This window comes from Pocillopora verrucosa, chromosome 3 (genome assembly GCF_036669915.1).
Source record: "Pocillopora verrucosa isolate sample1 chromosome 3, ASM3666991v2, whole genome shotgun sequence".
NCBI lineage: Eukaryota > Metazoa > Cnidaria > Anthozoa > Scleractinia > Pocilloporidae > Pocillopora > Pocillopora verrucosa.
In genome coordinates, this window is record NC_089314.1 from 30,422,079 (window position 1) to 30,553,248 (window position 131,170).

Below are 131,170 nucleotides of genomic sequence, written 5' to 3' on the forward strand. Positions count from 1 at the left end.
ATCGGTTCAACTTAGCCAGTTGTGAGGTGTATTGAATATTTTTTTCAACTCTGGTCGTTGCCTCCACTGTAACCATTATCGTAACCATTATTAGTACACAAGTGCATCGTGCTTTACGCGCACGCTGATTGGTTAGTTCGGAAGTGAGTGGCTAGTTCTATTTACCTCTGTGCAGCTGATGAGATAAAATCGCGCGTCAGGAGTTTAATTTCTTACCTCTATTTGGTATATTAACAGAAAGTCTCTGGTACCGACATTAAAACTACCCTCTCTTATCAGTTTATTCTTACTTTTACTGTTTTAATCACTTCAGGCCGCTGCTAAACATCACAGATCCAGTGTTGACCATAAACAATCACAAGACCAGGAATTAGTGTCTAAACAACCCTCAGTAATCAAAGATTATTCGCCACTGGGCATGACGGAGCCTTCAGGTTCAGAGGAATCCTTGAAGGAAATCACATCCACTACCCCACGGGTTGCAATTCATCAGCCGGCAATCGCAAACATGGCCTCTAAGCTAGAGCAACCTGCGGAAATTGTTGTCGACCAATACGGTACTGACACAGCATCAGCCCGACCGGGGCCTAGTGGGATGACTTTAGCCGATGATGATGAAGGCGAGGAACTGGTACCAAGTCCCAGGAAGAGGAAAAAACGGAAAGTTCGTGAAGGAGTGAATTCACAGACAAGTAATAATGAGGAATGTGAACTTGTTGGGGTTGTCACGAAAGATATTAAACCGGAAGATGTAGCGAAAGGACAAGACACTGTAGATGCTCCAATTCCGAAGAAGAAGAAAAAGAAAAAGACGAAAAGCGCTTCACCAGAAAGCTTACCTCCTGTTGTAAATCGCCGGCCACTTCCACAGTTACAATTGGAAGACTGACTCGGACGAATTTCATTAGGAAATTTTGAATTAAAGCACTCCAGTGACACGAATATTTTAAATCAATCGTTATCGTTAATTGTAAATAGCAACTTAGTACATTACAGGCGAAATTTTACAAATGAAATGAAATTTCATTCGAAAATTTCACTATACAACCCAAAAGTATTTATGATGTAAAATGAATTTTCTGTCCGTAAATTAATTTCGTAAATTAAAAGCATTTTTCTCGTAGAGACTAGATAACTCTTATATTCTTAGCCAAGTTTTACATCAATTCTTAAACGATAAGCTAGAAAGTAGTTGTAGGATTCTACTAAAGTTTTAGAATGCAGTGGTTGATGATGCTGTGAAATTCTTTAGAGCCCAAACTAATCTTGATACCAACATAATGGTCAACAATATTACTACTCTTTTGTAGCCCACTATTAATTTTTTCACTATTTAAGATATTGATATAGTGTTTCTACAAATAATGTCGTGTTATTTATAAGGGACGTTTTCTACTGAACTTTCTAGATAAGCTTTCTGCACACACTCTTAGTTCGTTTTCGGAACACAGATTATTATTTATTGCCTCGGCATCACAACCGTTATTTAACGTAATAAGCTCAGCTTTCCTGTTTTGAAAAATAGTTGTTGAGACTTAATTGTTTTAAAACTTAAAATATTGGTTAAACAAAAGTAAAGTTTTTTTACAAAGAATTTTTAAGTTCTCTCTTGTAACGTTTCATGTCAAAACCGTAGGGTGTGATCATTGGCGCCCACTTGTCGTCTGGGGAGACTTGAAAGAGCACTCTTTATGTGAGAAGTGTTATTGAGTATTACTTTTATAGTTTGTTCTCTTTGATAGCCAAAGAATATCGCTCTCTCAGGCTCTTGTCGTCGGCCAAAGTCTGACTGTTAAACAAAGGGTGAAAACTAAGGTGGTTGTTAAATTTGTCACGAACTTGCGGACAAGGTTCTCCCGTTAGGCTCGAGTCCCGACTGGCCTTGCCGACTAGACGACTACGAATTCGTCTGAGAGCCACCTGAGGTGGTGACGGAGTCGTCATGATACTCTCATATCGTGATTTTCCGACTTTCAACCATTATTGATCGAGTTGCGATAAAACACGGAAATAAATTAATTGAGAGGTAAACCGATGGAACAAATTTAATCGCTAAGGACTATTAACTGTTGTGCCTGACGTTGCCAAAAGGAGTATATATAAATAAAGAACTGCATTTTTAACAGCGGATCAAACGGGGCCGGTCCAGAAATATTCTCTACGGCTTGTAAACCAAGCACAAGGGTTCCGATATTCAAACATGGTGACAGCTATGTCAAGTCGTCGCAATCTATGACCGTTTTAAAGACAAAAAAAAATCTAAGATTGTGGAGAGAACCACAATAAATTGATATTCTTTGTAGCCAAGTTACAACACATGAAAAAATAATGGGTTTGCAGAAGAAGGCTTTGAAAAATTACTTATTTCTCAATATCAGAATGAACAATTTCCTTCCATTTCTAACCTTCATACCATGTTCACGAGGCCAAGCTTCAAACCGTTATCTGGGTTAGTGTAATAGTGACATTTCCGGAAACAGTAGAGGCCGTCACGTACTGGATAAATTTGATCCTATTTGCCAAAGTGGTTTACTTTTGATGAGTGTTACTAAAAAACTTTGCACAGTAGTAAGTCTTTGATATTCCCGTCAACAATAGGTGATTACGTAATGAAGCAAAAGCGTGAGTAACACAAAAGCGAAAGTCAGACATCTGGTTTAGACTCTAAAAACTTGAATTAGGACTACGGTTTTCATTGTTCGTGGAAGAACTGGTCTTAAAAACCCTTCCCCTTACCCAGTAGCCTACAAACAGGCCCTCATCAGTATCAGCGCCTCGGCACGAGTGTTTTCTTTAATCTCGGGAACTGCAAGAGGCCTTGAATGACACTAGCCTGACTAGCCGGCAGGAGGTCTGCAAGTGGTCTAGCACTAGCTCTATAATAATTGTTAGTGCCAGACCCCCGACAAACTTCTCCCCAACTCGTCTCAAATCTTCCCGCGGGCGGAGTAAAGCGCGTTCTGCAGCGCTAATGATAATGAGGATTTTCTCGAAGGCAACTTTCTGCAAAAGACTCGAGAAAACGGCGGAAGACGAAAGCCTACGAAAAGAGCGACCCCGAAGATCTGTCATAGCTTTAATCAAAGACAGTGATACTCAGATAGCCTCTTGTGACTAGAAGGAGTTTTTATACATAACTTACTCGGCATGTGTTGATTTTATGGAGTCTGGGTGGTGAACGTACACGTAAAGATCAGGAAACTGAATATATCAGCATCGGAGCAAGTCTTATCCCCTTAACTTAAGATGGAAACTTCATGTATTCAAGACATGTGGGAATTTTTGGGAAGTATCATATCAACCACATATTCTCGCCGACTTGTTGTTTCAACTTTCTTTCGCTTACTTTGTTTTCTCTTCCTTTGAAAATTTGCGCGGGAAATCGGCGCGCCGGCGGCCAAAATTAATCCCTCGCACATGCCCTAAAAGTTAACCGCTGTGTTGACAGCATTATATCTTAGCAAGTCTGTCTAAATTGTGGGCTCAGTCAGGTTTTGAATCCGCAGATTGGAGGATCAAAGAAACGCTGCGGTCAAACGTCTACGCATATGCAAATGTATTCCTATGAAATTTTGCGTGGGGAATTGGCATTCGGCCGACCTAAATCGATCCCTTTGCTTATGCCCAACGTTTGACCGCTGTGTTTTCCAAATTAAAGGTAGTCTCCCTTAAGTAATTTTTTAAGATTTAACGTGTCTGTCTCCCGAAAACATTGTTACTTAGGTTTGCTGCAATTCCTAGCCAGAGAACAAGCGCATGCTGTGTGGAATGTCTACGTACTAAAGCATGATTTGTAGCACAGGACGGGGTAAGCGGACGCTGGGTTACCTTGATAAGAAGCGCTAAAAGGAGATTTCAGTCCCTTATATCAACACTCTCATTATCCAAATTAATGACTGTACCTCGTCCGCGTTACTGACAGTTTTGCGAGCAATCAGTTGACTGAAAGGCTGAAGCCATGATAAGAGATAAGTTTCATCCGCCTCTTTCCTCTCGTGGTTTCATCACTCGTTTGCATGGCTCTGCAGCTCTAATTTTCTTTGCTCTCAAATGCTGAAAAGCCCCGTGAGCTACATAGGCTGACTGGTAACAAGAAATTTTCTACTGAACCATGGTGAATCATCCTATTCTTGACTAGACTGCACGTCCCCAAGATTTTAGTGAAAGTCGTGCAACTCGATTAAGATCAAGTGAAGAATTTTGATTGACTAATTGGAAGATTGATTGATTGATGGCGTTTTGCAGAATGCGCTGTTGTCGTTGCTAAGAAGGGGGGAAATCTACAGGATATTTCATATTCAGACAGCCTCTATTAGTCTGCGTCATTTACTAACAGCCCTCCTGGCTGACAGGTCCGATAAACCCCTGGCGTGAGAATCATATTTAGTTTACTGAACCATTGAGATCATAACGAGAAGCCGATAAACGGTCAAAGGATCCATTCAGCAGTCTGTACATTTGCTAAGTGCGAACAGATATTTCCGCGCAGCAGCAGTATCTAGACACCAGAGCCTTACACACCTTAGACTATATATAATCGTAATTTACAGTCTGTCATTGCGCGGAATTTCCCAAAAGGCTGGGGTTTGTACCTACTAAAGCAGTTATCTCAAGTCCTTGAAAACGCTCTAGGAAATAACTACAAACAAAATTGTAACTCAGGGATCGTATCTTTAATTTTTTATTTTGTGAAAATAATTTCTTCATATCAATCATACATAACAACGCACAGCAACACAGTGCGTTCCATACACAACAAAAGGTTTGGAAAACCCAAGAGTCGAGTGAAAAAGCGTAAAACACCACAAGCAAATTAGTGTCTCAATGTGAAAAAATAAAGTTGAGAGAAATCTGGGAAGGCGACACAAGTCAAGAGAGATAAGTAAGGAGAAAGAATTATCCACGACTACATTGGAGCCATGGAGTTGATCAATATCATGTAAGCATCATATTTATAATCACAAATGATAGTTTCTTTGTTATTAGAAAATTATCTTTGAGACAATACATTTCGCAATTTCACTTTAGGTGGTTGGATTTTTAAGCCCCATTTGCAACTCAATTCTGAGTGCATATCGCACACTAATGAGAATCATTTTTTCGTTGTCCTTCTAAACCATATCGTCCTTTCATCAACACACAATTTCTCGCACAAGTCTCACATAGCACTGGAACCTTTCCGTCAAGGGCTGAAGTACTTAAGTGCCAAGGACCTTGAGAAAACCATGGCAACGACTGAAATTATTTAAGGACCGGAGGGGTAGGAGTCCGCAGTATTTTGGGTGGGTCACATCATCATCAGAAGGGGGGGGGGGGGGTGGAAGAGACAGTCGTTCTTAACAGAGTATAAAAAGGGAGGGGATGCTATAGAAAGTTGACTGCCAGTGGGAGGGGGGGGGGGGGAAATCATTCGAATACTACAGAGCCTTAAGGGGGAAATCAGGTAAATTTCATTGTGACACAACCAAAATCCTCCGACCCCTCTCGGCGATAATAGTTCTCAGTCCCTTTGTCGATTGTCCACAAGAGCCTTTCAAGCTCGGAGGGTGCGTTGAATATTTCGGTTTGGTACATTTCGCTGTCCACCTTAGGAAAACAAAGGCAACAAACAGTGCTCAAAATCTGTCGATTTCTTGAGAACGCGAGGAGCGCAAACGATATCATCACATCGAAAGTTGGCTGAAATGCTCCAATGAAATAACTATCAAGAAAATGAGTTGCTCGTCAGACTATCCACAGTCTCATTTTCAGACGATCTTGTGCAGGGAACAGAGTCTATTGAAGGTCTTCTGTGTCTTTCGTGGGGAAGAGGTTGCCGCATGTTGGCAAGCTTTTGAGTTTGCAGTTTCACACAGTCCAAAATTTCTCGCCCTCGTTGGGTCAGGAATTGAAAATGTCCCTCGCCTGTTTTACAGCCCCTAAAAATAGATCACAAGAAAAGCTAGTCAATCTGTTGAATAAGATAACTGTGAGAGGCGCTCTTATAGATCAAGTTACCGGTATACTTTTCTAGTAGCAGGTTAAGGTATTCGGTCATTTTCCCCAAGAGACGGGCTGCCCTTTGATATGGATTGATTTGTCCACAGTCGATTTAGTTACGGATTTCGCACTTTGCTGCGTGTCCTATTAAATGCAATCTCAAATCTCGCGCAGGACGTGGATTACAACAGCATGCGAGCAGGCGCCGTAGGATTCACATTTCTTCGCCTGCGAGAAGATTCGAGAAGGGTTGGGGAGAGGTTTTTCGGGGGTCTAACATTCTCAGTGCCAGACCCCTTGCAGATTTACTCAAGGCCTCGTACTTTCCCGCGGGCGTAGAAAAGCTGGTGCCCCCGTCGAAGCGCTGTTAATGAGGGCTATAAGAAACTGGACAAAAGTCGAGTGAAGACCAAAGGCAGAGCTAGATCGCGATGAGAAATGACTTGAATTGTGGATTTCATCAACTGGATTCGTTCTTTGAAAAACAAACAAACAAACAAACAAAAAAAAGCACCGACGGGAGTCTCATTTAATAATGTCATTTGACAAAATAATTCACAATTATTCACCGAAGTGGGGTAAATATCCACCACTTTCACCGATACTGAGGTGAACAATTGTTTTAGTATTTACTAAACAAGAAACCAAAAAATTAGTTTATTTCTGACTATGCCAATAAATGGTAGGAAATTAAACTCTTGACACGCGGTTTGTTTCTTCCGCTGCTTTGAGGTGGATAATGCTTACTTATCACGTCCGAACTAGCCAATCAGCTCTCGCGAAAAGAATTATTCACCTAAGTGGCATATACTAATGAAGGGTAATATAGGATTATCAACTGAATTGATAACGGAAATTGGCTATCGAAAAGAGTTTAAAAGCTGACGTTTCGAGCGTTAGCCCTTTGTCACTCCAACGCTCTGACTAAGGACGAATGGTCGAAACGTCTGCTTTTAAACTCTTTACGGTGGCCAATTTACGCTATCAACTCAGTTGATAATACTAAATTAACCTATTATACTCTCTCACCGACGCAGCACCACAGTTTCTTTAGAAACTTACCCCCTCTATCCTAATGAAGGTTAACCAGCCAAAGAGGTAGGCAAGTGAACTAACTTCGAACGAGGGCATATTGACCAGGAATGACGAGGCAGTAAAAAATTTGAGTAACCGACATAGCAAGTGTAAAAGATAACATCAGAACTTTGTCTTGACTGTGCTCGTGAGAGCCAGCGAGCAAGTTCTCGTTTATACCGCTGCGGCATGAGTTGTGAGGCTTCTGGGTTTCGAGCCAGTACACGAAACGCAAGCTAGAGCCCGCGAGCAGGCTAATATTTTCCAGTGTGTAATCAATCCTTTGCTAGTGCACGTATATAAGACAAAAGCAGGGCTCATTCTACATCTTAAAATCAAAACACTTCAATAAATATGGAACAGAAGTTCATGAAGGAAAACAAAACGGAGCCGCGAATCAGATTTCAAAAAGCCGACATATCGAGCGCTAGTTTTTTGTCAGAACACTCTGATGCGACCAAAAATTAGCGCTTGACTTCTAGTTTAACGTCAACCAAGTGCTAGCTAATTATAAACTTGCCCGCTGACGCAGCAGAAAAGTTTCTCAACAAACCAATGACTTTATTTTCTTACCTTCCCGCTTGAAATGTTAAAACTTTGTCTAAATCTTGAAGATGTGACAGTCTTTGCAGTCGAAATCGTGGAAGATGATCTAGTTCCCATTCTAAAACTCTTTCTCCTGTTTTTGCGCTATGAAGGCATAAGTATTCCTTACGAACTGTCATAAGATAGTTTCCTGTAAGTTCAAGTCTATCAGAATCCTCTGTAGGAATTACATTTACCTCATAAAGCCCTGAAAAGAAAGGGTAATTATTTCAATAAATTTTCAGTTAGATCCTGAAAATGTCTCTTAATCACATAAAGATTATGGTCAGTCAAGTGTCTGTGAACAAATAATTCTTGGCTTGTGTCAAGCAGCGTTTCCTCTCGACCAAGGTACTCCTCAGACCCTTTGAAAATAGCAATACTCAACTAATGTGTAACAAATTCTAGTAAATGTATCTCTAAGTTTGGTATCTGACATATCTCTTGGCCGAGTGGTACCAGCCACAAACTCTCAACTCTTTTGATATGTCGTCACAACACACGAGTATACTTGAAGGAGGTTCTGGCTCGCAGACTTAATCTACGGTTTCAAATACGATATCAACACAAAGAATTCAGACAATAATCACTTGAAGAAAGGTCTTGAATGTCAAAGGGTTACTATTTGTGTGCATTCCATTTTGTCAGCATTGATGCCTTAAATGCGATAATCGTTCACCTCAGAAGGGCAAATATAAGTACCCATACAAATTTGTACTGAAGCCAGACAGTAATTGTCTCTTTAGAGCACCGGTAAAAAGGGGGAATTAAGGATGGATAACCAAACTAACAGGGTTCTCATGTAACCGAAAAAAAAAAAGGAAAAAAAAAGCAGCTTGAGCTGTCAAAATTCAGACAGAAAATGCTGTGTAGTAATTGAATTCTCTGATCTTCAATACTCACTGAATATTCTGAATTGCGTTATGGTAAATGCTCTAATAAACTTTCTGATCAGACAGGGGTCTTGTTTAAAATTTAATAATGACAGCAAAGTTGCCAAGGCAACCTCTCATTTCCTCAAACTGTTGATTGGCTTTAATAAGCTGCATATGCAGTAGGTTAGGCAATCTACAAAACCTTGAATGAAAACTGACTAATATTTTCAAATAAAAGAAAACATTAAGAGTGAAATCCTACAGTACAATCCCCGAATGTACATATACAGCAGTTTTTAGCAAACTTTTTATAATGCAAGGAGGAAGGAGGAGAAAGATGGAATACTTGCTAGACAGAAGGGCTTTTTAAGAATCTGAAGCTACAAGCAGGTTTATTTAGGATGGGAGTTATAGAGAAGGACATCGGCTTATTAGAGCATTAATAATGTATTCATGTGCATTCATGAACAAATCTGACAGAAACAGGTCATACAGTGATTTCAAACTCCAGAATCTTCCCACATGGAGCCAGTCCTGCATCCTCCCATTACCCCTCTTTAGTAGGAGAATTTTAAGTTACATCTAAAACCGAATCCAGTAAATTTTTTACAGTATTGTTCATTTCAAATTGCATCAAAAAAATAATGATAATACTCCCATGCCTCTCTTGAAAGTACCAACACACCAGTTTTCAATTATTCCTACTACTGTGAGCATTTTCTTCTGAAATTACAAATACTTCTATATGGAAAATGCCAAATTCTTTAAACAGATACTAAAAGATAAAAAATGGCCTGACAAAACTTCATGTCAGTAAGAGGGTCAACTTATAAGAGACTCCTTTGCCAAGATTTCTCCATTCTCAGGGGCTTAGATCAAGTGGGTATGGTTGTATTGTAATCGACAAACAAGCCCAGATAAGGGAATCAGTCTGGTGGCTCATGCAATAATTCTTGATGTCCCTCCACAACATGCTTTTTGTCAAGCCAGTTGATTAGAACATCCATGAGATAGTCAAGCTGAAACAAGAGCCTTCAGGCATCCTTTGCCTCCTTCAAGTCACACAAAAGCAAGGTTAAATAGTATTAACACTCACCATAAATGTCACCAGCTTGAACAGAGGGATACAGCTTTGGTTCTGGGAGTACAAGTTCTTTAATAAGCTGAATCCACTCAAGTGACTCTTTTTCAGTATCCGCACTCAGAAAAAGTTTGATTTCCATACCCACGAGTAAAAAACTGTGATTATGTGTCCTTGAATGAGCATGCGAGACAGATGTTAAATCTTCCAGTGAAATACTTGTACGATGTCTACCCTCAGAGCATGCTTTCTCTGTTAGATAATACTCTAAACGAGGTTGTCCCCGCGGAGATTTCCTTCGCAGAACAAACCATTTTCTTTTCCAAATCTAAACAAAGATGAAATACATCAAATTTTACAGATCATCTCATTTTTCCAAGACTTACCATTTTCTTGTTATCCAGCTTTCAAATACCAAAAATAAACATGAGGGCATGAAATATCTAATATCTAACAACAATATTTACCCATATAGAGGTAGATAATTGTCTTAGTACAACACAAACTGGTTAATATTATACCAAAAGAAAATTTTGTCAAATCTTAAGATTTTTAAAATCTTACCTCCACCAAAAAGCTCATCGATGCTTATAAAGAAGAAAGATCCATTGCACTTCTTGAAAGCAGAAAAAAACTTTGCGGAGCACTTAAAAGTTGCTCTTATGTCACTTCTTTAATATATATCACCTTTTCAAAACAATGTGATCTCAAAGAATTTAAAATAAGTTGACCTCACTTTAATGTATTAGCCAAAGAATAATAGAGAGCTTTAACAAGATAAGAATCCAAAACACTGCCCAAGATCTAGCTTAACAAATTGGAGCAGAAAATCATAAATTGCTGGCAAAGACATTTCTGTTGCAAGGGTTTGAGATATGAAAGATAAAGGAAATCTACTTTTTCTCATTCCTCTTATATCTCATACAGATGTTTGAAATGTGCAAAAAGCAAGGTGCGTGACCTGACTTGGCAAAAGAGAATTAAAAAAACAAGAGTGGGTAGATAAGAAAGAATTATCCTCCGTGAAGACATCCAAAGGAGATGGATGACTGCAGAACTGCATTTTGCGAGCCACGTGTATGTAATTGCACACCTTGAAAAACTTAGACCACTTTTTTAAATTTTAGTTTTTGTGTCCCGTGGGGTCTCTGCTATAAACCTCTTCAATTTTTTTCTATACTGCTGCACTTTTGATTTGAGATTTTAATATATCTTGATGCAGTTGCTGAGAATGTTTTTGATCTGCGATATCCAGACAGTAAACCTTAAAATGATGCAAATGTTTGTATCATACCCATTTCTCAAGATTTTACTGGTTGCTTACCCTAAAACGCTGTTCTTAGGTTATCATGCTTGTGTTCAAAATCAAGATGTTAATAAATTCTAAAATGTTTTGAACAATAAAAAATAAAGAAATGACACAGGATCGACTGGTTAGTTGGCTTAGGTCTGCACAACACAGGATCGACTGGTTAGTTGGTTTAGGTTTGCACGACTTAGGATCGACTGATTAGTTGGCTTAAGTCTGCATGACTCAGGATCGACTGGTTAGTTGGCTTAGGTCTGCACAACTCAGGATCGACTGGTTAGTTGGCTTAGGTCTGCACTACAATTCCTTAGGTTTAAACTTCAAACTCTGGCTTCCAGCTGCTAACTTACAGCGACTTCTGGAGATGAAGCCTTAGACCACACATACTCTCAGACTGATGAAGGCAAGTTAGCTGTAAGACAACATGGGAGTAGATACAGATAGAAAGAAAAGAGAAAAATACCACACCGTAACTAATGGCGCTGGTAGGTGGGAACCAATTTTATAAAACCCCTTAGGGCCACGTGAAGACGAAAGATCCATAAATTCTTTTTACAAACCAATTAGTTTCCCCAATAATAATTGTTTTGCTGTTTTTTCCATATTGTTAATCTGTGAGCCTGATTAGTTCCACTGAGAGTCAAATTTACACCAATCAAATATCTTGGGATATCAGACAATCCAACCAGCTTGAACTACAGATGTCAGACTGGTCTCATACAAAGCAATAATCATGTGCATGCATGGCAGCTCGCCAACCTTGTAATAGCTGCCAGCTGTAGGATGAAAAACATTAAAATAACACCTGCCGATAACCTGTCCACAGTAAACAACAACTTGACTGAACTACCAATGGGAGAGATACAATTTTCAACCAAAGATGTTGTTGTTCCTCTGCACCTTTAATTCAATTAATTACGTCAATTTAAGGTTGAAGCACAAATTTTTTTTACTTTTTTTTGCGGCTGACTTCTGGTGCATTCCTTGTGAATTTCTATGCGAAGAATTTTGAACCTCTTCCAAGTTGACATTTCCAAGTTTATAAGCATCTAAGTCTTGTCAGCCCTCCGTGTGTGACAATGTAAATATGTCAAGAGGACATATTGGTTGTTATTATTTTCAACCTTAAAAAACAAGAATTAAAATCTGGAAGCTTTTGACTGATCAACGACTCTTCTTCTAAAGGATAAAGTCTTGCTTGAAAGAACAAGGCATGCGGCGTTAAATGATACCAAGTTATTGCCATCACATAACATGCTTTCTATAAATATTGCATTTAGTGTTGTTCTGTTTGTTCAAAGTTGTTTTGTTGCCCCCCACCAATTAAAGGATATTACACATGTAATACAATTTCACTTCTGCGCAAATTTCAGACATTAAAAACCGACCAGGAGAGCCATGGTTGTTTACAATGATGTGCAATTACCAAATACTTTTTTCACTATTTCATGTTTTTCGCACTTCTTTGAGGCAAAAAAAATGATAGAGCTGACGGTAAATAACAAATGAGGCACTTGAATCCCGTTTCTTGAATTTTATCACAATACAAAAGATATGTTTCCGCTGCAATGCAAGCTTCAATTTACTTCGTGTGCGTAAGATTCAAGCAGAGGTGCTTCTTGTACGTAATAAAGGGATTACTCCAGAAGGCCAATATGCGTTAAGTGTACTCTACTTTTTCGGTGTTTACGCGTTCCATGGGTAATTCGCCCTTAGCTATTGTTCAAAATCACATGCATATTTCATCTCCAACGATAATGTCAGTTGCAGGTTTTCTCGACACAATAAGAAAAACAACTTTAATAGCAAACGGCTAGCCGTTGTAATAGCATTAGTCTGCTCCATCTTTAAAGACATAACGTTTCTTTTCCTTGCCAAGAATGTTTTTGATATCGTTCCACGTTGAGGCCGGCGACCTGTGACAGCTTAGATGGATAATTTTATCTGTTGACACTTGTGTACAAAGACGGGCCAAAACTCATCGCTTTTGAAACGGCGGAAGGAAGAAAACGAATCCATGTGCCACAAACGTGAAAAAACTAAGGGGGTTTGAGTGATTGTTCTTTACGACAGCAGACACATCGTTAACGCATCAATTTCATAGCTATTTCATTTGATTTTTAATTCATGCGCGAAATGAAATTGATAATTTTGCTGTCAAAAAATTCTCAAGAAACCTCTTTTTGTTCGCACAAATTTCAAATCGTTTCATTTTCGAGCTTAGACAAAAGTACACTTAACCAATCAAACGAAAAACTAGCACTATTAGGTTTCAAATGGCGATGAATTTACAATACTTTTCCTAGCAGCTGAACAACTTGTTTACTAAAGTAAGGTTTCGAATGAGGGTTTGAAAATGTCGCCGAATTTGGCAATTCCTGCTCCTGCTTAATGACAAGTATTCATCTGTGTGTTCTGGTTATTAACCTGAAATAGTATTCAATCAGATGTGGCGAAGAAAACAGAATATATCTCACACAAATCAGAGTAAACACTACTATTAGTTATGCAGTCATTATTCACCCCATACGTGCACAGAATATATTAAAATACTCGTTTGACTTCTTGTTAAAAAGCTCAGTTAGCAGATACTTTAAGGAGAATAAGAAATCACAATCAAAGTCAGACTTGCCTTGTGTGTGAGCTTTCTCTGTTTCCGCGGAAGCTTCATTTCAAGAAACCCGCACTTTACCAAATCCTCGACGTAACTTGCCATGGTCACTTTCATCTTCCAAAATATTTCACACACGCGTCCAAGAAAACGAAAAAAAGTAACACAAATAATCTCAGCGATTCAGTCCGCTTGAGTCAGGATATATGGAGCTGTTAGAGAAACATCGCTTTCCACGCTGTACCGGTCGAAACCTTTTGAAAATTACACTAGTTGTTTGTCATCGATTCGCGCTATTGTTTTTCAACCTCGCAGGCTATTTGTCGTGTTGTGAGGGCAGTGTAGACGCTCGTTCCAGTGCTTCGGCGCGCCAACAGATAGCAACAAGCCGTCACGCTGAATCATTCAGGAAAAATTTCAGCACGTTTGCAATAATTAATAAAAAAAACAACAATATCTACTACGATTGATATTCTTTGTTCGACAGACAGAATATCACACTGTCTGACTGCCGAAATTTTCAATCGAAAATCACGCGATGAACCGTGTGCTACAGGGTTTTTACATCATCAGTGAAATATATTTAATGTGGTAGAGCACGATCAAGCGCGTTTGAACAACTCAAAAGTGCATGGTAAAAGCCTATTTAAATATCTCCGGTTTCTATTTTCATGCTCTCGTGTTTCAACTATGTAACTTTAACATTTGCCCGAGGCGTAAGGTAACCACTCCCATATAATTGCTGTTCTTTGCAAAACAAGTAAGTTTCTAATCGAAAACAATTGTATTGTTTGTACTGCAAGATAGTAAACTTTCCGCGGTGAATGCTGCTGATCTCAACATCTTACTCCTGCAGAACTGCTTGCGTACATCGACCGACTGTCTTCAGGTTTTTGTTCAGTCTGGTTCTAATTTACGAGATCGACCAAAGTCCGCGGAATATCACAACAAATCTGTCCGCACGCTAGCAAGTTTGTTTTTAAAGCATAATACTATAAAATTGTGCAGTTCGAGCTTTCTCTAACTTTCAGTTGTATTTGTTTGGCTCAGGCTTTTAATAACGGAGTTTTAGAGAAAGCCAATGAAATTCGCTGAAGCAAGCGAAGGCTTAATCTTTAGTTTGCGTGTGACGATAAAAGGACGTTGCGGAAGTGACATCTACAAAAACATGTGGCCTTAAAAACAACTTGACTTCGTTCAAAACAAAGTACTTGAGGTTTAAATTATTTTGTTCTCGACTGGGAAATAATTTCACGGGCTGTTGAGGAAAACAGGGCTTCATGGGTATTAAACTTTCCGCGTTATAACTTCGCTGAAAGCCGCGTCTTCAACAATTATTCGTCGCGAAAAAGTGAAGTAAAATTAACAATTGGCTAATAAATGCGAAATTTATGAAGTCCTACGAGAAACAACAAGTCTAGGAAATCAGCTCATCTTTAATTCATAACATGTCCAGATGGGTCCATGTAATAGCTTTGTTTTCAGGGGAATTGAGTGTTTTGAAATATAGTTTCTGCTAAGGGCATGACTCAGCTTTAGGCCAATGATGCGTCAAGAGACGAAGAAATATTATTGCGCTATTTTTAACGTATTTAATATGAAGCAAGTGTGATATAACTCGAGTTCATAAGTGAAAACGCATGATATTGAAAGAAAATAGCCGCAATGTTAACCTTTGACCATAAAAAGGCATCAACGACGTGGTGATATTGTAAAATAAAATTGTTTGATGCTGATACTGCACACACAAACATTAATTGAATATACTACACGGCAAAATTCCGGAATTTAAACGCTGAAAAACACTTCCTGTAAGGCTAGAGCGCTCTTGAATTATACTTTCCTTCGTTTGAATCCATATTTGTTGCTATATATGGACAAAACCCTTCACATGAGCAACTTTTCTGGAAAGGGATCGAAGAAAAGATCTTTCAGAAAGATCTACCAATCACTTCGGCGCCGTCGGGGCGTAACGCTAGGCCAAGATTTGTGACTGTTTGCTTTCTTTAATTTTTTTGTTTCCTAAAAATTTTTTCCTCCGACTCTAATTTAAGATAACTTGTTTTTGGCTCGTGTACGATCATGGTAACCGATTGAGTTCAAAGACCGCCCTTAGATGAGGCCCGGGCTAAGACTTTTGGGTATATAGCTGTTAATTTGTCAACAAGTCATGTGAAATAAGTGTGACCCAGAGTTTACAAAAATTTGCCCATTTTTTTGCGCAGAAACAAAATTTCGCCAAATTTCAAAGGAGCCGAGATCTTGCCTCGGAGGCTTCCAAATTTTTGCAAATCAAGCAATCATGCTGTTTTATCCATTCAACTTTCGAACTTTAGGGAGCATATCGGGAAACTGTCAGTGAAAAGCGGAAGCTACCCACAGAAAAGCCCACTGATAGTGTATCCACGATACTGAGAGCGCTGTTGTTTTTTAAGGCCAAGAAACTATAATCTATAAGGCTACTGAAGTAATTTTTCACAACAGCCGAAAGCGACATAAATACGATTCATTCTTGCCTAATTTTTACCTCGAAAAATGTTTTAGCTCCTCCAAAGCGTTTACTTTGAGATTGACATATCTGCCCATACCAACAAATTTTGGTTAAAAGCTACAGATCTCGTGCGTCCACCTCCGAAATTTTGAAATTGTGGATTTAATATTCTGCAATTTTTTTCCACGCGAAAAATTACAAAATATTTGAATGCGTTCCAATGCAGCCCAGCCCTTGCTTCAGCCTTTTTTTTTTGATAACAGAAAACTGCCACATGCAGTCAGTTAGACCACTTAAATGGCCAAGGGAAGGTAACGTCGCATTATTTCCTCTTGATCACACAGGAACCTTCACAAAATTACAGACCAACGATTGACTAAGCGACGAGTAAGGCCTGGACCACACTAATCCTCTTCTTGAGAATCCGTCTGAGTTTCAACCAACAAAAAGAAGCAAATCTTTTTTAACCACCGTGAAGTTTACTGTTTTGCTCCTAAATGTCCACAGTAGCGCGTTTTTGAAAACGCGCATGTTTTAATACGTCAGTTTTCGCCTATCGTTCAACGAAACCCCAGATGATGTTGATAGGAAGCGAAAAATCATCTTTTTAAAAAGCTACCGCTTTTATTATTTGTCCACACTAGAAACGAAGCATTTTAAAAACGATTAATTTTATTGAAAGAACTCAACTTTTGAAACCTTTCTCCGAAGTCTCCTTTTTAATCAGATTTGTCGAGTGTTTTAGTCAAAATGACTGGCAAAAACACAACCGAAAAGTGACACTTTGTTGCAGTGTCTGTCATATCTCTTTCATTTCCATAACAATATATGTGGGAACAATCTAGCAAACACGCATTTTGCTAAAGCAGAAGACATTTCAATTCACTTTTCTGCGATCTTTAAGATAAAAAAACAAGGCATTAATCCTAGGTTTTAAAGCTGTGCAGCAAAAAATTTTTACAACGTCCAATTACGACCTTTAGACACCTAAACATCAACAGCCTAGCCTTGCTCCACACAAAACGAAATGTTTGAAAATAAACTAGGATACAAGCCCAACGAAAAAGATAACGTTGCTGCTGGCTGATTTTTACTTGCTGGCAAATGCTAAATGCAGTAAGATTTATTTCCTTTTTCTTGCAATTTTTACGACAAAAATGTCAGTATTATTGTACTTTTCCATCAAACGAGCTAATTTAACTATGTTGGGGAAGATCACTCTAAATGAAAGAATGAATAAATATATTGCAGCAATCGTTTGGCTGTTACACTCAAGCCAAATCGATGGTATTTTGCGAATTGAATAATTTGCAACTTTGCCAGGCAACAATGGTTTAGTCTATCTTAGTCACCGTAATGGAAAAGATGAATATTTACGATCACCCGTATAACAATTTTTTGCGATAACGCGCTCTACTTAAAGGGAGCACAATTTAAGAGACTCTCCAACCGCCGAAGAATTGAAAATAAACATATGGATAGAAGCTACTGACAGTTTGTAATAATACAGTTCTTTCATCGAGGACGTTCATAAAGCTTAAATGATTAGTATATCAATAAAGCTGAAATTAATTTTTCCCTACGCCTACATGGACAAAAACAAAACTGTAAGGCCCTTAAATTAAAGGAGCAAAAAAGAACGAAATGAAGTAGAGTAAAAAGCGACACAAAATTATTCATGGTTAGAAAGAAAATTTTGGTTTGTTCCGTGAAACATTTTCCAATTTCGCTTTTTAATCTCATGGTATCTTTCTTTATACCGACTCACATGTCTTCCTGAACACCTGCCCAACGTGGGCGAGACCTGAGGGGAAGTATCTAAAAAATAAGTATTTACTGAGCGCCCACGAAACCCTAAAGTATGCCAATAAAATATGGCAATTTGAAAAATTAGAAAGCGCATGCAAAAATACATCACACCAACTTCCGAAACCACCCCATGCATTTCAGTCCCCCTACTAACCAATTTAAAGTTCGTTAGTACGCGTGAACATGCGAAACTTTTACCCAAAAAAACGTATGGCACGTATCTCTCAAATTTGAGTTTAACAACTGCAGCCTTATGAACATAAAAACATACGAAACTAAATGACATTTTTACACCACGGATTTACGATCCAACTATTTCTAGGCTCATGAGAAAAAAAGCAGAATTGTCCTCTTTTCAACGCAGCGAAGCTTTTGGTTTCGCAAATACTCAGAAAAAAGGCGCAAAAATGGCGACATAGAATTGCACGAGCGAGAAGTTGTACTTGACGCCTCATGCCCGTAATTAATTTCTCACCATTTTACGATATACTGAAAGAAATAAACTAAGTTTTTGGTATCAGCGTGGTTTACACTAAAAAATTTATTCACCAAAGTGTCGGTGAAAGTGGTGGATATTTATCTCCACTTTGGTGAGTAATTGTTAAATATGGTTTGCTTTGAAGTTAAGCGTAGAGTTATTAAAAAGAACTAAATTTCACGACGCTTGGCCTAGCTCCACTCTTATATCGGGTTCTTCGTTTAAATCAGCTGCAGCGTCCTTAAAAATTTCTACAGTTGGTTTATCAAAGTTTGTAAGACGCACGAGATTAACAGAGCTCTTGGGCTCAGCGCGGAAGAATTCCAACACAGCCGAGAACAGAATCTTCGCGCATCTTGCCTTAGGAAATCCAAAAATACCGCTACTAATGGCGGGGACAGCAACACTGCTCAGAAGCCTTGAATGACACTCGGACAAAGAGTTGTACATGGCTGAGTGAAGACTGCTGTCTTCATCTTTTTGCCCTCCCATCCAAACCGGACCTAAAAATTAGAAAAAAATGATAACAGTATCAATCAAGAATGATAACGAAGTATAAAAACACTTATAACATTTGATAACAATGATGATGATAATAATCCGGCGGTTGAAAAAAAAAAAAAAAAATTGCGCAGACCTGTCAAGTACGTCACGTCACAGTCTCAGCCGTCGACTCGGGGATATGAGCAAAAGAAGCGCAGAAGGTTAGCAAGTATCAGGACCTTGTAGGAGAACTTAACAATAAAGAAAACTGGAATGAGGGTTCTCCCAGTGGTAATGGAGACCCAAGGATCCGTAACCGAGAGTAACTTAAAAAGACATTTTCGTTTAGATTAAACCCAAGGTCTTAAGCAAGTTTTAAGAATGTAATAACTTTTCCAGTGAGTTTCCTGTTGTCATATTTTGATTACACAGTGTTCTTTGAACAGAAAAAATCATTTTAAGCAGATTTCAATTTACGATTTCCAATCTACAGTTTAAACCTATTTTATAGTGTAAAATCGAACCCAAACAGTTTCAAAGCAGGTGTCTTTAAGTATAAGGGAAATTAAGGGGAATTTCTTTTACACCTTTCTCAAGGGAATGAATGAAATTTTGGAAGCATTACTTCAACATAGAGTTGGTGTTTACATATAATCCCACTGTTTTGAACTCACCTTAACTTGAAATAAATAAATCAACACTCCACTCCAAGCATACAACTAAACTTTTTAATTACTTGTTTATTTATCTTTTTATTTTTCTTCCCTCCATTTCAAAAATCATAACCTTTGAATAATTACAACATGATAAAGAAAATGGAGACGGGAAAAAGCAATACATATTTAAACATATGTATACAACTGAACTTACCTACTGCATGGATTAAAATACTACATGGAAGACTTCCAGGTCTGGTAACAGCAATCCCTCCGGTCTTTATGGGACCATATTTAGCTACATATTCATCACTTTCGTTTTGAATTTGATCTCCACCATTTTTAACAATTGCTCCAGCTACCTAGCACAATGAGAGGGTCATTGACACTTATCATTAAGAAGTGAATTACAGTAGTTTTACAAACTGTATGGTTAAATGAATTCTGGGTAAAGTGGGAGTGACATAGCTTATTTAAGGCCTGAGGGGAGGTGGAGGGAGTGGAGAAGTGGGAATTAATGAAATTATATCTACAGATGATCAGGTGGAGTCTCTAGTTCCAAACCTGTAGCCTTTGGAGGCTGTCAGAATAGAAAAAACACATTTTAGACCATTTTCAAACATTCAAGAAATCTTGGTAACATTAATATGAAAACACTTTGGAATTAAGGGAATTTGTAAAATTAACCTCCACTTTCATCTCTGCATTCTTTACTTAACTACCACAACCAATGGTTCATTTGGTCTGATGAAGGGCTAATACTCAAACAGCAGATTTTAAACTCTTTATGGTGGCCAATTTACACTATCAACTCAGTTGATAAAACAAAAATTGTCTTGTTACACTCCCCCCCCCCCAATGCAGCACCACAGTTTCTTTAGAAACTTACCCCATTTACAGTAACAATGAATTGATCAACAACTTACTCCTCCACCATGTTTCAACCAGGAGTTTGCAGCATTCACAATTGCATCCACGTTTTCCTTTGTCAAGTCATTCTGTACAACTAAGAGAAGACCAAAACAGAGAAATTATTCACAATGATATCTAACGCCCAATTTTATTATGCAATTTCAACTGTAGCTTTAAATGTGGACACAATCCAAACAGAACAAGTTTCTTACCTTCAATCTTTTTGGTTACGTTTTTGTCAGGTACATTGAATATCACTGTTGCATGGACACTGCCCTAAGAATTGTTTAATAAGTTAAGTACTGCATATATTTTAGAGCAGAGGAGAGTGAGAACATTATTTTCTAATCTGCACCCTACCCCCACCCCTACTTCCCTTTGAGAATGATAGGTTGTAAAAGGGTTCACAGTTTATCGTCACAGACACTGCTTCTGACATAAAAAATTCACATTTCCAAAAGGCCTGCAAAAATCAAAGAAGAAAACAGTGCTGCAGTTTTGCTTGGAAGCTTTCTGGTCACACACAATTCTCTGTTCTTGTTCTCACACATTGTGAACAAATAGATCAATGAGAGAATTCAATAATTGGTCAGTTAGTTCAAAATGATTGGCACACTACTAAACATTGTGTACCAAAAACCCAGCAGACAACTATAACTGAACAGTCCCTCATATTTCATAACCAATTTGCATTTAATGACTTCTTCTTCCTTAAGTTAAGGTAATGTCCAAATTCTGACCAAAGGTACTTCTCTCATTAACATGCCACTGTGATATTGTGATTGGAAGGACCACACAAATTATTGACAATTACTGGGCAAGCAGATCAGTAGTATGCAGTGGCTGAAGGTTGAAGCATCTGATTGATAGGTAGCTGGTAAGTTTGCCCAGATGCAAGCTTGCCCCTGACCACTTTTTTGAATTCATCCCTTAACTTAAAACAAGTTTACCCAAACCTTGAGCAGTTTGTTCCCAAATCATTCAACTTGATAACCTTGTTTTTAAGACTGATAGGAATTTTCAAGTTGATTCAGTCTTTTCATATTGGCCACCAAAATATTATGATTGTAACAGGTAGGGAAATGAATTATAAGATTTTGGGCAAACTTGTTTTATGTTAGGGGAGGAGAACTACAGCTGTCATTTACGTTCACACAAAGTTAACGTAATTTCAGTTGAAATATCTCAACTCATACTCGGAGAGGGACCCTGGTGAGTTAACGAATGACATAGAACAATGAAAGCATCAGAGTCAAAATAATAGAGCTAAGTGAAATGATTATGACAAAATAGAGAAAACATCCACCATAAAACCGTGGTGAACCCAATATTTTGACTTACCCCTGTTAGACATCTGGCCAAATAGCTGCCGTTGCCTCTATTTACAGCTCTGAGAAGATACCAATGTGCACTAGAGAACAACATGTCACATAGCTGCAGCGTCTCCAGAGGGGATTTTCGCAGGTGAAAAAGCTAATGTGATGCAATTGCAAAATTCTTTCAAGTTTGCAGCATCCTTAAGTTTGAGACGCGTTTGGAGAAGAACAAAGCTCATTAGAGCCCTCGAACTTTCTGTTCAGCAACACCCCAATGAGTGAATCGTTTCTACTGGATAAAGGTCACGAAATATCATTTTATCGTAATTTTTCCTCTGACAATAAATCACTCGCCTTTCAAAAATACAATTTCTGGCTGTCCAAATCTTAATTTTTTTACTCAGAGCAAAATTGATGAATTATACTTTTGTTTTTTCTCTTATTTGAAAATGATCCCATTCTGTGCGAAGGTTCGTTCGAGGTATTCCGAGCTTCGTTTGAAGTACACTTTTTTAGCAACGGACCTAATAAGTCTGCAGGTCATAACATATTTCATCCAATCTCCTACTTTGTGTATAAATTCTTAAATACAGTAATATTCTGCGTATTTTCGAACGAATTCCGCCAACATGATTGCTCGTGTGACAGGCACACCGGATGTTGCGTGACAGTAAAAGAAATGCCACCTCACAAAGACCCTTCTGTGAAGCTCCGCTTGTTAATACCAGTGCAGCCATCAGAAAGTGTTCGACCTCCACGGCCATGTATCTTCTACTGGCCTCGACTTTACTGTGCTTATGCTTCACTTCATCCAGTGGAGCACAATCACGTTATCGACAGCGAATTCTTGTTCTCGGAGGTGACGGAATGCTAGGAAGCGAGACGGTGGCTCGGTTGAAGCTGAGAGGACACGACATCACAATCGCGCATCGAGGGACGTGGTACTGGGACTCTGCTCTTAGAATCAAACCTTGGGTCAAATTCGTGCCTTGCGATCGAGCTAAGTTTAACGATTGCGCTGAAAGACTTGGAGATGTTACACAAGAGAAAGGCATGTTTGATGTGGTGTTCGACTTTAGTGGTTACAGACCTAGTGATATTAAGGTAAACAGTCACCCTTTGTTACAATGTAATATCGATGTTTATTGTCAACAATTTGTTTGTTTGTAAACGCAACGTAACCTGTCGGTGCGTTCTACGGGTCTTTACGGAGTGCGTTCTTCTACGATAGCGTAAATATAACGTTAATGAAATTTAAAAAATTCAACGAGTTAAGGCCTTGTATTCTTACCTTTATAATCCGTGCAAGCGCTCGTGTCAGAATTCACGCACATAAACGATACATGGCTCTTACAGGAGTGCATTTCTTTGTCACATTTCACTGTGATCTGTTACAGCTACCGTTGCGTGACAACTTCCACGCGGCCGAACATTAAGGTAACAGAATCGGTGAATCAAAGTGCTTTTAACAGAAATCATGCGCATGTGTGACGCTTGGCACTTGTTAAAACGAACTCAGTGAAATTAGACGTTAAAAAATTTAAGATTCCAGGTAACGAATGTTTACTGAAATGATATCAAATGTCCTTGAAATGATATCAAACGTCCTTGTTTAAGAGCTCTTTTCGGCAAGCACTAACTAATACACTTAATTCAGCTACCCTCAGTTGGGCACGGTAAAGATTGAAGATTGGGACAATTATATGGAAAAGGTTTCTGTCCTCCCCCCCCCCCCCCCCCACCCTTCCCACCGTGGATTTCTACTTTCTTAGATTTTGTTTAACATCCTCAGGATTTTATGCTCAAGATGCGTAGCAGGATTCGTCGTTACATTTACATCAGCACTGATTCTGTGTATGAGGTTTGCGAGGAACCTTCCCACGAGGGACCCACGCGTGAGGACGATGCCAAGCGCCCAGAGGATCCGAAGACAAGGGAGGCCTATAGTCAGAAGGACCCTTATGGAAGTGCAAAGCTGGAGTGTGAGTACATTTAACCTGCTTGCTATTTCAAGCATCTTTTTGGGTACAAGTCTTAATCTTAAAAAAAGCAAAAAGAACTGATTGGTCAGTTTTATATGATATTACTGACTTCTTTTCCCTCTTAAAATAAAGGTTATGTAGCTTACGCAAATTGTTATCGGTTAGTTTCGATCTGTTAGGTCCATTTGTTGGCTATAATAATGTCGTCAACCGTTTGCACAATTGCCTATTGTTATGGAAACTTGCTGAGAGTCGTCTGTACTAAATCTGTGAACCCAATTTGCAAAGTAAACCTTGCCGGCGAGCCAGCCGCCATTTTGAGCGTTAAAGGACGTGCGTTTCTCCGCCTGCGGGAAGATTTGAGACGAATCGGGGAGAAGCTCTCTGAGGGTCTGGCACTATCAGTACGGAACCCCTACAGGACGTCTCTATGGCTCGCGTTGCTCACAGCCTCGTACTTTCCCCCAGGCGAAGAAACGCTTGTGCCAAAGCACTGACAATAAGGGTCTGCTCGCTGGCTTAGTCAACCTTAAGTGTTTCGCATCAGTAGGCTTCTCAATTATAACCCTCAGACTCAAAAGCCAGACGTAGCTATGATTTTTTAAAGAGAGAGGTGGGGTATTGGTTACGAATCTTCGCGTGCTGTATTCATAAAATAAGATCTGCCATAGAGTATCTGGAAAAGATTTGTGCGGAACAGATTCTTCGAATTCGCGCGTTTTTATCATGTGAAATATAAATTTGTATGTACTTAAAAAAGTATCCTAATGTGCGAGCAGGCCTTCATCAAAAGCGCTTCGGTACAAATGTTTCTTCGCGAGCTAGAAAGTTTGACAGCACCGCGCGCAAGCCGGCGCGCGGTCTCATTAACCTTCCTGCATGCACATAATTCCCCTAACTACGTCTCTACAAGCTCAAAGTATTGTCTGAACGCAGACGAATTTGTCTCCTAGGTGAAGAGGTTCTCAGAAGAGAACACGAACTATGGAACATTCCTTTTATGATTATTCGCCTTCCTGACGTCATTGGAATGCGAGACAACACCGATCGCTTCTGGCGCTATCTCCTTTGGATGCGTTTCCACGACATCTTTGACAAACCTTTAGAACTGCCAAAGAGTCTTCAAAACAAGCCGCTCAGTTTCGTCTTTGCCGAAGATGTCGCAAATCTCTTGATTGTCCTACCTGAGTACGACGAGAACGTATACAACTTCGCTTACAACCTAGCCTTCCGCGAGACTGCAACGCTGGAGGAATTTCTCCAAATTACGGCGAAGCATCTTGGTGTTTCTGACGTAAAATTTGACAAGTCTAGCGAGCGAGGAACGTATTATTACCCCTCGGTGACTCGCGGACCGGTAGATATTGAAATGGCGTGGAATTATCTTCGCTGGAATCCGCACACACTCGACAAAGCTATTAGGAAGACAGTTCAATTTTACGAGTACGCGATGCGTTCAGAAGATTTTAAAGAGAAAAGAAAGGCAATCCTGGACAGTTTGCCTGTACCTGGTTATGCCATGGAAGCGTTTAAACAACGGCTAAAAGAGGTCTACGGCTTGGACTACGATAGACCAGCAGATGTCAAGGACGAGTTATAACCATTAAAGTGCCTACGGAATCCTACTCTAGGGAGTTTTCTATGCGACAGATTTAACAGCACGCAATTACGTGTAGCCCCACTTTCCAAGCATAAGCTGTTGCGCTAGTCGACGCCCACGCCGCTACGTGCATTAATGATAATTTAAGGCTGTATGCAGAGGTGTATGTTCTGTTGAAAGGCTGAACAGAAGTAATAAAAGATTTTTACGGCAGGTAACTCCCTTTAACAAACTGGATATCTCTATTTTATTGGAACCACTTAGTCTAACTCCAGACTTTAAGATACAATGGCCGGTAATATAAGTTTGCTATCCTTATTTTTTTATAACAAGTGCAGAAGGTTCGACTTAAACTTGAATTATTTGAGAACGATTACACAAAAAGAGAGTCGATGAACAAGCACAGGTACGAAATTACATAACGAACCGCATAGATCAGAACAACCGGAACTACCGTTTAACTATGAGATAAATCTTCCGCTTTATCAATTTAATCGAACACAAAATTTGAACAGTAATGTGATCAATTCTGACAATAAGAGGGCCAAGTTACACAATGTTAAGGCAACTTTTCCGTCACTAACAATTGAACCTAATAAGCTGAAGGAGATTAGGAAATGTTGGTGTACTGGTGTACACCAACAAAAAAAAAAAAACGAATCAACGAGAGAGAAAAAGGGGAGTTCGAGAATGGAGGAAAAATCAACCCGGATTCTAAGTGACGAACTACCCAAAAAAATTATCAAGTTTTGGAGAATCATAGAGCGCAACATAGCCCTCGTACAGCGGCAAACTGTTCCTGCATATATAAATTTCTATCTTTGCTTATTTACAGCACGTGCCCTTCCATTATGTGAAGTGCGTTTCGCATAGGCTTCTAGGAAAAGGGTGCTACATCTCCATAGCAAAAAGGTCAACAATTATCTTTTTGAATCGTTGATGCCTCAAATTAAGTAAAAAATGACAAAAGTGATCCATGGAAATGAATAGCGATAGACTGGGCGAGACCTGTCAACCCTGGAAGGCGCCTGCGCTTTCATTACTGCCACTGACTTGCAGGACAGCGTTGAATAAGGTTCTCGTCCACTCCGATTAGCTTTATGTCAAGAAGAAACAGCACCAGCCGTTTGAACATAACAATCTCATTTCCATGGGCACTGTTCAAATTAACTTTAAATTAAGATTGAACAAAAAATGTCGTCCAAACTGACAAATCTATTGACACTTTAGAGAAGCATTTCAACACCCATCCTAAACTTAAAAAAAATCTAACACAACCAGAGTTCGTAAAAAGGAATAATGGCGTTAAACTAAGCGACCGCGTTCTTATCGTTGTTATAAATACAGGACAAGATGATTTTTTTTGGCCCTGATATAAGCGCCGTTGGTGAAATCTCTACCCAAAGCTCTCAGTATATATATTAAAAATCTCAGAAGGTTAGCGCAGCATTCATTTCATTACAAAAGCTTTAGAGCTCTATTAATGGAAACATTATGCAAACTATTAACATGATAACTTTTTAAAACGCGCCGCACGTCTTTAAATACTATAAAACCTTTAGCATGGCCGATTATGGCCAACCTAACTCTTAACAATTTAACCTTTTTCTGATCACGCGGTTTGACAAAAGCCCCCACCGCTTATATCTACTTACATACGTACATAGTCTCCTTAGTCCTTTTATGTAAACCATTATATGGCACCATATTGACAGCATACACGCTATCGTAAATATGGTAATTATATAATAGTCATTTCACTACCCCACTTCACTTGTTTCCGCAGCATGTGAATATCATCACCTTTCAATCACAAAGTTCACATGGCGAGATAATCAAATTGGTTATTGAAGATACGGATGGCAACTTAAACGCCAAAGTAATTTTTCAGATTAAGTTAGTAGCTCTAACAGCTTCATTAATATCAAGACTGCTCGCCTTTGTCTTTCGCCTTGGCCTCGATCAGCTTTTTCTGACGCCGAATTTGTTTCTGTAGCATACTTAGCCCTTCTTCATCCGAGTGAGCGCCTTCACCCAGTTCCTGATCCTCCTTGTTCAGTTCACCATCAGAAAGTCCAGTTCTTCTCTCCGGACACGGCGGTGGAACAGATGATTTCCTTGCGGGAGGCATTGGTGCACTTCTGCTTCGCGCGGCATGACTTGCCAGAGCTGCCAGATGCGCCTGTTGAGCTGCAGACGGTCGCCCTGATACACTTTGACTCCTATTGTACGTGGACTTCGCTTTCTGCTGGGGCGCCCACCCGCCCGAGTTTTCTTGTATACTTTCCGGATTCGAGCGATGGTAACGTCCTCCATAGCTAAAATATCCAGAATCGCTGCTGTTCATGCCCCCAGCCGGCACCTCGCCGTTGCCTGAATAGCTGCTTTGCGAGGAAGTCTCACTGTCGCTACGTCGATGCGCAATTCCTTGGTAGTAAGGCGACATAGCGGAAGCCGATTCACTCATACACCGTGATCGTGTGCTGCTAACAGCGTAGGGCGTGGCGTATTGAGGGCCCTGGGTATTCCTTCCTGAAGGCTCGTTGGATCTCGGGTGTTCCGCGATCGAGGAGGGAAGATATACTTGTGCAAGCGAGGCAGAAGGTGACCTTTCCCTGAGGAAGACGAATAACACCCGGAGTCCGTGGACGTTGTCCAAGATGTTCTGTCGCCTTCAAGGAAGGAAAAGAAACCAAATGAGAAACTGCTGAGTATTACCCTGACATCTTTCATTTTACCCATAACTAATCAGTGATCCCTGCTTCCATGACGAACAAGCCACAAAAAGTCAATAAACAGCGAAAAAAAAAAACACCAGTCAAAGATAGAGAAACCCTCGGTTTTTTTTGGCTCTCTTTCGTACCTGGCCCTGGTACGACTCCCAATGGACCCGCTCTCTATCCTTGGCTCAAAGGACACAGAAACTACCTTTACTTGGGATACTTGACAGGTTTCTCTGGTAGTTTGCTGGTACAGAGTTTTATTCCTCGGCAGAGAGAGCTGGAACGCTTAAAACCTTCGAAGTTTGTAGTCCTTGTAAACACAACACAAGATTGACAACCGAACCTTTCGTTGCAGTGTCTATCATCAACCAATCGAGTTTGACAAAAACAATTATAATACTTGACTTGCCTGGATGGGGTAAGGTGGGCACTGCTCCAGGAAAGGGTGGAGGGGGTAATGGTTCGCTCTGCAAGTCTCCCGAGTAACCGGGCGATAGCAGCGGGGTTGGCGGCTGCGGGAAGCTGTCGATGGACGGCGACCCAATAGACGAGCCTAAAGATGACATTGAAGAGTGCGAGGAGGTCGAAGAAACACTAAAACTGGTAGAGCGTGCGCAGATCCGCGGAGGCGCGACTTTCTTAGGAGAGGTGGTGGGTGTCACTGATCCAATGACCTTGTTCCGCGTTTGAGTGTGTTTGACGGAGAATGAATAATGCCGGCTGAAAGCGTTGTAGTAGGGGTCCGTTTCCGAGGGAGGCGGCGGAGGAGGGGTGGTAGGGGGGTCCCGGCCGGTATGCAGCGGACTTGCAGCTCTCGTCAGAGTTGCTGTTGGACTCGGTGGAGGAGACTTAAGTTTAAAATAAAAGAGGAGAAAAATGAATTACAACATGATGTGAGAAAAGTTAGGATAATGACAATTATATTAAGGTGGTAAGTTTCTAAAGAAACTGTGGTGCTGCGCCGGTGGGAAATTATAACAGAGTAATACAGTACTAACAACTTTGCTTAGCATCTACTCTGACGAAGGGCTGACACTCGAAACGTCAGCTTTGAAACTCTTTACGGTGGCCTATATATGTTATCAACTCAGTTGATAATACTAAATTATGATTTTACATTACTGTTACAGTACAATAAAATATTTACCTATTATCCTTAATTTGATTATTATTATTTACAATTCACTATTTATTATTAACGGATCATGTTACTGACCCCAACAGACAAGTTGTTCAATTTTCATCAGAAGTTGCTTGGATGGTTAGCTGGTATTGCAAGAAGAAACTACGTGTTCATCACTTCAGGGGGTTCACCTACTCAGCGAAATGCTGAGCGCAAGCCGGTGTTATCAACTATAGACTATAAGGGTCCACAGTATGACTGGTAGGCATTTGATTCTCTGCGAATGTGCAGCAGGCATTTAATTCTGATTTTCTCATTTGATTATACGGTATAATAGTCTACGCGAGGGTAGCCCCGCAAAGGACTATTCTCGGTGGCAGTGACTGGATATTTTTCAACTAGAGCGGAAGTGATAATCAGATTTAAAATTTAATCGCCGCTTATTTTACCTGATCATCGTAATTATGATGATCCGACAATCTGAATTCTCGCACCAGATCCTCTCCCGCTGGTGGCAGAACGGTGGGATTTTTTGTTTGTTTAACGATGTCCTCGAGAACAGACTGAAGGTGTTCTAGTTCCCCTAACATGGAAATCTCGTGCTCCTAAAAGAGAACAAAACCATATTACATTAATTTGCCCTAACGTAAAACATGATCAACCATAAAAGTAGTTGGAATAAAGTTTGCATTTAAAATAGCAGCTGTCCACAAGAGTGAATGACAAAAAGAGAGAATATTAGTCCCAAAGTTTACTGTACTTTCCTTAAAAATGTTTCGCAGTTACCATATCCACTGCAAGTGGTCAATTAGGTTATTTTTTGCGGCCAAAATCCTTCGCTACTTGTTGCTACCTGTTCTCAACTTTTGTGGGCAAATAAGAGTTTAAATCTCCTGATTCTTTCAAATTATGTGTTAACAGCGAAACATGTCAAAACATGTCAAAACATGTTTCGCGTAAGATGCCAGTAAGTCACTTAACACTTTTCCAACACAATAATTTTTTTCCCAAACCCGTTCATGGCCCATGCGCAGACGTTCCAGAACTTACCATGAAATGCGCTCAACTTTGGTTATTTTCAACTTTGTAGTTGACCGAAAGCATAATTTCAGCGTTCATTTTTTGGTGCACTTACAAGTCAAACAAGGAAACAAAGATGATTTGCTTTTCTATGGCCTAATAATCGGACCTACCACAACTGGCCTAAAACAAGTTGACAGCATGCAGTATCTGGTCCTTTCCTCAATCAACGCTCTCTGAAGGAATCGCTTTTCCTGGTCTTCAAAAAGAGCTTGTTGATAACTTGCTTGCTGTAAAATCAAGCAACAGAATCAATAAATTCACAACACTGAAATCTGTGTTCTAGGAGAACTATGCCAAATATATAAATTACGTGTACGAGTAGATTCTAATGAGCACTACTGAAAACTATCTGCCACACAAATTGTTGCTTAGAAAAACGAAAAGAGATTCAAGAGCCAATTCGTTTATGCCTCAGTGGAAATTCTATATCAAAATGCCAAAGGTACTCAATTAACCCTTTAAAAGAGAGATTGGCATCTAATTTCTCCTTGACCTATCACCCTTGACCTATCACCCTTAACCTATCACCCTTGACCTATGACCCTTAAATCAAAAGTCAAGGCCACAAGAAAAAAAAAGGAAACGATCACCAATTTAAGAAGCTCTTGAATGTCACACAAATTCTTCTTGTTAGTAACATAGGAAATGTAAAGAGAACAGTGTGGAGAATGGGAATGCTGATGTTGGGGTGCAATGAGTTTAGAAGCCTAATAAAAACCAGAGATAACAATTTGTAAATATTGACACCAAATACATGCTATATTAGTTCTAACCTTCATGGCAGCATCCAACTTTTCTTGGTGCTCTGATTTTCCTAATAGAACAAAGAAAACCAGGAGAAAAAGAAAAAATTAGTGATCATCAAAACTGAGAGAAAATTACTCATCAGCAATTAAGAGTGACAGCCATGGACTGAAAAATCTTATGTTCTTTCTGTGACAAAGAGTGCTGAGGACCAAAAGAAAGAGCTGGCACTTGACGAACTTTGTGACTTACTAAGCAAGGATTTGTAAATCACCCTCTAATGGTCAACTTGACTTATGGCCAGAAAGCTATCCTCCGAGGGTGTGTCCTTTGCTTGAATACTTTAAGACACTAAACTGAATTCAAAGGCTTTGCTCACCTAACTCACCTTTTTTAACCTTCTTTTGCCATTTACTTGTCTCTGCTGTGGCCTTTTTTAGTTCCTGTTTGGCTTTCTTATATTCTTAAAAAATAAAAACCACATAAAAATTAAAAGAGAATCCATCAAAGACTGTGCAAAGCCAGTCTGTCAGTAAGTGAAAAAGGGACACTAGTGTAACTAACAAGATAAAGAAATTTTAATAGTAGTGGGATGTCTTGATGGCAAGTCATTTCAGCACGTTATGGAAAGCAGAATAATATATCTCTTTAACAAACTATATTGGGAGCATTAAATATTAAACAATTATTTTGTAGAGTTTTAGGGAAAAAACTACCTTTTGCATGATCTTTGTCCATCTGTACAACAGACTTTTTCCAATCATCCAGCCTCTCTTGCAGAGGAAATATCAGTGACTCATTTAGCAATCTGAAAATGTCATCAAAAATGGATAATAAATCAGTGAACTTCAGATTGAAATTTATCCTTGCAAGTCTTTGACTTTTAAGTGACAAGTCACCAGTAAAAAAACTGAGCCTAATTGTGAGGCCACTCTGAATAGTATGACACTTTCAATCTGAATGACTTGAAAAATCCATAACCTAAGTGATACCTAAGTCACAGGAGTCTCAGGGAGTCTATGTTCATCCGTACATGAGGTACAAAGCTACAAAGCTGAGCTGCTCCTGACTTAAGAAGCAGAGCTACCAAATTTCGAAGTTAAAAATCTCTTATGTTCCATGTATTTCCTATGAACATACCCAGCAAATCCTTTGAGTTTACCATCCACACTGCGATGTCTTATCACCATTTTTGTGAGAGAGCCTCCAATGTCTTTGCAGCATCCTGGCGTACAATAATTGATGATTAATAATCGTTATTGAACAGTGAAATCAGTCCACTAATTATAAAAAATAAGTCAATGACAATCTCCAAAGATTGGTCTTGTCCATGAACCACGGACAAAATTTTGTAATTACAGGGAAAGTAACAACTATCTATATGAACTCCTCTATAATTCTTTACAGATCACAACCAACTTTTGAAAATGCTGAGATCACAGCACTGCCAACATGCCCTGAGTTTCAGGCCCAGAATATTGGTAATCTTGTCTGATGAAATATATTAAGCTTGAAATTCTATAAACAAAGCACTTTAAAAACATGGATATTTTTTATTTTTTGCTCAGTAATATTTCACTAGGTATAAGGCACATTAGGAACTGACAATTTTGTTCACTTAACACAACTCTGATCCATACAAGTTTATACATGTATGCTACTGGTAAATAAGGGCAACAACAAAGATTTGCCCACTGTTCTCTGGAGATTTTGGAGTTACCAGCCATCAAAAATTTTTTTAATAGTAGCAGGCAGTATACAAGTCAGTGCCCTTAAGAACATAAGCACCTATTTCTTTAACATCCATTTCACTTGCTTTAATTGATTGCTTTCTTTTCAGTTTTAATCAATATTTTTTGGTACTACACAGAGAAAGCAAAGACTAAAGTTATTTCTGATAAAGACTGGTCTTTGACTATTTTGTTTTGATGAAGTAACTGGCGCTTCAAAAACAAGAAGCAGACAAAAGGGCAGCCGCTGGTGCTTCTAGAAAACACTGTTTGCCTAGATTAATGTATAAGACACCAAACAAATGGGTTGTCAATCATCTTAGCTCCATTAAGTGACCACAAGTCTGGCATTCCATGTAAAGGTTTTTAAGTAACACAAACTATTTCTATCCAAGCTGGAGCCAAGGCAAATTGAATACAAAGCTGAAATTCTAAAATTTGCTTGCAAAATAAGGCATAGAGGAATACTTCAGTGACTTAAACAACAAACAAAAAAAAAATCTCCTCCATACCTTATGCATAGCATGCATGACTAAAACCGTACATATTGTTATCATTAGAATGAACATTTCTTAAACAATTTTGCCATGATAAAGAAAATTTAATTAAGAACACAGGAAAAAAACCTTTCTGAAGGTTTTTCTGCTTTCATTCAACACAGTGATAACAAGATTAAATATAAGGGAAAATTGTGTACAGGCTGTAATTAATAGTTTTTCAGTTACCCACTGGCCAGTCACATTGTGAGGATAAAAAAGGACATTCTTTTTCAATTCACAGAATGACTCATGTAAAACCAATGTTTGGTCTAAAAATATAACTTTTAAAAGTGTAATTAGAACTGACAGCAATAATTTATGATTGGCAAAGTGCTCCATTCATCATCAGTGAACTGGAAAGGAATGTACTATGATGACATCATTTTAAAATTTTAAAGCCAGAGACAGGAACAAAGAAATATTTACATAGAATGACATTCTTTGTTTTATGTATAATAGAAATGAATAAAAAAATATTTTTTTGTTTGTGATAAGTAAAAGGAACCCCCTCCTTCCTGACTAGAAATCTTCTCTAAGAGACAAACTGGAAATATTTCTTGCAACATTGTGTAATACAGCCTAATAGCATGATTGTATCTGCATATGAGCCGCAATCTAGTTAATTCTGATATGAATAATTGACCATTTAAAGAGAAATAAACAGCATTTTTAACATTTTGTCTGGGATAATAGCTTATTTGTTGAAGCATAAGTTATCTAAGTGTAAAATTATAAATGCCCAAAGTCAATATACCTGTTTTACTCAAAGCTGAAAATGTCTCTTGATAAAAAGTACACTTTGACATGACTGTCAAGCCAACTTCGTTTCAAAACATTTTTGTTTTCACAATTAATTCAGGAGGGACAAAAACACTACAGATTCAAAGGTGTGCCAGTAAATTAATGGCTCTTTAAACCTAGGACTTATCAAAAGGAAGTTGAGGTATTTAATTAAGCACAACAGCCCCATGTAGAGGAAAGGTGACATCTTGGTTAATGAGAGGATAGTCATTGCTAAAAGTAGCCATGTCTTCCAATATGGCAAGAACACTGGGCAGAAATAAAATGAGAAAGTTCTTATCTTTCAAATTTGTTTTGATCTATCTTCCTTGCATCTTCTATAAAAATTTGTGTCCCCTTAAGAACAGACAAGATACAGAGACAGCTTTATTTCTTAACTATTTCCCCACATAACAATCTTAAAAAAAAAATTATGAACAGATTTGACAACAGAGTGCTTCTTTTTTCCTGTGCTTTCTAATCTTCAGTTGATAATCAAAATAATTAGTTTTTAATCCAAAATTTTACAATTTATCAAAGCTTATTTGGATAACTCACCCAAAGACAAATTTGGTGATATCATCTCAATGCACATTCTATTTTCATTTCCTCTCATACTTATGACAAACTAATTTGACATCTCTTCCAAATGTCTGCTGTTAGATACCATAGCTTGGTCAAAGATATAAAATTCCTTGCACAAACTTCACACGAAAGATATGCAGAACAGAATTTGTCCATTCCTAAATAATAAAAAAATCCTCTCCTTAGCCTTTTTGTAATGTAAGTGAATCAAATTTTTATTATTATTATTATTATTATTATTATTTTGCTGCATATGTTTTAAGGGGTATGTATTACTCTGTGCCTGCCTTTCAAATTTGTAACTGCTTTCATAATCCAACCATTATAAAAATTAAATTAAAAAGGTATATTTCAGTACCTGTCCTTTTTACAAATCAACATAATAACAAAATTCCCAGCAGGATGCAATACTGTTATAATTTTCCTGAGACACCCAACAGGAAAATAAATTTGGCAAAAATCAATCTGCTGTAGTAAACAAGTGATTGATTTAAAAGTCAAATAGAGGGGAACTTCGTCGTGTTAAAACAGACCTCCACATCTGTGCAAGTAACATTCAGAGCACATTCAAAAATTTCACGGTACTTACTTATATGACAATTTTATAACAAAATTGCTTGGTGTAATGTAAGTACTTTTGACAAAAAATTACGTGATATAAAATGCAGGAACTTTGGCTCGTACAAAGCATTTCCAACAACTTCAAATATCTTCTAAAAACACACAGAATAAGGAATTCACCGCAGAATCTTGAGGTCGATTAGTTACATTAACTGTTTCCGTAAGAGGAGATGATTGGTGAACACATTTCGTTCTAAAAAATCAGTATCATGGCAAAAACTTCAAATTTTGCACGACATTTTTCGCATCGAAACAAGATTTAAAAAAAAAACTCGCGCAGTTGTATTATAAATACGGAAAAAAGATATTTGTTCTGGCAGTTTGACAATATTTAATCGGTAGAGCTTCCTTTTTGAAAAGAGACCTCTCGGCTGACATACATTTCCTGTTTTTGCTTCGTCTATCTGAAGTCAATCGATTCTTTGCAAAATTCTGTAGAGTGTTTTTTCAACAACGCGGATTTTCAAGACTCCATAAACTCAATTAGCACCCAGAAATACAGAACAGGTGGCACGATACAGGATTTATGACGGAAATAATGCAACGAAACCAAACCGCAAATTTGAAGCAGGGAAATTGATAAGACGGCAGAAAAAATCACGATTGCTTACAGTGAAAGCACAGTAAAGAAAAAATATTTTCACGCACCGAAAGAAAGAAAAACAACACAAAAATTTCCCTCAGTAAACACAAGCAAATATCGTACAAATTTAAATGGCGCGGAACAAAATTGCGCGGTAAAATACGATTTTTCTCGCGCCAAAATTTTTAACGGACCATGGCTTGAAGCTGTACTCTCAGATACTTTTTTCGAGCAAACAGCTGAAGCTATGGTAATAATTTCAAGTACGAATTTCCTGAACGTCGCTGGTTTATTTCAAGTTTGCAACGTCGCCATAACCGTGTCATATTTCTCAACTGAACAACAACAAAGCAATCGTTGTATGCGCAAACGTCCTCAATTGTATTCATTCTTGGATTTTTCATTTCAAATTCACTGGATCGCTTATTCGTAGAGCCAATAACTCTGTTTAGCGCAATTCAACATCAAATTTGCCTGTTATCCAGTCATTTTACCTATCTAAGAAGCAGAACTAAACAACATGCCGTCGCATTTCTTTGAATTACAATAAAATTATAAAAGGATTTGTAAATTCCCTTATCGATCGCGTTTTCGTGGAGGATTTCAGAGAATACTAGATAAAAACTTTCCGCGCACTCAAAATTTAACTATCGAGTGTTCTTAAAAGAGAAAATGGCTCACTAGCCAAACATGAACACGAAATTCTTTCACAAAAAGTAAACCTTGCCAAAATAAACAACGACTAAAAATATCTTGAGCTCAGACTGTGACCCAATGAACCCAAACCGTAGAGTGACATGGTTCACTACAACATGTGCTTTTGACTTGTGTAGTTTTTCATTTCGGAAAAAATTCAGAGAAAATATCTTGTTGAAAAGCTTCTTGAATACCTTGGCAGAGTTCTTTCTGAATAACTAAGGTTCTAAAGCAAATGAAAGTTTAAGTATACGCGGCAAAATGAGAGTATAGTGTAAGAGAGGTAAACTGACCTCGTGATGAATTCGCCAGATCCGCAATTCGCTGAAAAGCGTCCAAAAAAGCGTCAGCAGCTACAACTGTTGCCCTGAACAAATAAATATCAAAACCAATAACCCTCTTTATTCCCTAAGGCAAAAAGATGAGTGATCTAAATGTAGATAAAAAAAATTCACTCCAAATTATACGAGACGTACTTGAGCGCCGAGTGTAGTTTACTTGCTTTGCCGACGAAATCTTCCCAAACAGGGGCGCTAGACTGGATGAAATTGAAATATTAAAACTGAGCTTGTCTAGGAAAATTAAGCATCAAAATAAGTTTTCAAGATCAGAGAGAATTCTCACCTTTAAATCGTTCAGTATCAAGTGAATCAAGTTGCCTTCGCTGTCCGCGTTGTCGCCCATAATTATGGCGGTTTGTAGTTCGCTTTCGATCCTCTTCTACCCTCACGTTTTCAACATGAGTTCACCGAAGTCTCCCAATCTTTACCTTGGAATTCCAGGATTCCTTTCGTCGCGTAGGGGTATAGGAGTGTCAGTTTTCACGTAGTGTACAAGGATATCCCACTAAACGTACGGAAGCAGAACTATTTCTTTTCTACAAAGGGAAAATACACCTTTCGATTAATCCCACACATATCACAGTCTGCGATCGAGTCACGTGATATGTTATCACTGACTTAATTTACATACAACAAAAGACGCGGTCGATGGCAAATTAAAACAAATTTCTACTTGGTAGTATCATCAATTAACAAATTTACGCTCAGAACAGGAAATAATATTCATCGAAAAACGTCCCGAAGTGTCGCTTTGCGTCGCTCAATTGAGGTTTTTACAAAAGATCGAGACACGCAACGATCGATAAATGATGTTGGAATGATATCTGATAAATCATACGCATTAAATTTAGTAACGTTGAAATATAGAACCCAAGGCTTCAATAAGCCGAGTATTTCAGGAATATGTATTAAATTTAGACTATCTAGATTACGATGAGGAGAAAAATTTGCGTCTTTGGAGAGATGTCAAAACCACAAACTTAAACAAAGGCGAGCATGGCAGCTTGAGGGCTTACATCATATTTCTCTAAAAACACGAGCCCAAACTTATCAAAACTACATACCTCATGGCAATTATTGGCAAAAGAATTGTGCGCAGTAATTTTTGAGACCCATATTATCGATACATAAGTAAGATGAACGAATGAAATACCTCGACGTTCCACTTATCAAACGCGCGCATCTTGAAAATGTATCTGAGAACTTCATTTGCCAAGAATTATCTGCCGGTGAATCATATCAACAAAAAATATCTGAAGTTTGTCGTTCTTTGAGGACTTGAACAAAGTGACTCAAAACATATGGCGGCAGAATCTTTTAGCGATATGTCACCAGGTTGTAAACTCACATAGCCGGCAAATCAACATCGGAGGTTTTGATCGAAAACAGATCGGGAAAGGAATGAAAAATGTTGACTTCCCTCGCCTTTTGGCACCTCCATTTCATTTAAAGGTATTTTTGTCACCGTTCAGAACGGAGATTAGCACCTTGATTCTTGGTGCTAAAAAGAAAATTAAGAAGCTTTTCAATATGATGATCAGGTTCAATTCAGTGATCACTTACAACTGAGATGAATTTACACTCACTGTACTTCTCGATCCAGTCTTTCCAGTTTCCTGTGTAACAATCGTCACCCACAAGTTTCTCTTCCAATTTTTCTAATATTCTGTTTCCTTAGACTGTTTCACGTCAGAGAGATAAAAACACACTTAAAGCGTGTTTTCTAGAAAAAGTACTTCGTAAATAAGTGCGGTTTGAATCTCCGACTAAGTTGTGGTTTTAGACAAGATTAACGATTAAAGGCCGCCGTAAATTACTTATTCAAAATTTTGCCAATTAAGAGGTCATCATCGAAATTCTTAATGAGATAAAACGGCTCGACTTTTCTTACGGAAAGACAGCTTTTGTCCAAGTAAAGGAATACCAAGGCCCATATGTGCAATTCATATTGCCTTTGAGGGAAAAACGTCTCGGAAATGGGTACTTGAAGTAAGTACTGCTAGTAGTGTCTCAACTGTGATGTAACGGGAAAAGCAATGAAGTGGTTCTGGAAGACTCGGCTTTCAAAGAACTTGTCCAATCAGTTTGGAAACTGAGTAAAGTAGAAGTATGCAGTAGGAAAAAAGGAAGCTGATGGGATAAAAACAAGGAATGTGACAAACTTTTTTGAGCCAGAGTATTGATATTGAACCGAGTGACATCTGTTATATGTTTCTTTAGATAGTCGTTACACATGGAGCTACGAGCGTTTGATTATGCAACGGAATGGAAAATCACGAGAACTCGTAAGTGTATCAAGATGCAGTCAATATTTGTGCAGTTTTAGGTGCTGATTTTCATGGATGTAGGAAAGGACAAGGAGAGCAACAAACGCGGTTGACCACACTGGTGGAAGGCGAGCTGAGTCTCATGCACCGCGAGTCCATTACAAGTTGCTCGAATTATTTTTGGTTTGCTTCTTTCTTATTCTTGGTTTTTTAGCCGTTTATAAACAAAACAGTTAAGATCAAAACATTGGCAAGAAAATCAAAGCATACATGCATATGAACAGCCGAGGCACTTTGGTTGGGTGCGTTGACGCAGCTTCATCGCAACTTTCCATCTTTCAACTACACTGTTCGAAGAGCGTCACTCTCGGGCTGTATGACCATTTCGATGTATCCGCGTGTAAAACCTCTCATGTAAGTAAATCATTGAGGATAAGCTTAAATTTGATAGTACTTAACAAGGCATTTTTTCCCATAACAACGCAGCCGTAGTCTCCGAAACAATAAAACGCATCTCGCGTTAAAATTCAACTTTGTTTCGGGTTGGAAAACGAGAGATGCTTATCTGAAAACTCTAACAAGAAGCAGATATGCTTGAAATGCTTTTAGAAAAAAGTGTAGCACAATTTCACAAGTCTGAAAAGCCTTTGACGCAGTAAGGTGATGGGCTGATAACTTTCCGATGAAGGTGGGAGAATTCGTGGTCAATAGATGAAGAGATCGGCCAGTTATCACCATAAACTTCCAAGCCAAGCAGTGAGAAGTGGTCTTGCTCATCGAGAAAAATAATGATTTCTTCGCTTATACTTATTGGTGGTTTATAAACTTATATAAATTATGCGCTAATTCTGAACAATTTTTGTTGAGAGACAGCAACAGAAGGTGGACTCTTTATGCGTTTCAGTTTTCGGCTGCAAGTCTCAAGCGCCCGATATCATTTTCAAATTTTACGGTTTTTTACTCGTATATCGTAATGTTTAAGAATCAAGTCGGTAGAACTGACTTCTACTCATTCGGAAAATTCAGCGATATTTTTAGTCTCCTTTCCTCTTCCTCTAGACGAAAACGAAGTTATTCGCTTTCTTTTCAAAGTCAGTATGAAAATAGACCAGGACTTGAATTCCCTCGCTGTTTTCTTGTTGAAAGTGCACCGTCTTGGTACAAATGCGAAATACTTTTCGTAATGTCATAAAAAAAGGCTCATCCCAACAATTTTCAATTCTTTTGTTCCCTAGGTAACATTTTTGGTCAGAAAAAACCGCAATACTTCGCCCCTAAGGAAGTAGTTTAAATGTTTGGCACGCCCGCAAAGATTATATTGAATAGGGGCCATCATCGTACTTGAAACACCCGCCGTGTTGTCTGAGAACCCTGAATTTGCTAAAGGGAATCGTGCCGTAATGCAATTACTTTATAGATACGCGATTCTAGTCGACTATCAGGAATACAGATCTAAACACAAACAAACAACTACTCGACCTAACAATTGTATGAGCTTGAACTAACAGACGTCAAAAAGCAATTTGGAAACCACCATAGTATATATTGAAAAAAAATACAGCCAAAAAAATGAACAATTGATAAATGTAGAAAAATCTGGAGGAAAGAACAGCTTATCAAAGGAATGTTAAATATACCGAAAATGCCAGTATATGGAACAGAGCATTGTCAGACCTAATAAATAAAGTGCGCAAGTTTGTAACTCGATCACCATAGCTCGAAATCGTAATTAGCTAAAGACCGACAAATGCTCGATCAAGAATTCTACACACATCTAGAAATAACGATTACTAACCAGATATAACTAACATATGGAGAGCCGCAGTGTCCCGATTTCTCCGGCAGCTGTCATTTGAATTCTCAAAACTTTTGTTTTGGTTTCGAGTGAGTAAGTATTAATATTAGGAAGATCAGCTCCAGTTCGTCATACGGGACATCGCACAGACGTCATGAGACAACTGTCACGATCCAGCGGAAGTAACGTGACGTTACATGTGAGTGTTGAATGAAAGTGTCACGTTACAACAGAGTGACTGAATCAGGAAGAGACGTGTCATGGCGAAGTTGACCTCTATTTTACAAACGACAACAAAACACAATATACAAGCTAATAACGAAGAAATTTGACGGGTACAAGTGCTGACAAAACTACGATTTAGAATCCTGGAACGGACTGTCAATTGGGTAACGGAATAAATCTACACGTAAAATTCAGTTAGTCCAAAGATGCGACAAACGAGATCTCAGGTGAGAATTCGAAGCGCTTTCTAACTTATCTTTAATCGATTCTATGTCACTTTGGCTGGTATAGCCTTCCTCCAGATAATCTTTAGAGCTATGACGCAATTTGTCCTTCTCTAAAAACCTGAACTAAGCCAGTTTTCATATCTGATTTGACTTCCTTATCTTCCGGCCGTACGTTACGCTTGCCTCGTGGATGTTTTTGTGCCGAAGAAAACGCATAATTTGAGTTTCCACTCTCTAAATTAGGCGCAATTCACTCTGACGTTCAAAATGACATCATTGACAAAAGCAAAAGTACACATGTCTATAAAGTTTATGTCTCGAAGAAATCTTCGAAATAACAAAACATGCCTGAATTTGTGTCGAGTTAACGTTCCTACTCAGAAAGACTTCGCACTAAATCAAGAGGGAAAAACTTAATTCACGCTTACCTGAAAGAATCACCGCAAGATCTGAAAGACAAGCTATGCTCAAACCGGTATATAAAAAAATGCATGTATCACTTCACACGCTGAGACCAGTTTTGTGCGTGGCAAAACAAAACATTCAGTCGTTGTCAATAGACAGACTGCTTTAAGCAGTTTTCCCGTGGGCGAAAACTAAAGCAGTGAAGTGGCTGCCAAAGAAACACATGATTACCTTTTAAACGAGTGACTGGCGAAGATATTGTGTGAAGTTCCCACGCTTAGAGAAGGTTTTCGATAAGAATTTAATATCCGTTGATTTTAATATGAGAGTACCTTTCGTTTCAAAAATTTGACCCTCTTTCTCGATGTCGGTTAAACATCAGTCGTATTTGTTTCATTCCGCGTGGGTTGGCAGTTTGAAGTACCTGGCATTATTTTTGTTAATGACCTATGCGCGTAAACTTCTTAGTATGAATCGAGTAATTTTCCGATCCCAGTCTTTCACGCCTCTCTCCGGAAACTCAAGTATTTGATTTATTTTTAATATAAAAAACTCCTCTTCCTTGAACCGGTCGTAATAAAAGCGAAAAGAGAGGAAAATGTTAAAAAAAAGTCAAGAAAGCGAGCTGGCGTTTGTAGAGTATTTTGATTGTTCTTATTTTTCATTTATTAACTTTTGTTTGGATGTTGTTATTTTTGTTGTTTTTTTCTTCTTCAGCCAGACCGGTCTAGACTAGAAAAGCATGGACAAACGAAGCCAAAAAGAGATTATCTAAGTCTGTTACATGAGCAGAGTTTAAATGGAAATCTGTATAATCTTATAAAGAATTTTGGAAGAAGGCCAGTTGTGTTAACCAAGGAATCTAGCAACTTCTTCTCTTCGCTTCTAAGAAGATAAGAAAATCTAATTAGTTTTCTATGTTATAATCATCAAGTAATTCGACATATTTATCTAAGTTCTCTTTAAGTTAAGAGGCAAGATATTTTCATGTGGTGACAGCATCGTTCAAAAAACCGTAAAAGTGAACGTTCTGCAAATATTTCTGACTCACAGTTCTCATAAATACAAGAGAGCCCTTTAAATGGTTAGATCGGTTGTAATAGAACCTTAAGTTCTGAAAATCTCGGGTACGTTGATTGCAATCATACAGGACGTGAAAGTAGTGTACGTAGGATTTCGTTTAATATCCTATGGAAGATTAACTAAATCAGTGCTTAATTCAATAACTGCTTAGATTACTGAGTACACTCAGCTACTCTGTAAGTCTGCTCTGCCTCAAGAAACGACTTCTGTTCCTTAACGATCACTGATAATCAAAAACTGGATTAATGCATGATAACATTTTAGAGTTTTGATTAGCTTAGCTAAGCACCCACCCTATCTACTTTACCGTGCGATCCTGGAATCCTCTGACTACTGCAGAATCATACGGTTATTTCATTTATTCTTTTTTTACAAATTATCACTCGGCCAGACTATTTCTACTATCTATTTAGTATTTTTGGTAATCTCTTTAATGACAGATTTTCTCCAGAATTTTGATGTAATGCCAACATTCTCATGACTAAGCACCCTTGACTGGTCAAGTGCACAAAGAGAGAATCTTGGACTGGATTTCCGTCGAGAGGAATGTCACTGACCACGCAGCATTTTCATTTATTACACAATCGATGAAACCTTCTTCATGGGCACAAAGTCCTTAAAAGCAAAAGAGAGAATATGTTTCTCCTTGCAGCTAAACGCGCTCTTTCGCGTCACTTGCATGGGGCACGCGCTTTCAGTGATAATTTTTTCCGCCATCTCTCTAAATTGTACAATCCAAGCACCATTGACATAATTTGTTAAGGGCCAAAGGAGACTATGAATTCATGAGCTGACCACTTTTTCCGCAGCGTGACACGATTAGGAGTATTCCCAGTGGTTCTCATCCAGACCTTAACAACTCGAACCCTTCCCTAACAGTCTGATGGTATTCATTTATACTCTCTTGTTGACGTAGGCCGTGTGAAATTAAGTTTCCTGTACAAGACAACAACACAGTGAGCCCAGTTAAGGCTCAGTTCCGAACCTCCTCGCCCGAAGAAAAGCGCGTTTCCGTTACACCGCCTCATTTAGCTCCTACATCGGGAAGACAGATATGCACGTGTAATTTCTGACGCTGGAAACCAATTTCCTTCACCTTTTAGTCCGCGCTTTTGAATTGCAAGTTCTCCTCTGACTAAAGAAGCCATCCTGGCATAGTGCAGGAATTATATTTGCGATTTTTGCGCGATTTTTGCACGATTTTTGCAAGCACAGCCAATACTTATAACTTATCACAGATGGAGGGGTCAATAACAGAGTTATGATACAAAACGGGCAATAACATGTTTCAAATTGAACTCCAATAACGGCTGTAGGATAGACGTAGAGACAACTAACTGGAGACGTGACATAATTATATTGAAAAGTTACCTAGTTCAGCCTTGTAGTTCTTGTTATTCTTGTGTATTTTTTATAATTTCATGGCTTTACCGCATATCGATTTACCGCTGAAATGCTTGTAGCGGCCATACAAAAATAATAAGAATATAAAAAATGTAAAAAGCTTCATTTGATTTGTTTTCTGATCGTTTTTAATCAGTGTCGAAGATTTTTTGGTGCTTGACGGTTTCCTTGGGCCAAATCTTTATATTCACAAAAGCTCGAAACCTCAACTTCCCGAAACAAGCCCCAAGAGATGAAAACATTGCGCTGTGTGAAATTCGCTTTAGGTCATGTTTAAAAGCATGGAAGATGCTTTCTTACAAACCACTATTGGTCTCAGTCAAGTTGGGTTCCTATGATAAAACAAAATATTTATACAAAGGCCTAAGCTTTTCAAACGTATGCCGCATAATCGGAATCGTCTTTATCTCAGATTTTCATCAACAAAAACTATTTTCTTTCCGTTTTGCGTACGAAGCAACATACATAATCTTCATAGATATTGATTTCAAATCTGTCAAACTATAGTTAAAAACTACTCTCTTTTGCATAGACGCCGCTATAAATGGTTGCCTTGGGCAACAGACGAGCGTTGAAGAACTTTTCTGTTTTGAAACCAATCGCCTATATATTGGCGATTGGTGCTTGTACACGCGAAGAGAAAAGCACAGAGTATTCAGGGTTTCAGCTTTTTCATCTGCCAAGTTAAGTTTCCAATACGATTCGATGTATGTTGTGGTTTTCTTAGAGGTAATATTTTTGTTATAAATCACGTGAATTTGCTTTTTTTCCGTCCGTGACGATCGATGCCGCCCACAAAAACAGCTGCAATCGTCAAGTCTTTCTCAATGATGACAACAGGCCGAGTCGCCCACACACTTTGCCCCATGGAACAGTCGTTGAATAACACTGCGCGCTGCGTGTGTTTTGTAGTGCTAAAACTCAAATGTGCTTAAACAAGAACTAAGCTTTGTATCTTGTGCCACAGAGAAAGAATATCCTTGCAGTTTCCGGCTAAATTAACCTTCTAATAAAGGCTAAAATATATTAAAAGCCGATGGAATATTTGACGTTTTCCTTGGTTGATGAATGAAGGTAATTTGTTCGAGCGCAGTTGCTTTGCATTTCCAAAGGGTTAATTCATTAAGGCGATTTTTGCGGGGAATTTAGTCCACTTTGGACGGAAGGAAAATTAATTAAAGAAAGGTTCTCTTTTCATAACAAGTAGAAACGGCTTTTAAATTCAGCAACGAAGTCAACAATCATAAATTTAGATTTTCCGGTTATTTTTGTTTTTTTTTTATCGAATGTACCCGGGAAAAGAGAGACAGAACTACTTGAGAAACACGAAAACTGATGATATTACATTACTTTTATGTTTCGCGTGATGAAACTTAAGGAAGATGTTTCGTCATTATTGTTGTTCATAACTGTACTCGGGAGGTAAAAAAAACATCACAGCGCGATGGATTCATCGGATGTATTCGTTGCAACAAGCCCGCTCCGACATTATGAAGCAATAGATTCATTTTTCATACTAATCGAATAGAATTATGTGAGCGAACACTCGCGCGCAACTTCAAACAGCATAAATCGTTTTCATTGATCTTGGATATGAGAAGGAAAACATACGGCTACAAATGGAAATATCAGCACACGCTACAAAATCCATTTAAGAGTTGTATAGCAAAGGGAAAAAACACATGCTGCGATTTCAAGCATACAACATGAACGGGCCAATCGTAATTAGAACACTCACTGTTCAAAAATAAAACTTCGCGCATACAGCGCTCAGGCTTTCTTAAAAGTGAATGGATCATTAGGGAGTCTGTCTCAAGTTTTGTTCAAGTTTTAATCTGCGAATCGCAACGCCAGGTGATAGGCATTAAGTGTTTTATCAATTCAAAGGCAAAACGCAAATTCGTTTCTCCGAGACACCTCTTAGTTTGGCGTCTAAACCGCCCGATGGGAGCGAATCGAAAGGTTTTTTCGCGCTTTTTTAATTTTCGTTCTCTATTTCATTAATTCCAAGAAAAGACCTTAGGAATTATTGTGTCTGTATAATAATCTAAAGGGGATGAAAACACATTTCGCGTTGATACATGAAGAACTGTAATGGAAAATGTTGTTTGTAACAGTAAACGATGTTACTTTACGAGAGATCGAAAATTTTTGTGCTATGGCAAGCTGGATACGGTTTAAATGATAGACTTATAAGTATTGTTTTGACTTTACCTAGTCGATCTTACCTTAAGATCGTCGCTTTGTTCGGTGATCGTCAATTTGGCGGTGAACGAAAGTTCCTGTAAGTGACCACGCTCAATTTACGCAAGTTTGTTTAGAAACACCGACAGCCGACCTGTGAATGAGACAACTGGTACCAAATAATGTTACCACCAAGTCATTATACAGCCTCACTTTCAAGCAAGTATAGATGAAGTCGAGGCCGTCAAAAACCAGGCAACAACGAATGAAAGTTTGCCGGCAGAAGAACCCTATTTGAAATAATTTTGTTAATTTAACGATTTCCATGGATATGCCGTCCTTTTTTTTTTAATCCCAAAAGACTTTTAAGCCTGACAGACAGATACAACATTTTTTACGATTCAATATGGCGCCCAAAATGCGACGTGACACTAATACCGCTTTTTTGCTGTTGTTGTTGATGTATCATTAATTTTTATTATTGTTAAATACTGGAGTTGCTCACCAAAATCCAGTTTTTATTTTTTAGCATTTCCGGCATAATCTTCCGAGCGTCTAGAGTCGATTCTGGCGATTTTATTTTCAACTTTTAAACCCGTGGAATTGATAGTAATAGCGTTTTCTATACCTAATTAAAGAAACGTTTTCATGGAAGAAAACTTAGGCTTTAACAATGGTACACATTGAGATTCTCTCAAATAAGTGGAGCTTGTTAATTGCAAAATTTAGATTTATTTTCAGTTTTTCCAGACGAGCATTATTTTCGACCCGCAATAAATAATTCTGTCGCATCACTCATCATAGTTCATGCTTTTAGAAGACAATTTGTTTATCATCTTGAGTGTATAAATGTTTTGACAAAGATGTAAAGAATAATTTTAATCGCGGTATATGTTTCAGAATATATTTCTTAGAGATTTGAAAAATTAATTTCAATTTCAAACTTCGGCCGATCTGAGACTCGACTTGAGGTGCATTCTCGGTTTCCTTTTAAAAAGTTGAAAAGACACTTAGCTTGCAGCTGGAATTATAATTCAAGCCCAAAATATAAACATGAGAAAAAAAAGACCATATATGGAGTCAATGAGTATGAACAAAAGTTTATCTCAAGAATTTGATTACATGTTGATATCCATTAGTTTACGTTTAGATCACGATGTGTTTTATCCACCGATGGATTGTTGAAAGATGTAACAGATCTTTTTCGTGATAATGTTCTGTAAATCTGCAGAGTGAATAATTTGATTTAAGAATGCCGTTTCTTGAGCCGAAAAAGGAAACCTGATAGTAAGGAAAGTACGTGAAACTTCTTCTACAATGAGAAAATGGTATGTTTGAACTTCCGCCTTTCGCCTTTGTTAAAGAAGAAGGGTTTATATTCTGCCTCCTGAGACCTACGTAAAACGTAACGATCTGTTTACCACAATTAAGATCACACAGGAAATCTCCGATGTTACTCCCAATACAAGCCAATTAAAAGCTAAGTCATGTTCCCAATTAAATGAATTTAAAAATTTAGATTCGTGATTTGTTCAAAAACCGTCAAATGGTAATTAAAATCTTGACAGATGCCAAATATGGGAATTGAAAGGAGTATTAAGACATTTTCTGGTCTGGGTTCCGCGGGAACATCAATTACTGTCTAATTATTACACAGAGTTTGTTAGTAGCGAACCGGCGGAATTGAGAATGCAGATACCTGTTCTTTTTCCAAGAACTGTCGTCAAATGTAATTGAAATATTGACAGACGCCAATTAAAGGGAGAAAAAACTTTATGACCAATTTAAATCCTTTGTAATTAGTAACGTAAAAAAAAGAGCAAAAATGAAGAAAGAATGACACAAAAGTGGCTGTACGGTTTTTAATTAAGACAGAACGCTTGTTGATCACTAGATTTTGACTAGAGAAGATTACGCGGTGAATTCTTCGCCATCTCGGCCACCGACAACTGACTTTCGTAAAACCGCAATGAGGATTAAATAAAGCTCACCAATGAAAACGGAGTTCTTACGAAGACTCAAAAGGATTTTTTCGGAATGAATTCGTAACTCAAAACTGATATCTTCGTTGCGGCAAATATTAGATGCAATTTATGCTCATTGATTCCATTCAAGATCAACTGGACAGAAAAAAAATTAGGAGTCACTGACCATAAATACCGAGAATCCGCTGAAAGTTGCAAAATTTCGTAATGCAATTTATTTTTCCTAAAGAACCCTTTTAATAAACCTTCTTCACAAAGTATATAAAAAAAGTTCGACCGCGCTTTGCTTTCACCAAAAATCTAAAAGTTCAAAATACGCCTAGATGGCCGTCATCCCTCCCTCCCGTAAATCAATGAAAAATTATGCAACTTCGGCAACTTCGTACGCCACGATGCGATGAAATCCTGCTTTTGTGTGCTAGCAGAGGGTCCTTTTATCTTTTTGAAAAAATATATTTATTTGTATGTTGTTACGTTTAGGTCTGCATAGTGACTTGTTGAAATATGTACTTTGTCCTAAAATCCAATTCGTTTGTTGATTTTTCTCCGCTCAAAAGAAATACCGTGTACATGTGATAATTTAGTCGGTGAAATGCAAATCGCCGCAAACAGAAAAAAATTACGGCATTTGAGCGGATTTGAACCTGTGACTATCAAAACTGATCCCCATTTCAACGTGGACGGGTCGGAAACTATTATACTTGTCTTAGAGATGCCACAAATATTCAACCAATCTAGTTACACTTATATTGTTAGAATACCTTTTTTTCCATGTTATGATATTTTCTTTAATATTTTAAATGAATTTAGTTTGAACAAGAGAGGATGGCAATAAGGTGGCCAGCTTTTCCGGCTTTGTTAGTTCTATCCACTTGCATTTCTTAGCCCCATCGAAGCCTCATGTTGGTTAAATTTACCGACAGGGTCATTAAGTATCATCATGTGAGTTGATTACGTAAATTGGCCACCGTAAAGAGTTTAAAAGCTGACATTTCGAGCGTTAGCCCTTCGTTATTCGCTCTAATGAAGGGCTAACGCTCGAAATGTCAGCTTTTAAACTCTTTACGGTGGCCAATTTACGTTATCAACTCAGTTAATAACACTATGAATCACCCTGTTATACTCTGTTATAAGGTTAGGTGTTGCAAACGAAAGTTATTTTTTTGAGCCTCTCTTAGAGGCTGGGAGATATAACTTTCGTTTGTTAACATCCTGATCTCAATAAATAAATAAAATAATACAATAAAAGGTGGTGAGTTTTGCTCGAAAGCGTCAAACGAGCGTATCAGAAAATTATACAAAAAGTAACATTTGGTCATAGTAAGATTTAACACATTTCTCATTCATCTTCCGACAAATGTCCTGTTTGGGATATCTGCTTTCTCCCCTTAATTATTGGTTGAAAATCTTGTTGTATGACAGTGTGATTTTCCTTCAGCTGTACACTTGGCAAAGGCTGCTTTACCATAATTCGTAATTTGAGGAGCTGGGCAGGACTTGTTTGACGGTCGGTTGTAGGCTTGGAGGATTTCGCCACGCCTTCGTTCGCCACTTAGACTGCTGTCTTTTGGCGCTCGGTTGAGCACTTATAGGCCCTTTCTCTATCGTGGGTTGTGATAGATGAGGTCTTGCCTTCGTCACGTTTTCTTTGTCTGACTGAATGCCGGGTAAAGCTGGTTTTACGGTCAAGATGCCGCCAGACTCTCCTTCTTTTTCCCAGTTTCGTTTTGCCACAAGTCGAAGACGGTGTAGCTGTTCGAACTCTCCGCGTTTAATGTTACGAAAGGCATAACCTCCTGGTTTTGGTTGAAAGCTCAATGGCGTTTCTTTTTGACGGGGCTTCACGTTAGGTATCAATCCTGTTTCTGTAGCTATCTGGCTTCGCCTAGCTTGCTTTTGTAAAGGTTTTGAAGGAATATTTTCTAGTGGAAGTTGGAGACGTGATAGCGCTTCACCCTGCCCTACCGAAATTTCCGTTCCCTTGTACGCTGAAGTTCTTGAAAACTTGTTTTCTACCAATACATTTTGTGGGCTGAAAGACTTGAATGTTGTCTTTCTTGGCGCTCCTGCTGTCTCTTGATCTTTTGTCTGAGGTTGCTCCCCCGAAATTCCAAGCAGACTTGATTTCATTTCCCTGGCTACCAAAGTTCCTATGTATCCCATTGTATGTTGCAGTCTACGCAGTCCCTCTGTTCGTAAAATTTGTTGGTTCCCAGTGAATCCTGAGCTATCTTTTTCTATACTTGGCTGGCGACTAGGGAACTCATCTAGTGTCTGCCTAAAGCTAGGCAATGGCTTTTTCAATTGCAGTTTAGGGATTCTGTGAGGCAGCTCTTTTGTTGGGTGAAAGAACGCCAGATGCGCTTTATCCCTTGGCCTAATTATTGCAGTCTTCCTGGCTACCAAAAATCCCGGATGGTGTTCCAGTGCTGTCTTAGGGTTTTCCAAAAATGTTTTGTCAGTCGGTTTAAGACTTGGAAACATTTGTTCCTCAAGACATTTCTGGTTCCCTTTTTTAATCTTCTTTGGTTTTTGTTTCGTTTCTATCCTCTTTGTTCTGTAATTTTCTGGCAAATAATCATTCTGGTTCGGAGGTCTTTCCTCTCCCGCTGACTCCAATGCAGCCTTTGGTGCCTCCACCTCCTCATTCGGATCGAACAGACTGTTATCTTTCTGTTTCATCTCACGACTTTGCAACATGTTCCCTTCCGCGGGACTGTGAACTTTTGACTTAGCAATCTCTACAGGATGAACTCCTTTTGTCTGTTCGCCCTCCGCCGTATGAACACCTTCCGTGGTTGCCTCCATTTCTTCAAGGACTGGCGATAGCTGTCCCTTAATCGTTGGAAGCACAGAAACACTCGGCAAGAATCGTTGTCGTCGCGAACAACCTTTCAGCTGTGCCTTCACCACAGTCGGCTCAATACTTGGCATAGAGAGCTTCTCCGGCATGGGGATGTTCGGCAGTAATCGTTTCACCGTCGATTTCACCTTTGTTTGGGGTTTCTCGAATGACGAAGCATCTCGCTTTCCAATGGATGGAAGAGTCGGTAAAAGCTGGTGCACTGAGGTAGCTACGTTTACTTTGATACACGACAGGGGTACGTTTTCCGCCGTGGGATTACTTGGTAGCATTCTCTTTACTGAAGACTTAGGTCTTGTTGGCGCGTTCTTCGCCTTTGGTGGTATGGTGGGCAGACTTAACTTCTCCGTGGGCCATAAGCTAGGTAAGGTCTGCTGACAACTTGGCAGCGTCTGAACCACTGTAGGTTGGATGTTCGGCAAGGTGATTTTCTTCTCAGCAGAGCCTTCTATCCTCAATTCTCGATATATCGCGGTGGTTTTTCCCTCTTCTATACTATTTGATTGGAGAGATTCTCCGCATTGACGAATTTTTTTATTTTCAGGACACCACTCGCGAAAATCAGCGCAAATATCTATGATTTTTGACACAAAAACAAACTCACAAACAGTTTCTAAGAGCAGCATTAAAGAAATGAGTTTATTTCCTTTGTTGCGTGAGAACTTCGTAATAGTGACGAACGGCGCGCGCTCTCCAAATCTCATGGGGGAGAAGAACATAAACATTTTCATGAAAAACGAGTGAAAATAGGCCCTTTTTTCTCCTCAGACTTCAAACTCGTCCTCTGTAGTCCTCTTTCATGTTGCTGACGCTTGCTTGGAGGTGTTTCAGTCACCTAGAGAGTGCATGCTTGACCTTTCAAGACCATTATCAACGCGCATCTTTTCTGCGCAGGCTGTTCACTAGACACTTGTATGTCTTGTGATACATCAAATTCTAACAGAGAGAAAAACTCAACAAAATTATATTGTGATGATTGCTGTAATAAATTGATGTGGGATAACTCAGTTGGAAATAAGATGGCTTTGACTTTTTTGCTCCAAATAATTATGATCTTCCGAGATTCAGTTAACAGATTGCGTGAAGAAACAGAGAAAAAAACTCGACAAAATTATTTTGTGACGATTGCTGTAATAAATTGATGTGGGATAACTCAGTTGGAAATAAGATGGCCTTGACTTTTTTGCTCCAAATAATTATGATCTACCGAGATTCAGTTAACAGATTGCTGAAGAAATGAACAAGAAATTAATATCTGTGCCAATTCTTTTTCTTTTCAAGTTAAATGAAGATCCTTTGCCGGACTGATTCAAGTTATCTTAGAAACCCACTAATGCAAAACAGAAGATCTAGAAGCATTTTTGCGAGTTATCTGCAACAAGTACTAACCTATAGGAATTGGGTTCTCTCTCTCTCTCTCTCTCTCTCTCTCTCTCTCTCTCTCTCTCTCTATCCATTTTTGGTGATAATTCTGATCTGATAAATTGAGTGACTTAAGATTGAAGATTTTTGAGTGAGCGTCGCGTGGGAATCCGCTGTCCAGATCGTACCGTCAAGCTCTTACTTTAGCAGGTACCTTTGCAGAAATGGTGCCAATATTGACACAGACCCCTTCACTTCACCTTTATTCAGATACACAACTGTTGGATCATAATCGTGTTAAAGCATTTGCCTTTCCAAATGCAAAACAGGTATGATAAAGAAAGATGAAAATTTATATGTTTAAGTGAGAGTCTTTGAACACAATAATGAGAGCTATAGGCTCAGAGCTTCCGCTTTCTGGCTGCATGTTGGAGAGCGTTCATGGCGAGAAGGCTTCAAAAACTAGTTTCAAAACATTTTCTCACGAACAAATTTCATAAGCCGACTTAGGACAAAACATTTGCGAAGAAAATTGGTTAATTAAAAAAGTCGCGAGGCATCTTTACGATTTTGTATTCATCAATTTCTGTAGTGTTTCACTATTCATGGAATTCGTCGCACGCTTTTCCTAACATATCTTGTTTCGAAATAATTTTTTGTTTCTTCTGTTAAACTTATGTGATGGGAAATTTCAAAGGAAGAATCTCAGATTCAGTCTTATCGTATTCCAAACCAACATAGAAGCTTCGTCGACGTGTACGTGTTGAAGGATAAATTTAACTGTTTGAACTCGAGACAGGTGCTATTGTGCATTTTTATTCAAGTTTGCACAACAAATTCTAATAAATGATCTCGTGACATGCGCCGCGTTCGATTAAGAAAAGCAGCCAAGCTTGAACGATTCATCATCAAGGAAACATAAACAGCAGACGACTCACAATAGGCACATAACATAACATCTAAGCTAGAATCAGTTGCTGTGTTTCGTTACTGAGGAAGAAGTCGATCACTAAACAGAGATGTCTGCATCTGCAAGGTAACTAGAGAACGTTTCGTTATAACGGTTTGGAGACCTACCTAAATTTTTGCATTTCTTAAATCGAAAGCTTAGCAACAGGATAATATGTAATAATAATGTTTACTGCGTATCTGTTCAATGAAACATGATTGTTCTGGACTGAGCTTTTTATTCAGCCAGTCTAGAGAACGCGTGAGTTCTTCAGTTTCAACGTCTAGTTTGCAAGCCAAAATCGTTGTGCAGTCTGACTGCATCGTATTAATCTCAAGATATGCATGCAAAAATTTCCTTAGGATATATGTTACATCAGTGCAGTATTCTAAATTATTTGGAACCGTTGATTTTTTAGAAGCGTTGATTTGAACAATACCTCCACTAGTAAGTGTAGGATAAAGAATGGTCGAAGAAATGTAAGAGTCCGCCTCGAAGACACTTGTTCACTCCAAAACAGAAATGAAATTCCATGTGACATTGCTAACTGTGTGTATTTACTTTGCTTCGAAGGCTACGTTCAAAATTATTTCAAATATTGAAATTTATCTTCCTTAAAAGGACTTAATCTGATTATGCTGTAAAAGTAACTTAAATGGCACTTGTTATTAGATAATATAAACACATTCACTGCTAGTACTAAAACCGTATCGATTCTATAAGTTTCAACAAACTGCTGAAATTTAACTTATTTCCACAACATTTGTGATGCAATCACACAAATAAAGTAGAACATATCTACTTTGCTGCCAAATCAGCCGAGCATAGTGATAAAATTCCTGATTCTGCGCGAAAACCTATCAAATTAACTCTTATTTCAACACGACAACTTGTGTTCCAATTCGTTCGACATGAAAAAGTGCGGTAGTTCTTATAGTTCTTCGTTTTCAATAGCCATGTTTGATGGACCTTTGTTTTCTGTCGGAAAATGATATCCAAATTAACGAGACAAATTACAAAAAGGTAATGACAAACAGGGGACCGTTTTAATAACAAAAGCAATAATCCGATCGCGACTGGCTTTTGTGTACCATAGTGTGTGCACGAAATGAAAATAGAAGTCATTAAATAAGCCGAGAATTAAAACAACATGGAACTGACTCGGTTGAGATGGTGAAAATTATCGAGCAGTCAAACATAAACCTGAAGATTTGAAGCATTGTACGAAGTTATCATTCACACATTTGTCTACGAAGCAGATTTTTTGGAAGGAGATAGAAATTTCGTGACTCGATGTAAACGTGTTCGCCATGGCAGTTTTGGAACTAACCAACAGGTACTTAACGGAAGAAGTGATATTTTCTTCTCTTCGAAATTTATCTTATTATTTTTCTGTCCACAGGAAAGGCTTTAATATCAAGGACAACAGTTACTTCGCAGTTCATCAATAAAGAACTGGACTGGCATTCTTAAACTCACGTCGAAACAACAACACAAACATGGCTTCCCCCGCACCACGGTAGGTCGACCATTACTTCAGAGTGAAAAGAACACTGTACATTGTTGAATGAAAACTGACTCATCGAGGTTCTTACAATGCAGGAGATAAACATAAGAGATTAAAATAATGGCTGAGCACTTATTTTAAAATACGAGGTAAATGCATATACAACCGAAATCCAACCTTCAAGTAACAGACACAAACTTAAAACGAGTTGATTACGAGTGTGCTTAGCCATGTTTCGAATTGCCAAAGTGTGCCATGTATTTTCAGTTAATTGCATCGCTATTTGTACCCTTTGGTTTTGCCTCTGATCTCCTTTGTCGATCCTTGTGGTTTGAGTCTCCGAATCAAGCCGCTTAGATTCGTACCCAGGTCTTCTAGAACGAGCTCGACAGCGAGAATCGAAGCACCTCACCAAGCATCACTATAACCTTTACCACTGACATTGGGAGAAACTCTAAACCCACTGGGGTATTGGTAGTGTTCATTTTTACCTTTGCCATTTTCACTAAACTTTAACTTATAATAATGACGGTTGTTGCGTTTTTTCCGCCATAAAGCGCAGTATCTCGAACTCGAAATCGTTCACGAGTCAGAATCTTGAGTTCTAAATTACTGGGTACAACTTGTTATCGATAGGTTTTTCGGTAAAGAAGTGTGACTTAAAATGTTGAATGAGATAGGGATCCACGGCGTGCAAGGAGCGGGGGAGGAGTGGGGGTGAGATGGCGATTCTTAGTCGCATCAACCAGAGAACTGTGTTAATTTTCTTGTCCAGCAGGTTGCTTTTAATCCAGATGTAAAGAAAAAAATATTTTTCTCTTATTTTCCACTACTTTACATAAATACAGAAAGACCTAGCCGACTGAAAATGGTCATAACATTTTTAAAGAGAAGTGACTTAACAGAAGATGAACAAACCACAATTCCCTAGCGAGTTTCAAAAGGGTTTTACTTCCTTATAAAAATGAACCCTATGTAAAACCCACCGAATTGTGATTCATGATTATCAATCGTATCTCCATGACAACCAATACGCGGACGAAGGCAGTCTCCTTAGCTTAATGAAAATTTTCAGTTTCTAAAAATAACTATGTTTTTCCTTTGGACTGGAAAGGTAAGTTCTCTTGGAGCGAAGGTAAAAGAAAACTCCCGTGGTGGACTTTGTTGTCCTGAGAAGGAAAAATGCTGAAATTGGTTTTCGTGTTTATAGCGATAAACAATGAATATTGATGTTGAATATTTCAGTGTCGATTTTTGCAAGCACAGTTTACGTTTCGTTTACGCACAGACGGCCATAGAAATAAAAATTCAAATGATTCGTTTTAAATCGACCGGCTGTATATAAAAGTAGACAAGGTTTCCATTAGAATTGCAGGGTCAAAAAAAAAGTGATTAATGATTTAGAAGGCTTGGCAACGCCAATCGCAAGTGTTGTTTTCATCCCTAATGCATAGGGGGTAAGATGTTTTGAACGGAACTATTTAATATGTAATATAGACGTAAATTCACTAAGTGCAGGTGTACATGAGGCAGTAGCTTCGTTTGAATTTTAAGTTTTTGACTTCAAAATTTTAATTGACTTCTGGCAAACAAAGTTGACGGGTTTATATTTCGCGCGCGACGTTCTGACTACAAGGTAGGTAATTTTCCTTTAACCAGCTACTTTTCTATCACAATCTGAAGGCGGAAAAATTTTGAAAGATTGCTTCTTTTATAAATAATACCGAATACAAGCCCCAAACTTGTATCCTTTTTGTATTGTTATACACTTGCGTACATTATTTTCCGTCGATGTTTGATGAGCAGTTTCCCGTTTATTCCATTTATCTCAATTTTTCAGCTGATTTCATGATAAGCAAATGTTTGAATTTGATAGCTTCTGTAATAGAACGATTATTATCGTTACGGCGCATACAATTACTGGGGTATCTTGGAAAAATATTACCGAATCTAAGCATTATGGGCGGACAGTTTGTTTCTACAGCACTTTTTAACCAACAGGAAGAAAAACATCTATAATATTTTATTGTGATAGTGTTGCCTCGAGTCCCAAGCAGGTTGTGTATAAAGGAATCTATATAACTTGTCGAGTATTTAGGTTGGCAAGGCATAATTTTCCGTTTCTAAGAAACGAAAAAAGAAACAGAAAATTCATTCAGGGGAATATTAATGAAACAAGAAACAAATTTGAAAAGATTATGTCGGAACAGGGATTTTCGCTGGATCACAGTGACTGGCCGGCAAGTTCGATTGAAATTTTTACATTGACAATCTCCAAGGTTACATCTCTGCAGGTGGCTGTGAAATGATATTGAAACTTTTCTTAAAGTTTCATCTTAAATCGCGAACTTTGCCAAATCGGTGCTTGAAAGGGAATTCAGAAACAAACGCTGTTTTACAATTTCTGGCAATCTGATAAATATGGAGCGAAATTCAATATTGTATGACCATATGAAACCAGGTTGAAGCCAACGTATACTCAAGCATTAGACTGCGAAATTTGAAGAAGTTCACTAGCAATAAACACTGTTTATTAAAGGTATACAAATGGTTATACTAAGAGCAATATTCGTAACACAGATTGATAGTATCTTTGTTTTATGTTGCTAATTTTATCCACAATACAAAAAAAATTGAAATCCCGCGAAACTTTTTTTTTCCATTAACATTTTGCGGTAACAAGAGACAAACCGATAATCAATCAACTAGAGATTTCCATTTTTCGTGTAATCTAGTTTTGCTGGTTGAATTCAAAGTCAAAACTTGCTGAGCGCGCAATTAGGGTTTTTAATCAAGAAATTCAAATAGAATTGCTGAAATAGAATCTGAAATAGAGGTGAAAATCATATCGGCTTTTTCCTTTTAATCATGCTCGCACACAAAGCCTAAAAATCCACCTGTATAAAGAGCTTTAGGAACACCTCTCATTGATCAGACGAGCTAAACCACTTGACGGTAATTCATGAACTGCATCCACGGATTGTTCGACAAATAATCTTGTACTTTCCTGTTCTTTATTACGTTCATTTACATAGGAAATCCTTTCTATAGGAAATTGAGTGCAAAGTAAATCCACTTAACTAACAATGTATGCATTTGTCCTTTAACAAACCTCTTTGCGACTAGTCGTCAGATTCGATCGTGTTAATTAAAAAACTGCGCAAATTTATAACCGGATAAAGTTCTTTTTTTCGAATCAATAATTAAACATACATTACTGTCTGATAACCAACTAGCAAGGGCATTATGAACTTTTAAAGTGTTTTGCTACGTGCAAGCGGAAAGTCGCTCGTACAAGTGTGAATCGTACAACTGCAATATTTGAAGAGGTAAAATATTCACTGTACGCAGAGCTACACGGGACCACTTTCGACTAATTATGAATAATTCTGACTCACATCAAAATAATTTCACAAGACTCGCTCAATTGGTGAGATAACGAGATAATTTAAGCCCTGCAGAAGAAAGTGCGCTTGAAAAGGTTGCAGCACTTCACGGCGGCTCTTCCATATACATTCCGCGTTTTAAGAACCGCACTCCTTTAGGGAACCAGTGACAAAAACAACAATTTAGACCTCCTCGGGCGATTCTCGCGGAAAATACACGGGTTGATAGACATGAATTGGCCATTTTGAGAACTACCGATGTCGCGAAAAATCTGTACAGACTTGAAACTGGCGAATAACATAACGAATTCCTATTAATAGATAACATTTGGCTAATTCCAATTCATATAGACTCAGATGTGAGTTGGAACTTGCGATAACAACTTTCTCATTTTTTCAGACCTGTACATCTGCCACCTTTCCATGGCTACGATCTCACGGAAGGACCAAGCATGGCTCCAAACAGGCTGGGAACGAAACCAGGGGCGTTCTAGTCAGATGAGACATTATCGTAGTCCTGCACCATCCCAGAAAGGAGCCAGTAAAAATTCAATTTTGCAATGTAACAAAATGTCAGTTAAAGCCAAACAAGTGGATGATAAAGCAAGACAAATACGCCTTAAATACGGAAAAAGTAACTTGGAAAGGGAGTTAAATAAAAAGAAGGGCATTGACATGACTCCTTTTGTCACAAAAGTTCAAATAAGAAAGACTCTTGAGCGAAACAAGGTGACATCAGCGGGGAGGGCTGGGGCGAGAATAGGAGTTATGATTGAGACACCCCGCATGTCCGACGATGAAACGATTGGGGAAAATAACAGTACATCTAGTTTGGAAACTGTTGGCGGAAACGAGAAAGGAGAAGACGCCATGTTGTCTGATGATATTATTGTAATGCAAGGAAAGGAAGATAAGCAACAGGATGATTACGTTCAAAACCTCATCAAATGTTTGACTCGTAGATTAAAGGATCCTTTCGAGGCATCCCGAACCCACATTCCGCCGACTCGACCAATAGCAGCTTATGCCCGACCCACGAAGGGAGAAATTGCTTTAAGCGTAAAGGGTCCTGTAATTTTGGCACCCGTTTCAAAGGTTGTCAAGACAACGGGGGATAGAGACAGTTTAGACAGGCCAAGCCGGTTTAACACGAGGTCACTGCCCGAGTTTGCAGGCTCAAGAACTGAGAGAGCCCACACTCGCCCAATTTCATCGGTCAGCGATAGCGTTGTTGTGACGGGAAGGAAACTAAATAATGTTAATCGAGCATGGCTTGGATGTGAACATGCGCAGAACAACTCGTTTAACCCGAAGAATCCTCTCTGTTCTTCATGCAGAGCTGCGGGCGGCTCAAACTCGGATACGAGGGCCACGTATGAACGCGCCAAGAGTGCACTGCCTCGCGAGGGCATTCGACAAATTAAAAACGATGGACGTCTTCCTCAGCTAGATATTCGGCAAACTCCCTCGCAATCACTCAGAAAAGTCGATAAGACTCATAGCGCGAGCCCTAAAAGAAACCAACGAGCTCGAAACGGAATGATATCTCCCTTTGAACTTCAAGTACACCTTAATGAATTGACTTCTTATGATTACGGGTCACCAGTCCCTCCGCCTTCAATGTCTAACTCGGACGATGAGGAGGACACTTCATGACGGCCAAAATACTTGAACGTGCTTCTTTTTTGTTAACCCTCTACATGGCGACTTTTGTAACTGACTTCACTTCACCAGCATTGTAACTCTCAGAGGCGGAAAGCGTAGATCTAATCCTTTCAGAATCAGAAATTATACCCAAAGCAAGTGAATGTTGAGAAAACGCTGAGAAACTCATCAACTTCAGGGAGTTATCCCGATATGACACAAAAATCATTTTCAACAAAAAAGGAAAAATTCTAATCAGATCTTGAGAATACGAAATAGTTCTTACAGATCCACAGAAATAGTCATTATAGCTAAGAAAACTGAAATGAGAATTACTTTACAGCGTGACGATATGAACAGTTCAAAAGTTAATGTGAAAAAGGATGAGCCATGATACATCTTGGGTACCCACGTTATTAAGACCATTTTAGTCTTAGAGAGCACGCGATTATTTATTGGTATTCTCAAATCAACTAACAACTTACTCAGTTGAAGTGCGCCGCACTATACAAACAGTTTGTATAATGGAGTGATGTTTATATAAAGTATTGGACATTGGCCATAAAATTGGAGAATACTAAAGACAGAAGGCAGAAGTTCAAACTCAGGTTGGAAATAAACTATTGTTTGTAATATTTCAATAAAGAATATAGTTCGTAGCTCAATCGCTAATGGCGCCCAACTAGTTTCTGGAGGTGAAGGTTCGAATCCCATCGAAGCCTGAATTTTTTCAGGCTTCTTTTCTGCAATTCCTTCAATTACAGCTCACCTGCGGAGATAACTTCTCTTCCAGAGTCGGAGATAGTTAGACGCTCTTCTTCCCCGCCTCCCCCTACGTTCCCCTCCCTTTCCGTCCTTATCCCTCTGTGGCGCACATTTGTCAATACAATTGCTAACTTGAAAATCTATTCCATTATTCATGACTTACATGAAAAACGTATGCGTGTACACAACTGAAATCTCTAAAAGCCTCGAATTTCTTTACGAGCGATCCAGGAAAAAAGGAAAAAGACGCACCAGGCCCATTAAAATTACGGAAAAATGAATGGATAAAGCACATGTTCTTTAAAACCGAAGCCATAACGCATCGGTTTTGGATGTGAGGCCTGGGAAACTGGCTTTATAACACGAGTGATGCCTCTTGCGAAACATCTGTAGAAACCAAACTTATATCTGCGCGTACTCGGGTTCTCGTAAAGGTAAAGTTTAGGCGCGGTCTTCATACGGTTTTTGTAATTCTTTCACATGGATATTTCACTCATATGTACATGAAATTTGTCATGAGAGAGACATGTGAAAAACATCGAAGAAGCATGTTAAAGGTGTTTTGCTTCTCACACTGTGTTTTCGCATGTTTTTGACCAGTTCTTGAAGCCTCCGCGTGCGCTGAACTAGAGCCTTGGCGGTGATTTTATTTTTTTCGGATCGTCTTCTTTCTTACTATGCGACATCGATCGAACAAGAAAACACCAGAAGAATGAGAAGAGGAAACTTCGCCATTTTATTTTAAATTTTAAATTTGTTTTTCTCGAGAGGTTAACTAATTAGCACACCTGTACTCCATAAAGTCGACCCAGTTTTCCAATCAGGCATCGAAACATCTCGAATCATTGAGCTGTTTACTGCGCCATCGAAAACAGCGCATTTTTGAGACGCTAATTCAGTCAGTTTTTACTCGCCACAGTAATCAATTAAGTGACTCGGCGAGAGTTCTAGAAACCGAAACACTCTCAAGCGAAAGTTTCTTCTCCTTCAACTGATTTTCTGATTTTTCTTTACGACAATTTCCTGACGAATGACGAAACGTAGCTTCATGAAGTTCGTTTTCAAGTTTAAGTAAAGTAAAGAGGTCTCTGTTTTTTTATGGCTGAAATATGTTCCGATCATTTCTGACTGCATAGCATGGGGAAAGATGTAGAGGAACGAAACAACAATGGGAAAAAACTGAAGTAAACAATAACAAAACCAGTGTCGATAGCCATGCAGGTGATGAATCTATGAAAGCTAATTATTTCTTTCACCTTTTCTGGCGACATGATTAAAAGTCTTTGTTTCTCAAGCTCGCAGGAATTAACCCGTTTTTGCGCACAAACGTTTAGAGCTACCTTTAAGATAGCCCATTTTTTAAATTCTTCATCAAAAGGTTAGAATAAAAGGAGGAAACAAAAGTCATTAGCTCATATCTGTCGATAAACACCGAATGAATTTCACTCTGGATGGGAATTTCTGAGTAATTCCATCTTCAAAATGCCCTTCAAAATATTTCATTCCTCTAAAAAAAATGAAGGCGTCGAACATTATTGTTTGCAGTTTATTTTGGCGTTTTTGATTGATGTGTTTTCATGATCATGTCAAGAATACATTTTTTATTTAGAGATACCGAAAAGAGAAAAAAGACATAGATACGTAAACAGTCTAATTGTTAAGTGTTGAAACTTGGCGTCTCACTGCGCTTACTGCGCTGTTTGCTGCTGGGGTTATTGACATATTTGAAAACAGCTTGAAGACAAAAGCACGGTTTAAAGAAACTTGGTGTTTGCTTAAAGCATCGAAAATAACAAGTTCGTCAAGACATTAAGGTAAGCGAGATGGAGATGCAGCAATTGATGTCTTAGAATGTTATCGTTCTGTACACTTCCGATTTATCTTATTTGTCTAATTGTATTACGAACAAAAAAAAAACAATCTTTCGACTTTTAAGAGCAGGACAGTAAATAGAGCTACCTTTTTGTGAGATTCTTTATTTACTATTTGTATCAATGTGAGGTCTTGTTTATGTCACCCTTACTTTTTACCTTAGCAGTATAGACAAATTATTCAATGTGAATGACACATAAAAATGTGTACATATGCTAATTGAACAAAAAACGAACTCAGAACTTACAAATACACTTGACCAAGAATACTTGAGATTTAATAAACAGATCAAAATATCACCTGCTCTAAAATGTTTATGAAACAAGTCAACTTCTCAGTGGTGGGCCTAATTTTGCGGATAAACTTAAGGTGAATCACAACAACACAACATTGTACACAACAAGAGCAAGAGCTAGAGCTAGAGCTGAGAGTGCTTTAAACTCGACGCAAACCTCTCACACTTCGACGTATTTCTACTATCCACTGGTGGTAAATTTCTCCGTTTTTTTGGATATTAATGTAAGTTTTAGATGTTAGAAATGTAAATTATTGGCATACAAATGAGGAATCATGTTTCACCACAAGCTATCTACAAACCTTCTATACAAAACAAGTTACAGCAACCAGATACCCAATTTAATTCAGAGTTTGAGTCAACGATGTTACCCATCTCAGTTGCATTTTCTCACGGGAATTGAATTCCATGTTGAACCGGAGACATTTTTGTTTACTTCGCAGATCAAAAATAAAAGCAAAGAAGGAAGAGTGATAAAATAGCAATATTATCTGAGTTTCAAACAGATAATAACAGCCAGACGATTTCGCAAAAGAAAGACATTCTTACGGAACACTTGGAAAGAAGCGAAAGTTGAAGAGGCAGTTCAACTCATTACAAAAAATCCTTGTTCACTTCGTGATTTGTTTATAAACACCTTGAGAATGCGTGAGAGAAGCATTTTGCCCTCGTTTGGGGATAAAATAAATGATTACAAAAAGTCATCACAGGTCATCGACATACTTGATTCAATTCCTGAGAACAACAACAGGGTCTCTGATCGTCTTCCCCTTTTCTGTGGTAACAAGGGCGTCAACGAATGCAAAAGAGAGAGATCAGGGCAAAAGACCGAGAAGAGGTACAACAGTTCGTGCAACGGCGTGAATCTTCCCAAGTTACAGAAAAAATCCACCGCCGTCCCTCCACTTGAAAGAACGATTAGTTCACCCGACCCAACCGGTTTTTTAAACGTGGCAAACATTGCTCTCTCTCCACGCGAAAACACTGGTGATAAATTCAAAAGGGAGCCAGTCATCAATTGTGCAGACTATCTCATCTATGAACCTGCATGTACAACTGCTAACTTAGCGACAGCGAACATCGACCTCTCTCGGTACGCCTTCCACTCGTCTCTGGAAAGAATACCCGAGACTGATGGAGAAAGGCTCTTAAGCGTCCATTCGAAGAAGAAACCGCAAAGCGCCGAAGTAAAGAAGAAAGAGCCTAACACACCAGAGAGAAAAACAAGAAAGAGAAGAGAAACCCAAGCAAGTGGTTTGAAAAACGTCGATCTCTTCGACCAGCAAAGACAACATTTGGCCCGTAAAGGTCCACCAGCAAGGGTTTTAGTTTCGTGCAAATTTCCGGAAAGTCGACCCGGAACACCTAACTATTTTAGAAAATCAAGTGCGGTGACTGAAGATCTCTTTTTTCCCAAAATTGTTTTGTACCAGTGGGAAGTCTGTGAGCAACCAAAGATTACTAAAGCTCTCCAATCACGCAAATATCCTATAAGGCTACCTCTGTTACACAAGATTCCTTCAGCTCCACAGGACAACCAGCCTATCGATGGTGATTACAAGGGGCATGAGAATGATGCGAAGAGACCTGAGAGTCCTCTGTCAAAAATACCATACCCACCTCCGCCGACTCCACAGTGCCAAACATGTCCGCCTAGCTCAAAAGGGAATATTGCTGATAAATAAATAATGCAGTGTGGTATAATTATTTCGATTTCAAATAACAAAGAGATACGGCCATTTTGTTTATTTTCCATTCACCCTACTATCTGACTGACTCAGTCATATTTTGCTGTTTTCAAAGAAGGAAATGAAAGAAGAAGTACGAGAGAGAGAGAGAGGGAGAGAGAGATAATGCGAGAGAAGGCAGATGGAAAACGAGAAAAAAAAGTAATTGAGTAGAGTGAAAGATTAACAATATGCTTGCCATAACAAATTAATTTTAAAAAAAATTGGTCTGAGCTTTTTATGAAAAATACTTATAGCTGTAGTTGTGTCATTCACACATAACTTGACTGAGATTAAAACAAAATATATAAAATTTAATGCAAGTATGGAAGTGTAAATGCACCAACTTTGAAAAAGAAATTTTTACCGTACAGGATCATAAAGGTACATCGCTGGAGTACTAGAAGAGTCTTATCTCAGTATAAAAAATCCAACACTGTTTCACTTGAGTCTAATAAATAAGCCAGCCGTCTAGGGCTAATTTTTTTTAACTGTGTTACTGATGTAAGGTAATTTCCTAAGCTCAAACATGGTGACATAGATTTGGATCTAAGCATGTATCAACCTGATTTTCTCAGAGATTTTTGTAAAACGTATTACCACCACATAAAACATCTTACTTGAATTAAACATACTGTAAGATTTCCTGCCATGTTCTCTCTACGGTTGCATACAATTCGATAAGAAAGTGATCTCCACATAATACACAGCCCGCACGCAGGTCTTCGTTATGAGTGTTCGGCAAGAGCGTTTTTCGCCATCATGAAAGTATGATGCTTTGAGCAAAGCGAGTTTGCAAGGGAACCACAGCTATTACTGATGTGCTAGATCCCGACAAATCTCTCCCCAGACTTCACCACAAATTCGAAATTCCCGCGGGCGGAGAAACGCGCGGTCTGTAGTACTCGTAATAAGGGCTCGTTCGCAGGCTAGATAAGAAGTACAAATTTCACAACTTTACCTCGCGAAGGTCAATCAGAGAGATCTCATTTGCTCCATAAATATAAATACGTTTGTCTGGCATAGCTAGTCCTGTGGATGAGCTAAACCCAAACAGGCGTTATTAGTGCAAGAACAGTCCCATCATTCAATGGGAAGCGGTATTCAAAATGGCGACAACTTTAGAAAACGCAAACCCGACTATTTTCCTGCAGAAAACAGAGCGGGAAATTCTCCCTGACGAAGAAAATGAGGATGTTGTGGACAAGATCGATGAACGAGAAGTATTTGATATCCTTTAACAACGGGTTTCTCTCATAATTTGATCCGTTATTTAAATGCTTTCGTTCTATCGCCTGAACTGTCACGCTTAAAAGTGACAGTGCCATTTGATTGTTATACATGTACGTCAAGGATTTTTGGTCAATCAAGAGTTTGTTTTTTAGTCCAAAAATTTTCACAAGCCAGCTAGTCTCTTTTTGGTTCGTGACCGAACAGCTGTGGAGACACTCTCTCTCAAAATTAATAGTTAATGTTCAGTTCTTGTTATAAAACAATTTATCGTAGACATGCAACAATGAATCAGTTACTGACAGTCGACATAAAATGATGCTAAGTGCTAGAAAACCACAGAAGTTAAATGCCAACTACAAGCAAATTGTCGGAAAGAGAAAGTAAGATGACCCCCTGTGCTAACTAGAACTTGTATTTGTCTAAAACTGTGGACTTGAATGAATGAAGGAATGAATGAATACCTTTATTTAAGTGTCAAACTGAAATAGCAGTAAAGAATCACTAAATGGGGACACCATAAATAAATTGAAATTAAAATAAACAGTTATTATACCTTTTTAATTAAAATTGATAACACTGTTTACAATTGATAAAACGAGTATGCAGTGGATGACATTATTTACATGTTCATAGACTTAATGAAATACTAAAGTGTCTATTAAGTACGACATAAAATACAATCAGAACATTGAGCATCGGTCAGTAAGGATTTAAATCAAGCTTTCTAATACGCTGCCTAAATACAAATAGTGCAGGAAGGTCTCTTATATTTTGAGGTATTAGACTCCACACCTTTGGGCCAATGTATCTGATGGAATACTTTCCATGTGTAGTTGTATTGAATCTAGGCATGGCAAACTCTTTGTTTCTCAGTGAAAATTTGGTGTTTGCCATTTGGAAAAGGTCTGCAATATATTTTAGGGAAATGTTGTTTTTTGTCTCGTACATAAGAACAGCTATATCCTGTAACCATCTGTTACACAGGGTGCATAGATTAGCTGTATTCAGTAATTTATCATAACTTGATGATCTGTTGCAGTAAATAGCTCTGAGTGCCCTTTTTTGTATATGCTCTAATTTTCTTCTGTCACTAGCATGACAGAAGTGCCAAACAAGGTGTGAATAGGTTGACTTGGATGTGACCTGGCAAAAAATTTAAGTGATCTGGCCACAATGATAAATTCCTATTTACCTTTACTGAAGGAACATCTGATTCGTTCTATCAATGATCCTGAACATCCTCTTACTCTGGAGCAGCTGAATGTTGTGGAACAGTCTTTAGTAGAGGTGGATGATGCAAATAATTATGTGAAAGTTCAGTTCACTCCAACAATTCCTCACTGTAGTATGGCAACCCTGATTGGTTTGGCAATACGAGTCCAGCTTTTAAGATCACTGCCTGAAAGATTCAAGGTACAATATACTTTATTTATTAGATCTCACTCTGTGCTAATTTAATCCATATTGTAAACACAGATTTCTCCTGTTTGTGCTTAAATCCCTGTGATCTCAACCTGATTGTATTCTGTAATCAAAAGCTCCCTGTGAGGAACTTACTGGTGACATCAATAGAGAAATTATATATCTCTGAAAAGGAATGTTTGCTCTACAGCACTAAATTTGTACTCAACCCCTGGTAACCAAGCTTATTCTGCATTTACCTTGATATTGAAACTTGTTCTTGATGATTTTTTAGGAAATTAAGAGAAAAGACAAAACAAATTTTTTTAAGAAAGTATGTCAATTTCAGGAATAAATCCAATGACGCTGTACCCTGCTACCTATTTCTTTTATGGTATTCGTGATATTTGATTTAAACATTTCTCATGTAAAAGTTCTCTTACTCACCAAGCACTGATGAGTACTTCTTTAGACAGGTAGCATTCAAGAGTCATGGTCATTTACTTTTAATTTAGTAGTAATATTTTTGAACTTATTATTTTCCAGGTTGATATCAGCATAACCCCTGGTGCCCATGCTTCAGAAGATGCAGGTAATGGTTTTTTTTTCTATGTTTATTCAGTGTAAACTCCTTTAAGCCATTTAACACCTAGGAATGACTAGCATCCAATTTCTCTCTGTAAGATTCCCCTTGAATCTAACACTAAGGTCAGGAGAATAGAAGAAATGATCACCAACTAAAGAAGCTTTAATTGTTAAACAAATTCTCCTTGGCAGCACGTAAGAAAATGTATAGAGAACAGTATGGAGAATATGCATACTGATGTTAGGTTTTAATGGGTCAACCATCTGACCTCTGATAGTGACTAGCATCTTATTTCTCCTTACAATATCACCCTTGAATCTCACATTATGGTCATGAAAATAAAGGAAATGGTCATCAACTGAAAAAGCTGTTGACTGTTAAACAAATTCTCCTTGTAAGCACCAGTTAGAAAATGTAGAGAATGTACATACTGATGTTAGGGTGTAAACTTAAGAGGTAACAGACAGATGTAATGACCACCTGTGCTTATCCCCAATTGAACCCCAGTAAAACTTTGCATAGCATGTAATTTAGTGTTAACAACTGGGTTGAAAATGTAAACTGGCCACCATAAAGGGTAAAAAAGCTGACATTTCAAGTGTTAGCCCTTCGTCAGAGCAATACTCTCCCACAAATGCAGCACCACATTTTTTTTGGAAACTTACCCCCTTAAAACTTTGCATACCTTGTTACACTAGCAATGTCAAAGAAAAAGACAGAAATGAAACAGGAAAAAACTAATGACATACAAACTGATTAAGAAAGTCTTTTTCTCCCATGCCAGGATTAACCTTCTATTAATGATGTTTCCACTGATTCAAAAATAGGTAAAAAGGAAAGGAAAAAATCATAAATTGGTTAAAATTTACTTTAATGTGTTAACCATCTCTGGCAGGTGGAAATTGAAACAACAGATTTAGATCATGTGAAGGGGATTTATTTGCTTATTAATTCCTATTTAGCTTTTCTCTCTTCCTTTTTTTGCTGTTTTTCTATAACAACATTTTAGCAACATTCCCCTCAACCAAGTGGGAATCGTGGTTCTCTATTTTGATGTTTGTGTTGTTACCATGCATTCCCTCGTTCCTTTGTTTCTTCTTCAGTAAACAAGCAGCTGGCTGATAAAGAACGAGTTGCTGCAGCTTTGGAAAACACTCATTTGTTGGAAGTTGTAAATCAGTGCCTCACAGTGCGTCACTGAGGTGGCTTATAATATTTGTAATGGGAAAAAACTGTATATGGCTGCAAAAATTGCACTGAAGGATAATCTAGGCAGTTAGTCAGCATTTCACAGTTTGCTGCGAAGGGTGGCAGCTAAAAATACAATCTACATGTATTTGCCTGACAATCAGCTTAAATGTGTGAACTCCATCTGATTTGAAAAGTATTATAGTACTGTGGGAACACTAGACTTTCATGATGTTGGCACACCCAAACAGAAGTTCCTCACTCTCCATTTACTTCAAATTTTAAAACATTCAGTGAAAGCAGAGGTTCACTATGCTGCTAGTAATGCTGTGGCTTGATTTAATAAACAGTGGCACAAGACAGGTTATCCCAAACATCCTATATGTAGGATACAGCTGTTGTTTGGTCTAGTCTTTTCACCCAAAGAAAAGGAAAGATTTCACCCACCCCTAGACAGGGGCTTATCATGGTGGGCAGAATTGGAGGGGGGGATTAAATTAACAGCTAACTGAGGGTCAATGTGCATATTGTTATATTTTCCCTGTACTGTCCCCCAAATTTAATGAATAAAATACAAAAACCTATTATGTTTAAAATGGAAACTACAGCTGGGTTTTAATTCTAAGTCAATTTTGTACAGCAAGCAATCTACCTAGTCTGATTAAAAGATAATAAACCAACCACTTTACCTTTGTTGACTATAGGGAATAGGGAGGAGTATTTCTTGGAAAATTAAAGTTCTAGACCAGATGGAAGTACATTGAGGTGTGATTGTTAGTCACAGGCTGTATATCTAACGTCTCTTTTTATTATAAGACATACTGTTATCGTTGTACATAACACTTTATGAAATTGTTGAAAAAGCTCATTAATACTTGTACTACTAACTCAATGGTATGAGAGTTATAAATTAAGAACTTTTAAATCCTTACATACACTGTACATGTAACAATCTCAGTTTACAAAATGTATGAACCACATTTACATGCTCATGTATGTACAAAGAATGTTTTATGTTTGAAAAGGCTATTTAGCCATAGTTAATCAGATTTAAATATATAATACAAGTACAAGATATCAGAATAAATAAGTTGTATTAAAGACTATGATCAAAGTTCTGTAAATTGTTAAACCATTTAAAATATCTTCATAGTCAAATAAGTATGAGGAACCGTTGTTCACACAAAAAATGCAGCACTTAAACAAAGCTTAAGAATGAAAATTCACTGAAAACCTCATTGTCTAAAATTTTTTTTCTTTCTCTGGAATCATTACAAACACAACACACTCTCTAATGATACTGAATAAATGAAGATGAATAACAAAGAGGACATCAAATTGTTCTTAATTAATGCACGATAATGTTCAACATGGAGAGATCCTGCAGAAATTGGCCTACTGGCATTGGTCCAAAGAAGTTAGTTATTAACAAAAGTACCACAACATCATAAAATTACAATATCAGCTAATCTGTTTGACTTAAAAGCTTGAGAAATCATCTATGGTCTCTAAATTAACTGTGCAAGTATGCACAACTCAGAGGGCTGTGGATTAATGTCAACTGTTTAGAAGCACTTGGGATATATAAGAAACTGGAAAAAGAATCAGAAGCTCAAATACAGCACTTCCCTTGGGTTTGCATTCATATCATATCCTGCAGCTTACATGACACAATATGACTTTCAGAACAACAATGCACTTCCTGATTGTAGCTATGGTTAACAGGTTAATTTAGTATTATCAACTTAGTTGATAACGTAAGTTGGCTGCTGTAAAGAGTTTCAAAGCTGATGTTTGGAGTGTTAGCCCTTCCTCAGAGCAAATGGCAAAGAGATAACTCTTGAAACATCAGCTTTAAAATTCTTTATGGAGGCCAATTTACGCTATCAACTCATTTGATGCAGCACCACGGTTTCACAAAATCCTTTGAAGTTTATGCTAATTTCTATGGAATCCCAGTACTATAGTGAATATCTTAATGTCCTAAGATAATATAATTTTTTGAATTGATACAAGAGGTAGTTATAGAAGGCTTTCAGCATTGAATATATTCTTAACTTACAGAAAACTATTTGACCACATTTCAAGCACAGTTTTTTTTCATCCTACTATCAATATAACCAGTTTTTATGCTATTGGAAGTCTCAAAATTGTACCAGTTCTCATACTGGTTGTGGCAGATAATTTCCGTTCCGGCAATCCATCTGAGGCAACCACTGGTGAATCATTAGTGCTGGCAACTGTAAATGTTTGCTCAGCATCCAGTGCAAAATGAGCTGTTACCATCTTCTGACCCACAGACAGAAATGGATCAGGCTTTTTCCTGAAAGAAAAAAGAAATAAAACATTCATCAGCCAAATAATAATTTTCTAAATATCATTGTAATTGTATCTCTCGATGTGAATCACTTAAACTACACATATTTCTGATACAAATATGTGAATTTGCTCATTTCTTACCAACAAAAATGACAGACATTGGATGAAAAAGTTTACATTAAAAAGACGAGATGAATTGCGTTTATGTACACTGTTATTGTCTCATTATAATTTCTTAGAAACATTTAATTCTGCTGGGCTTGGCTGCAATAACTGTTTCAGAATAAAACTTAAGCTACCTTAGCAAAGGAAAAGCTGTAAGGTTAACATTTCAAAAATTCTGTGAAAAATTGACCAATAAGAAGAATTCCCTGCCAGTTTGAAGTTTTGATTTGGAAATAAATGAAAATAACCAGTTGAGAGTAATTTAAAAAACATGCATGTTCAACAGTTACAAAGCTGTGCTCTATTAAGAATCACTGGGTGCCTGAAGACTCTTGCTTAAAAACTTTGGGGGTTCCTTGTTTAAGAAAGCTTTAATACAAATTAGGGTGTACAAGTAATCAAACAGGTTGCTTAAAAGTAAAAGTTAGAAGTCTGTGAGACTTGGGTTCATGACTGGAGCACAAGAACAGCCCTGCTTCACTGCAATTTCTATATGAAACAATCACATAGGACATGTACACAAACTACATAGATCAGTGGTACACTCAAAAAATAGTTTCACTCACATTATGGGGGGAAGACCAATTCTCTTGCAGTGTTGCCATCTCTCAACAAATTGTCGAGACAGTTTCACTTTTCCTGCATGAAACTGAATCACTTCATAAAGAAAAGGATCATGCCGGCACAAACTTAGAAGCTGTCTTTCCCCAATACTGTCATAGCTCAAGTAACCCAGGGCAACTGCAGCTGCTGCCTGCACAGTTTCATACTGTGATGTCAACAGTTTGCCCAGTATGGGGATAGTTCCTATGGAGATAATGGCACCTGGAATTCCTGCTCTTGAATGAGCAAGTCCTCCAATAAAATTTGCAGCAGCACATTGGATGTCTTCTGTAGTTGAGTCAAGAAGTGACACCAACATTTTAATTCCAGTTGCTGAGGTCAAAGATTGGTCCTCATCTGGAATGATCCGGGATAAAACCACCACTTGAAATGCTGTATAGGTAGCTAACCTTTCATTTTTCTGCTCCAAGAATGGGACAAAGCTGTGGTACCTTACTCCCCCAGACACTGCAATATTTCTTTGGTTGGTCACATTATTGTAAGCAAAAACAGAGAGTGCAGCTCCAGCAAGAAGGTGCACCTCTTCATCTTCATCATAAAGCTGTCGCAAAATATGAACAAAGCTGAAGTCTTTATGATCCAGTGTTGCTTTCATGTTGGTAGAGTTTCTCAAACAAACACAGCCAAGAGTATAGGCAGCTTCTGCTTTGATAATGTCCTGTCTTGCTTGCACCATGTATCTGATCAGAAATTTCAGGCCCCCTTCTCTGGTAACAGCATCTTGATTTTGGATATGAGGTCTGAAGCTAAGGCAGAGACACAGTGCACGTAATGTCTGTAGTACACTTAGGATAATGTATGCTGGTGTGTTGGATTTCCCCAAAAGACGAACCAATGGCATCACACCATTTGCTTGGGCAATTTCATCCCTTTTGTTTCTGACTCCCTCTGCAAGAACACCAAGAGCTTCTGAGCCAATGAAGTGTAAGCTCTGAGGTAAATTCTCAGATAGAAATTCAGTGAGGAGGTTAATCCCAATTTCTGCTGCAATGGACCGTCTCTGTGCATTCTTTTCCCCAGCAATTGCCCAGAGTGCTCCTGCCGTGAGGGTCCTTAAATCAGCTGCTCTGGATCGCTTCAACAGTCGCATCAGCATCATAACGCATCCATGTTCTGTTACAATTCTCTGATTGCCCTCATTACCTTCTGCTAGTGCATGAATTCCTTCAACTGAAGCAAATTGACATTCTCTTGATCGCAATCGCATCAATTCCATCAATGGCTGAACTCCATTTTTAGCCACAAATGCATTTTGATTAGCCATGTTTCCCTTGACAATAGCACCCACTGTTTTCGCCACAGCAGCTAGCACATGTTTGTTTTTCACTGTTGTTAGCAAGCTGACCAGTGAGTTCCATATTTCATTATTACTCCCCACAGTTGCTTGTACCTCAGAATTTGAGATAGATAACACTCTTAATGTACTTAGGGCTGATTCCACCACCTCTTCGTCCTCGGTGTGCTGGAGTAACCTCACCAATGATTCTATTCCACCATTGTTAACTGTAGCCTCTTTGTTGTCATCATTATATGCCAAGGCCTCAAGCAGCCTTGTAGCAGGAAGATAAACATCTCGTGGGGTGTCGGTAAGTTGTAAAATAATTGGAGGAACAGCTTTGCTTTTAGAAAGTTGTTCCTTACCTCTTTCGTCCTTAACAAGATTCAGCAACACAGAAAGAGCAAATATATTTGACTCTACGCTGGATAATGAATTTTTCAATAATCCTAAGAGAGCTTGGACTCCTCCGGCATTTAAAAACGATTCTAAATGATCAGAGTTTCCCTCACTCGTAAGTTCCACTAGTGCTTTAGCGCACGATGTCTCCAGATCACTTACCGACAGACCACGAATAAGATTTTTCCACACTTCGAGATCTGGACTGTCCAACTTTAAAAGATACTCCAAAACGCCAATGTGATCCTTCAATGCTGCAAGCTCCACAGCGCCAAACAGTTTTCGATCTTTAGCCTTGAGATTAGCACCCAACTCTTCCGCCAGAAGTTGTACGGTGTCAACATGGCCGTTCATACACGCTAGTAGAAATGGAGTCAGCTGTTGTCCATCTTGAGTCTCAAGCTCTAATTGGTCCTCTCTGGATTTTATGAAACGACTAACACTCTTGTAATAGCCATTGCAAGCTGCGTGATGTACATGAGCCCAACCATTTTCATCAAATTCATCCATGTTTACATAAGCCGAGCTGGACCACTCAACTCGAAGACACAACGGGGCTCGTCCGAAAGCTCAAAATTGTATTTTTATAAGGGTGTAATCCAACGACAAAATACCTTGAAAGCCAGATAAAAAGACATTTCGCTGGATCAAGGTACCTATGATCTCATTCCTGGTTCAGATTTTATGAAATCCTCAAGTGTTGTCAATCGAGCTGTTCAGTTGCTAACGAAGGTTGCTACGCACTTGAAAAGAACGATCAATCGCCAAGTCAACTTCAGTGTTACAATAGAAAGCACTAAGTCACCATGAAATCTGTTTATCTCCTATATAAGCTAAAATTTCTCACTTATTCGAAACACGTTTCCCATTTCTCGACAAAAATGCTGCGTGGGAATGCGCAGAAACAGCATTGAAGAGTTTACCTAGCAGATAACCTTTCAAACGAATCATAAATTAGAAATGAGTAAGGCAATGTGATTGGTCAGTTGTATTGATTGTTCTCTTTGTTCGTCGGTGGAGTAGTCAGATCTGGTTTAAACTCCTCATTTAAGTCATTCATTACAAGGCTTATCATTTATCAAGAAGTCATCTTTGCCAAATTACTATAGTATCAATATTTTTACTAATTTTGAGGGTCTTCAGGGTCCAGTTGTATGAAGGGCGGATAACGTTATCCAACGGATAAATTGCTTTCCGGCGGATAAGTGATAGCAAAACGAATAGCTTTATCCACCGGATAGAGATTTATCCTATGGATAGCGTTTTACAACCTTCGCACATTCGAGGCCAGATGTTTTACAAGGTGAAGCTCAGTTTGTCGCCTGCGGGAGAAGAGGGGGGAGGGGGGAGGGGGGAGGGAGGAGTTGGAGGATTTTGGCTCTGTCGTGATTAAATCTACCTGAACCTTCAATAAGGCTCTCTTATGTATTCTCTAACTGCCTGTCGTTAAGTAAATCTGAGGAAATCAATTGCAAGATAGCTGGTATCGATACACTCGACGTAACCTAAAAAATGGTGTCTGGGTTAAGACAGATGTTTTGGTTTAAAATGAGAGGACCATGAAATGTTTCAGAAGTCTACTAAGTTAGTACACGTAGCTTGCGATTGGGGCCTTGGAGTGCTGATACATATAAGACACGGCCAGAACGCATAATTTTTTGCGTCCACTGTTCTATAAACTGAAACGGAAACTTAAAATCATGTATTAAATTACAACCGCACCCCACCCCCCTCCACGCCCCAGCTTGCATTAAGCGATTGACTTTCTTAGACCCTAGGCATCATTCAAATGAAGCCGTCTTTGCTAAAAAGAAAAAAAAACATGTCACTCGGGTCAAAGAGGAGGAGAAATTTTTTACCGCTATGCAAATGCGAAAAGGGAACAAAAAGGTGTTGCAGAGGTAGAATTTGAAATAATTAGCGATCATTAGTGCGTGCGAATATTTTGCGCCTTTGAACGTAAAACTACTTGAATTCCACTAAGTTTTTTTTACTGTCATGCGCACCTCATCCAAAATGGTAATTTTTGAATTTTTTAACGGTGACTGTTTACTTTATGACGCTGAAAAAGGACGGATTCATTAGATATCCTTCATATCACCATTACATTTGATGACTGTCTTTATCATTCCTGGTGGACGATAGCTAAAAACATCTTGCAGTTCTTTTAACAGCCAAGATGCGAGACTTGGACGAGTTTTGTCAAAACTTTTATGATAAAACTCTTGCGAACTGATCACGCTTCAAATTCAAACCTCACCAAAAGTTCACAACTTCCAACAGCATTGGGCTAGTTTGAAGTTTGAAACAATTTGTTATCAGAAAGTTGCTGCGTGATAAAATGTCACAACGAAGGAATAGCAAACAAGTGTGGGACATAGATGGGCAGAAAGTTTCCAACTTTATACGATTCAATTGTTGTCGCAGAATGCATATTAATGTGCTCAAACAACGTTTCCTAGATTTCGATGTTATTAGAAACATCACGTTACCTATATCTAATTTTAAACAAAATTACATATTATATTTTATATAAAAACAGAGTAGATGTAAACGAATGATGTAACATCATATAAACTTAATCGTATAAACTTTATCATATAAACTTTGTGTTATACAAAGACCACTCACTGGGACTGTTGCCTCGTCGTGGCTGAGTGGCTTGTGCGTCCCAGCGACTCCAAGAGCTATGCCGACGGGGGTGTTTACACCCCAGGTAGGGCCTCCCAAGCCGGAAAGGTCAAGGCGTGGGGTCCAGACTAAAGACAGTCCCACGGCCCTCCAGGCATGGGGGTTAGGCTTAAGGCTAACAACCTTATCCTGTAAAAAGAATTTGTTACAGAAACAGCAACGAAGACAACCAATATCCTGCACGCAGACCTTCCAAGGTCTTCGAACCGTATGACTACCAGTGGTGAAAGCCAGAAGGAAACTATTGGCATGAAGTTGGAAATGATGAGTGCAAAAACCAAGATCAGGATTGGTTTTTGAAATCTACGTACCATGTGCGAAACTGGGAAGCTTGCACAGGTTACAACAGAAATGAGACGGTATAACTTGCATGTATTGGGCGTAAGTGAAAGCAGATGGATTGGGACAGGGAGATTAAAGACGGTGTCAGGCGAGACGGTATTGTATTCTGGGCGGGATGATGAGTTACACCGTGAAGGCGTGGCAGTTATTCTGAAGAAAGGAGCAGATAGATCGCTGTTGGAATGGAAACCTATTAATAGTCGCCTCATAAAGGCCAGGCTGAAAGGAAAGCAAAATAACTTGACCCTGATTCAATGTTACGCTCCGACCAATGATAGTGAAGATGATATGAAAGACAATTTCTATCGGAGATCCCTTCGGGATTTCAAGGTGAGGAGAGGAGCTGACATTGGAAGTGACTATCATCTTGAAACAGCCTGCCTTAAACTGAAATTAAAGAGAGCAGGGCGTCTAACCAAGGGGCGCAGCCGTTTCGATGTGAGCCAACTGAAACACCCAAATGTGCGAAAATCTTTTATCCTGGAGGTGCGCAACAGATTCGAGGCTGTTAAGGAATGGATGTCACCTGATACCTGGAAAGCAATTGGAAGTAGACGGAGATTAAAGAAGAAAGTTATGGACGCGAAATCCCAACGGCTTAAAGAAAGACATCAAGAGATGTATCGGGCAGCGAACAAAGAGGTGAAACGCCGAACAAGAGCAGATAAACGGAAGTACATAGAGAACCTTGCATCCCAGGCGGAGGAGGCAGCTGCACGCAATGAGCAAGGAACAGTATATAAGGTCATCATGATCATAACAGGTAAATGCCATACAACCAACGTGATTGTAAAGGACAAGAACGGTATCTTATTAACATCAGAGGGAGAGCAGCAACGGCGCTGGACGAAGCACTTTAGAGAGCTTTTAGACAGACCACCACCACCAACAGTAGTGCCAAACATCCAGGAAGCCGCAACCGACCTTGACATCAGCACAGACGTTCCAACTAGGAGGAAAATCATCCAAGCCATTAATTCCCTGAAGAATGGAAAAGCTCCTGGCCATGATAATCTAAATGCCGAGCTGTTTAAAGCAGACCCTGAGCTTGCTGCAACCATGCTGACCCCCTTATTTACAAAGATCTGGGAGCAGGAAGAAATTCCGACAGATTAGAGCAGAGGAGTGATAATCAAGATACCAAAGAAAGGTTCTCTAAGTGATTGTAACAACTGGCGAGGAATTACCCTTTTGTCTGTGCCGAGTAAAATCTTTTGCAAGGTCATTATACAGCGCATCACCCAAGCTGTTGACGACCTCCTGCGGAACGAGCACTCTGGATTTCGCAAGGGGCGTGGATGTACGGATCATATTTTCACACTGCGGAACATACTTGAGCAATGTACTGAGTGGAACAGGGAGTTGTATGTAAATTTCATCGACTATGAGAAAGCGTTTGACAGCATTCACAGGGACAGTCTTTGGCAGATTCTAAGAGCATATGGCATTCCACAACGCATTATTAATATCATCAAATGCTTCTGCTCAAATTTCACATGTTGCATCGGTCAGGGAGATCTAAGTTTTGAAGTTAAAACCGATGTACGGCAGGGATGTGTCATGTCGAACAATGGAAGATCAGCGAAGAGGTATAAGATGCACCCCTTTTACTATACTCGAAGACCTCGACTTCGCAGATGATTCAGCCCTATTGTCCCACACACGACAGCACTTTCAGGAAAAGACAGACCGGCTCAGCATGTTCAGCAACCAGGTCGGCTTGAGAATTAGCTTGAAGAAGACGGAGGCCATGTGTGTTAATTTCCCTTCCGAAACAAAGATCAGGGTAAGAGGACAAGACATTCCATACACCAACAAGTTCACATACCTCGGAAGTGTGCTCTGCCAAGATGGGGGTACTAGTGTAGATATACAAAGCAGATTGAACAAAGCAAGAAATGCTTTTATGAGCTTAAGATCAGGGTGGAGGTCAGCAAGCTACAGCACAAATACGAAGCTTAGAATCTATCAGAGCTGCGTATTGTCAACTCTCCTTTACGGCTCGGAATGCTGGCGAATGACAGAACAGGACCTCTCAAAACTAGCCTCCTTCCACACAGCTAACCTCAGGAAGATTCTGAGAATCTTCTGGCCTCAGAAAATATCAAACGACCAGCTACTGAGGTAAACCAAGCAGGAGGATATTCGTACACTTGTCAACAGGAGAAGATGGAGGTGGATCGGTCATGAGATGCGGAAGGCCAGTAACATCATAGCCAGAATTGCAATGCACTGGACACCTTAAGGCAAACGAAGCAGAGGGCGCCCGAAAACAACTTGGCGGAGGACAGTAGAGAAGAGACTAAGGGGGCTCAATTACAGCTGGAGCACCATTGAAAAACTGGCTAAAGATAGGCAGGGTTGGAAGGATTTCGTTGCTGCCCTATGTGCCACACAGGCGTGATTGGTAGTAAGTTATACAAAGATTTCCAGCGTTGAGAAAAGCTGTCACAGCGTGTATTTGATATCACCAATCAACTGCTAACACGTCACTCGCTTTTCGCGCCACTCGGTCAGGTTGCTGAATCAACGTCAAAGCCTTCACGATTCTCAATACAAGGTAGTTTGTCGGAACTTTCTCGGATTATGGCGGCTAGAACGCTAAAAAATCCATATCACTGACAGACAGTGAGGTTCAAACCTTCCTAAAAGGGGAAGAAAACAAATATAGAAAAGAAAAGCCGAAAGTTACGTATTCAGTGGCTCTGGTGATGGCGTTTCTCGCGGCTGAGAATGAAAGTCGAAAACTGGCCACCGGTCGATTTGATTCTAAAAGATTTCTTCTGTCGGTAAGGTGCAATTCAATAACTGAGAATTTTGTATATTGAAAATTGTATTAAAATTAGGACCATTGTTGTTTTTATAATCGTGATTCAGCGCATTTTTCCATCTTAAGAGTTAGCGCCAACGCACTTTACGATTGTTATTTGGGGATTGTCGACTCATTTATTTTCATTCATTAATGAAGTCGGTTATTCTTGTCATTAGAGGGCTATTGGGTTTATGTGATAAACAGAATAATACATTGTTGCTTGTAGACATGGAATTTCTTTTCTCGTGTTCAACTCGACATCTCACTCGTACGTTATCGAGTTAAACACTCGAAGAGGAATTCCGCGCGCCCATGCATTATTCTCTATGTGTCTTTTCTATTACCAATGCTATCAACATTTTACGAAAATCCATGATTTTGATGTGTAAAAAGATATTTCTTATTTATACAGTTAATACTTTTTCCATTTTGTTCAAGGTTACCAGAGGTAGGACATAGCCAGTTCTAATTGAAACAGAGTCGCTGAACTTGTGCGTGATTACAAAGGCGGACACTCCTAATTTGGAAAGCCAGTGACCAAGGTAAATGTTCCTGGCCATTCGACAACATCTTTGAGAAGGGCCGGGGTTTTATTCCTTCCTGACATAGATGTGCTATTTATTTTTAGGTGGGAATTTTGGAAGTTATGAAATTCAAGAGTAAGATTGGGACTCAATGATGAAATATGCTCTAAAAGAAATCCAAACAGACTCCAAAGTACCTTTTTTTTTGAAGGAGAAGCTAGCCTTAGAAACCTGCAAAATTTTTCTATATAAACTGATGGAGGACTGCAACTTTGTCAGAGGCAATAATGGAATGTAAATACACACAAAGCGTTTCTCGAGAAATCATGGAAAAATTGAAACAATAAAAGTCAAAACCCTTGTTCAGTTAGCACAGTAATATTTGCAAATCATTTTCATGATGGAATTAATCTTAGTTGCACTTTACTGAACAAATAAAGCATCGTTTATCCCTTAGGGCAAAAATTGTGTTTAAATACTCCACCAAAGTGCAGGATTTAATGGTCAATATTTTTGTAAAAGGCAAAGTCAGCGATCATGACATTCTACTTATTGACAAAGCCTTAAAACCCAGACTGGACCGAATAGACTTTTTCTTCTGAGCCATTTGCTCGCGAAAGTGAGCTATTTACCTAAAACGGCTTTAGATTAAAAAACATAACACTTGTATTGCGCTGGAAAGACGTAACACTTCAGTTTCAAATCCCCCACCCCCCGACACAGACGATGTTGAAATGTCCGTGGGCTGCCTGGGAGGAAGGGGGGAGGTTAAAGCTTCGAAGTGATCGGCCCTTCAGACTGATGTCAAGTTAATGTGCTACATGATGTGATTTCCTGTGAATAGATTTTCCCTCTCTTATAAATTCCTAGTAATTTGTTCATATGTTTTATCTTTTCCAGCAGGAGGATCATGTTCCAGGGAAAGACATTTCACTGCCAGGGGACAATTAGGAGCGCAGAAATCAAATGGTACCATATATAGGATTGTGAAAAAGAAATATTTTAATCTGAGTCCCTTTTGAGGATTCGAACCTCAAGCAGTCAGCCCAAATAAGGCGATCCCAATTGGGTGGAGAGTTTCGTGCACTCCACTCAGTGCTTGTTTATTTTCGCGTCCCGAGGAGAGGTGCAGTGCAGATTGCCCATACTTCGGTCTCGCCCTCTGGTACCTCGGCGTAAGCTCGTATCATTTTTTTCCTTTTTGTTTTTTTTTGTTTTTGATGAAACGAGAATAGTCGATACATAGGTCTCAAACCCGGAGGTCTTGACCCATTTCAGGTGTCGGCTGTAACCACCAGAGGACTGTGTCTGTATTCAAGCAGGGATTGTACTTTCTCTTTCCTCCGGCACATTTGGCATTCAAAGTCAGGGGAATACTTTCTTAACTAAACAGTGAGACAAATTGGTCTCAGCAGAACTCAATAATGGCGACTGAAGCTTCCAGAGCTTAGCTTGAGAGGGACCACAAGAACTAATTGTCTATGATATCTTAATCCAAAGTATTTTCCAAGAAAACTGCCCATTACTTTATTAGCTGAGCAGAATAAAAAAAAACATATCTGGATCAACGTCTGTTAGGATTAAAACCTTACACCTTAAAACTTCGCCATCAGCTTTACTTGCTGGGCAGAACAACAAATTCGGGTCGACCTTTGTGAGGATTCAAATCTCATTTCATTCAACTTTGCTACGAAATGCCCTTATAGCAGGGCCCCCGTTGATACCAGTCTTGTGACTGAAGGCGTCACCCTGTTTAAATATCAATTATTATTAGAAAGAAACATTTTGGGTAAATGTACCTGAGGATTCAAACCTCAGACTTTCCAATATTGGTATAAAATGCTCTTCCAGCTGAGCTGAGAAAAATGTGGGTCGACTTTTCACGGAGGAATTAAAAATAATACCGTGTATTTTCGGTATAAAATACAGGCGGAAATGAAAACTTTTGGTCGACACTCGTGGGGATTCAAACCTCCGATATACGTGTTTTGCTGTCAAATCTCGTGCAGTCATTGTTTTCTCGTACTAAGCATTGTATTTTGTTTGCTTCCTGAGTGCGTGATCAGCAGGTGATAAAGATGTAGTTATTATTTTGCTGGAATCAAACTGCAAATATATTCAAGTTGGATTTCATGTCAGCGATCTAGTGGACAAACCAAAAGGGCTTTAAATATAAAGAGAGCTGCTTAACTGTTTAGGTAAGAAATAAATTAGAGTTATCGACGATTCGTGAAGTACGTTCCAGCTGTTTCAGTCATTAAACACATTAACTTTAAGTAAAGATATTAGACGCAATTGGAATTTTGAATATACACTGGCTGAGAAGTACAAGTATGTTTCAGCGACAATTATGAAATGTATATCTACGGAAAATAAGAAAGATTAGAATCAAAATCATCTTAAGCCGAATATTAAACGTGAAAAAAAATGAAAACAAAAATCACATCGAAACAGACGAATCAAATTTAAACAAAGAAACCCATGTATGCATGCTATTTTTAACAGAAATACAGGGAGTTGAAGAGGGAGTTAAACCTCAGATCTACCGATTTTGTTCTCAGGTACTTTATCTGCCGGCTGAGATATATGAAACTGGTGCAGTTATTGTTCTTATCACATAATTAGCATTGTTATATACCTAGACTTTCACTCAACAAAACGAGCACTGTGATTGGTTGATTCTTGGTCATGTGTCCCGACCGGGATACAATTGCGCAGTTGTTGCCCGCGCGCCGAATACAACAGCACGTTTTTTCCCTATAACTATTAAAGTCTAAATATATAGCAAAGCACTTAATGTATGGTCCCTCGGGAAACTAGTTAGTTTTGTTTTCCCTCGAATCCTGACGTTTCCCGAGACGAAGTCGAGGGAAACATCAGGACTCTACAGTGAATGTATATTGTATAATGTTTGCTTTGTGCGTATTTGTTATCAAATGGCTGTATGGGTTTTATTTTAGTATTATTGGAATCAAGTACCTGCTCAAATCAGTGGTATTCAAGGCAGAAATGGAGGAAACCGATCAACAGAACTCTACATGCAAAGAGTGCTGCTTAGCTGTTCAGGTAAGAATGGAACGAGATAAACCGATTCTTCATGAAGTTTGTATAAACTGTACAATATGTAATATACATGTATCTTGGCGGTTATATAATGAAAATGTTAGCTGTAACTAAATATCACCCTTTGCATTGGTTATAATGACTGCAACTGTGACATGAGACATTTGCTCCGTTTCCTTTGTAAGATTTGGCTTAAGAAACCACCTTCTACTTTTATAGGAAAAGCATTTTAAGGAAACAGTTTGAAAGTTCTGGTGTCTATGTATTATGTGTTTTTCAACAAGGAAACAGTTTAAAAATTGCGGTGTCAATGCATCATGTGTTTGTCAATAAAGAAGCAACTTAAAAGTTGCGGTGTCAACGCATCATGTGTTTGTCAACAAGGTAGCAGTTCAAAAAGTTGCGGTTTCTATGCATCGTGTGTTTGTCAACAAGGAAGCCGTTTAAAAGTTGCGGTGTCTGTGCATCATATGGTTGTCAACAAGGGAGCAGTTTTTAAAGTTGCGATGTCTGTGCATCATGTGGTTGTCAACAGGGAAGCAGATTAAAAGTTGCGCTGTCTGAGCATCATGTGGTTGTTAACAAGGAAGCAGTTTTAAAGTTGCGGTGTCTATTCATCGTGTTTTTATCTTAAGGGAAGCGGTGTAAGCGTTGCAGTGTCTATGCATGATCTGATCATCATAAAAAGAAGCAATTTTAAAGTTTCAGTGCCCTACTACGTATCATACGAGCGTCAAAAAGTAAAATGATAAGTAATGAAATAACGTATTTCCTCGAATAAGCGCCCTCGCTCCAACAAGCGCCCCCCCTTCGAATGAATGCTCATCCCCTAGGCCATAATGTCAATAAAGCGCCCCCTCGAATAAGTGCCTCTCCCTTTCCTCCCTCACGGTCTTAAATAGTAGGGATACGTGGAAAACCTGTTTTCATTGCTACTTTATTCGTAATTCGTTAAGCCTCGACTACAGCGGAACCAGTGCAGGAGAGTAGTTTCTTTTCCGTTAAGTCTCCTCCAATTATTTCTGTCTCCATTTTCGAGCAGAGTTCCATATATTTGCGTCATCTGTCCTTTTAATTTTTTATTATTGCTGCGCTAACTAATATGCGCCCTTCTGCGAATAAGTGCCCTCCTTTTAAGCTGAAATTTTAAATAAGCGCCTGGGCGCTTATTCGAGGAAAAAGGGTATAGAAGTTTGACTTGAAAAATAAAGAAAGGAACAATTTGAAACAAAAAGGTAACAATGAAAATAAATTAAAAATAAATAATGAAAAAACAAACAAACAAACAAACAAACAAACCCGTAAACCACAAAAAACAAAAAAATAATTAAAACAAAAAAACAAAAAAACGCCATACTGAACCTCGACATACACCTGAAATACTTCACATTTGTGCTTACCTTTATAAATAGACTCTTATTGACTTTACTGTGGGTTTCAAGACCTGATTTTCCCTTAATCATTAGTTGTCTATAAAGGCTTAGTGGAAACAATTGTAACTTGTTTCGTTACCGGCCAGAAAATTAATGCTTCAACGATTCCTCCGACCTCTGATTTCTAACTTTGGTTCTCAGACATTCGATTTTTACTTCCGGCTATCGACTTTCAATTTCTTGGTTTCCGGCTTCGAATTTTTAATCTACGACTTCATACTTCGGATTTAATTTTGGACATTCGATTTCGGGTTCGGAGTAAAATTTTCTGACTTCCGGCTTCGGATTTTCAATTTACGACTTCAGACATTCGATTTCGGAGTTCGGAGTTTGGAGTGTACTTCGAACCATTGACATATAATTTTCTGACTACCGACTTCGGGATCTTAATTCATAACTTTCGACTTCTAAGCCTCCAACTTCCTCGTCTCTCACTATGAACTTTCCGAAATGATTTTGAGGGAACTGTTATTTCTTTGGATTGCAATAAGTGCGAGCAAAGGTTCCATTTTGAATGCAAATTAAAATTAGCCGAGAGGACTTTTTAGGCAGGCCACCAAGAGACTTCAAGACTGATAGAGGTGTTAGAATTGACATTTGTCAGCAGACTCGTATTCTCAGATCTCCATGAAGAGAGGGGAGCTTGAAATTGTGGATTTAATTATCTTAGCGCTATTATTGTCGCGGTTTTTGCTTTCGCTCCTCTTCCGCCCTCATCTCTTCTTCTCCCTGCCGACGCCATAATTTTTCAAAGCTCTATCCTCTGATTTCTGCAATCCCTCTCTTTCCCTTTGTTTTTGTTTTAAGTAATGGGAAATTCTATTCTACCGACCCAGTCTTTCCTGCCCTCTTAAGCCCTTGTTGGTCTTTCAGACAAGACAATTTGGTTTTAGGAACTGAGTTGATAATGTAAATTGGCCACCGTAAAGAGTTTCTAAAGCTGGCGTTTTAAGCGTTAGCCCTTCGTCAGAGCGAATGTTGAATAGGATAGTAGTAACAGTTGAATAATCGTTAGAGATTTTCGTTAAATCAAGTTCATTTAAAAATCCTCTCTCGGTTAAATAATTAATATTAAAGAAAAAAGATGTGTGAATCGCGAAATAACTGCAGTAAATGATCTCTCTGCAGAAAAGCTCAAACTCAGAATCGACTTCCAAAATGTAAATTGCTTCTCTGTAACCTTGACAAACGGCCTGCCCCTCTGGCGAATGTTTTGAAAAATCAAGGGAAGCACAACATGTGTTACTTTTTCATGCAGTGTATGAAATGTACTGAATTTTTAATCAAGCTTTGAAGAGACAGAAAAATCAATATGAAAAATCAAGAGTCTTCATGCGGCTCATCAAATGCATTATCATTTCCCGTTTGATAATTACATTATGTTATAATAAGTGTGCTGCGATACAGATTACATCCCCATAATTTGTTTGGAAATCAAATTGTCAACGTTATTAAATTAAAACGGAAATTGAGTTAAATTTATCAAATCTACATAACAGGAAAAAAGTTCAAATACTTGTTATTACAATTTAATCATTAGTTCAGTTTTTCTTCATTGAAGTAATTAAGAAATCGTATTTCTTTAAGTTAATTTGTGTTTTGATATGATATTTCCCTCCTTTTGCAGCCCTATTTAAATGTTCCACTGCTGGATATTTGCACATAAAATCTGGTCATCAAAAAAAAAAAAAAAAAAAGAATTTGAATTTCCAACTTAGACAATACGACAATGTAATTATTCTACTTTAAAGGGCTTCCAGAACCTCAATAGAAAATTTGAAATTAGATTTACTTATTGAAAATCAACAGAAAGCAAACAAAACTATTAGAAAAATATACACCTCCATCATCGTCACATAACTTAATGCGGAGAGTCAATTTTTCATTCAAGACTGTCTTAAACGATCTCCATCGGAATTAAAACTTGATAAAAAAAACTGATCATATCAGGGGTTCAGTTTATGCTATTGAGGTGAATTTTAACTTGTGTATATATGTTTACTGCCCATGTATTCATGACTAAACTTGATCAAGTTTCGTGCGCGCACGGAGGCGTAAATTGGAGGTTTGAAGAACTCATACAATTATGCATTCATTTATATTGTTAACTTTTTCTGTAGTTAGCCAAACTGCTCTTTTTGCGGTTTCAGTTGAAGTAAAACAACTTGCAAAGGAACGAAAACACTAATAAGAATGAAAATATGGTTTTTGGTTGAAAATCAGATCTAAAAGAAGAAAAATCCTTGAATAAACTGTTCAGTATAAGAATCGGTATTTTTAGGCTGGAATATCCTCATCTTTAGCTGGTCGTAAAAACGACAATAGATACTTATTTCAATCACTAGAGAGATACTAGAGCACGGAATTTTGCCTTACCCGCTTGAAACATCTCAACAAAAGTTCTTTGAAACTCTCCGTTAAAGCCCGCGTAAACAAAAACGTTTATCATTGCGTTTGTGTATATCATACAAACGGCAATTTTAGTGACTACAGGCGGCACTTTAGATACTCCAAATGCTCCGACAAGATCAATTATTGTGATAGGCAGAACAAGGATTATAAAAAACCCCACCAAAATTATGACCATCCTTGCAACTCGCTTTTGTTTAAGGGCGAATGTCCTGTTGTACTGCCCTGTACTTGCCGGTTGATTTCTGCCGCTGAATAACATTGCGCTGACATTACGATAGTAAGTGTTAACACTATTTTCCACCTGCACTTGTTGTACGTGAATGACCCGCAATTGCCTGTGGCTGGCTTTGAGAAGAAAGCAGTTGATTGATGTAGCCAATATCAACGGCAACAAACAGAAACCGATCAGAAACGTTAGCAAATACGAAGTGGATAAATTTGTTGAGAAGAAGCATAAACCATGATTGTGGCGAAGGACTTCTTCGGGAGCTAAGCCGACGCCCACAATCGGTAAAATTGCAAAAAGTGTCACGATAGTCCATCCACTTGCCACAAAAACAGCAACAGCTCTGTTTGTCATGTACAAATTGTATTTGAAAGGAAATTTCACAGCTGTGAGTCTGTCAATGCAGATAAAAACGATGTTTATCCTTGATAATCCATCGAAGAGAATATTCACTGCTATGACAACACCACAAGGAATGAGGCCCGGCTGAAACACTTCTACAAGACGTAAAGGAACAGCCAGGGAGACTGTCAGCAAGTCACATACAGCCAAATCAAAGATAAAATAATTGGGAATAGTTCTTAGCCTTCGCTTGTAAAGAATGGCGACAATGACCGATAAATTTCCAGCGGTTCCTACAACAGATACGAACACCAGGAAGGAGGTGGTGAGAACTGAATCAATCGACATCTTGCGGCAGTCAGATTGTCGTGTGACTATATTTGCAGTGTTTGTTTGAGTAAGGCTGTCGCTGATAAAATAATCAATAATAATATATTTTTTTTGCTGCGTAGCTGATAATTGTGTAGGTAGCGATCCGAGCTGATACGAGGTGAGAAGTGGATCGATGTTATATTCCTTTTTCGGCTTCCCAGCTGATGTTCGAGTTCCCTGTCTTACACATTTAAACGTCACTCATTCTTGAAGCATAAACCAAAAAACTAATTGTTATTTGATCAATTTTTTGTCTCTGTGCTGGACGAGGCTCCTCAATTACTGTATGCGGTTCCTTCAATCTTTTGTTCACAATCATCAAAAATGCTAATATGCGGGCCGCTTTCAGAAAAATAAAAAAGTTGCCTTAAGGACGAAGTGTTAAAACGCTGAGGCTGATGTTGATATTTTCTCTAAGTAACGTCATGTAATCTTTCTTTACGTCAGTAGAAAAACACTTTTGGATTTATTTCTGATTTGATAATATCACTCAATTTCCGCTTCTTTTTGAGAAGAGAGTAAGTTATAAAACATAATTTCAAGCCTTGATGAAAGGTGTTCCTTACGTGCGACAAACAAAAGAATACATTATCAATATTTTTTATTGACATTTGAAATTTTTTTAATCTTAAGATAAATTCGTGTCAACAGCAGCTCAGAAAACTCAGTGAAATGTCCTTGGATATAATATTGAACATGAGGCCAAAACTAATTTGATGATGGCCATATTTCATGATTTTAATTATTTCTTTTAGATCAAACTAATGCTAAAATTAATTTCTTTCAGTTTGAAAAGACTGTAGTTTTTAGGTAAAACCGTAACGGCTCTATCTGATCTTTCGAATAAAGCAAATTAGTTTCATTTTATTTCATTTACGTTAATAAACCTTGCCTGATTATGTTTCTACTTTCAAAACTGAGGCTCTCCACCGGAAAAAAAGACAAAACAACCTGAAGATTGGCATTTAATCTTCCTGAATGACTTTAAATCGATATCTTTATAAATATCTTTTGAGATAGAACTTCAATTCAAGTTACAATCATTACCATGGCACTAGCTCGATTTTATGAAGCTGTTTCGCGAGATTTCACCATACTCAGCAAGTAGGAGCTCGGAAATCAATTTAGTAAAACATAGAAATAATCGCATTTGTAACACTGACGGAGAAATGTTATAAATACGAACGACTATCATGATAGCAAAAATTTAGAGTTATAATAACGTTGGTGTTTTTTAACAGTTTAGCCCTGTTGATCTTATATTTTATTTTTAAGGCCGATAAAGCAAATTTCTTTCTTTGAAGTTGTGATTTTGTCATTTAAAAGGTAATTTCTTGATCGGTGCAAATGTAACCCTGTACCGAATAATTCGAAAATAAACCAATAAATTGGGTCAAACATCCTCAAACGGTTCCTCTGTTCTAAAAAGTAATGAAATTGCCTCGGAAGTAGGCTTGCAGTGTTTTTGTGAGTTTGTTTGCACTGGAATCGTAAAATTGTTTTGCAAATTTCGCGAATGTCATTGTCTTACCTGTGGCGTCAAAATTTTGGATGCAAATAAATTTCCGTTTCACGAGGATATGTTCCTATGATATGAAGAACAAACGGAAGGGTGGGCAAACTTTTTTGTTTGCAACGTCAAATACGACGCCGAACAACACGGAACTGATTTATCATTCACAGAACCTCCCTATATTGCCTAGATTCATTCGTGGTTTTCGGACTTGAGCCAGAACTTTCTCCAGATTAGTGTGAAAAGACAGTCTTCGATTCCAAATAGAAATTAGAAAAACCCGCTTTTTATCCACGATATTGTTTTGCACATGATGGCAAGGAAAGCTACTAGAACTCATTCGAACGTGCTAAGCGATTCTTCACCTCAATAAGCTTTTTGTCTCACAAGGGTATCTTAATTAACAGTACATCAATCGATCTATTATTAAGTATACAGATATAGAGTAGTTTCCCTGAGTATTGAATTGCTGCGTAATTGAAACACGCGCAATTAAAATTTCCAACTGGTTTTCAATAGTATAACATCGACTCATCTTTTCTGATTTTCTATCCATTGAGCTTGTAGATCCAGTAGTCTAATTTTCAAGACCACTAAACCTACTGTACTCATTGATTTGGTTGGAAACTTGCCTGTGCAACTTGATTTATGTGCTGATCACAGGAGTTCGAAGACTAGATAAACTTCGTAAGGATGGCTGTTACAAAAGAAACCTGCCTCTCTGAGGTCACATTTTGACAGCAATATCGCCATGGTAACAAGGGGACATCAAGGCAGCATTTTCCAATTTTATCAAGGTTTATTTTCCTTTTTATACCAACATTATTGAAATTTGATTTGACCTTTTTCGAAAAAGGAAAAAAAGTATTGACAAAAATTTCGATATCGCCAGATTACGGTTTATTTCAAGTTGACCTGTAATTTCTTTACTGCACTCAGTGCTCTTAATTAGCGTTTAAAATAATTTTTTATTAAACATTTCATTAATACTTGATCATCATTTGTTTCATATCCACTCATGGATAGCAATTTTATCTCCTTCCTGGTGTTAACAATATTTTTAGTTCTCTGAACTGTATCATTGCACGACCATGTAATAATATCATTTGATTGAAAATTTTTAACCGCAGTTTCTAGCTTCAAAATAAACGCCAACTTTCTTCAATGTCAGTGGTTTGTTATTGTTTCTCTGGGCATGTTAGTCCATTCGGAATCCTTTGCTTGTCTGCATTTGTTTCTACTTTTTCTTTTGCTTGCATCTGCGTAGTCTGTTTGCTCATCATTCTGAGAACTGGTGCCAGCTTTAGTTTTCTCTTAAGCTGAAATCGATAAATTAGGACATATAGAGGCTAGCTAATTTTTGGGGAAGGTGATGATGATGATGATGTTTATTTCTTATATTGCGCAGTCTAGCATGCGATAAAGCAAAATTACTGTTAAATTCAAATTTCAGTCAACGACTGAGATAAGTAATCGTTGAATGTTGTCTTTCAATAGCATTTTAGATAATAAAACTGACAAAAGTTCAAATAAGGCCTTAAACTACTGTAAAAATCTTTTAAAAATCCAAACTTTCGCCGATCCACGGCATCCACAGGGACAAGAAAAAAAAAAAGGAAAAAAGAAAACTGAGATCAGCTTTAAAAGTCTGAAAAACAGAAGCTTCATGGCAAAATAGAATGTGATCAAAGAGTTTGAAACTTTACGACTAGTTTCTACAGAGTTCGACATTGTTTCATGTTTTGTTAATGATGAGCCATTTAACTTCTCCGTTATATAAGACTTCAGCAGAACTCGCGCGTCGTCAAGCGTTCAAACTTCCTTGCATGTGAAATATGAAATAACAAATATTTACCTTGAACTTTCTTTTACCGACTCTATTATTGCTGGAAAATGCCTCATCGTCGGTGATCAAAGAAGAAAGGATGAAAAGGAAAAGTACGATGTAGATAAACCTTAAATTCGCCATAAGTTTTTTTTTTCTTTTTCATAAGATCGACCTTTGACTCAGCATGCGAGATTGTAACGACGGGACGGATACGAATGCATCACGTTCAGTTCATGTTGATATATAAGCCCTCTATTCAACGACTCTGCAAACTTTCCTTCACTGCTACCTTAAGCTTAGTTGTCACATTCGTCGCTCTCTGATTGGCCAAGACGACGTTTTATCGTGCCACCATATTGCCAGAACAAAGCTGTGAAAACACGTGTTCGTTTAACTTGTTTCTTCAGCTGCTCTCCCAAGTCACTTATGCCTTGGTAGGGTTTATAATTTCTCACGGAGGGTGTCAACGTTTTGCTTTCACAAGGGAATCGATGCATCGTGATCGTTAATATTTGTTTCTTTTATGACCAAACCTCTACTATCGCATGGTATTCTCAAAAGAGCGTTTACATTCCTGTAACGAACGGCAACAAATGTGTAAAAATGAATAAAAGAAAAAGGGAGCGTCTGCTGAAAAAAGGTTTAACTCCCACACAATGATTGATTCTATACACAACTGCTCTAATAGGTACGTTTATGTGATTGGCATGACTTCCTGTGGAAATGATTTACTATTGGAGTTTGAACCTTATTTCACAATCGATGGCCAAAAGCGTTCTTAACTGAAAGACAAAGTAACATTCTCAATGTACAGCAGGTGATTTAAAGCTCGTGGTTTATCTTATCTTTTTGGAGGTAACATTTTGAACAAGAAGTAATAGAAATTACATCACTCAAGTCGTGTTAAAGCCCCTTTTATTAAAAAGCTCACCTACGTGCTTTGTTAAAGTCACCTTTCATGTAAATTCTATCCTTGCTTCATGAATTAAAATAAAGCGAAATCATCGTGCTTTACAGATGATCGCCAACTACAGATGATCGCCAACGACAAAGGAAGGGTTTTATATGAAAACTTTCTGTTTAAATCAGTTAGATAGGTAGTGAAAAAGTATCTTTTCTTGTTCACAGACAATTGAAATAGTCTCAGTTGATTTTTTTCAAACGGCCCGAGACAGAAGAAAACGTTATCGCATGAAATTTAAAGTGTCTTCAGCTGACAGAAAGTCTGAGAAGTTTAAGTGGCATATCGTGTCAAAGTAGACAGGTACCGCCTTTTACGCCGGAGTAATTTTTCGAAAAACTTTACTACAGTAACTTGTTGTCCTTCGAGATTTCGGAGGCTGCTTTTAATGAACAAATTTACGTTTCGACGCGAAAGCTTTGACGTGAGGCGGGCTATGCCATCTTATAATGGAAAAAGGTGCTACTTTTAGATTCAAGGAAAAATGAATGATCATAAGTATTTCCAAGTCATCTGCATAACATTAGCATCACTTTTATATGCAGAAAGTGTTAACGTGAATTCTGATCATGATGCTGAACAAATCGTCAGAATCATAGCGTCTACATCTTTGCCATTACGGAAAAACTTCAGTCTTCCACATCGGACTCAATACAATTTACAGCTCTGTTTTAGTTTAACTTTTTCCAAACGAGTAACTTGCAAGTGGGCGTAAGGCTTCCTTCCAAAGGAAAATATTTGTACAACTAAAAGATCGAGACATCTTCTCAAAACGATCCTTTCACTAATGTTTGAAATTTGATTCACAGCCATCCTACGCTGAGAAATAAAGGATATTCCCTTTCATTAAAAGAGGCACACACCATCGGTTTTGTAATCAACATTTAAAGATGTTCTACCCCGATTCTTGAGAGAACTTTTGAAATCACGAACTTTTTTGATGAGTCAGCTTGGATAATTTCAGATATATCAGCAATTAATTTAAGATTCAGAGCCAGATCTAACTACAGGCGATAACGCGCTTTCAAGGAAGGAATGATTCGGCTTCACAATCTGACAACCACCTCATGTCACCTAGCTTGGATGTCATTTAACATGGAGATTTTCTTAACAAAAGTACTTCTGTTATATTACTTGCAAACTTTAGGCACTCATTTGGTTTTGCAGCGCACAGGCAACTTTTACTTTGATTGGTGCTTTATCGTAAAATGAACGGGCCTTTTTACATAGCGTCCTTGGCCGAGCTATACTGATACTGATCTGAATTTCCTTTATTTTGTCTAAAATGACGTTCAATTTTTGAAATTAATATTGAAGAGACAAGAGAACATTTTCGCGTGTTACGAGGTTAATTTTGGATTGAAAGTAGCGAAGGGTTAGTAACTAAGCATGTGTTTTCAAGTGAGAACTTGGACCCCAGACGTGATGTACCCTAAACAGGAACATATTTTCGAAAGTTAAGCGTTTTCAGGTAAGTTCGTGATTTCAATCGTTTTACTTCGCTGTTTACTGCCTAAAAGAACTAAGCTCTATTTTCCGCGTGTTTCTTGTGATCTATAGATCATGGATGACGTCCAAAATTGGTTTAAACACTCAGCAGAGCCCTTTTATCATACCATATGATCTGGAAGTCAGAATTTTCTAGATGCCTAGTTCAATTTATTTTGAGCGCGGAACCCAATTGTATCAGTCTGTAATATCTCACGTAACCAAAAAATTTCAACCTTTTTGCTGGGAATTTTTCTCGTATAATTTTTATTTATGAAGTAAGCTGTTGCTCTGTAAAACAACTCAGTAAGTAGTACAAATAGCTGTAAAATATTCTGCGAACAAAATCCTCTTGAATCATTTATTCTTCTGCGACTTGTGTCATAATCTTTCCGTTACGTCCGTGTGTCTTTTTTTCACGAAATTCAAGCTTTACGTAAAGAAAGTCAGCTTCGAAAACTTTGACATGAGATCAATCACGTGATTTTCTAAGATAGTCAAGGCGAAACTTCATTTCTTGTTAACTGTCTCTCCTCTGTATGGTCGTGGTGCATTTCCATATCACGTGACCTCAACTGCTGAGAGTCGATTCCGCCACAGTGTTCTCGTGCGAGTCGACAGACATCATGGAAAGTTCTTTGAAGCTTTGAATAACAGAAGAACATCAACAATTAATGATGAAAAATCTTTATGGAAAAAGATAGATGATTACTTTTGCAATAATTCATTAATGCCAAATTGAAACTGTTATTTCTAGAAATAAAAAAAAGATCAAGTTGCATAAGTGGTTACCAGACCATATATCTTTTGGAACTTGGATTTTTTCCCGATTTTCAAAACAATCGTCATTACCTCAGAATCGAAATATTATAATCCTTATCGAGTAGGTAGCTATCAGTAGTGGGAAAATTTGAATTTTCCCACTACTTTGAAAAAGCCTCGTTAGAATTATAGTTTGCGACTGAAGATGCAAGAAATTACCTAAAGTTTAACAACAAAAAATTTTGAGTATTACAAAAAAAAAAAAAAAAAAAAGTTTAGTTCAACGTCTTACTTTTGATGTACACTCATTTATGCCGGTAGAAAAAAACTTAAAAAATCAGATCCTTCGATGGAGTATTTTCCAAGAGCAAACTGATATACATATTCAATATTTACCTTTAAGTATGTAGCTCTTTTACCAACTTTGTTGATGAAAAATGCCTCAGAGAAAACGAGAACGGAAGATATGAGAACACAACAAAGCAATGCAGATGTGAGTCTTCCAGACGGCATGGTGCTGCTAGATATTCTCTACTTGTTACAAGCGAAGTTGCATGTGAAAGAGAAATTAGAGACACACGAACCATCTCCGTCGGCCTTATATATCCAAGAACTGTAAAGCAATCAAGACAATTTATTTATGTCCTATGCGAAATTGTTCCGGATCCATAAAGATTGAGCAGACATCTGGTCATGAAAGTGACAAAGAAACATAAAAGAACAAACACAACGAATTATTTTCTTTGACTACTTTTTGAACTGCTTAGCTGAATGGTAATCACTCATGATCGTTATAAGTAACTGGCCATACTCTGTATTGACTTTTAAAAGAATTTGACACTTTTAACGAGGCTGAGCGTAGGTTTATTTTGCGATGAGAAATCATTTATAATTCATACAAAGTTCGCTGATGAACGCGTTGAGCACCGGCATCGACGATATTCTGATATAAGAGGACAGGAATCACTTGTTGATGCAACGCCCTTAGAATTGTTCGATAGTCAAGCGGTTTTTGAGTTTTTTAAAAAATCTTTTCATCTTTTTTGTCAGTTTGCATGAGTAACTATTTCCTTGACAAGAGGAAAATTTCTTTTTTTATTTTCTTTGTGCTCTTGAATGAATGAAAACGACATCATGGGTAAATTGAATAAAAAAGGAAGAAGAACTAAAAACCATTTTATTCTACCAAGCGGCATTGCGATGGATAGCAGATGAGTTTGGCAAGAGTTACATAAGTAGAAAAACATGTCTTTGCGTGGGTTTTTTCTTAAATTGCTATTGTTTCTCAAGATCTTTGCGCGCTGGTTTAAATAGGCTTGAATAATTGAATATTGCGCGGGTCGGTGTGTGCAATCTACGTCGAATTAATTTCCGCTGCTCACCATGGGAGACTTCTGAAATAGAAATTAGTACAAGGTAGTAATTGAATTGGGTATTTAAAAGGCTTTCTTTGCCTTTGTGTTCACCTCGTTCTTTTTGGAACATCTGATAATTAAAACATCCGCCGATCAGAAAGAAAAAAAGAAGAAGAGAAACAACGAACCATCACAAAAGAACGAATTCTGATTTTTCTCTGGTATTTTCACTTTAATTTTTTGATTACCAGCGATAGATTCAAGATCGTTACTTTCAACTGGCAACTACGAGCATAAAGAGTTTTTCTCTGACTGTCGCGCGAATGGCTAAAAAGAGCCATTTTGTATCTTACGCTACAAGTTTTGAAAATTAAAGTTTATTCATATCCATTTTTTCGAAGGCTGTCAATAGCGGGGATATTTTCTAATACAAATAAACATCCACTCACAAAAAAAGGAAAAAAGTAACTGAATTTTTTCTTTGCATAACAGTCTTCACAGATCTTCCACATGCCATGCTCTTTAATATTGATTGTGATTACAATCTTTTTCACCTTTTCAATTCTCTTTTGGATGATTAGAGTCTATTATAAAAGAAGAAAGCTGGATATTCTTTTAAGTATTCTGTAAGAAGCAGAGAGGGAATCGGCGAAAAAGTGCTAATTCCTCCTTAGTCAAAAACGCGTGGTGATGAGTATCTGTTACTAGAGAACATACAAAACAAGAAGAACGAAATCCGTGGATAGCAATTGATTTTGTTCTTGAGTGTTTTGAATGACCTTACAATAATCCTTTGAGTAACCTTTTCTAGGCGTTCAGTCGGTGAATATATATATGTTATTTGCCGGCTGGGAGGTCCGTATGGTGAAAAACTGTGACCGAGGTCTTGAAAATACTGCCCGAGGCCGTAGGCCGAGGGCAGCATTTTCAAGACCGAGGTCACAGTTTTTCACCATACGGACCGACCCTTAGCCGGTAAATAACATATTTATTGTTTTTAAACTTGACGAAATTCTTTCCGAAAGAACCCGAATGATTTATGGCCGTAAATACGGCAAGATCTTCCATAAGCTGAAAAATTTTTGAGTGAGTAAATAGTAGTTAAAATAGAGGTGATGCAAATTTAAGAGAGATGCCTCAGCGAAACATTTTCATTTCCGTAACGATAAAGGTGATTTAAAAGGCTTCCAAACAAACTTTGAAATATTATTTTTACAAGTATCTGTCACAATCTGACACCTGTCAATTAGAGAGCGCGCAAGAAAAAAAAAAGCGTAGGAACATTTGAAAACCAACAGAACTAGTTTGGCAAGGACTGTCACGACAATGTTTTCCTCAAAATCAGTTAATGATCTAACGGAAAGTATTATTCACTCTCATCGACCATTTGTTCATGTACGAAGATTTACCTCTGTTCATTATGTAAACGGCGAGGAAAGTAATTGTGAGTAAATTCAATTTTTTTATTTTGAAGTTGTGAGAGTTTGCTCGTTTGTTTGCTGTAATGGCGTGTTTAACTCTGATCTTTCCTTCACAAAAACTAAATTCGAACGGCACACTCCGACGAGACCCAAGGGAATATATTGCGGCCTTTTATAAAAAAATTCCTTCAATTTCTGTTGTGCAATTTAAGGTACAAATGTCCAAATTGAACGGAATTGGAAAGACTCACCAGGAGCGTATATTTGTTGTAGAACTTAAATTAAAACTTCGCTCGCTCTTTCACTATGAACAAATTGCTCGAGAAAATTCAGATATTAAATGAATGAAAGTTCCATCTTTCAGTTTAACTGTAACCAAATACCTCACGTTTCAACTTTCTGGGTATTTTTTGTGAACGATTAAAATTAATTGCAGACGGTTTTTAGGCCGCTTGTCAACCAACGTAATGACACTATCGTTTATACAAATTCATTCTGAAAGCAATATTTTTCTGTCAACCAAAGTGATTTGATAGAGAGAAAAGAGAGGATTCATAAGTTATTTATCGGCTTGAGGTAGTGACCGACGTGTTTGCTTAAAAATACTGCCCAGCCGGAAAACGAAGTATATTTATGAAAAATGACAACGAAAGTTGGGATGTACTCGGCGACTCACGAAAGCGTTACCGTGGCCCGTGGGCAGAGATAGGAAAATACTGACCGGGTAAAGAACCAATCAGATTGCAAGATTCGTTACCGTGCCCTCTAAAAAAACAATAAATTGAGATCTTAGCTCAACACAAGAAAACAAAAACAACAACAACAAAAATAAAGAAAAAAATAAAAAGGAGAAGAAGTAAAAAAAGAGAGGTCGAATCTGGGCCTTCTCCTGCATTCTTATTGAGTTGTCACTTCGCCTCTCTTACTTCTTAAACATACTGTTTTCTGAAAACCAATTTTGTACCGAACGTAAAGAGGTAGTACCTTAGTTAGAACTGATGTTTTCTGCGAGTTCCAACGTTCTTTATAATGTACGTGGCTGTGATAAATTACTCCGTAGTTAATGAGAAATTCTCATTACATATACTATATCAATGATTTAACGAGGCAAACGATGTATGATATCACCCCAAGGTGAAAAAGAAGTAGCTGTAAAAGAAGCTTTTCAAAAACGTGCATGATTAGAATTTGATCGGCTGGACTTATGAATAAAGATCGAGTCTGTTGACATATAAAAGTACAGGAAGTTTACGAAAAGTATGAAATCCGGGAGAACAAAAATTAATCAAGAGCTTGCATGGGGTCTTCGAAGGAAAAATCTGACCCATGGCCCACAGTCAAATAATGACTTGCACCTTCTTTATAATGAGGCTTCTTCACACTCATTTTTTACTGTCGCTACACGGACTGCTCAAAAGCTACCTGTTTATGTATACAGAAGCCACCTTTGTAAGTACATGTGTACAGAAAAGAGGCCTCACCTCAGCTGCGTTTACGAGTGCTCTTCGACCTAAGATGTTGTTCTTTTCGGTAGCCAGTTTATGTTATCAACTCAGTTGATAATACTAAATTACTCTGTTATACACGGGTTACGTTCAGGTTATTACGAACAGCCACCAATCGCAAACTGACACAGACTTAATTAAACATAAACAACATTTACGATAACTTTAAGTCGGTAAATTGAGTACCACTGTGACGGTAAAAATACAGTAAGTTACGAAGCTAAATTTCACATCCCGGCAGCTTTAAAGAAAAGTTTGTTTTCACCATAAAAAGCTTTCATGAGGACAGTGTTGTCTTTTAGGATTTTGATACCCCACCACTAAAGCGTATGCCCAACATCATGCACGCCAACCAGGCTCAGTATTTTTCAGTATTTACGAACATCTCTCAAGCATCATTTCATACTCCTGAATGAAGAGGGTCCTGGATCCTCCTGAATGAAAAAAATGAAACTCCTGAATGAAACGATCTCATCCACCAACAATGATACATTTGAATATTTACCAGCAGGCGCATTCTTGCCAATTTCGAGCGCCATTTACGTTTTTCAGGAACTTGTCAGTCATGATCAGTAAAATCAATCCATTGAAATGGTTAATGGGAAAAAGAATAGCCATCTTCAAAGTTTATCTTTATTATAGCAAAAGCTGGAAGTTGAGACTGTTGGTGACAGAATGTTATATCCTTTGAAAATTTTCTTCTCGACTTTATGAGGTAAAATTCGTGGAATGTGACAATTTACTAATTAGCATCTCCTGGGGTGAAAAGTGAGGTACTTTAAAAAGTTCCGTCCGTGCTTTATATTACTTATTGTGCCGCCAAAGAACTTCTCAGATAAAGCGACCAGCCTCTTGTTTGAAAAGAGGAGGGCTGAGAATAACTTCAAAACCCACAATTAACCTTCGAAAGATATTATGAGTTTGACAATTAAAAATTTGGCCACTTAAGTTTAATGTTGAGTGGCCGTCTCAAGGAAAAAGCACTCCGGATCGTTTACAGAATTAAGAAACTTAGAAGATAAAAATGGAATGATAGTTTTTTTTTTTAAGAAGTCAGTTTGAACCTGTCAAAATTTTTACAGAGAGAGCGAAATATAGAGCTGTTGAACTTGTGAGTTAATCGGCTGGATTATCAGAAAGGATAGAAATTTTTCTCTTTTGATCTTAGACCATCTTGTTTTCTTCTGTTTTAGTCAAGCTCAAAGAGAAAGAAAATAAACAAAGTCAGGCTGTTTTTCTTTGTTTCTTTTCAGCTGTCTATAATAACCCTTCGAACCACCATAATAAAAGTAACTACAAATAAACCGCTCTGAGGTAATTTTCAGAAAAAAAAGTAAATTGAAAATTATTTTCATGATCTTTTAAACAGCTTTTCTTAAAAGTTCAAGAGCGGTCTTGTAAGTGCTTCTCCACAGAGTTTTTTGCTTTGCTTTTGCCGGCGAATTTTTAATTGCATGACGAAATAATTCAAAGGAACCGAGCATTTTAAAGAAATGGCGAGTTATTGTCCAGATTGAGAGCTGAGAGGATCATTTGAACCTACTCTTACTTCCATCATCTCCAGAGTTACTTAATTACTTTCACATAATAGTTTCGTCGATTGTTAACAATAAACACCACATCTCTGGCCAAGATGCGGTTTCCTTTATTCGATTAGACGAGTTTCATCGTTCAATTTTGAGTTCTCAAATGTCACTTCTTTACCATGATATTGAAGAATTTGTTTATCTTCCGCTCGAGATCCGTTTAGGAAATTTTTTTCTTATGAAATTACTTCTGCCCTCCTAATCATTTGACACGTTTATTGTCATTTCAAATCATACACGCAGTAACGACATCTAAGTTCTAAAACATCGGCTTCGTTGATATATGGTCAAAGTGGTGGACCTTATTGTTTGCGATCGCAATATCTCATGCTTAATTTTTCTATCGCAATGAACAGATAGGACTGAATGGAAAAACTTACAGACCGACGAATCGCATTGAATACTAAAGGGTCTTAAAAAATCGTTCGATTATCTCATTTTTAATGTAGCGACATCGTTCTAACTTGAAAGATCGCGTCAATACTGTTAACCTGAAAAGATGTTTAGCTCTGCGCAAGAACATTTATATTACCCACGGTTCGCCATTTTCACCTGCGTAGGAAAATAAACTGTCTGAAGAACTTAGTGCGTACGAGGATTAACCCATACAAAGTACCCACACTTTCAACATCATATGGTAGGTGTCTTCATAATCAAAGTGGGTGTAGGCGTCCCATTAATCAGCCGCTTTACACAATAACACCTCAAATTGAATCACCATTTGTTAAGACGGCCTCATCCAACACATCTGTGTAAACTCGGCGCAATTATAGATTCGTAATGTGGCTTCCAAAATTTAGTCTAAGTAATTATCAACAACGAAACCCACTCCATTACACATAACGACATAAATTTTCAAAGGCAAAACTTATATAAATACTGAGAAAGGCTTAAGCAGTTGTACGGAAATAAAGATAAGCCTGGAAGAGGTGGCGAAGCAGTAGAAAAATTTAAAAACACGCGATAGAAACTGTAAAGAATGAGTTATAAAATCATTGGTTTGGTCTATGTTTTGTTGTGTTCCTTGTGCCTCTCCGAGGCTTTTGTAGGAAACCAGGTTGGAAGAAGACTGCTCAAGGTAACAAGTTTTACATTTGTGCACATGATGTATAACTAAGTCAATATAATTTTCTACTATCTTATTCATCATCTGTCATGTATCTTATTTTTCTTTGCTCAATCCATGTCCTCCATCTAAAAGTGATACTCCTATCTTGAAAAAGATCAAGATAGCCAGTCGGATTTCGTTGAGAAGCTAGTAAATTTCAGCATACGAATTTTTGATTAAAACAAAATTAGCACGTAAAAAAAAAACTGATTCTCAAGGAGAATCCACCTTTGCAAGGAGATCACACTTCTTACTTGTCATTGTGATTGTTACGAAAGTAATATGTCAATGTGATTGACAGGCTTAAGAGTAAGATCAAAAGCCGAGATGGAAATTGTTCCGGCCAAAACAATGAATAAAAACAGCTAAGTGCTCGCTTTAGCATCGTGATCGGATGAACACATCTGTGGCGAGTTGGACACTTGAAAGTAAGCTGAGTCTAAAATCACAATTAAAAAAAAAAGAACTGACCCTTCTTCTGGCCGTTAAAGATAAAACTCGATAAATTGTCAACTTGCACGGGAGAGTTACAACATGTATTTGCAAGTCCCACTAAGTTTATTCCACCCAGGTGTTGCCACCAACCAATTTGTAATTTTAAATTTGAGAAGCAAACAAAATTTGAGATAGCCGCGATGGTTATTCCGATACTATGATGTACTGCACTGACTTGAATTTTAAGTACCAAAGATGTGCCACGGCACTTATTTTTTCTGCGAATACATTTTTTATATTTCGATCATCAATAAGGAGAAGGATTTCAAATAAAAACTGAACTGGACTGGAAAGTTTACTAGATGAAAACTGTGTCCCTATTAAGGAAAGAAGACATGAAGGTTCGTGCTTTTGCACTTGGGTGACCGACTTGAAATTTTTTTAATGATGAGAAATTTTCCACATCTGCATATATCCTCTTAAACGGGAGCGGTAATTTCCGGAACAGAAATCGGGCAGAAAGTAGAGCACGGAATTCCGGTTGAGATTTATCATATAAACGGATGTCTACTAAACTCGTTCGGCCGACGGTTATTTTAAGGGTATTTTAAAATCAGTGATAGAATAAATTATTATCATTTAGTTGAGCTCATCGTCTTTGAATTCATTGCAGGAGGAACTTCAGTCCAAAAGGGATTTTCATAACCTGTGCCATTCTGTGATCGAGTTATGTCCAGAAAGAGGAGATCGACATTCAACCAAAAGAAGTCTTCCAAGGAAATTAGGAGAAAATTATTGAAATGTACTTCGTATAAATCATATCTTGAATGTATTTAATGATGGTCATTAAACGAAATTTATTTTTCGCTATAGTTAATAATTCGGTCAAAAGATTAACAGATAAATCTCGTAACGATGTAGTATCAGGAGGTACTTCACTAAAGTTCCTTTCTAGTCAAAACGACCTAATGAGAGATGAGTTTTATTTGTCCTTTTAACTTAAAATAATAAACATATTTTCAAAGACCCAGTTTTAACTCGATGTTGATTATTCCATTAACTCAGAGAAAACAAAACAAGCCTTGCTCTCGTGAAAACCATAACAAAAACCGAGGCGCACAATGCATGCTGGCCAATACTGGGTCTTGAAGGTCAAATGTTTACCATGTATTCATCTGGTGAACCTCCATGTTGTGTGGTTGGATCGTTTGAAGAAGCGCCCGGCTGCCTGGATCGAGGGTTCTAGCCACAGTCCCCAAACTGGTTCAACACTCAGGGTCTTAAAATAAATTAAAAGAATGGTTGTATTTCAATGAAAACTGTAGGAAGTCAGTCACTCTGGCCTTCTCGTTTAACAAAGATGTACCGTAATCTCTACACCTTGGCTATTAATGGCAGAGTAAGTAACTCTTCCAAAAACGCAAAGTACAAAAACAAAAAGCAAAATAATGGGAGGTCTCGAAGACCATCTGCCAAACGCCAGAGAACTACCAGAACAGAAGCATGCGGAATATTCTCTGCATGTTTCAATTTTGGCCTGCCATTATCTCCGACGATGAGCTGCACCGAAGAATGGGTATACAACCCGTCACGAAGCAGGTTTAGAGAAGAAAAAAAGTTGGATCGTCCCAGAATAGCCATCCGATGGATTTGCGAAGGTGGATGAAAGAGGGGCCGCCTAAGGAAACCTGGAGGAGAACCATAGAAAGAGAAATGAGAGACAGAGGATGGACATGGGGCAACCTGACCACTTATATTCAGAAATGCACGTAGTAACGAAATTATAGATTTGATGAAATTTCGTCAAACCGAGTGAATGTTCATGGATTTTACGATTTTGGTGAATATTTGTCAAATTCGATTTGGCGGACTTAACGATTTAGTCAAATTCATGAAAGTCAAATAAGGTTGATGGATTTGACGATTTTGGCGACCTTCAGTCAAATTTGTCAAAGCGAAATCAGGTCGGCGGATTTGACGATTTCGACGAATTTTAGCCAAATTCGTCGAGGCGAAATCAACTTGGGGGAGTTGACGATTTTGCCGAAAGGCAACTGGTAGAAATGGTAGGCGTTGTTTGGTCAAGGCCCTCCGTGCATAGAAGCACGAAGAGGACTGACTTAATCTTTTCTCCCATTGTTAAAACATTCTGGTCTAGATGTCAGTTCTCCTTTTCTTTTATTATTATCAATTCTTTGCATGAATTCGTGCCCATAATATTACTCGCTGGCTCTAACAGGGGCAGCCGTTATCTGAAAAAAACAACTTTCATCAGCATATCTCAACTAAACCTTCTGCTGCTAAGCAAATGTCAACCAGGATCAAGCTATCATACATTCTCTTGATTACCAAGAGTGCCCTCGTGATAAAAAAAATGTCCTCAGTGTCGCTCAGTAATTCTGCCCAGTACGTGATAAATTAATTAATTTTTGATCTCCATGGAGTTAACTGTTAGCAGTAAACGGCTAAAAAATTTAGCCGTTGGATATAAAAATTGGCAAATTTTAACCGTGAGTCGTAAAAAAAGTTAACCGTAAAGGATATTTGTGTTGACAGTAATGGAACTATATCAACCGACAAAGGGGGTAAGTTTCTAAAGAAACTGTGCTGCTACATTGGTGGGAGAGTATAACACGGTAATTTGTTATTGTCAACCGAGTTGATAACGTAAATTGACCTTCGTCAGAGTTTCAAAGCTGACGTTTCGAGCGTTAGCCCTTCATCACAGCGAATGACGAAGGAGTGACGTTCAGAACGTCAGCTTTTAAACTCTTAACGGTGGCCAATTTACTTTATCAACTTAGTTGATAATACTAAATTACCCTGTTATATTAATCGATAGCTGTAAATTGGCCAAAATGCTAACCTTTGACCGTAAAAGCCATCACCCCTTTGAGACTCTCTAATTAATGTAAGATTAATTAGCGATGTGAGAACAAAATGTTTTGCGCCTCTTCCACGCTAAACTTCGTAAAAACCCTCGAGAAGAAGAATTGCTTTGCTTCATTCCTTAACGCATATCTGTCAATATGTGTGCCAACTATGAGTATGACGCTTAGGACCTACTGTATTATTATATTTCTCATTCAGCTTCAACCCGCATCATTCACGTTCAGTATGTAAGAGGCATTATGTTCACAGTGACAACGATTTGGTTAGGTTTTCATCTTTTTTATGCTATAATTTGATAATTATAATTTGTGTAGTTTACAAACTCCTTTTTCTTCAGCCAAGTTATTGTAGAGAACATTTATAGAAATAGATGATGTAAATAAAAATAAAAATAACTCAAATAGATTGTGAGTTTATTGGCAGCTGTGAATAATGTAAGTTATTTTGCGGTGTTTACAATTTAGGATTATCACTCTTGCACCGAAGTCTCAAACTTTTCTATTTTTTCCTTCAGCATAATAGAAATATTACAGACATCTGATATTTCGCCCACGAGCACTGTGGTATTTCAAGCCCTCAACAGCAGGCGCGTGACACAGAGGCTGAAGGTGCAAAACCGTGTGTGAAAGAACAGAGACGTTGAATTTCCTTGTCAAGGATACAATATTAAACATTCTGAATCACCACACACGGAGATTGTTTCTGTTTTGAAATGTATTTACACTTTTGTCCAAAGGAGATTAATTGAATTGAATTAAAAAAGAACAAAAGCATGTCACGCATGAATTTGTAAGCGGAAGACAAGTTAGACAGGTTTGTATCACCATGAACCCTCCTTTGATCATTTAAAAGTCGTTTTTGTTGGTATTTTGCTGGAATGCGAACACAAAGGTTGAGCATTGACAAGACTGACTGTCTTGTTTCTTGACACTTACCTCAAACAGTGTTTATCCTCTCACAGAGCATGGCTCAAATGAGAGTCTCAGTGAGGTTAACCCTTTAGCCGTAATTGCGTCAAACGCCAAAAAGGAAAAACAATAATAACGGTTAGTCGTGAAAGACTTTAAACTTAAAACTCTTTCTTTTAAGCGTAACGGAAAGAAATGAACCGTTAGCCGTAACATTACTCAAAAATTTAACCGTCAGCCGTAAAAGCCATCATCCCATTGAGACCCTCTTAAAAGGGTACAAGATATTGTAACGGAAAATTTACAAAACACTAAATAGTCAAAGGCAATGCGATTTGGCCAGCATCTTGCTCAGAAAAAGAAGAAGTGATATTCCTGTTCCTTCACTGATGCAACAGAAATCGGAGTAACTTCAATGAAGTTTTCAAAATGACTGCGTTCCATACGTACGTTCGCACTGCTAGCACTCTTCTGCGCAAGTTCATGTTAAAACGGAAGAGATAAAGGTCATCAGGTCATCCAATTCCCTGCGGGTATAAACTTGGAGGATGTCTGCAGATTAACCCTACTATCTAATGCTTGGTCTGAGTTATTTCTTGAAAATATTCATAGGTTATAATTTTATTAGAATCGTACCTCGAAGGGCAGAAAATGGACCAGTCGTTTCTGTCCAATGCCTTGCTTTCTGTCCGGGATGAAGTAACAAGTATGTCACTCAAATCATTATGAAGATTTAACCAAAGTGTGCCAAAAAAAATTCTCACCTGTAGTCTTTTTGTTTTTTAAAACTTGTAAGAGAAACATTAATTAATAAGTGATTGATTACTTAATAAATCGAGAACTAACACATTCGCACCCACATAAAATCTTTCGACATGTCGTTGGAAATAAGTTATTATTACTTAGTGACAGCATATGTAAATCTGACAAGCCTACATCTGGGGGATTTTGGAATTAAGAAAGCTAGCCACTCTATTTACAGAACTTTATAGGTAAAGGTAGGGGGCGCGGAAACAAAATGTAAAAGGACATGAGGAGACATGAGGGAGCGCAATAGTTTTTAATGCCAAGTAATAAGGAAAATTAGCACTTTGTTATGTTCTAAGAAGCCTTACAAAAGATTAAGAAGTCTAAGAATTCACTAGTACTAACATCTATAAATTCGCAATAGTACACGAAAAACTAATTTCGTCCATCTGACTGTTGCCGTAATCATACTTACGAAGTCATTAACATAAATTCAAGAAGACAATGCCCATTGATCGTGTGTCCAATATTGGACCCGCCTTGCAAACAGATGTTAATTATTAACAAAACAACGCCATTACTTTAACTAAAACTCAATGAAGCTAAACAAGGGAATTTTTCTCTTTTTTACATCTCAACTCCACATGCATGAATTACTTTACAATTCTGCTTGAGTTTTACCATCAGCAGTTTAGTGTCTCTTTTGTTTCGTGATATTTTTTGTAAGTTTACTACTCTCTATTCAATACATGATGCACTGCTCATTTCCAAGGTACTTTAGTCGAGAAGGAAGCCATTAGTCGTCACGGAAAGGGGATTTTCTAGTGATGAAATTAACATTTCGACATTTGATGGACATAGGGCAGTAATGTGATAATGGTCTGCAAAGGAAATAAACCTTTGCCGCCAAAGGGAAGCTAGAATATTATCAACCACACTGATCGCATTATCGTAATCGAATATTAAAATCCTTAATCTTTTGTAACTAACATTGCACAGCAACAAGAAGTTTAGGTTTTTAAGGAAGACTTTTGAAAATATTTAAGTTTAGCAGTTTTGTTTGTTCGACATCATAACACTAAACACTCTGAAGAATCGTAAACTACACCAATGAAAACTGAACTGACAAGGAAATTGATTAACATGCAATAGAACGTTTTCACATTAAACGGCAGATGTATTTACAATTCTTTGTTTCTTTTCAACACCTTCATTCAAATAATGCGTTTAAGGAAGGAAGTTTTAGGGAGTAATGTACCGCCTCTGCCATTAGGGCATTAACAGAGCAGGATATGAATAATTTTTTTTGTGATATCCCAAGGATGGAGGTCATATAAACGGAGCACACGGTTTCCAATTCACTGAAATCATAGCTGAGAATTAAGAGTTGTTATAGCAGTGGACGTTCGAAGAAGCTTTAACATGAAAACTTCAACCATGACTTCGACTCTTTGTTTCTTTTTTATTTTGTCTTCATTTCTCCAGTTCTCGGACGCATTTGTCTCTAACCAAGTTGGTAGAAGATCTTCTAAGGTAGGTATTGAATACTTTTTATTTCATCTCTGAGAAATTGTTTTGTCAATGGCAACGTTTAGTACCGGTAAAATGGACTTTAGTGAGTTATGTCTTAAATTTGGGGGCATCACTTTTACTTCAGAGCAATGAGATTTACTTTATAAACAATATTTTCCTCCTTATTACAAACTTTTCTTTGACTACTGGTTCACTGGTGCACAGGCCATCACTTCCGTCAGTGATCTACGGTGAATATATCAGTACGGTTCAAATAACTTACCGTAGTTATTCGGTTATAAGGCGCACCGTTTTTTTCAAGAAATTCCTAATTTCTACTAAAAATTACCGCCAAAGTTTGGGTGCGTCTTATAGGCGAATATTTTCCGAAACAATTTTTTTTATCACAGTTACTGGTACGATTTCAAGCAAATAAAAGGACACACAGTGTTGAGCATTGACTTTTATAAATATGGCGGTTCTGAAAAGACAAGTGAATTCAAATTTGCATAGATATGTTACGTGCTCGAGAGCGCGTGCTTAGTAATTTGATACGTCACAAAACGAAACGAAAATAAACAAGCGAAGAGATAAATACCTTCTTCATCCATTCAGCCTTTTTTGTGCACTGCGACCTGCATTCTTGGCGGTACGTTAATTCTTGTTTAATCAAGGCTTTTGTTTGTGCGCGTGGTCGCGTGTGCGACAATTCTGCTTTTGTTAATTAACGGTAAACTAAAATCAATAGGCGACTTTTTCGCTTTTTTGTAAGTTTATGAAAGAATTTACAATAAACTTGACCGATCTTTACTCCCCGAACAACGGTGCGCCTTATAACCAAGTATTTCAGCGATTTTCTCAGTTTGAAAACATGCAATAATGAAGTTGCCGAATTGGGGGTGCGTCTTATAGCCGAGTGCGCCTTATAACCGAATAACTACGGTAATTCTACGTATTCTAGTTCTAGGTATTCCAAGTAATACTTAGACTTCGTAAAGCACTCCCTAAATAAAACCCTATTTTCTTTATTCTTAAAGCATGAAAGAAATCTTCAAGATATTTGCCGGTTAGCCTACGAACAATGTGGTGCCCTGGGACCTGAGCAGCAATCACGTGACTCAATGGCTGAAGACGCTAGGCTCAAGAGAAGAGACATTGAGTTTTTTTATTGATGAGCGAAAATAGCACAATTCACGGCGCCATCGAAGAAAATTGTTGTTTCTGTAGCGTTTTAGCGTTGAAAGAGGAAGTTTGATCATTAAAGAGACTGAAAAAAAGAGCGAAGTACGTAGTGTTACATCATGCAAAGTTTCATTTCTTGTGGACTAAGCAAGTCTATCGAACTCTTGAATTGAAAATAAATTTGTGGTTAGGAATTCGGGCCTTACGCAACCATGAAGCCACCAAGCAGGAAATAGATGCATGGGAAATTAATAGTTTTCATTAACAAAACAGTACATCCACTAGCCTGTATAACAAGCAATTTAGTGAGTACTATTCGAATGCTTTGCCAGATTTCTCGCGCTTTTTACCTGGTTTACTGAGAATCCGTGACTTGTAAAAGAAAAAGGTACGAATGTGTTGCTCACTGCGACAAAGCCAATTCCAATTTTCGCTATAAAAACATTGCCCTCATATGCATATGAAATTTACTTAAAAGAGGTGTGTAAATTTTATGAAAAGTGCGCCTAGATTTTACCGTCACGAGCGACTGGGGACACGCCTATGTGAGTCTAATTATAAGTGAGCTTCAATAATATATTTCACTCCTTTTATTTCTTTAGAAAGTTTAAACAATTATACCCTTAAACATTGAATACATTTTCTGTGTTAATTACAGAACCTAAAAAACGCTAAAGAAAAACTCCCTGAGGACTTTGTCCAATCAATACGCAATTTAAATTTACTGTATAATTTAAGGATACTTCAAATCGAAAGTTGGAGTAATCAATTATGTTTCTCTTGTCAGGGTTAAGAGGTCATCTATTAGTCACTAAGAATACTTAACATTGATAGAATTTTGTCTTGAGAGACGCTGGAAGGTCTGTTTGAGAGCCTACAGAGGATGGTTCACGCTGAGATCAGTGTACATCATAATTTTTAAGCGGTGCTGGTGAACAACAAATTAGAAAGACGATCTGATTATGAACGATTGACAGATGCAAATATTTAAGAATCATTTGGTTAATCAAAGAATAACGATGATCTTCAAGTATACTCTTTTTGCTTCTTTTTCATCTCCTATTTTCTCAGAATTGAGTCATGGGAATTCTTGTTAAAAATTGGTGAACAATTTTATGAAAGATTTCACCCTATCTATGACTAAACGAGGTTACGTGGTCATAAGTTTGACTCAGAAAGATATTCCTGAATTGTGTTGAAAACTGACAAGGTGTCGGTCAAGGAATATTGGTTATAGGCAGTTATCATTTCAGACCGGTGGTAAATGACAAGAGGAAATGAACTAATTTAAACCTGAATTGGCAGCGATATTAAGGCACTTTTAAAATATTAAAATATCACATTCTGGAAATCGAATCGTCACTATACGAGGTGCGAGCGTTAAAGGTAAGTTTGCTCGCTTGTAAACTGTCTCATGATACAGAGATCATTTTAAAATTTTTAGCCATGGGATTGATCAAGACTCATTTCAATGCTGATATTTGGCTTTTTCAAAACCGCATTTAAAACTAGTTTCCTAACAAGTTTAAACCACGATCTTTATTTTGACATTTGGATCGACCATTTGGCATCTAGTCCTCCATGTCACTCTAAACACCCAACCTGCCTCAATGTTTACTTTTTTCCAATCTGATTCATACTCGTTATGCATCACTAAAATCAGTGAGAAAACTAGGATAAAATATCTCCAACATGTCCCTCGTTTTTATTTCTACCTCGTATGGAGTTCACCAAGGGTTTTATTCGCAGATAATATTCTTAATCTTTTTTAGATTCATTTGAATGTTTTATTACACTTAAGAAATCTCTCATAGCCCAAAGCGCGTTTATCGATTTCTGAGCGTAGTCATGAAAACCCATCAATTTCGTTTTTTTGGAAATTCCTGTCAAAACTTACGATCAAAATATCTGTGGAGAGTTTGCTGAATGTCTGTTTCCATCGCCCTTTCAAAAATCTTTAACCACCTTGACAAAAAAGGCGTACTGTTATAAATTTACATAATTAATCTGTTTGCAGCTTAAAAAAAAATTAAGATATCCAAGGTGTTAAAAGTATTCATGTTTTTCTTTTCTCTTTCGTATTCTTTTTCATTATTCATTTAGATTTGTTTGCTTGCTTTTCTTTCTAAATGTTTCACTTTTGAATCAAAGTAGGAAGATCATTGATTTAATGGGCTGCTTAAAACAGGCCTGTTTCTGATAAACAAGCGTGCGCTAAAATGTTTTTTTTTAATTAAAACTTCGCTCGCTCGAAATTGAAACTTCGCTCGCTCTTTCACTACGAACAAATTGTTTGAGAAAATTCAGACATTAAATGAATGAAAGTTCCATTGTTCAGTTTACCTGTAACGGCGTATGTAATATAAATAAATGTTATTATTTTTTTCTTAGAGGGCACGGTAATGAATCCTGCAATCTGATTGGTTCTCAACCCAGTCAGTATTTTCCTATCTCTGCCCACGGGCACGGTAACGCTTTCGTGAGTCGCCAAGTACATCCCAAATTTCGTTGCCATTTTTCATAAATATATCTCGTTTTTCCGGCTGGGCAGTATTTTTAAGCAAACACGTCGGTCACTACCTCAAGCCGATAAATAACTTGTGAATCCTCTCTTTTCTCTCTCTCAAATCACTGTGGTTGACAGAAAAATATTGGTTTCAGAAAGAATTTGTTTAAGCAATAGTGTCATTACGTTTGTTGACTAGCGGCCTAAAAACCGTCTGCAATTAATTTTAATCGTTCACAAAAAGTATCTAGAAAGTTAAAACGTGAGGTATTTGGTTACAGTTAAACTGAACGAAGGAACTTCATTCATTTAATATCTGAATTTTCTCAAACAATTTGTTGGTGGTGAAAGAGCGAACAAAGTTTTATATTCAGTTTTACAACAAATATACGCTCTCGGTGAGTCTTTCCGAGTCTGTTCAATTTAGACATTTGTACCGTAAATTGTACTACAGAAACTGAAGGAATTTACTGAGAAAAGGCCGCATTAAATCCCCTTGTGTCTCATTGGAGTGTGCCATTCGAATTTAGTTTTTGTGGAGGAAAGACTAGATTTACACACGCCATTGCAGCAAACAAACGAGCAAACTCTCACGACTTCAAAATAAAAAATTTGAATTTACTCACAATTACTTTCCTCGCCGTTTACTTAGTGAACAGAGGTAAATCTTCGTACATGAATGAATCGTCGATGAGAGTGAATAATACTTTCCGTTAGATCATTGAGTGTTTTTGAAGAAAACATTGGCATGTGTGACAGTTCTTGCCAAACTAGTTTCGTTGTTTTTCAAATGTTCTTGCGCTTTTTCTTTTCTTACGCGCTCTCTAATTGACAGGTGTCAGATTGTGACAGATACTTGTAAAAATAATGTTTCAAAGTTTGTTTGGAAGCCTTTTAAATGACCTTCATCGTTACGCAAATGAAAATGTTTCGGTGAGGCATCTCTCTTTAATTTGCATCACCTCTATTTTAACTATCATTTACTCGCTCAAAAATTGTTCAGTTTATGGAAGATCTTGCCGTATTTACAGCCCTAAATCATTCGGGTTCTTTCGGAAAGAATTTCGTCAAGTTTAAAAAAATAAATATGTTATTTACCGGCTAAGGATCAGTCCGTATGGTGAAAAACTGTGACCTCGGTCTTGGAAATGCTGTATTTTCAAGACCTCGTTCACAGTTTTTCACCATACGGACCTCCCAGCCGGCAAATAACATGTATATATCATAACCGGCGACAGTTCTACTTCGAGCTCCACGACAAATTTAAATTTATCGGTACTCTAAATCGGTTCTGTGATCACCTTAATTACCATCACATGGAAGTGATAATTACAAATGTGATATTTCTTTTGATCTTCGTTGTATTGGGCTATCGAACGTTTGACGTCTTCTCGTCCTCAATGAGACTCTTAATCAGTTTATGAAGGGGGTAAGTTCAACTTAGAGAGAAAGTTTCTCAAGACACTGTGGTGCTGCGTCAGAGTATAACAGGGAAGTTTAGTATTATGAACCGAGTCGACAAAATAAATCGACCACTGTAAAGAGTTCCAAAGCCGACGTTCGAGCGTTTCGAGCCCTTCGTCATTCGCTCTGACAAAGGGCCAACGCTCGAAACGTCAGCTTTGAAACTCTTTAGGGTGGCCCAGTTACGTTGCCAACGCAGTTGATATTGCTTGATGATTGACTGAGTGCATAAAATAAAATTATATTTTCATTTGTTGACATTTTGAAATAATTTCCTCACATAATCTCAAAACCATACATCATTGTTTGGAATCCGCAATTCTTGGCTGCTTTTTATGTACTTGTCATGATGAAATTTTTTAAATTAATTTTGATCTGAGATCTTTTTTTTCTGTGTCAAACTGCTGTTATTCGCACTGCGGAATGGATAATACTAAACTTGAGATAATTTCTTTTGGTGCATTTTGTTTGTTAGAATCGAACAACAAAGCAGTGAATCTCGTCAATTTGGCCAAACACCGAAAAGATAGGATGTTGGTTCGTTCCAGGCTACTTTGTCTATTGTCTCTTATTCTCGTCCTGTTGCTGGGCATGGACACTAAGCAGTTGCGTGAGTTTTCAGATGTAAGTAAAGGCAACGACTTGAAAGAGGATCTGAAGAACGTTGCATCGGAAAAGCGTATCGGGCAATCCTTAGAAGACAGGTTAAAAAGAAGAGTTCAAAGCGCCCGACAACTTCAGCGCTGTGAGAATGGTAGATTTATGCTTCTTTGTAAATGACATCATTACAAAAATATCCGGCGAAACAAAAATGCATCAGATTCTGTTGTGTAGGACTCTGTTTAGAATAGAATTTCGCGTGCGCATGTGTAAGTGTGACGGGGGCTCGATGTCCCGGCTGGCAAAACGTTAGATCATATCTTTACGTGTTTCTTCAGCGAGTGTTATTAATGCCCCTGAATGCATCAAGTATCATACTATTGTTCTTGCTGTAAACTAAGAAATCGAGAAAATAAACTGAATTACTTATCTCACTTACTACGAAAGTTGTGATTGTTAAATTTAGGGATGTACTTTTTCACCACAAGGCCCGCGGAGATTTCGTAACTTATAGCCTTAAAAGGCTATATTCTTCCCATCATCTTCGGTAATAAAGGATGTAAATACAAATTCTGTACGACCTTTTTATATTGAAGTTCGGGCAATGAAAGCTTTTGACGAACTAGGGACAAGGTAAGCGGTCTCTGATTGGCTAGGAAAACCGATCCCTTTGGACGTGGGCTGCATTCTAATCTCATGTTCATGACGGTCTGCTCACGCGTCTTCTAAAGTAGTGACAGAGATAGGTCGAGCACAGAACCAAGCGTGTCCGAGCGAAAAGGTGTTATTCAGTAGACTGGGAGTGAATGTAAGTCTAATGCTGCAAAGAGAGGAGACTAAGGCTTGGGGAGTTTATATAGAGGGAAGAGGATGCGGAGGAGAACACGGGAAATCCTCGTCAGTTACAAAACCCTTGTTAATTACGAGCCGTTAAGGCAAGTAATCAACATGCCGCACCGTTGCACTACCTTAAAATTCATCGTTAAGTCAGTGGTCCAATAGATTTGCTTACTCCTAATCGTGATAAATAAAACCTCCAAAATGATTTGCAATCATGAACCACCTTTTTATTCCGCCATTAAATTAAACAAACTTAAACTCTTCCTTTAACGATGATTTACAAAAGTAACATGTACAATTTTATTCGATGGCGGCGTGGGCGGCGTTGATTTAGCTATTTTCATTCATGGATAATGTCCCTTTGCTTCGGCCTCGCATCACCAGTTGTGTCACGCGACTGCAACTCAGGTCTCAGGACACCACAATATTCGGAGGCGAACTGGCAGATTGGTTGAATATCTCTGTCATACTATAAGGATTGAACCAAAGAGGGTGTTTAATGAGAAGTGTTCTCACGAAGTCAAGGTATTGCTTAAAACTGTACTGAAATTTATCAGCTTAGATAATGTAACTGCGATGGAGGTAACAGTGGTCAGTGAAACAGTAAAGAACGGGTTAAGTAAAAAGAAAAAAAAAAAGTTGTTCATAAAGTAAATTTATTTTCCCTTAAGTAAGGGTGATGCCTCTAAATTTAAGACACGTTTCAATTAAGTTTATTTTATCGTTACTAAACGTTGTCAATCATCCCACAATTTCTCTAAGATAAAATATATATTATTTAATACCTACCTTAAAAGTCCTTTTACCAACTTGGTTGCCGGAGGTATATGCGCTTGAGAACTGGACAGAAGAAGACAAAATTAAAAAGCAACATAGAATCCAAACCCTGGTTGAAGTTTTCATGTTACAGCTACTTCTAACGACCACTGCTATTGCTTGTGTTTAGACCAAACTAATGATTGAATGAATTGGGAATCGTTTGCTCCGTTTATATGATCTCCATCCACGGGATATCACCAAAAAAATGTATTTACATCCTGCTGTATTATACAATTAATTGCAGAGGCGGTGTATTACTTCCGAAAACCTCCTTCCTTAAAACGTATTGTGGTCTTGTAGAGAAACAAAGAAGTGTAAACACATCTGCCGTTTAATCTGAAAACGTTCTATTGCATGTTAATCAATTTCCATGTCAGTTCAATTTTCACTGGAGTAGTGATATTCGATTACGATAATGCGATCAGTGTGGTTGATAATGTACCAGCTTCACTTTGGTGGCAAAGGTTTATTTCCTTTGCAGACCATTATCACATTACTGCCTCGTGTCTATCAAATGTCGAACTGTTAATTTCTGTTTCTTTACCATTACTAGAAAATCCCCTTTCCGTGACGACTAATAGCTTCCTCGTCGACTAAAGTACCTTGGAAACGAGGAATTTAGTATGTATTGCACAGAGACTTGTAAAATAAGAGAAACATCACTAAACATGAAGAGAAATAAAGCTGCTAATAAGAAAATTTGAGTGCAGATGGATACTGATCCGTGTGAATTAGAAGTGTAAAAAAAAAAAAAGAAAAATACACGTACAAAAAACCAAAACAACTAGACAAAAAAAAAACTTATACCCGTGCTAAGCTTCAATGAATTTTTTTTGCAAAACGGGCTTAATATACGATTGCCCTCATTGTCCTCTTGAATTAATGTTTAAGGCATTGTTTTAAGTGTGATTAAGGCCACGGTCAAATGGGCGAAATTGGTTTTTCGTGTACTAGTGCGGAATAGTCCATTTTACAGTTGTGTGCTTGGTTGCCAAGCCTTTGAACAGGAGTGAGGCTAAGGGTGACCATGTTATGATACAAACCTTGCTGCTTTTGAAATGCAAATTAATTTGTTATCATGCTAACTAGATTCAGGTCTCTAACACAACAAGGTCACCTTCAGCCTCACTCCAAATCAAAGGCTTGGCAACTAAGTACACATCTGTAAAATGGCCTATTGTAGATGTTGGTGATAGTGATTCCAGTTGTGGAACAACACAATTCAAGGCTTATGAAAACATACCAAATGCCAGTTTTTTTATTACCTCGCATGAAAAAAATTTTACGCTCATGAAGGAGTGTAAATGCATCCATTTGTTTCATAATTCTTTAGCCGTAAGGCATATTTGCATTCTTTTAGATATTTTTGACTTTCTCTGCATGTTACTTCATTTTTCCTGGATACAATAATTATTTCATAAATAAAGATAATAGAAATTTTCGAGTGTGAAGTAGAAAAAAAAAAAATAAACGTTAAAACCACTTATTGCTTCACGAGATCAGAAAGATCAGATAAGCACTTCTTGATTATTCCGGAGCCAACTAAGATAAGATAAGATAAGATAACTTTATTTATACACAGTATTTCCATCAGTTGTTAATTATCTATAAAGGTATATCTATCTTCCTAACTATAATAAAATCTAATAATAACAATTCAAATAAAAGAAACAAATAAAAAATCTGCTTTTCATGGAGGCCGTGTCTAAAATTTATTTAAAATTAAGATATTACTTTAAAACTGTGGCGACTTAATTTAGATTTGAAATCGGTCAGTGAAGACGCTTGTCTTAGGTCTAAGGGTAAGTCGTTCCACAAGTGAGCTCCGCTGTACAAAAAACTTCTCTTAAGATAATCAGTTCGAGGTTGTGGAAGAACTAATTTGTTTTCCGTATTCCTTAAACGATAAGCACTTATATTGTCACGATATTCAAATCTTGATCTTAGATAATCTGGTGTCATACCATGTAAAGTTTTATACATTAAGATAGATTTTTGTTCCAACCTTTGATAGTAGAGTCTTCGCCACCCTAGTGCCCGGAACAAATCATCTAAATTACTATCATAGCTCGCAGACATTAGGATGCGAGCTGCCCGATTTTGAAGCCTTTGCAGTTTTTCAGAAAGGCCCTTGTTACAGTTTCCCCACACTACATTACAATAATCAAAATGTGGTTGAACAAGGCTATTATAAACTTTAATTAGAACATTAAATGGAGTGAGGTGCCGAATTCGTTAAATTGCACCAATGGCACAAGCTATCTTCTTAGAGATGTTTTCAATATGACACTCCCAGTTGATATTTTGATCGACATAAACTCCAAGGGACTTAGCGGAGGTTACTTGTTCTATTGCGATTTCGTTTATAGTAAGAGAAGGACTTTCCGTAAATTGTAATAACTTCTGCCTTGATGCAATAAGCATAAACTCCGTTTTTGTCATATTTAGGGTAAGCTTGTTAGCACTCAGCCATTCGTACACATTACTCAGGTCGTAATTAAGGCAATAATTTATATGATCAAAGTCAGTACTGGCAAGCGTTAGGCTGGTATCATCTGCGTACATTCTGGGTTCCGAATATGTCAGACAATGTCGTAAGTCATTAATATATATTAAAAACAGAAGGGGTCCCAAAATTGTTCCCTGGGGAACACCATGCACATCTTAGATATTTCGGAGTTGACTTACAAGAATTTACATGGCAAATCTGTGTTCGATTATCTAAATAAGAAGCAAACCATTGATGACTGGTCCAACAAATCCCATAGTATTGCAATTTTCGTAGCAAAATATCGTGATCTACTGTATCAAATGCCTTTTTGAGGTCTAAAAACACTACGGCATTAACAAGACCACGGTCTATATCCATTGCCCAACTATCCTAACTACGATTAGGGTAGGCTGATCTTGATAAGTGTTTTAGCTATTTCCTTTGCGTACCTAATTTGGATGGTTTACCGTGACTTTTATCATTTTTCTGGCTCGTACCGATCCATTAATGTTAAATTTGTCAAAGTACTTATTCTGTTTTCTTTACTTTCTGCAGAAAAAAAGTTTCGACACAGGTTTGTTTCTCAGCGAATTGATCTTCTTCTCTCTCCCACGCTTGTGAAAATTCGAATAACATCTCCTTTATATGATGAGAAAACCGCAAACTAACCATCTTTCTTAATCAATTTGCTCACTCGGCACTTTCAATGTTGTTGATCCTTACAGTGCGAAGGACGTTTGTCAACCTCCTTATGTCAACCTCGATCGGTATCGTACTCCTTGCAGCTCTGTGTTAGGGAATCGGAGCACGAAATCTATGATTCAGAGATTTAATTCCTTTAGAGAGACTCAGATATTAATTATTGTTTTGCGCAAGCAACGAAGTGAACTTCTTTAAATGAACATCATAATATATATAACACAGAAAATCAATAAAAATTGGAATTTTGTCAAAAATTGTGAAAGTAAAATTCTAGAAACTTATAAAATTGTTTTACTCCTTGGGTCGAAAGAAATATTTTTATTTCCGGTATAATCTTATTCATCATCTTTTTCAAAGGCGGCTAAAGGTTTTTATGTACAATATTGACTAGAGGAGAAGATCGAACAAAAGAAGCGTTTCAGTAGGATTGGGGTAATCATGTTTCCTAATGACTGATAATAGCTAGTATTTGGTCAATAAACCAAGCTAGTTTCAGATCGAGCTTTGTACAAGGTTAGGTGCCATTTCTCAGACCGCGTTACTCCTTGCACACAGAGTGGCCATAGTCCAATTCAATTAAATGATTCAAGTCTGCTATGAAATTTCATACTGAACAGACTAGCAACGCAATCAAACAAGAACTCGGTGCGATCACTACTCGTAATTAATTTAAAAGTCATATGATACGCACACATCATGTGATATCATAGCATGATATGATATGATAGCATGATATCATAATCTTATCATGGAGGCCTTAAATTACCCCATTAACCGTTTTAAAAACTTCCTTTGTAATAAACATACATATCTATGTTTGAAATATAAAACGCAGCGCAACATGCAGATAAGCTGTTAGCTTAATTACAAAATCAAGTTATATTGAAGCCACGGTGTGTCAGTGGCTCCTATTTTCAACCTGCGTTCGTCCGAAAAGGTCTTTTTAAAGTCAAGAGAGGAATGAACTTGAAAAAAATATTGTATTAGAAACACTCAGGTTTCCAATTTTTCGTTTCATGCTCATTTGCGTCATACAGTGTAAGTGACATTTTGCTATCCTCGTGTAATTGCCCTGAAGATTTATACTCCCATTAAACTGAAAGTGGCGTTTGATGGACTTAAGCAATGATAAATGCTCTGTGGGTAAAATAAATCGAAATTTAAAGGAGAGCATGTAAAGTTAGACCTATAAATTGAGGGGTAAATTTCTAGAGAAACTGTTGTGCTGCGTGAGTGGGAGAGCATAACAGGTTACTTTAGTACTATCAAATTAGTTTCCAGCGTAAATTGGCAACAGTAAAGAGTTTCAAAGCTGACGTTTCGAGCGTTAGCTTTTCGTCAGAGGGAATGACGAAGGGCTAACGCTCGAAACGTCAGCTTTAACAGGGTGGTAATTTAGTATTATCAACTCAGTTAATAATTCTAAATTACCCTGTTCAAGTTAGACCTAGTTTGTTTGATAGACCACCACAGTTTCATATCTAAAGAATAGCGATTAGTAGGTGACTAAAAAATGAGACCTTCTTCGAAGATTACACAAATATTAACAAAAGAACCGTGTAATATTTTACGAAAACGTAAAAGCTAAACGATCATGATTTATTTTAGTAGCTATATGTTCTGACAAACTGGACCTCTTGCCCTAAGACACTATATATTGCTGTAACAAAATATGAATATGGCGTGAATATGGATCGGAATACCGTAAACAACTCTGAGAAGTATTAAAGACTTCAATAGTTTTGTGGGCGATAACTTACGCAATTCAGCGGAGGTCGCGTAACGAATATGCCAGAAAATGCCATCAGGAATAATATGGTCTGTACTACAAGAGGAAACCTTATTGATCCAGACATTGATGAGAACAAAATTCAGAACAAACGATGATTTCGCCATGGTTGTCTCTTCGCTTTTCTAAGCTCTCTCTCAGCTTAAAGAAATTTACCTTTTTAAAAATAGATAATTGCCAGCATTATTTCATAAAAATTAAGTCCAAACTAATGTCTCAGCCGATGACCTCTACCTCGAATTCCCCTTTTTTGTGGGAAAATTCTCAGGTTTAGACGTATTATCATGGCTTTTGATTGTGATCGTAGAAATTGAAAGGTGTTTACGCCCCTCTATTTCTGGTCGTGTGCTTTGGCATGGCAGGGCCAGGATATTTTCATTACACTGACCGTTCATCGTTTTCTTTGCGGTCGTAGCAAAGGCCCCTAAAGCACCAAGCGCTCTATTGCAAATAACTACAACCCTAATAAAGTTTTGTTGAAACACCCCGGTTGGCTCAATGTTCAGTATTTTTCAGGCGGTTAATTTTCCCCATACCAGCATTGACAAGGGGTGACGGGAAATTTGTTTTAAGATTCATGACAAGGACTACAGTATGTCGCGCAACACTTTGCAGAAAGTTAGGTCGATTTTTCATTTTACGGTATCGTACATTCGATTATAAAGCTGCTGCCGTCTAAAATCTGCACCCTGGCGTTCTATAAAACCGCCGTCAACTTTATTTACTTTATTTACTTTAACTTTATTTTATTACTTTAATTACCTTCCCTCCCCCCTTGCTCCTCATCTAAGGAATGTTCACTAGTTTTTCCATTATATTTCTCGCTCGCCCGCGAAAAATCTGGTTATGCGATGCTTATTCAGACATTTGCTCACCTCAAAAAAGTACTTAAATGACAAAATAACAATGTAAAAGGGAAATAAAAAAGAAAAAGGGAAACTATGCGAGAAAGTGTGTCCCAGTTGTCTAATAACGTTCAAAATATCCAAAGATATTGCAACTGATGGAGCACGGAGCATCTAGATGTGATAGACTCGATAATTAACTGGTATCAAATTCCAAGAATTAACGAGTTTTTGTGACGACGAATAAAACTGTCAAAATTGACTCGACAAAGTCCTTTTATTGTCCTAAGAACTACAAAGATTAACAGCAAATAAAAAACTCGGGAATGTGGCACATAAAAGGTCATAAAAGGACGAAAAGGTCTTGTGCTTTTTCTTAATGACACCTATGTCGAAGGAGTTTTTAAAAGCATGGCACTTCCATGAAGAAAAAGCAACATTTCCAACAGCTGAAATCATTTTACCTTGCTATGCGTACAGAAAAACTATTTGCTCTCGAGAGAAAAATGCATCGATAGTTTTCATTCTCGAAATCTACACTCTGCAAAAACCGATTGAAATAACTTTAATTGTTATTTGATCAACTGTGTAATGACACAATAAGGTTTTTGCCAAAAAAAAAACACAATTGAGGGCGATGTGAGATTCATTTAAGGTCTTTCAGATATATCAGCAGCTGATGCGACAAAATAACTCGCTATTCAAACATTAATAAGATACACCTTCTGCCAGGATATTAATTTCCCAAGCGATATAAAAGTTATCATTGAATGTAGTTGGCTCCCGCAGAATAGCTTTTTTTAGACAACATTTGTGAAGGTAGGTAACTTGGGGATTGAAATAACACCGCGAGTTGTCTTATTTGTGGCAACTAACTTCTCAAAACCAGGAATAATCAAGTCAGTTGGATATGTGTTTAGGTCTGTGTTTACGATATCAGTAGAAGGCAAAAATTCAACACTGATTTCAGCTATTTTCTTGTTGTTTCAAATAAAACTTGGCGAAAAAATGCAGATCAAATGAAAGCTCAAACAAATATTCTCCCTTTCGCGTACGAACGTCTGAAGGCATATGTTGAGGAGGCTAAGGATCACAGCTCCCGTTAGCTATTGAGGACAGAGACCAAATCTTAAAATAACATTATTATTGATTTTCTCTTGATCATGTCACATTTCGCCTTTTGTCCGAGACAGTATTCAAGATATTTAATTTTTTTGCGCGAACTGTAGCATGGCTTCTACCATTGCATGAATTTTCCTTTCAGAATAAGGGAATTCTAAGAACTGTGCTGATACGGATACCAATTCACGGTCCCTCAGAAATCCGCTATAGCGATCAGAGATTTCGGTACTCGACTTAAATAAACCTCGGTTAAAAGCAATGTTTGATGCAATTTTACAAACAGTGTGAAGTTTAACTTTTCATCTTTTACCTCTTGTTATTTTTTTTGTCTTTCAAAACCAAAGACTGGGCACTCTTAAATAATTGTAAAATTGAGGTACTTCAGTAAATAAACCTCGGTTAAAAGCAATGTTTGATGCAATTTTACAAACAGTGTGAAGTTTAACTTTTCATCTTTTACCGCTTGTTATTTTTTTTTCTTTCAAAACCAAAGACTGGGCACTCTTAAATGATTGTAAAATTGAGGTACTTCAGTCAAAAAGTCATTGTTTGTGGATTTAGTCAAGTAATGTGTTTGTGCGAATCTTCAGTTCATCATAGCAAGAATGTATAAATGATAGATACGGTGAAAGTGGTCATTGTTGGACCAGTTTCATGCGCTATCTTTTAATTTTGTGAGACAGTTACATGAAGAAAAATCTTCCCATCCATCAAATCTCTTTAATCATCAAAACATTACATTACTCGGGAGATCCTCGCAGCTAAGAAACACTACTGAAACGAGTAGTTGTAAATAGGACCTGAAAAAATTTCATGCCCGTACGGGATTTGAACCCATGACCTCTGCGATACCGGTGCAGCGCTCTACCAATTGAGCTAACAAGCCAACTGGGAGCTGGTCAATGAATTGGATACAAATAAACATCCAAGTGAATGAAGATTTTAGATATATGAAAATTCACATATTTGCACTGCGGTGGAGAGATGAAATTAGGAGATCCTCGACCGCTATTCTGCGAGGATCTCCCAATTTCATCTCTCCACCGCAGTGCAAATATGTGAATTTTTCAAGATTTTAAAGATTTTAAAGATTTTAAGATTTTTTTAAGATTCTTTAGATTTTCAAGATTTTAAAGATTTTCAAGATTTTAGATATATGAAAATTCACATATTTGCACTGCGGTGGAGAGATGAACTTGGGGGGTCCTCGCCGCTATTCTGCGAGGATCCTCCCAATTTCAGTTGGCTTGTTAGCTCAATTGGTAGAGCGCTGCACCGGTATCACAGAGGTCATGGGTTCGAATCCCGTACGGGCCTGAAAATTTTTCAGGTCCTATTTACAACTACTCGTTTCAGTAGTGTTTCTTAGCTGCGAGGATCTCCCAATTTCATCTCTCCACCGCAGTGCAAATATGTGAATTTTCATATATCTAAAATCTTCATTACATTACTCATTCACAGCTTTGAGTCATGAGTCGCATCGGAAACACTGTCCTGGTTGTGTTGGTTGTATTCTCACTGGTGGCTGAGGTGAGATTAGAAGATGAGGTGATATGGGAGAAGAGACATGAACACAGGCAGCAATTTTGGGGCACTTTTAAGATCACTCCTATGACTCCAGTTGGTCCAGAAGGTTGGAGACTAACAGTGAATTTCACTGAGCCGATAAGGAGACTGGAGGTTTGGCAAGCAAGGATAGTGTCTAAAGATAAACAAGAGTTCGTGCTCGAAAATCGACGCTGGAATGCTGAACTGGAGGCAGAGAAAACACTGAGTTTTCCATTTACGGTTACAAAGCGTAGCAGAAAGCCGTTAAAAAACATTGAGTTGTCTTTCGAACGATTGGGCGAGGGCAGCGGTTTGTACGAGGCTTAAGGGACAATCTGAATCGTATCACTCTGTATCATCAAATTTGCGAATTATAAATTAAATGAATCCCCTTGAAACTTAAAACTGACGTATATATGTTCTGTTTGTTATAAGTATAATGTTACATGATCTCTTGGTTAAACGTAATACTTTCTACGCAACTTTGAATCTTGCGGTCTGATGCACCACTAAAGAGCCCAAGAGGAAAACATGCATCCGACTCCGAAGACATCCGAAGAACTGCACTACGTTAGAATGGTTCGTGGGGGGATCAGATTTCTCGTTAGTCTCAGAACAAAAGTCTATGTCATAGGTATCTCGATGTTGATGTTGTTGGGGGTCTCAACAGGTTTTTTCGGCGTGGAGGTTGGATGGTCATAGATGATCACTTTTTTGTTGAACATGAACCCCAAAACAATCTCTTCCTATGCCATATTTATTAGTTGTGGCAATGCAATCTGTTCACTACTTAGTTAGCCACACGTAGCTGGTTAAATGGGCATGGGAATAAATTTTCACGAAGGGAAGCTTGTTTTCGCAAACGTGGCTGGAATGCCGTAGGATACGTAACAACTTCAGCCATCTTGATCTCTTGAAAAAAAAGATTAAATAGAGAAGTTTGAAAAAGTGTGAGGAACAGTTTACAGGGATTTTAAAACAAGTAGAAAATGCTGGGAACGGAAAATAACAAGACGAAATACTCAACAATTTGAGAATATATGGATGAAGGTTTTGATGAGTACCAGCAAGCAAGTGGTTAAAATGATTTTATTTTATTCTAGTCACTACCTAGTAAGCAACGAACAGGAAATTGCTGAGCTTAGCTTTTTCAATTACATTTTTTATTGTTTCCCTCCAACTCTCAGATACCTCCACAACTTCTTTTAAAAAAAGTCCGTGCGTTGTAAATCAGAATCTTTCAGTCCGCGTGTTCTCTAAATAAATCCTGGTAATTTTTTTAGTGGTACTAAGATATGCAAATATGAAATCATACTAGGTCAGCATATTTGCCCAGAATTTGTTAATTCAGCTGTGATATTGCAAAATCACTGTTTGAATGGTTAGAGAAGCTTTATATCCACTACGTTTATCTTGAGGTCTTTGTTGAAACAGACCATTTACAAAACCGATAAGTATGTAAAAGCTTTGTTTGAACAAACAGTATTCAAGATTAAAAGTGTATCAGGGCAAAAGAACAGTATTTAAACGTTAGTAACTATTCATCTTCACAGGATTCTGTCTACAAGCGCCCATAAGCACCAAATTACTCATCAGAGGAGATTACAAACGAGGTAAGAGTTACTTTGTACCATTTAAGGAGAATGATTGCACAAAATCGCATTGAGTTGAAAAGTAAGTTAATTTGAAAAGTCCCGGCTCGATGTCCCGGCTGGCAAAGCGTTAGATCATATCTTTATGTGTTTCTTCAGCGAGTGTTATTAATGCCCCTGAATGCATCAAGTATCATACTATTGTTCTTGCTGTAAACTAAGAAATCGAGAAACTAAACTGAATTACTTATCTCACTTACTACGAAAGTTGTGATTGTTAAATTTAGGGATGTACTTTTTCACCACAAGGCCCGCGGAGATTTCGTAACTTATAGCCTTAAAAGGCTATATTCTTCCCATCATCTTCGGTAATAAAGGATGTAAATACAAATTCTGTAAGAACTTTTTATATTGAAGTTCGGGCAATGAAAGCTTTTGACGATCTAGGGACAAGGTAAGCGGTCTCTGATTGGCTAGGAAAACCGATCCCTTTGGACGTGGGCTGCATTCTAATCTCATGTTCATGACGGTCTGCTCACGCGTCTTCTAAAGTAGTGACAAAGATAGGTTGAGCACAGAACCAAGCGTGTCCGAGCGAAAAGGTGTTATTCAATAGACTGGGAGTGAATGTAAGTCTAATGCTGTAAAGAGAGGAGACTAAGGCTTGGGGAATTTATATAGAGGGAAGAGGATGCGGAGGAGAACACGGGAAATCCTCGTCAGTTACAAAACCCTTGTTAATTACGAGCCGTTAAGGCAAGTAATCAACATGCCGCACCGTTGCACTACCTTTAAATTCATCGTTAAGTCAGTGGCCCAATAGATTTGCTTACTCCTAATCGTGATAAATAAAACCTCCAAAATGATTTGCAATCATGAACCAGCTTTTTATTCCGTCATTAAATTAAACAAACTTAAACTCTTCCTTTAACGATGATTTACAAAAGTAACATGTACAATTTTATTCGATGGCGGCGTGGGCGGCGTTGATTTAGCTATTTTCATTCATGGATAATGTCCCTTTGCTTCGGCCTCGCATCACCAGTTGTGTCACGTGACTGCTGCTCAGGTCTCAGGACACCACAATATTCGGAGGCGAACTGGCAGATTGGTTGAATATCTCTGTCATACTATAAGGATTGAACCAAAGAGGGTGTTTAATGAGAAGTGTTCTCACGAAGTCAAGGTATTGCTTAAAACTGTACTGAAATTTATCAGCTTATATAATGTAACTGCGATGGAGGTAACAGTGGTCAGTGGAACAGTAAAGAACAGGTTAAGTAAAAAGAAAAAAAAAGTTGTTCATAAAGTAAATTTATTTTCCCTTAAGTAAGGGTGATGCCTCTAAATTTAAGACACGTTTCAATTGAGGTTATTTTACCGTTACTAAACGTTGTCAATCATCCCACAATTTCTCTGAGATAAAATATATATTATTTAATACCTACCTTAAAAGTCCTTTTACCAACTTTGTTGGAGAAAAATGCGCTTGAGAACTGGACAGAAGAAGACAAAATTAAAAAGCAACATAGAATCCAAACCCTGGTTGAAGTTTTCATGTTACAGCTACTTCTAACGACCACTGCTATCGCTTGTGTTTAGACCAAACTAATGATTGAATGAATTGGGAATCGTTTGCTCCGTTTATATGATCTCCATCCACGGGATATCACCAAAAAAATGTATTTACATCCTGCCCTATTATACAATTAATGGCAGAGGCGGTGCATTACTTCCGAAAACCTCCTTCCTTAAAACGTATTGTGGTCTTGTAGAGAAACAAAGAAGTGTAAACACATCTGCCGTTTAATCTGAAAACGTTCTATTGCATGTTAATCAATTTCGATGTCAGTTCAATTTCCATCGGAGTAGTTATAATGTCGCAACAAACAAAACTGTTCACCTTAAATATTTTCAAGAATCTTCCTTAAAAACCTAAACTTCTTGTTGCTGTGCGAGGTTAGTTACAAAAGACTAAGAAATTTAATATTCGATTACGATAATGCGATCAGTGTGGTTGATAATGTACCATCTTCCCTTTGGTGGCAAAGGTTTATTTCCTTTGCAGACATTATCACATTACTGCCTCATGTCTATCAAATGTAGAACTGTTAATTTCTGTTTTCTTTACCATTACTAGAAAATCCCCTTTCCGTGACGACTAATAGCTTGCTTTTTGACTAAAGTACCTTGGAAATGAGGAATGTAGTATGTATTGCACAGAGAGTTGTAAAATAAGAGAAACATCACGAAACATGAAGAGAAACAAAGCTGCTAATAAGAAAATTTGAGTGCAGATGGATACTGATCCATTTGAATTAGAAGTATAAAAAAAAAAATACACCTACAAAAAACCAAAACAACCAGACAAAAAAAAAAACTTATACCCGTGCTAAGCTTCAATGAATTTTTTTTGCAAAACGGGCTTAATATATGATTGCCCTCATTGTCCTCTTGAATTAATGTTTAAAGCATTGTTTTAAGTGTGATTAACGCCACGGTCAAATGGGCGAAATTGGTTTTTCGTGTACTAGTGCGGAATTGTAGATGTTGGTGATAATGATTCCAGTTGTGGAACAACACAATTCAAGGCTTATGAAAACATACCAAATGCCATTTTTTTTTATAACCTCGCTTGAAAAAAATTTTACACTCATAAAGGAGTGTAAATGCATCCATTTGTTTCATAATTCTTTAGCCGTAAGGCATATTTGCGTTCTTTTAGATATTTTTGACTTTCTTTGCATGTTACTTCACTTTTCCTGGATAAAATAATTTTTTCATAAATAAAGATAATAGAAATTTTCGAGTGTGAAGTAGGAAAAAAAAAAATTAACGTTAAAACCACTTGTTGCTTCACGAGGTCAGAAAGATCAGATAAGCACTTCTTGATTATTCCGGAGCCAACTACGATTAAGGTGGGCTGATCTTGATAAGTGTTTTAGCTATTTCCTTTGCGTACCTAATTTGGATGGTTTACCGTGACTTTTATCATTTTTCTGGCTCGTACCGATCCATTAATGTTAAATTTGTCAAAGTACTTATTCTGTTTTCTTTACTTTCTGCAGAAAAAAAGTTTCGACACAGGTTTGCTTCTCAGCGAATTGATCTTCTTCTCTCTCCCGCGCTTGTGAAAATTCGAATAACATCTGCTTTATATGATGAGAGAACCGCAAACTAACCATCTTTCTTAATCAATTTGCTCACTCGACACTTTCAATGTTGTTGATCCTTACAGTACGAAGGACGTTTGTTAACCTCCTTATGGCCTCGATCGGCATCGTACTCCTTGCAGCTCTGTGTTAGAGAATCGGAGCACGAAATCTATGATTCAGAGGTTTAATTCCTTTAGAGAGACTCAGATTTTAATCATTGTTTTGCGCAAGCGACGAAGTGAACTTCTTTAAATGAACATCGTAATATACATAACACAGAAAATCAATAAAAATTGGAATTTTGTCAAAAATTGTGAAAGTAAAATTCTAGAAACTTATAAAATTGTTTTGCTCCTAAGGTCCTAAGAAATGTTTTTATTTCTGGTATACTCTTATTCATCATCTTTTTCAAAGGCGGGCTGGATTTAACTCTTTATCACCGAGGAATAACAATGACCTCATGAAGGGATGTCTAAGGTAATGTTCATGGTTTAATTAAGGCAGCTACAGTCTGATAAGAGAAATTTGCATAGTCCGGTAAAAGGTCGTTAACTAAAAGCCTGAAGCACTTTCGCTTCCTCGGGTTCCCACTCGTCGAAGGAATTAGACCAAGGTTCTTATATACGACTTTTTAATCAGTTCTTACGATCTTTGTGTTCGATGATATCGATTGCACGCAAACCACCCACAACGGAACCACGACGTTTTCTGTTTTCTCAATCATAACCACGCGATATCATACACAAAACGAAAAACATTTTACTTGCTGTGCCTGACGTGGAGTATCACAGTCAATCTTTAATGCTTCAGGTTATATATCATATTTCATGAGGACCAAGCAACTTGCGTGATGAGCGAAAGTCTTATTCCCATCTTAGCATGTGATATCAGCTAAAGGTTTTTATGTACAATATTGACTAGAGGAGAAGATCGAACAAAAGAAGCGTTTCAGTAGGATTGGGGTAATCATGTTTCCTAATGACTGATAATAGCTAATATTTTGGTCAATAAAGTTTCAGATCGAGCTTTGTAAAAGGTTAGGTGCCATTTCTCAGACCGCGTTACTCCTTGCACACAGAGTGGCCATAGTCCAATTCAATTAAATGATTCAAGTCTGCTATGAAATTTCATACTGAACAGATTAGCAACGCAATCAAACAAGAACTCGGTGCGATCACTAGTCGTAATTAATTTAAAAGTCATATGATACAAACTCGGCCTTTCCTCACTCACGTTTAGACTACGTAATAAACATGATCTAGAAAACCTCTAGAGTTATACAAGTATACTTTGTACAGGTAACAACATGATTTCAAGTGTAATTAGGTGTTAATAAGCAAGAGTAAATTTTACGAAGACAACAAAATTGCACGAGCCCTACGGGCTCGTGCAATTTGTAGTCTTTGAAAAATTTACAAGTGCTTATTTACACCAAATTGCACTCGAAATCATGTAGTTACTATCAATAGTTTACACGAAAAACGCATCACAGAAAGTCAAGACGGACGAAAATTCGCACTCGTGTCATGACTTTGCGCTCGTTTCACATGAAAATTACATTGGTTTTGAGCCAATCAGACGCGCGTATTACTAATTTTATTGTATTTGTTATCAAATTATTTTGGCACAAATATTATTTACTTCAAAACATAAAATCGTCCAAGAAATTAACTGTTAGCTACCGTAAAATGGGCAAGCAGTGGTGGACATTTGGCAACAATGTGCCTAACTCCTTTCCTAACACAAAAAGAAGAACTGTGAGAAATGTCACCACAGGAAAATCTACGAGAGCGAAGGCAAAATCAATAATCTCAAAGCTTTCTTCTTGGTTCCTTTCTTTGTTTCTGAATGACCGTCTGCCTTTTTTTTAGCAGAATTCACATATAATGCCGATTATACAATTCATAAATCGCCAGAAACACGAATTTCGAGGGTTAGAACTGTTTTTTTCCTTTGTATTCAAGGCAAAAGGTGATTCTTCAAAACAATAGCTGACATCTTAACTGCTAATTTATACATTCAATAACGGTTTTTTTAGCGAAAGGAGATGAAGGTGATATTATAAACTAAGACAAACTTGGCTTCCCACTACATGAAATTAATGATTCTAAGCCCATATCAACCTATAAAGTAAAATTATCTGAATACAAGGTCTTTTTTTATTAATATCATAAGAGGGTGTGAATGGGGTTAACCGACTAGCGACAAAGGGCGTAAAAAATTACTGACTACCGACGAAACGGGGAAAAATTACCGACTAGCGACAAATAAATTCTAACCGACAACCGACATGGTCAGACGTGATAGGGATGTTTGTATTCAGAAAGAACAGCATTTTGATGATTTCTAGCT

At 37.9% G+C, this 131,170-nt stretch overlaps 11 protein-coding genes and 4 long non-coding RNA genes across 22 annotated transcripts in view; 8 read left to right on the plus strand and 7 right to left on the minus strand.

The window, feature by feature from the left end:
• LOC131799297 (palmitoyltransferase ZDHHC11) overlaps positions 1–1,675 on the plus strand; it is an 8,829-nt gene extending 7,154 nt beyond the window's left edge. Inside the window, exon 10 of the mRNA XM_059117012.2 lies at positions 314–1,675. Within this exon, the coding sequence (XP_058972995.2) occupies positions 314–889 (576 nt within the window). The 3' untranslated portion in view covers positions 890–1,675. The remainder of the gene's footprint in view (positions 1–313) is intronic.
• A 2,990-nt stretch (positions 1,676–4,665) lies between these two features.
• LOC131771022 (docking protein 2) lies at positions 4,666–14,012 on the minus strand. Its single transcript, XM_059086780.2, has 4 exons — positions 13,536–14,012; positions 9,610–9,922; positions 7,627–7,846; positions 4,666–5,918 (listed from the first exon to the last, which is right to left on the minus strand). Exons 1-4 carry the CDS (start codon positions 13,629–13,631, stop codon positions 5,705–5,707), a joined length of 843 nt encoding a protein of 280 aa, XP_058942763.2. The 5' UTR covers positions 13,632–14,012; the 3' UTR covers positions 4,666–5,704.
• Positions 14,013–16,657: 2,645 nt separating this feature from the next.
• LOC131771008 (uncharacterized protein TM_0508) lies at positions 16,658–21,905 on the minus strand. Of its 2 annotated transcripts, XM_059086760.2 has the most exons (5): positions 21,685–21,905; positions 20,556–20,619; positions 20,358–20,437; positions 19,646–19,793; positions 16,658–18,795 (listed from the first exon to the last, which is right to left on the minus strand). In XM_059086760.2, the coding sequence occupies exons 1-5, from the start codon at positions 21,766–21,768 to the stop codon at positions 18,470–18,472; spliced, it is 702 nt and encodes a 233-aa protein (XP_058942743.2). In that variant the 5' UTR covers positions 21,769–21,905; the 3' UTR covers positions 16,658–18,469. The 2 variants fall into 2 exon arrangements, with proteins under 2 accessions (XP_058942743.2, XP_058942752.1); XM_059086769.2 differs by lacking the exon at positions 20,556–20,619 and having other exon boundaries at positions 21,685–21,849.
• Positions 21,906–22,168: 263 nt separating this feature from the next.
• LOC131770986 (uncharacterized) lies at positions 22,169–25,473 on the plus strand. The gene is made up of 3 exons (XM_059086740.2): positions 22,169–22,763; positions 23,452–23,641; positions 24,595–25,473. Exons 1-3 carry the CDS (start codon positions 22,317–22,319, stop codon positions 25,239–25,241), a joined length of 1,284 nt encoding a protein of 427 aa, XP_058942723.2. The 5' UTR covers positions 22,169–22,316; the 3' UTR covers positions 25,242–25,473.
• Positions 25,461–46,552, minus strand: LOC131770940 (protein MTSS 2). Its single transcript, XM_066164362.1, is given in 13 exon segments — positions 25,461–27,854; positions 27,857–27,913; positions 28,374–28,812; positions 29,537–29,692; positions 30,281–30,397; positions 30,944–30,984; positions 31,303–31,377; positions 31,631–31,722; positions 32,055–32,139; positions 36,742–36,815; positions 36,925–36,986; positions 37,073–37,325; positions 46,424–46,552. Coding segments are annotated over 12 exon segments (1,947 nt in total). The 5' UTR covers positions 37,133–37,325; positions 46,424–46,552; the 3' UTR covers positions 25,461–27,165.
• LOC131774633 (uncharacterized) lies at positions 38,525–60,725 on the plus strand. Of its 6 annotated transcripts, none has more exons than XM_066164365.1 (4): positions 38,525–39,470; positions 40,292–41,303; positions 54,941–55,057; positions 58,832–60,725. In XM_066164365.1, exon 4 carries the CDS (start codon positions 58,855–58,857, stop codon positions 60,085–60,087), a length of 1,233 nt encoding a protein of 410 aa, XP_066020462.1. In that variant the 5' UTR covers positions 38,525–39,470; positions 40,292–41,303; positions 54,941–55,057; positions 58,832–58,854; the 3' UTR covers positions 60,088–60,725. The 6 variants fall into 6 exon arrangements, with proteins under 6 accessions (XP_066020462.1, XP_066020461.1, XP_058946666.2 ...); XM_066164364.1 differs by lacking the exon at positions 40,292–41,303 and adding an exon at positions 52,860–52,918; XM_059090683.2 differs by lacking the exon at positions 40,292–41,303.
• A 2,372-nt stretch (positions 60,726–63,097) lies between these two features.
• Positions 63,098–64,925, plus strand: LOC136279913 (uncharacterized). Its single transcript, XM_066164377.1, has 2 exons — positions 63,098–63,231; positions 63,451–64,925. Exon 2 carries the CDS (start codon positions 63,652–63,654, stop codon positions 64,690–64,692), a length of 1,041 nt encoding a protein of 346 aa, XP_066020474.1. The 5' UTR covers positions 63,098–63,231; positions 63,451–63,651; the 3' UTR covers positions 64,693–64,925.
• Positions 64,926–65,833: 908 nt separating this feature from the next.
• On the plus strand, positions 65,834–69,987 carry LOC131774526 (cytosolic iron-sulfur assembly component 2B). Of its 2 annotated transcripts, XM_066163789.1 has the most exons (5): positions 65,834–65,964; positions 67,175–67,380; positions 67,915–67,960; positions 69,058–69,156; positions 69,847–69,987. In XM_066163789.1, the coding sequence occupies exons 1-4, from the start codon at positions 65,844–65,846 to the stop codon at positions 69,153–69,155; spliced, it is 471 nt and encodes a 156-aa protein (XP_066019886.1). In that variant the 5' UTR covers positions 65,834–65,843; the 3' UTR covers position 69,156; positions 69,847–69,987. The 2 variants fall into 2 exon arrangements, with proteins under 2 accessions (XP_066019886.1, XP_066019885.1); XM_066163788.1 differs by lacking the exon at positions 69,847–69,987 and having other exon boundaries at positions 69,058–69,840.
• A 1,278-nt stretch (positions 69,988–71,265) lies between these two features.
• Positions 71,266–74,840, minus strand: LOC131774525 (ankyrin and armadillo repeat-containing protein). Its single transcript, XM_059090573.2, has 2 exons — positions 72,193–74,840; positions 71,266–71,465 (listed from the first exon to the last, which is right to left on the minus strand). Exons 1-2 carry the CDS (start codon positions 74,433–74,435, stop codon positions 71,270–71,272), a joined length of 2,439 nt encoding a protein of 812 aa, XP_058946556.2. The 5' UTR covers positions 74,436–74,840; the 3' UTR covers positions 71,266–71,269.
• Positions 74,841–76,928: 2,088 nt separating this feature from the next.
• Positions 76,929–78,074, plus strand: LOC136279705 (uncharacterized). The gene has a single exon (XM_066163648.1). It carries the CDS (start codon positions 76,929–76,931, stop codon positions 78,072–78,074), a length of 1,146 nt encoding a protein of 381 aa, XP_066019745.1.
• Positions 78,075–87,131: 9,057 nt separating this feature from the next.
• Positions 87,132–88,118, minus strand: LOC131774628 (5-hydroxytryptamine receptor 5B-like). Its single transcript, XM_059090680.2, has one exon. The coding sequence runs from the start codon at positions 88,116–88,118 to the stop codon at positions 87,132–87,134; it is 987 nt and encodes a 328-aa protein (XP_058946663.2).
• A 13,369-nt stretch (positions 88,119–101,487) lies between these two features.
• Positions 101,488–103,130, plus strand: LOC136280053 (uncharacterized). The gene is made up of 2 exons (XR_010717116.1): positions 101,488–101,639; positions 102,778–103,130. It is a non-coding gene; the product is annotated as an uncharacterized lncRNA (long non-coding RNA).
• A 4,835-nt stretch (positions 103,131–107,965) lies between these two features.
• LOC136279895 (uncharacterized) lies at positions 107,966–109,442 on the plus strand. Its single transcript, XR_010717048.1, has 2 exons — positions 107,966–108,184; positions 109,201–109,442. It is a non-coding gene; the product is annotated as an uncharacterized lncRNA (long non-coding RNA).
• A 5,518-nt stretch (positions 109,443–114,960) lies between these two features.
• Positions 114,961–115,873, minus strand: LOC131774637 (uncharacterized). Its single transcript, XR_009339410.2, has 2 exons — positions 115,545–115,873; positions 114,961–115,224 (listed from the first exon to the last, which is right to left on the minus strand). It is a non-coding gene; the product is annotated as an uncharacterized lncRNA (long non-coding RNA).
• Positions 115,874–126,529: 10,656 nt separating this feature from the next.
• Positions 126,530–127,398, minus strand: LOC131774600 (uncharacterized). The gene is made up of 2 exons (XR_009339403.2): positions 127,112–127,398; positions 126,530–126,793 (listed from the first exon to the last, which is right to left on the minus strand). It is a non-coding gene; the product is annotated as an uncharacterized lncRNA (long non-coding RNA).
• Between the last annotated feature and the right edge of the window lie 3,772 nt (positions 127,399–131,170).

Bases quoted from the DNA above. Each gene is read 5' to 3' on its own strand.
- LOC136279705 (XM_066163648.1), top strand. From the start codon at position 76,929: ATGTGCGAAACTGGGAAGCTTGCACAGGTTACAACAGAAATGAGACGG.
- LOC131771022 (XM_059086780.2), bottom strand. From the start codon at position 13,631: ATGAAAGTGACCATGGCAAGTTACGTCGAGGATTTGGTAAAGTGCGGG. The intron at 9,923-13,535 runs GCAAGTCTGACT...ATCTTTGTTTAG, and splicing joins AGAGAAAGCTCACACACAAG to ATTTGGAAAAGAAAATGGTT. The intron at 5,919-7,626 runs GTAAGAAAATAA...ATCTATTTTTAG, and splicing joins TTAACATTTCAAGCGGGAAG to GGGCTGTAAAACAGGCGAGG.
- LOC131774525 (XM_059090573.2), bottom strand. From the start codon at position 74,435: ATGGATGAATTTGATGAAAATGGTTGGGCTCATGTACATCACGCAGCT. The intron at 71,466-72,192 runs GTGAGTGAAACT...TTTTTCTTTCAG, and splicing joins ATTGGTCTTCCCCCCATAAT to GAAAAAGCCTGATCCATTTC.
- LOC131774633 (XM_066164365.1), top strand. From the start codon at position 58,855: ATGGCTACGATCTCACGGAAGGACCAAGCATGGCTCCAAACAGGCTGG.
- LOC131774526 (XM_066163789.1), top strand. From the start codon at position 65,844: ATGGCGACAACTTTAGAAAACGCAAACCCGACTATTTTCCTGCAGAAA. The intron at 65,965-67,174 runs ATATCCTTTAAC...TACTGAAGGAAC, and splicing joins CGATGAACGAGAAGTATTTG to ATCTGATTCGTTCTATCAAT. The intron at 67,381-67,914 runs GTACAATATACT...ATTATTTTCCAG, and splicing joins CACTGCCTGAAAGATTCAAG to GTTGATATCAGCATAACCCC.
- LOC131771008 (XM_059086760.2), bottom strand. From the start codon at position 21,768: ATGTTGTTCTCTAGTGCACATTGGTATCTTCTCAGAGCTGTAAATAGA. The intron at 20,620-21,684 runs GTAAGTCAAAAT...AACAATTCTTAG, and splicing joins TGGCCAGATGTCTAACAGGG to GGCAGTGTCCATGCAACAGT. The intron at 18,796-19,645 runs GTAAGTTCAGTT...TCTAATTTTTAG, and splicing joins TATTTTAATCCATGCAGTAG to GTCCGGTTTGGATGGGAGGG.
- LOC131774628 (XM_059090680.2), bottom strand. From the start codon at position 88,118: ATGTCGATTGATTCAGTTCTCACCACCTCCTTCCTGGTGTTCGTATCT.
- LOC131770986 (XM_059086740.2), top strand. From the start codon at position 22,317: ATGTTGCGTGACAGTAAAAGAAATGCCACCTCACAAAGACCCTTCTGT. The intron at 22,764-23,451 runs GTAAACAGTCAC...TAACATCCTCAG, and splicing joins ACAGACCTAGTGATATTAAG to GATTTTATGCTCAAGATGCG. The intron at 23,642-24,594 runs GTGAGTACATTT...TTTGTCTCCTAG, and splicing joins TGGAAGTGCAAAGCTGGAGT to GTGAAGAGGTTCTCAGAAGA.
- LOC136279913 (XM_066164377.1), top strand. From the start codon at position 63,652: ATGCGTGAGAGAAGCATTTTGCCCTCGTTTGGGGATAAAATAAATGAT.